The sequence below is a fragment of the Silene latifolia genome, chromosome 11 (genome assembly GCF_048544455.1).
Source record: "Silene latifolia isolate original U9 population chromosome 11, ASM4854445v1, whole genome shotgun sequence".
NCBI lineage: Eukaryota > Viridiplantae > Streptophyta > Magnoliopsida > Caryophyllales > Caryophyllaceae > Silene > Silene latifolia.
Window position 1 is genome coordinate 17011095 of NC_133536.1, and position 141255 is coordinate 17152349.

The 141255-nt window shown below is 39.3% G+C and overlaps 15 protein-coding genes across 27 annotated transcripts; 6 read left to right on the forward strand and 9 right to left on the reverse strand.

Annotated features, from left to right (window-relative positions):
• The first annotated feature begins 6620 nt into the window (after positions 1–6620).
• On the forward strand, positions 6621–18200 carry LOC141611236 (putative CoA ligase CCL6). Its single transcript, XM_074429731.1, has 19 exons — positions 6621–7061; positions 8745–8808; positions 8932–9021; positions 13876–13932; positions 14253–14301; positions 14418–14494; positions 14811–14847; positions 14963–15057; positions 15196–15360; positions 15646–15756; positions 15864–15951; positions 16046–16112; positions 16221–16296; positions 16373–16490; positions 16651–16896; positions 17109–17248; positions 17346–17528; positions 17622–17741; positions 17948–18200. The coding sequence occupies exons 1-19, from the start codon at positions 6901–6903 to the stop codon at positions 17993–17995; spliced, it is 1992 nt and encodes a 663-aa protein (XP_074285832.1). The 5' UTR covers positions 6621–6900; the 3' UTR covers positions 17996–18200.
• A 1300-nt stretch (positions 18201–19500) lies between these two features.
• LOC141611237 (uncharacterized) lies at positions 19501–20078 on the reverse strand. Its single transcript, XM_074429732.1, has 2 exons — positions 19873–20078; positions 19501–19753 (listed from the first exon to the last, which is right to left on the reverse strand). The coding sequence occupies exons 1-2, from the start codon at positions 19948–19950 to the stop codon at positions 19664–19666; spliced, it is 168 nt and encodes a 55-aa protein (XP_074285833.1). The 5' UTR covers positions 19951–20078; the 3' UTR covers positions 19501–19663.
• Positions 20079–32900: 12822 nt separating this feature from the next.
• LOC141612998 (uncharacterized) lies at positions 32901–33329 on the reverse strand. The gene has a single exon (XM_074431742.1). The coding sequence runs from the start codon at positions 33327–33329 to the stop codon at positions 32901–32903; it is 429 nt and encodes a 142-aa protein (XP_074287843.1).
• Positions 33330–37969: 4640 nt separating this feature from the next.
• On the forward strand, positions 37970–42422 carry LOC141611238 (uncharacterized). The gene is made up of 4 exons (XM_074429733.1): positions 37970–38574; positions 39564–39759; positions 41134–41265; positions 41755–42422. The coding sequence occupies exons 1-4, from the start codon at positions 38243–38245 to the stop codon at positions 41860–41862; spliced, it is 768 nt and encodes a 255-aa protein (XP_074285834.1). The 5' UTR covers positions 37970–38242; the 3' UTR covers positions 41863–42422.
• A 235-nt stretch (positions 42423–42657) lies between these two features.
• Positions 42658–44317, reverse strand: LOC141611239 (cold-regulated 413 plasma membrane protein 1-like). The gene is made up of 4 exons (XM_074429735.1): positions 44096–44317; positions 43315–43422; positions 43136–43206; positions 42658–43043 (listed from the first exon to the last, which is right to left on the reverse strand). The coding sequence occupies exons 1-4, from the start codon at positions 44266–44268 to the stop codon at positions 42790–42792; spliced, it is 606 nt and encodes a 201-aa protein (XP_074285836.1). The 5' UTR covers positions 44269–44317; the 3' UTR covers positions 42658–42789.
• Positions 44318–48489: 4172 nt separating this feature from the next.
• On the forward strand, positions 48490–52053 carry LOC141611241 (uncharacterized). Of its 2 annotated transcripts, none has more exons than XM_074429737.1 (4): positions 48490–48840; positions 50150–50439; positions 50944–51132; positions 51636–52053. In XM_074429737.1, the coding sequence occupies exons 2-4, from the start codon at positions 50194–50196 to the stop codon at positions 51717–51719; spliced, it is 519 nt and encodes a 172-aa protein (XP_074285838.1). In that variant the 5' UTR covers positions 48490–48840; positions 50150–50193; the 3' UTR covers positions 51720–52053. The 2 variants fall into 2 exon arrangements, with proteins under 2 accessions (XP_074285838.1, XP_074285839.1); XM_074429738.1 differs by lacking the exon at positions 48490–48840 and adding an exon at positions 49633–49657.
• Positions 52054–52428: 375 nt separating this feature from the next.
• LOC141611240 (uncharacterized) lies at positions 52429–56257 on the reverse strand. The gene is made up of 7 exons (XM_074429736.1): positions 56143–56257; positions 55686–55851; positions 54984–55042; positions 54754–54872; positions 54361–54601; positions 54000–54123; positions 52429–52788 (listed from the first exon to the last, which is right to left on the reverse strand). The coding sequence occupies exons 1-7, from the start codon at positions 56200–56202 to the stop codon at positions 52709–52711; spliced, it is 849 nt and encodes a 282-aa protein (XP_074285837.1). The 5' UTR covers positions 56203–56257; the 3' UTR covers positions 52429–52708.
• A 12632-nt stretch (positions 56258–68889) lies between these two features.
• LOC141611242 (protein JINGUBANG-like) lies at positions 68890–70972 on the forward strand. Its single transcript, XM_074429739.1, has one exon. It carries the CDS (start codon positions 69013–69015, stop codon positions 70495–70497), a length of 1485 nt encoding a protein of 494 aa, XP_074285840.1. The 5' UTR covers positions 68890–69012; the 3' UTR covers positions 70498–70972.
• Positions 70973–92596: 21624 nt separating this feature from the next.
• LOC141611243 (putative membrane protein At3g27390) lies at positions 92597–96422 on the reverse strand. Of its 2 annotated transcripts, XM_074429741.1 has the most exons (11): positions 96080–96260; positions 95802–95910; positions 95027–95228; positions 94760–94890; positions 94375–94663; positions 94148–94254; positions 93905–94040; positions 93602–93797; positions 93278–93521; positions 93038–93183; positions 92597–92686 (listed from the first exon to the last, which is right to left on the reverse strand). In XM_074429741.1, exons 1-10 carry the CDS (start codon positions 96171–96173, stop codon positions 93081–93083), a joined length of 1611 nt encoding a protein of 536 aa, XP_074285842.1. In that variant the 5' UTR covers positions 96174–96260; the 3' UTR covers positions 92597–92686; positions 93038–93080. The 2 variants fall into 2 exon arrangements, with proteins under 2 accessions (XP_074285842.1, XP_074285841.1); XM_074429740.1 differs by lacking the exon at positions 92597–92686 and having other exon boundaries at positions 92928–93183; positions 96080–96422.
• Positions 96423–97329: 907 nt separating this feature from the next.
• LOC141611244 (B3 domain-containing transcription factor VRN1-like) lies at positions 97330–99003 on the reverse strand. Its single transcript, XM_074429743.1, has 3 exons — positions 98764–99003; positions 97789–98175; positions 97330–97691 (listed from the first exon to the last, which is right to left on the reverse strand). The coding sequence occupies exons 1-3, from the start codon at positions 98905–98907 to the stop codon at positions 97434–97436; spliced, it is 789 nt and encodes a 262-aa protein (XP_074285844.1). The 5' UTR covers positions 98908–99003; the 3' UTR covers positions 97330–97433.
• Positions 99004–100134: 1131 nt separating this feature from the next.
• On the reverse strand, positions 100135–104623 carry LOC141612999 (uncharacterized). The gene is made up of 5 exons (XM_074431743.1): positions 104248–104623; positions 103405–104150; positions 101989–102363; positions 101442–101874; positions 100135–100559 (listed from the first exon to the last, which is right to left on the reverse strand). The coding sequence occupies exons 1-5, from the start codon at positions 104621–104623 to the stop codon at positions 100135–100137; spliced, it is 2355 nt and encodes a 784-aa protein (XP_074287844.1).
• Positions 104624–105988: 1365 nt separating this feature from the next.
• On the forward strand, positions 105989–107736 carry LOC141611246 (putative pentatricopeptide repeat-containing protein At3g49142). The gene is made up of 2 exons (XM_074429747.1): positions 105989–106663; positions 106766–107736. Exons 1-2 carry the CDS (start codon positions 106092–106094, stop codon positions 107637–107639), a joined length of 1446 nt encoding a protein of 481 aa, XP_074285848.1. The 5' UTR covers positions 105989–106091; the 3' UTR covers positions 107640–107736.
• Positions 107737–108139: 403 nt separating this feature from the next.
• LOC141611249 (B3 domain-containing protein REM21-like) lies at positions 108140–110013 on the forward strand. Its single transcript, XM_074429749.1, has 2 exons — positions 108140–108447; positions 109342–110013. The coding sequence occupies exons 1-2, from the start codon at positions 108376–108378 to the stop codon at positions 109759–109761; spliced, it is 492 nt and encodes a 163-aa protein (XP_074285850.1). The 5' UTR covers positions 108140–108375; the 3' UTR covers positions 109762–110013.
• A 486-nt stretch (positions 110014–110499) lies between these two features.
• LOC141611245 (uncharacterized) lies at positions 110500–125457 on the reverse strand. Of its 11 annotated transcripts, XR_012528573.1 has the most exons (18): positions 125048–125444; positions 123573–123969; positions 123293–123470; positions 123062–123201; positions 121749–122155; positions 121381–121655; positions 121098–121198; positions 120626–120770; positions 119138–119206; positions 119004–119049; positions 118153–118610; positions 117790–117869; positions 117046–117181; positions 115402–115569; positions 113997–114180; positions 112002–112084; positions 110723–111172; positions 110500–110598 (listed from the first exon to the last, which is right to left on the reverse strand). XR_012528573.1 is itself a non-coding variant. In XM_074429744.1 (16 exons), the coding sequence occupies exons 1-16, from the start codon at positions 125145–125147 to the stop codon at positions 111047–111049; spliced, it is 2925 nt and encodes a 974-aa protein (XP_074285845.1). In that variant the 5' UTR covers positions 125148–125457; the 3' UTR covers positions 110608–111046. The 11 variants fall into 11 exon arrangements, 3 of the variants coding, with proteins under 3 accessions (XP_074285845.1, XP_074285847.1, XP_074285846.1); XR_012528568.1 differs by lacking the exon at positions 115402–115569; XR_012528575.1 differs by lacking the exon at positions 115402–115569 and having other exon boundaries at positions 123293–123462; positions 125048–125422.
• A 1250-nt stretch (positions 125458–126707) lies between these two features.
• Positions 126708–131890, reverse strand: LOC141611248 (TATA-box-binding protein). The gene is made up of 10 exons (XM_074429748.1): positions 131655–131890; positions 130579–130715; positions 129610–129697; positions 129434–129505; positions 129137–129187; positions 129015–129059; positions 128768–128860; positions 127581–127682; positions 127399–127472; positions 126708–127042 (listed from the first exon to the last, which is right to left on the reverse strand). Coding segments are annotated over exons 2-10 (603 nt in total). The 5' UTR covers positions 130656–130715; positions 131655–131890; the 3' UTR covers positions 126708–127041.
• Between the last annotated feature and the right edge of the window lie 9365 nt (positions 131891–141255).

The window sequence follows — 141255 nt, forward strand, 5'->3', positions numbered from 1 at the left end:
CTTAGCCGTTTACCAAAACAGAATGAGAAGAGCCTACAACCGAAGGGTCCACAAAAGGGACTTAAGAGTAGGAGATCTAGTCCTAAGAAAGTCGGCCGCCACCAACAAAGGAAACATCCATGGCAAAATGACGGCCAACTGGGAAGGACCCTACAAAGTGGTTGAAGAAATGAGGCCGGGTACATACCGGCTGACAGACATGGAGGGTGTGCCTCTAATGAGCCACTGGAACACCGACAACCTTAGAAAATACTTCGTATAACGGCGGAGGTGTCCGAGACCGTTGTGGGCACCCCAATGCATCATTATATCTAATGAAAAGTGTTCCAAGTTTTCCATCAAAATGAAGAATTCCCCTCCATAGTCGTACCAAAGTAGACGCCGCGGCCAAAGCCAGGCAGTCACTCCCGAAGTACAAAAGCGTATAAGCACTGTTGAGACGCAAATCTGACTGCCCCGACCAATCCGGGGGTGGCAGAGGAAGCGATCAATATGTCTATAGATACGGAAAGCAGTCAAAACGTAAACTCGGTTGCCTCGGCCAAAGCCGGGAGTGACGAGGGAAACGCGACTTGCCAACAGCAGTTGTCACTCTCCACAACGACCAACATGCTTAGGAACGTATAAGTACGGTTGAGAAACGCAAATCGGACGCCTCGGCCAGGCCGAGAGTGAAAGAGGAAGCGATCAACACGTCTACAGATACGAACGCTGTCGCGCCGTAACCCCGATTGCCTCGGCCAGACCGAGAGTGACGGGGACACAACGACCGATACGCTAACATGTTCACAACGGCGGTTGGGAAGCGCAAATCTGACGCCTCGGCTAAGGCCGAGAGTGAAGGAGGAAGCGACCGACACGCCAACATGTTTAAAGACGTTTAAGTACAATTGAGATGTGCATCCTAACTGCCTCGACCAGGCCGAAGGTAAAAACAAAAAGCACTCAATATGTTAAAAACGCAAGGAGACAACTCAGACGAAAATGAGATAAAGACCTCGGCCAAGCCAGAGGCAAAATAAACAAACTCTTATTAAAAATGGTCACAGGGATTACAAGAAAGAAGTCGACGGCCGTCCCCATAGGGATAGCCTAAACACTACCTACCAAAGTTCAACAAAAAAGAGAAAGGTACAGCAAAAGGTTACAGACATAAGAATTGAAAGCGCCAAAAAAGATGGCAGGGAGGAAAGGCTCAATAGTTAGCCCCCGAACAGCTGAAACTGTCTCAAGGGCCGGGTGAATCCGTGCTAACGACCGCCCGTCTCCCTATACCTGTTTCGCTCGCCATCGCCAGAGAGTAGCAACATCACCATCGGTGGGCGACCCGAGCCGACTTGGCGCTTCACCGCCTTTGCCCTCTCGCTTCCTCCCCCTGGCCGCCTTCACCTTTTCAAGATGGGCCGCCTTCTCCGAAGCCTCCTCGGCGGGCTTCTTCGCCTCTGCCTCCTCCGCACCTTTGCCTCCGCAGCGGCCCGCCTTTATCATCAAGCAGTTGGTCAAATTTTTGCCACGGGAAAGAGCCTTCAGGAAAGAGCTCTCTGATTACTTCCCTGGTGGCTTCTTCGGCCTGGTCCCGGTACTGGGCACACATCTCAGGGATGATGGAAGTTTGGAGCGTCTCAATGTCCTTCTCCCTCTGAGCAAGGACGGCCCTCGTGTTCCGATGCGCCTTCGACCGAGCCGTATACAGAGACTTCCATTCTTCCCTCTTATCAACAGCAAAGTCGAAAGCGGCCTGAAGCTTGTCCCGCTCCTCCCGCAGCTTAGCGGTGTCAGCCTCCACAGCCTCAACCTTGGCCCTCTCGGCTAGGACCGCCTTCTCAGCATCCTCCCTGAGCTTTCGCTCAGCGAGGAAATCATTTTCGGCGGCCTGGAAGTCCTTCTTCGCCTTCTCGGCCTCTTGCTTAGAAGCATCAAGCTCAAGCCTAAGCCGTTCAAGCGCAGGAGCCGCCTCAGCCATGAGCTTTTCTTGCTCCGTAATGTGAGCACCGGCTATTTCATTCCACTTCGCCAGCTTCCTGCACAATCTTGTGCCCTCTGCCACAATCTGAGCGGAGGAAATCTTCAGGGATGAGGAGTCGACGGTGACATTTTGATTGCCCGTCTGCACTGGCCGTTTCTCCAATTGCCGTTCAGTGGGACCGGCAGCCGATGTCGGTTGATCTACAAAAAATTCGGACAAAGCATCCATGTCAACTAGGGATGTCAGCGGGGCGGGTACACGTGGGTACCACCCCGCACCCGCCCCAGTTGGGGCGGGGATGGGTAGAGCTTTGGCGGGTGGTGGGGCGGGTGCGGGTACGAAAAGTGTACCCGTCATGGGTCATTGGGCGGGGATGGATTTTGCATTTTACCCACCTAATACCCGCCTACCCGCCAATAATTTAAAAAATTAGTAGGATTATGATAATTTTATAAATCTTATTTAGAAATAATTATGATATAATGTGAATAATAGATATTTTATAAAGAAAAAAATAAAATTATAACGATAAAGTCAAAAAAATGGAAATTAATATGATTAAACTAACTTTACGAAAAAATTTATCGAAAAAATTTATGGTGTAGCGGGTTAATGGGTAAGCGGGGCGGGTACGGTTTTATATTTCCACCCGTTGGGGCGAGGATGGTTTTGGAAATTTGTACCCGCCACGGGTGGTGGGGCGGGGATGGGACGAGTTTTTCTTGATGGGTACGGGTACGGGGGAGCTTATATCCACCACCGCCCCGCCCCAATGACATCCCTAATGTCAACATTCATTGACATGCCAGAGAGCCTGTCATCAGGAACGCCTAATGAACCAGCTAAATCTGAGCCACAGGTTAGATCCGTACCAGGCTTGGCCTTCTTGGTTGGAGGCCCCTTTTCTTTACCGACCTCGGTAACAGCAGCGGCGACAGACTCAGTCTCTTTTCTCTTATTCAAAGAAGGAGGAGCCTCCGCAACAGTGACCTCCTCCTCAACATCGATGACCACCTGCTGCTTTTGGACCACAGGGATTGAAGGCTGAGCCGGAGTTGACGCCGTCGCCGCCATAGACGTTGCCTTTGGTTTGCAGCGCGGCACGTTACTGGCAACCTTCGCCTGAGCCGCCGTCACATCCAGTGCCTTCAACTGCTGGTCCATGAGTTCGTTAGGAGCCGGTCTGCGATCACGCGGCAAGGCCTTAGGATGCAAATCAACAATTTTTCCGTCCTCGCCAAGTCCCAACCTCTTGAGGATATCCGCACATGATCCGGGCCAAAACGGTCTGTAAAAGAAACAAAGCAAGAGTTAAACGAAAGAAGATAAACCAAGGCCAAGATACAGAAACATAAAAAGCAAAGATGGGCCTCACACCGACCCCACTCACCCTGCCTGAGGGCCGGTATGAGGCCGACGTGACAGAGCAGCTCATCCTGAAGAATGATCTGCGTCGGGGGCATCCATCCCTTCGGCGTGCCATCCTTCTCAGCCTCAAACAGCTGCATTGCCCGCTTCTCATCCTCATTAAGATAGACCCTGCTGGCGTCCATCTTGAGCTTACTCCGGGAGACATATTTGTCGTGCTCTCCCTTACTCTCGCACCGCAAATTGACGCGGCTTTGGAAGGACCGGGGCAGCGGATAGTCCTCCGGTACCTCGACGTATACCCACCGCCCCTTCCAGTCCTTACAAGATGTAATTTTGGACACGGTAACGTAACCCGGCTCTGTCTGCACGCTGTACCACCCCGTGCCACCGGGGGTTGACGGCCGAAGATGATGAAGCCGGCGGAACAAGTTAACCGTTGGGGCCTCCCCCTTAAAGAGACATAGCCACACAAAGCCAATTATAGTCCTAATGGCCAACAGGTGCAATTGAGCCACGGCGACATTCATGGCTTTAATGATGGCCACAACGTATGCATTCAGAGGAATCCGGAGCCCATACTCCAGGTGTCTGATGTACACGCCGATCTGACCCTTGGGAGGGCAACAGACGGCCTGACCCTCCTCAGGGATAACAATTTTATATCCCCTGCCGAAGGAGTAATGGTCATCGAAAAGATCAGAACCGGAACAACTAGCGAACTTATTCGTCCAGGCACGATCAGGGTTGATCGAACAGGCGTCGCCGTGATCCAAGAGACGCGGCCTCCCCTCATCAGAATGAGCCCTTTCCTCATCATCACCATCATCATCAACATCATCATCATCATCCTCGAAATCCTCCAAATATTTTGGATCAATCTCAGGAGAAAGCGGCCTGGGACCCCCAACGGTTAACGGGGTGACAACCAAAGTGCCTCCTCTTCATCGTATGCGACGACGGGGAGCCCCCGGCGCAAAAAGTACTAGGTCCAAAGATCGTTGAAGACATGACAACAAATACTTAATAAATAAAAGTCGAAAAATTTGTTTGTTTACCTTGGAAAAGTGTTACGCCGAGTAACGCTTCGAAAACTAGAGAGAAGTTTCGTCAAAGAAGGCTAGAGAGAAGAAATTTTTTTGAGAAAGTGAATTTTTGGTGGCCAAAATCAGGGGCTAACTGCTCTATTTATAGAGCAAAACCCATGAAACGGACCAATCAGGGCAAAGCCCATGAAGCGTCAACCAATCAACGCCGAGCCACGTGTCAGGCATGCAGCCATGGAATGTCAATCGACAAACAGTTACAAAACTTCTTCAACACGATCCTTGACAGAATGCCAATCGACGTATCTTCTTCAACACGAATCTTGGTATCTCCTTGCCAAACGGCCCGCTGTTCAACCAAACTTGGCAGCACCGGCTGGGGGCAATCAAAAGCACACGGCACTCACAACCTCGGTCTCGGCCAGCGCCATTTTCTTTTCCACATTTGATGCCCTTTACACATCCATGTGGAGGGGGGATACGGTACGGCCTGAGCAGAACCAAGCCGAGGAAGAAGAAGTCGGGGAAGAAATTTCAACTTGCGCAGAATACGCTAAACACTCATCGAAGGTCCATACCACGGCATAGACTACGCTGGGGGCAAATTGATGGGGCATATTCTGCACCCGCTGACCGAGTCAACATATTGAGCAAGGTCAAAGATATCCACAGCAAGTCAACGTATTAGACATCTAAGCCGACGCACTGTCGTCGGCCCGTCACTGGGTCTCGGCTAGGCAACTAGCCAGCCGGGAGACATATCCGCGTACTCATATCCAAGACCCCTCGGCATGGAGTCAACCAGGTCCGCCGGCCTGCCATGGGTCCCTCGGCCGAGGGTAGAACAGTCTTTCCACCTGCTCTGCCACTTGGCCACTACGTGACAAAAGGTAAAAGTCTATAAATACTCCTCAACCCTCATTGAGGAAAGGATCCGAAAATAATCAATTAAACACATTCATCTGGTATTAACTCCCTTATCTCTCTACAATATACTTTGCCAAGTAACACACAACTTAATCCCTTTTAAGTTTACTGACTTGAGCGTCGGAGTGAGTTCGCTCGGTACCAAGCCGAGCCCTCAGTTTGTTCATTGTTTCAGAAGAGGCCGAAAGGAAGAGTCAAGCAAAGTCATCATTCTACAAGCTTACGTGGTAACAAATCCTGCTCCGGAATTACACCCGGAACAATAAAGTTTTTTAGTTTGTTTACTTAAACTTTAATCTCAAAAAGTTACATTATAACTCAAAAAAAAGTTACATATAAGTTCAAAAAAAATTTGATTTTTGACATCATAAAACTAAAATGTAATTTATAAACTCTATAGTACTCGAAAAAAATACACAAAAACTCAAAAAGTCATTAAGTATGATGTAGTACATCTGATGTACAATCCTGTTTCTCAAATTTCACTGACATACAAAAATATAAAATAAAAATATTCAACCAAACATCATTTTTGTAATTCATATGAAATGGAATTGAACATCATGTGAAATGCATTACCTCCACAATGAGACTTTCTACCATAAAGCAAAGCACGTAAACAAGTTAGGTCTTCTTGACAATAAAACACATCTCATGAGCAAAGAAACAAAAAAGACAATACATACTACTTACTATAAGATTAAATGAGTCAAGCATAACATTATCACAAATCGAATATACGTAAACAACCTTTCCAATTAGAGTAAGATCAGACTTATCACGACTTACCCCGATCGAACTCATAACCTTAATTTGCATTACTTGAATTGAACGCAAATACAAGTCGTTACGACTACAAAGTTGTCTTTATTACTCTCAACATATAAATGACACAAATTCTTCTTTAAAACGTACTTACCCATTTTAAATAAAAAACGACTCAAATAGATAAATGAGACAAGAAGCAGATCAAAAAGGGATTGACAAACTCTCTACATGTATGTTGCACCATACCATAATTTATCATTTATATATACCATTGATTTCCCAGTTAGGCTTGTTCTTTTCGGCTTAATTTCAGTTCTCATTTAGCTTGGTTCGACTCACTTCAGTTCAGATTAACTCAGCTTAGCTCAGTTTAGCTTAGCTTAGCTTATTTCAGCTTCATTATTCATCTTAATTAGCTAACTTTAATTGAGTTCAGCTTACTTCAACTCATTTCAATTCAGCTTCATTCAACCCCAAAAAAAACGTGACCTTAAAACGGATATGACCAGTTGTATAAATAATGATGATATGGTGCAACATACACCAAATTAATGCACCACCTCCCAACTCCTAATTGATTGGTATGTAGTGTAGTGCATGGTACGTAGAAATTTGAGGTATCCCAAATTCTCAACCATAAATTTGTGCTAGTAAATTTATTGCTATTACTAACTTCAACTACCTCTCCCATTTCCTCTTGTTCTATCCCCTCACTTCAATACTCCCAATATCCACTTGCTTGCTTACTTAGTTACTTCTCTAGCTAAATTCATACTACATTGATCAATATATCAATTATATTATTGTGACATACATTTTGATAATATGGTAAATGGGAAAATAGCAATGTACACGGTTAAAGTGGGTGAATCGAGGGAAGCAACCGCGAATAAACCGTCTGCAGGGCCGGTGTATCGCTGTGTTTACGCGAAAGATGGGCTTACTGGTGTTCCTCATGGGTTAGACTCTCCTTGGGACCTCTTCAGGTATTTTGTTAAGTGACATTATTGTTTTAGACAAAATCACATGATTTACGTACTAATATTAATAAAGCATAAATTTTATTCCTCTCATTTTCGATCAATTGTTTTATTATCGGTTTTCTTTAAGAGAATTAAGATTAAAGTTAATGAATTGATTGCGATAAAAGGAATAATACTTGTCATTATCTCATATAATGACGATCACATGAGTTTTGTGTCAACAAAATAATCCACGACGTAGTTTAATTATATGTATTTTGTGAAAGGACCCTATCAACAAAAATCATTAGAATCGCCCTTATATCTCCATTTACGAAAAAAACATTAAAGGACCACTAAACAAGGAATTAGTACTCCATTTGAAATAGCCTTCTCTTCTCATTTGGTAGTTTTAAGTTAAAAAAAATAACATTTTTGACTTTTAATATGTTTTCGCAATTCAACTTATAATTATTGACAATTATAATATAATGTTAAGATGTTTGTATTTGTTAGTATTAAAATTAGTGTAACACCTGTGAAAATTTACGGATTTTTTTTTTTTTTTTTAGAAATCAAACTAGTTTTTAAAATTTGAGAATGAATATTATATCGTATATTTAATCATTATAAATATATATATATTTAATAGTTAATACGTCTATAAACTTATAATATGTTTTTGCAATTCAACTTATAGTTATTGAGAATTATAATATAATGTTAAGATTTTGTTTTAATTATTAAAACTAGTGTAACACCCGTGAATTTGTTATTTTTGGTTTTTTAGAAATTAAACTATTTTTTTAATGTATACTTCAAAATAAAATGTTTTTAATGTAATACGTAAATGATTCACATTAAAGTGAAATGTTGTCTTAAAAGTTTGTGTAAAGTCAAGAAAGAAGAAAACCAAATATATAATTTGTGATATAATTTATGCAGAACGAATTAATGGGTTAACTTATTACTTGTACGATCCTCTCATCCTCCCCGGTCCCAATATGCGTGTTCCTTTTTTCCATTACTTTAATAAACGCGAAAGTGGTAATTAAACCCCTTAACTTTGTTCAATTGTGAAATTAGGCCCCATAAGTTTTATTTGGAGCAATCAAGCCCCTTAAGTTTCACCAAAAGTGACATTCAACCCAATTTTTATAATTTTCACCAAATTCTTATATTAAAATCACTTTTGATACAATTTATCAAATATAAAATATTTCTTTTATAATTTTAGAACTTTTATACTTATATTAAATATTGAGAATTGTTTTATTTTGAATTTTATAGTATATAGACATTTTATTATATATGTATGAATATTATATAAATTATAAACAATCTAATAAATATGTATGTAAAAGTGCTCTTCAATGATTAATAAATTATGTAGAAATTCGTAAAGTTGTAATTAGTAATTTTTAATTATATAATAAATTGTTTAATACTAATATAAAATGTTTTTAATTAAAATTCTTGTGAAGATTATAAAAATGGGGTTCAATTTCACTTTTGGTGAAACCTACGGGGCTTGATTGCTCCAACTAAAACTTATGGGGCCTAATTTCACAATTGAACTGACTTAAGGGGCTTAATTACCACTTTTGCGCTTTAATAAAAGGTAAACAAATAATTGACACGGAGAGAGGACATAATACACATTTAATCACGGACGATGATATAATCTGTGGGTTAATATGATTTCAGCAAATCAGTGGAGAAATTCCCCAATAATCCTATGCTGGGTCGTCGCCAAATCATTGATAAAAAGGTTACTCAACTCTATTATTTTGCTCTCTCATTTTTTCCGAACTCAAATTATCGAATAAAACCGTCTTATAAATTCCAAAAAAGAATACTAAATCATAATGTTTGATGTTTTTAATTGTTGTAGGCTGGTCCATATGAATGGGTGACATATAAAGAAGTGTATGATTCAGCTGTGAGAATTGGGTCTGCTATCAGAAAATGTGGTGTTAATCCTGTGAGTTTAATTCCACTCTTCTTATTCATACTGCATTGTAGTATCAGTTGCTTTACGGGTCCGTGTCACGGAGCTAAGGAGGGCTAGCAGGGGCGATCACCCCCCAAGGGATGAGCAAAAATTGAAACTTTTAGTTAAAATTTCCGATTTTTCTTTTGTAGTTCGCCTACTGCAAATGCTGGTTAAATTAACTGTATGTCGCACTGAAAAACTTCGTCAATTAGCTGCAAATCCTGGTTACGCCATTGAATGTCACTGTGTATGATATTTGAACTAAGCAAGACAGAAATTCTGCATGTAAAATGCTGAACAATGCTTATGTTTTGCTACTTTATAATCCCTCCGTCCTGGTCAATTGACATGTATCGAGGTGCCCGGTTTTATGATGGAAAAAAGGGAGTGATCATAAGGACATTGGGTAAACCCATATTGTTTAAGAGCGGAAGCGAGCTTGGCGTACCAGCATCGGGGAGCTTGACGAAGACCATAGAGAGACTTGCGGAGACGACAAACCTTGCCATCGGTTTTGGTGTCGAACCCGGGTGGTGGCTTCATATATACTTCTTCTTGAAGGTCGCCATGGAGAAAAGCGTTATGGACGTCCATTTGGTGGACATCCCAGTTCTTTGATGCGGCGATGGTAAGTAGGGTACGGACCGTAACCATTTTGATGGTAGGAGCAAAGGTCTCTTGAAAATCGACCCCTTCTACCTGTCGATTTCCCATGATGACAAGACGGGCTTTGTATCGCTCAATGGATCCATCGGCATGATATTTGATTTTGAAAACCCATTTGGAGCCAATGGCCTTTTTGTGGGGTGGAAGAGGTTCAAGAGTCCACGTGTTGTTGCGTTCAAGAGCTTCAATTTCACGTGTCATAGCGTCGCGCCAGTGAGGTACCTGCATAGCTTCTTTAAAGGAACTTGGCTCGTGATTGTCAGTCACGGCCGCTAGAAAAACTTTGTGGTTAGAGGAAAACTTGTCATAAGTAAGAAAATTAGAGATAGGATATCGAGTACCTGAGGATGGTGATGATGCGTGAGCGAGATGAGTCGAGGGGCCGATGGGAGGTCGAACATAACCTTTAAGGCGAGAATTGGGAATTTTGGGACGATGTCCCTTTCCCATAGAATCGATGCTAGGTGTGTGCTGTGGTTGGGAGGAAGAAGTGGCGGTCGTGGATGGGGGTGGGTCCGTGGTGGAGTCTGTCGTAGGAGGTGGGTCAGACGTGGTGGAGGGAGTGGTGGCGTGGTCAGTGTTTGTGGCGGGTGTAGAAGGCGGGTTGGTAGAAGGTGTTGAAATGATGAGGTGTTCGATGGGTGGGAGAGTTTCATCGAGAGAAGGTGATGCATTGGGTGGTGTGTCATGAATATTTAAGGACTGATACGGGAACTCGTGTTCAATAAAAACGACATCTCTAGATGAGAAATAGGTGCCTGTATCAAGATCATATACTGTCCAACCCTTTTTGCCAAACGGATATCCGAGAAAAACACATTTTCGGCCACGGGGAGCAAATTTATCACGAGACCTATTAATGTTTTTGGCGTTGCAAAGACACCCAAACGTACGAATATGACTCATAGGTGGGGGTTTGTTAAAAAGCATTTCATATGGAGTCTTACCATTGTGAATTGTTGACGGAGTGCGATTGAGAAGATAGACTGCAGTTAAGATACATTCACCCCAAAAAAATATTGGTAGGCTAGCTTGAAAAAGGAGAGCGCGAGCTACGTTTAAAATGTGACGATGTTTACGTTCAACTCGGCCATTTTGTTGAGGAGTGTCAACATTCGAAGTTTGAAAGATAATTCCATTTTCGCGAAAAAATTTTTCAAGACAAGTAAATTCATTGCCATTGTCACTTCGTAAAATTTTGATTTTCTTTTGAAATTGTCGTTCAACCATGACAAAAAAATTAAGTAAGGTTTGGCGAGTGTCGTTTTTACGTCGCAATAAATATACCCACGTGGATCGAGAAAAATCATCAACTATAGTAAGAAAATATTGAGACCCACATGAGGCATTTTCCGAGTATGGGCCCCATAAATCACAATGTAAAAGTTCAAAAATGTCCGCAGCAATGTTCGAACTCAAAGGGAAAGGGGCGCGAGTTTGTTTAGCGCGAATACAGACATCACAATGTTTACTATGAAAAAGAGATTTAGAAGAGTTTGATTTGTTAATAAAAGGAAGAAAGCGAGAGATATTAGAAGACGGGTGGCCCAACCGACGGTGCCATAGCTCGATTGTGTCGAGGTTGCCAATGGTATAAGCATGTACCTTGTCATCTCGAACACCTTTTAGGTAGTAAAGCCCCTCGCTCTGTTCACCCGCACCAATCACCATCTTCGAGGTACGGTCCTGTATTAAACATAGTTGTTGCGAAAATTGAATAGTGAGAGATGTATCCAATAATAAGCTTGAAACAGAAATAAGGTTACATTGTAAATTTTCGGCATATAAAACGTTATGTAAGATAAGACGAGGAGAAAGATAAATATCGCCACTACGATTTGCAATGGCCAAATCACCGTTTGGTAAGCCGACAGATAAAGGTTCAATAGGATGTAAATTTGTAAAGTGAGACAGACAACCCGACATGTGGTGTGATGCGCCGGTGTCAATAATCCAAGATAGAATAGAAAATTTACCACTCAGACGGTCCTGATTTTCAGTTTTACGGTTCTTCCACATGTGGCTTAATTCCTCGAGTTCCCGAGCATTAAGCGTGTTAAAATCAATCCTGTCAAACGTATTAAGAGGAGAGCGAGAGGTAGAAGCTTCATTACCAGGCGGGAATCCAGTGGCCGAAGCCATGTGAGCACGCGGATTGCTGCTGGCCGTGGCATTGGATTTGCTACGGTCTTGCTTAGCACGACGAGGATCGGGAACAAAGACAGCCTCGCTCAAATCCGTAGCATTAGGATCAATATAAACTCGGTCACGGGGTCTATCACCCCAATATTCGGGCCAATTTCCCGTGACACTCTAACATGTACGTAAGTAATGGCCATGTTTTTGACATACGATGCAGTAGGGGCGATTGGGATTATTAGTGTTACGGGTATTGGTGGAATTGTTTGTCGAGGTGTTGGGACGGTCAGATTGGTAATCCCGATGCCCTCCCCTACCAGTTTTCGACCCATAACTTGCTTTGGCAGCAAAGGCCATAGGTTCGGGGCGAGTGTCAGATGCGATTTTAGACAGGGAATGAACCCCTTCTTCTTGAAGCAAGCGATTATAAACAAGATTAAGGTTAGGGAGAGGAGTGATACCAATGATTTGGGAACGAGCAGTGGCAAATCGATCATCAAGTCCCATCAGAAAGTCACGAACTCGATCCTTTTCGCGACGAGAATCAAATATGGTAACCCAATCACAGGGACACGACTTGCAAGAGCAGGAGGGTATGGGGTCGTGCTCCAACAATTCGTCCCAGAGACTGGTGAGACGGCCGTAGTATGTCAGGATGGACTCCGTGGGAGCCTGACGACAAGCACTTATTTCAGCCTTCAATCGGTAGATGCGGGCTTCATTATCTTGACTGAAACGTTGACGAATATTGTCCCATACTTGCTTAGCCTCGGGACGACAAGAGATTGATTTGGCTAATTCGGGTGTGATGGTAGCAAAGATCCAGGCAGTGACCAGCGCGTTAGTAGAACGCCAGATTTTGAAGTCGGTTGCGGATTCAGAGGGTTTAGTGATGGACCCGTCGATGTAACCCATCTTGTCTTTAGCAAGGAGAGCAAGACGGAAAGCGCGAGCCCACTCATCATAATTATTTCCATTGAAGGTGACATGGGTGATTTTTGTGCCTGGGTTTTCAACTTGTAAAACCGAGATTGAAGACGAAGTTTGAGAGGAATCAGTAGAATTAGTCATGGTGAAGAGGCAGAGAAGAAGATGAACGTTTGTTTTGTTTTATTTTCAGAATAAGAATAACCTAGAAACTGATACCATATTATAATTTAGAGAATAGAAGATTGCATAGAGAACAATAGAGAATAATAGAATGTATTTTATTGATGTGTTTCTTACAATATGATATGTACATATATATATACTTGTGGGATGAAAATATACAAGGAAATAGAATAATCTACAACAGCTATAAATCATGTAAATAAGGTAAATATACAAGGGGCTTATGTATGGCAAGGAGCCGTTGCAAGGGAGAAGGGAAGGGGATCATATTAGGTGTCCTTTGGTTTTGAAACAAAGACCAAGGAAAGAGGAAGGGGCCAATTACTAAATGACAAGTGGAATAAATTGAGCGTGAATGATCAAATTGTTCATCAAATTCATTCTTAAAATAGAAAGGACAACAACTCACCCAATATGGAAAATGACAACAAATGATCGGGGCAAAGGGAGTATCCTTGTAGAATGGCTGTATACTGATTGGTATTTCCCATTGCATGGCTTCCTAAATGCATTAAGATGCACATTTTTTTGTAAGATGATGATCCATTGATCCTACGTTTAAAACCTATAAGTTTAACTTGGCTTCCTTGTAGAAATCCGGACTTCGATTTTAAAACCTATAAGTTTAACTTGCCTTTTGTATTATGTTTCACTCCCCTTCTGTTTTTCACTTTTCCTTTTTTATATTTTCGCATTTTGAGGTGTGCGTTCATCCATGGACGGTTCTAAAGGATGATTCATGTCAGCCAACCCCAAATCATTTTGGGATTAAGGCTCTGATGTTGTTGTTGTTGTTGTTGTTGATGATGATGATCCTACGTTTATAAGGATGTCAGAACTCAGAAATTTGTATGCTGCCGCAGTTGAGACTAATTATATTCCGTTGAATGCTGATCTGATTAAAAGTCTGAATGCTGTTTGCAGGGTGGTCGATGTGGAATTTATGGGGCCAATTGCCCCGAGTGGATCATTTCTATGGAGGTACAGCTTTGTGATTTACGGCTAGGGTTTGTTACTTTCATTCATTCGTGTGCTTTGTAATAAATGAGTACTTAAACTCGGACTTACCCTCAACATACTTTTACTCGAGTCTCTTTCTGTTGTACAGTATCTCAAACTGTTCATATCTTTTGAGTTACATTCCCTTGGCTTCAAACATTATGGCTTACAAATCCTCTCAGCCTCTCCTACACAAATCCACTATGTCCTACATTGCACGTTGTCTTGGGCGATATGAATGGTGAACCCGAAGTTTGTTTTTAATGAAGTAGACTGACTTAGTAAGCTTACCAATTTTTCAGGCTTGTAACAGCCAAGGAGTATCTTATGTGCCTCTGTATGACACGCTTGGTATGCTATCTCTTTCCTTGTACTTATCTTATCTTTTTCGATGTTAATTACTGGTTTGACAGATTAGACGATTGATGCATCACATACATGACATCATTCTGCAATAATGTATGCAGGTGCTAATGCAGTTGAGTTCATCGTCAACCACGCTGAAGTCTCCATTGTTTTTGTTCAGGAGAAAAAGATACCATCTGTAAGATCCAATTACTGCACTTCTTTATCTTATCTTTGTTAAGCTTAAGGTGCATGTATAAAATATTAATTTAGAAAATATTACATCCAATGTCAGTGTCCATGAAACTCAGATACTTATTACAGGCTTTCAGCATTCGTAAGACGTTACATTTATTCTGAGTAATGAGTGTCTGAGACTGGTGAAAGTTGAGTACTGTAGCATGACGCGATATTCTGACCCCCATCGTCTCTATTTTGTTCTGCTCCTTCATTATTTTATGTCTTAGTACACATTCTTAATAGTAACCCGTATCCTATTTTTGGTGCTTGTACAGATGCTGGCTTGCTTACCAAAGTGTGACTGCCTCAAAAGTATGTAAACTGGAGAAAGTTTCTCCATTTAAGTATACTGTCATTTGCAACTCGAGGCGAATTATATTCTGAATCTCATGTTGAAACTGAGATAAGTCTAATATTTTTTTTTCAGCAATTGTTAGTTTTGGTGATATTTCTAGCACACAAAGGAAGGAAGCTGAGGATGCTGGCTTGTCTTGCTTCTCCTGGGAAGAATTCGCACAACTGGTAAAATAGTCGTCTTCACCTAAATCTGTTTTTCGGTACAGTAATACCTGAAAGATTATGTGATGATATCAGAAAGCTTATTTCCACATAGTAGATGAGATTAGTGAGCATTAAAAAAAATTGTATCGATAATTTCAGGGAACTACAGATGGCGAATTTCCTGTAAAACAAAAGAGCAACATCTGCACAATAATGTACACAAGTGGAACAACAGGTGAACCAAAAGGGGTGATTTTACACAATGAAGCTTTCCTTGCAGAGGTCTACTCAATGGATTACCTTCTTGCAGAGACAGACAAAGCGGTACAAGTCATTCTTTCACTGCTAATAGATCATGGCCCTTGTACTTGACTGGATTAGTTGCATAAATAAGTTTCAGAAACGTTTGATGATTCTTTTATCAATTTATCAGCTTCACTTCTCAGTTTCTCTGATGTCTAAAATAAACAAAAGCGTGAATGAATTTCATATAATATCATGTAGAGGGGGTTTCCCATATATGCAGCCTTACCCCATGTGTTAGCGACACAAAGAGACTATTTTCTGGCAATTTCAGTACGATAATGAAACTGTATATTCTTATTACAGCTTGCAGAAGACGATGTATTCTTCTCGTTTCTTCCACTAGCTCACATATTTGACCAGATAATGGAAACATTTAGCATCTCCAGGGGAGCTTCTATAGGATTTTGGCAGGGAGTAAGTCCTTCTGCATAGCTAATTCCTAAATGTAAACCAGTAGAGACTTCCGAAGTCAGAACTACGACTAATAAAAGTTCTCCCCGTCCTCTGCGTTTGACTTGCAGGATGTGAGGTATTTGTTAGAGGACCTGCAAGAATTGAAGCCAACTATTTTCTGTGGTGTTCCAAGAGTTTTTGACCGTTTATATTCTGGTTAATTTCTGACACATTAATCAAAAACAAGCTTTGCTTCCATTTCTGATACATATTAGAGTCTCGTCTGTCTCTATTTGTTTGGCCTGCGCAGGTATATTGAGTAAAGTTTCATCAAGCGGTTTACTCAGAAAGGGACTGTTTGACTTTGCCTATAACTAGTATGCTCATACAGTCATATCTCTTCTTCTATGATTCTCGACCATTTCAATATGCACCGTGTGTTCGTTTCAACATTTCATATATCTGACCGATTAACCTCAAAACAGTAAGCTGAGGAATATGGAGAAGGGACTACGCCAAGATGAAGCAGCTCCCCTTCTAGACAAAGTTGTTTTTAGTAAGGTTGAAATTCTTCTTTTCTTATCCCTTCACTGTAATGAACAATAACTTACTTATCCAACATATCTGAACTGCAAAGATTAAACAAAGCTTTGGAGGACGTCTGCGACTCATGTTTTCAGGAGGCGCACCTTTGCCACGTCATGTAGAAGAATTCTTGAGGGTCACTTGTTGCTGTCCATTAACACAAGGGTATGGTAAGTCATGATCTTTCTGCCGACTCAGTATTGATTTCAATTTCCACAGTTTTTGTACTTGGTGGCTCATTTGCTTTCCGAAGGTCTTGTGTGTATGCAACAATTTTATTAATATTTGTATATATCTGAAGCATAAGCATATTCCATTATCCGTGGATAGGTCTCACTGAAAGCTGTGGAGGAAGTTTCACATCATTCGCGAATGTGTACTCAATGATCAGCTCAGTTGGTGTGCCTTTGACTACCATAGAAGCGAGACTGGAATCAGTTCCAGAGATGGGCTACGATGCATTGTCAAACATACCGCGTGGAGAAATTTGTTTGAGAGGCAAAACAATGTTCTCTGGTTACCACAAAAGACAAGATCTAACTGATGAAGTTATTGTAGATGGATGGTTCCATACAGGTAACAGAAAAACCGAGTTACACTAATTTGCGGTGTTATTAGTTTACTACCATGCTGTCATCCTCCGCAGCATTCATCTTTTGGTCATTCTTTCTGTTTGCTGGTACTCAATGGGTTCTCATCTGTCGAATGGGTTCTGCACATTTAGCCTTCAACGGACTTTGAAAAACTCCTCTGTTAATACACGTGAAATGTCTAATGCTGCGGTTCAGGTGATGTCGGAGAATGGCAGCCTGATGGTTCCATGAAAATAATTGACAGGAAGAAAAACATATTTAAGCTGTCACAAGGAGAATATGTTGCTGTCGAGAACATTGAGAGCGTATACTCCCGGTGTCCCCTAATAACATCAGTAAGTTTAGCTTCACAGTCTCGATAGTAATTAGAGCTATGCTTATCTTTTGGAAATTAATCACTTTATTGTTGGTTAACTCAATGTTCTGTCTCAGATTTGGGTTTACGGCAATAGTTTTGAGTCATTTCTAGTGGCTGTTGTCGTTCCTGAGAAAAAGGCACTTGAAGACTGGGCAGAAAGTAATCAAGAAACCGGAGATTTCAAAACACTTTGCAAAAGTCCCAAGGCAAGGAATTATTTAATGGAAGAGCTCAATAAAACTGGCAAAGAACACAACGTATGTAATCCATAATCCGACCTGTTGGTTATTTTCCTGCAAATGTGCCATCAGTTTTATGACTCTCCACCCTGACATGTTTTATGTGTACAGATTCGAGGTTTTGAGATGTTACGGGTAGTTCATTTAGAGCCTAATCCTTTTGATTTCGAGAGGGATCTGATTACGCCTACTTTCAAATTGAAAAGACCCCAGCTGCTCAAATACTACAAGGTAGGTTTTCTATTTACTGATAGTAAAGAATTTGAAACCGACAGATGGATTAGATTTTGAATTTATCGCGCTATTCATCCAATTCATGTTTTGTTATGCAAGAGAAATCAAACATCAGAAGTATTGCATTATCCACTTGACAGAGACGAGACCGTCAACATTCTACTGTAATTTATCTGATGTGTGATTTTATATGGGATCTGCAGGACTGCATCAATGAGATGTACAATGAAGCAAAGGGATCAAGGGCATAAATTCCGAGTGCGATATAATGCTAGCATGGGAATGTATTTGGCCGTTATGTTAAGTTAAATGATACATGGTGTTGATGTTGTGTTGGCTTTTCGTCGATAATAGACATCTTTATAAATAGTTGCTATATATATGTAAGAAAGCCTGTAAACAAACAAAATTAATACATTCATCATTTCATCTATTCCAAGTGTTTTAACTTTTAAACAGCCTCGTTCTATGAGAGGCCATTAACTCTGCCCGAGTGCATGTACCAGTCCCAAGCTTCTCAGCATAAACCGGTACAAAACATCCTGCGTCATTACGAATGATGCCTATTGCCTCCCCCTCCTGCCAAACCAGGGTTTCCTCTTGAGGCTCCAACCATTCAAAACCCACCAACCAGAGGGTAGGAAATCCCATCTTACATGAATTTCTTTTCTCCTGATAATCCCTTCTCCAAAGAAGAACTCATCTTTGATCATGCTCTCTTAATTTATTCAAGTCGTCGTATAATAAACTGTTGTGATGGAATAAATTCGCGTTGAGTATTGCGAAAAATTCTCTCATTTTGCCGCTTCCAAATCCACCATACAGTGACAGTGAATAATGTAGGCCATTATGCGAAGTTAAACTGAGTTTCCAAAAACAAGTTGGCAGTGAGCCAACTAGTTAATGGCAAATTGAAAGAAGGGGAATTTGGAATAGCTCAATGAAGTAAATTCCATACTTTCTTTGCCTCTGGACATTACCTCAACACTCAACAGGTGGATAGTCATCTCCTCGTGCGCATTACATGCAGGGCACCTCAGATCAGTATACGGTCATGGAGAAGGAGCTAAAGGAAGAGTCTCATGCGTTGGGATGCGCATGTTTTCCATGGAAGTTGCCAAAAATTACCATCAAAGAGCGGAGAGTCCTTTCTGATTGACAGACTTAATCGTGAAATCTCCCCCTGGATAAGGATTCCGAAAATAGGCTATCTTTTGCCTCATCATCATTACGAACAACTGAACAAGTTCAAAGCTTGCTACGGTCTGCAAGATATGGCTAGCTAAAAAATCAGCAAAGTCCGACCATTTCCAGCCTGAAAAAGTGTCCCACATTTCCTCAACAGTAGTAGCTTGTAAATGTAATGGAAGCTCACACAGAATGTGATTCTCCACAGTTGGTTCTTTTCTGCAAATGTGCCATCACTTTTACGACTATGCACCCAGACATGTTTTATGTGTACAGGTTCGAGATTTTGAGAAGTTACGGGTAGTTCAATTAGAGCCTAATCCTTTTGATCTCGAAAAGGATCAAAGGCTCCAACTGCTCAAATACTACAAGGAATATTGTGCTATGTGCGCTACGGTTGATCTTACTCAAGACGGTCTTAAGTTAAGACAGATTGTCTTAATTTAAGACGGTTTTAAGAAAGAATTTGTGTGCAATGTAAGTTGGAAATCAAACATAGGAAGTACTGTATTATCCAATTGACAACCAATCTATAGCTAACATAAATAAATAAAGAAACAGATCAAAATTAGGGTAAGAAATAATCTATCAGATTGATCTTATTGACCTTGAAGGCTCAATTTCATAGCAGATACAACATTCCTCGGACAACCAATCTATCTAATTTCTAAAAAAAAAAAAACTTAATTTAATTTAAGACGGTTTTAAACAAGACTAACTAGAAGGAATAATCAATCTGAGGTGGTGTTATCATCATTGTCCTCCAAATTCCCAAATTTCTGCTGAAAAGATTCCTGCTTTTGTAACCACATCATATGACCCTACACCCACGAAAACAAGCAAACATCAATTCTTATTTAAGACCGTCTAGATTCAAGATGACTCTCACACTCGATTAAAATAAACCAACACAACAATAAACATGGGAGGGATTAGAAACCTGAAGGCCAGCTGCCCAGGCAATTAAGACGGAAGCGAACCAAAACTTCTTTTCTTTAAGCAATTGCCTTGCGTCCATTTTTCAATGAATTGGGGAATTAAGTTGAAATATGAATAATAACAAGAGCCTTTGATTTTTGGGGTTCAATCAAACTTCAAATTGCCGAAGAAACATACGAAGCCATGGGATTTATTGCATACTTGACTATTGAGTATTGAGTATTGATGTCCCTGGTATCGCATTGCACTCGCCCCAATTGAAACTGGCATAGATAGAGTTTTTACGGGTCGTGTGGTGGGTATGGGTTGTACAAGTAGATCTGACAAACAGGTTAGGCGGGTTGGGTTTGGGTCGGGTCATTCAGATTTGTCACATTTTCGGGTTAGTTCGGGTCGAGTCTTTTCGGGTTACAGGTCTGTTTGGTCTATTGGTGGGTCTGTTTCGGCAAAGTAATTTTAAGTTTTTTTTTTATCAATTAGAGTTATATTTTGTAGGGTCATTTTTGGGTTGGGTGGTTTGGATCGGGTCATTACGCGTCGGATCTATTACGGGTCAAGAAAGCTTGGGTTATTTTCGGGGTCGAGTCAATTCAAGTGCTGTAATTCGTGTCAATTTCGAGTCTCGGGTCAGTTTTTTCGGATAGGTTCGATTTTGTCAGGTACAAGTACAATAACTTGTCATGGCAATGGAGTTGAATTTTGATATTTTTTTTTTTCGACAATTGTAAACCGATATATTAAAGAAAATATATAGTCAGTACATAAGCAAACATAAAGCTTAGCCAGTAGCAAGGCTAACAGACCAACTACGATGTAAACGAAGTAAAAGGCGAATTCCAAGTAAGGAATTTCGCGCATCTATTGGTACTGGCTGTTGAGGAGCCAGAACTGAATATAGTTTTCGGGAGGTCACCCAAAAGGTGATGAAAGACGATGATTCCAAATGCAGTCGCTGCATAAGCTGGAGTAAAGCCTGTGAATATGCAGCAAGAGTAGAGGGGGCACGAACATAAAACCGGTCACAATTATCCGAAGCAGATGTTGAGACAGTAACCATGTAGCCATTATGGATATAGATCCTGCAAATACACAGATAGTAAGAAATAGATGGCGCGGGAAGTGAGCAATTAGTACCTTCTAGTACAGATGGCAGTCGTAGCTGATGATCCTCATGTCTTAAAGAAGGAAGGCGTGAATGAAAGCTGTGTAAAGTCTCTGCCAACTGAAGGAAGCGTGCAGGATGAACCGGGCTATTCTCAAAAACAATGGAATTACGAGTAAGCTAGACGGAACGTAGGATGCAGAAGAAGTACAGTAAAGAATTAAACTCCGTCTTCGACACCCGATGAAGGTAGGTGTTCCGGGTGTAATTCCAGAGCAAGTATTGTTACCACCCGTGGCTTGTAGAGTGACGTCTTTGCTTGAATCCTCCTTGTGGTCTCCTGAAACGATGAACAAACTGAGGGCTCGGCTTTGGCCGAGCGTACTCACTCCGACGCTCAAGTCAGTAAACTTAGAGAGGTAAGTTGTCGTTACTTAGCTAAGGATGTATTGTAGAGAGATAAGGAAGATATTACCAGATGAATAGTGATTCTTAGGTTAAATTGTGGATCCTTTCCTCAATGAAGGTTGAGGAGTATTTATAGACTTTCACCTTTTGTCACGTAGTGGCCAAGTGGCCAAGTGGCTAGCAGGTGGAAAGACCGTTCTACCCTCGGCCGATGGACCCATGGCAGGCCGGCCGAGGGTCTTGGATATGAGTACGCGGATATGTATCCCGGTGGCTAGTTGCCGCCGATACCAGTGTGACAGTAGATGGGTTGTATCGGCTAGACTGTCTAAGTCGTTGACTTCTTTGGATATCTTTGACCTTGCTCAATGTCTTGACTTGGTCGGCGGTGCGAAATATGCCCCATCAATTTGCCCCCGGCGTAGTCTATGCCGTGGTATGGGCTCCGTGTATGTTGAGCGTATATTCTGCGAAAGTAATTTCGAAACTTTTTCTCAGACGGCTTCTTCTACCTCGGCCTGGTTCTCGCTTAGGCCGTACCATATCCCCCCTCCACATGGATGTGTAAAGGGCATCCGATGTGGAAAAGAAAGTGACGCCGGCCGAGACCGGGGTTGGGAGTGCTTAGTTGTTTTTGATTGCCCCAGTAGCCTGCTTCCTAGCTTGGTTGATCATGTGGCGGCGGAGAGCGGATACCTAGGAATTTGTTGAGGAAGATGAATAGGCAGAGATATGAAGGGGCGTGTTGAAGACGCTTGATCACTGTTGCATTGATTGACGTTCGACTGTTGCGACGATTGACATTCCGTGGTTGCATGTCCGACACGTGTTTGTTCGCTGATTGGCTGACGCTTCATGGGCTGTTCCCTGATTGGTCCTTCTTCATGGGCTTTTCCCTATAAATAGGGCAGTTGTTCCGTGAATTTGGCTACCAATTTCATTTTCTCAAATTTTTCTCCGAAATTTTCATCTCTCTAAACTTTCAAGGGCTTCTTTGTCTTCTGATTTTCAGAGTTATTATTCCGGCGAGTGTTTTTCTTCAAGGTAAACAAACAAATTTTCTCACTTCTTATTTTGTTACGTAATCATTGCTATCATGTCTTCTCACGACGCCGGACTAGCACTTCAACGCCGGGGGTTCCCGTCGCGTCTTGACGAGGAGGGGGTACTAGATGCCATCCCGATAAGGTCTGGGGGCCCTAGGTCTCCTTCTCCCGTAGTCGATCCACCAATTTTGGAGGAATGGGAGGATGAGGATGATGATGCTGATGATGATGAGAGGACTCCTTCTGATGGTGAGAGGCCGCTTATCCCGGATCATGGCGAGGCTGCAGGATCGGTCTTGACCGTGTCTAGACCAATAAATTCGCCACCGTTGCAGTGCGACTCTTTTCGGAGGCCATTTCTCCTTCGGTGAGGGGTACAAAATTGTTATCCCCGAAGAGGGTCGGCGGTATGTTGCCCTCCCACGGGTCACGTCGGCGTATATATCAGGCACATGGAGTATGGGCTCCGGTTTCCTTTGAATAGACACGTCATGGCCATCATCAAAGCTATGAACGTCGATGTGGCTCAACTGCACCCGTTGGCCATGAGGACGATAGTTGGCTTTGTGTGGCTCTGTCTCTTTAGGGGGGAGGTCCCAACAGTTAACCTATTCCGCCGCCTTCATCATCTTCGGCCGTCAATCGCCGGTAAAGTTGGGTGGTACAGCGTGCAGACGGAGCCAGGCTACGTCTCCGTGTCCAAGCTTACTTCTTGTAAGGACTGGCAACGGCGATGGGTGTACGTCCAAGTGCCGGAGGACTACCCATTGCCTCGGTCCTTCCAGAGCCCTGTTTACTTGCGGTGTGAGAACCGGGAAGAATATGAGAAATGTATTTCCCGGGGTAAGGTTAAGATGGACGCTTCGATGGTCCCTCTTCTCGGGAGGAGAAACGGCGTGCGGATGTTTGATCTTTGAGAAAGGATGGCTGCCCCCGACTCAGATTATCCTTCAGGATGAGCTGCTTTGCCGCGTCGGCCTCATACCGGCCCTCAATCAGGGTGAGTGGGGTCGGTGTGAGGCCCATCTTTGCCTGTTGTATTCCTTTTTTAGAGCTTTGTTTTACTTCCTTTACGTAACTCTGGTTTGATTTCTTGCAGACCGGTTTGGCCAGGATCTGTCTGAGAGGACCTTAAAGAGGTTAGGGCTTGATAAGGACGGGAAGGTTGTTCAACGGCATCCTACGGTGACGCGCGTGATCGCAGATCGGCTCCCAACGAATCGATGGACAAGCGGTGAAGGCATTAGATCCGGAGGCGGCCCATGCACGGGTTCTCGGAGGCGTGCGAAGAGAACAAAGAAGGCGTCGTCAAATTGGCGGCGGCGTCGGTGCCCCCCTCTTCGACCCGGTGGTCCAGAAGGATCATGTGGAGGTCATCGATATCACTGAGGGGGTGGTGACCGTTGCTAAGGACCCTTCTCCTCTGAAGAAGAGAAAAGTGCCACCGTCTGCTTCCACCGTTGCCGGGGAGAAGACTGCCCCCACCGGCCCTCTGCCTAAGAGGGTCCAGACTGGTACGGATCTAACTTGCGGTTCAGACTTAGCTGGTTCATTGGACATTCCCGATGACCGACTCTCTGATGTGTCGATGCATGTTGACGTGGATGCTCTGTGTAAATTTTTTGTAGATCCGCCGTCGGCAACTGCCGTTCTCACTGAGCGGCAGTTCGAGAAGCAGCCTGAGAAGACGGGTGATAGAAATGTCACCGTTGACTCCTTAGTTCAGAAGATTCCTTCCACCGAGCTCGTGGCGGAGGGTGAGAGAATATATAAGAGGCTGGCGAAGTGGACCCGTCTAGCCGGCTCCCACATCATGGAGCAGGAAAAGGCCGTGGCCCAAGCTGCGCCGCTGATCGCAAAGCTTAAGCTTGATCTCTCCGCTGCGAAGGGGGAAGCCGGGAAGGCTAAGCGGATCTCCTTCTTTGCCAAGAAGCGTGTGGAGGAAGCTGAGAAGCTGCTGGTGGCCGAGAGGGCCAAAGTTGAGGATGCTGATGCTGCCACCGCCAAGTTGATGGAGGAGCGGGACAGGTATAAGGGCGCTTATGACGCCGTGGTTGCCAAGAGGGAAGAGTGGAAGGGTCTATACGATGCCCAGTCGGAGGCGCACAGGGCTATCCTTGTTCAAAAGGAGAAGGATATTGAGATGCTTCAAACTGAGCTTCTCCCTAAAATGTGCGCCGAATTCCGAGACCAGGCCGAGAAAGCGGCCAGGGAGGCAATCAAGAAGCTCTTCCCCGAAGGATCCTTCCCATGGGATAAATTCGACAATCTTCTGGACGAGATGGCCGAGGCTGCGGAAACAGCGGCTGCAGAGAAGGCGGAGGCAGCTCAGATAGCTGAGGCCAAGGCGGCCTACGATGCGAAGGTGAAGGAGGCTGAGAGGCCAAAGGTGCTTGAAAATGTCGAGCCTTCTCCTAAGCCGGCCACCGAAGATGTTGCCGCTACCGATGGAGAGCAGCAACAGGCATAGGGAGACGGGCGGTCGTCACCAGACTCACCCGGCATCTCGGATAGCTTTAGCTGTTCGGGGGCCAACTATTGAGCCTTTCCTCCCTGCCATCTTTTGGCGCTTCAAGTGACATGTTTGTAATCTTTTGCTTTTCTTTTGTTTTGTTAGTAAAACTCTTGGTAGGTTGTGTTTAGGCTTATCCCTATGGGGACGGCCGTCGTCTGTACTCTCCTTGTAATTGTTTTCAATAAAGTTCGTCTTATTGGCCTTTGGCTTGGCCGGGGCTTTGATCACAATCCTTCACTTGTCTTCTTGCGTTATTAATTGAGTGCCTTCATTTTTACCTTCGGTATGACCGAGGCAGTTTGAATGCATATCCCAACTGTGTTTAACGTCTTTAGCGTGTCGACCGACGTATCCCCGTCGCTCTCGGCTTTGGCCGAGGTAATCGGGGTTGCGGCTCGACAGCGTTCGTAACTGTGTAGGCATATTGATCGCTAGATTTGCGTCTCAATTGCACTGAGTGTACGTTTATTCTTGCGTCTCAACCACGGAGGGGATAAATACTGACGGAAAACTTGGATGTTTCTTCATTAGATATAAACACGCGCCGGGGTGCCGACAATGGTTTTGGACACCTCCGCCGCTTATACAAAGTACTTTCTTAGGTTGTCAGTGTTCCAGTGGCTCATCAAGGGCACGCCTCCCATGTCTGTCAGCCGGTATGTACCCGGCCTCATCTCTTCAACTACTTTGTAGGGTCCCTCCCAGTTGGCCGTTAATTTACCATGAATATTTCCTTTGTTGGTGGCGGCCGACTTTCTTAGGACTAGATCTCCTATTTTTAAGTCCCTTTTGTGGACTCTTCGGTTGTAGGCTCTTCTCATCCGGTTTTGGTATACTGCCAAGTTGAGGCGCGCCGTATCTCGGCTTTCTTCGACCAGGTCTAGGGAGGCTTTCAGGACTTCCTCATTTTCAACTGGGTTAAAAGTAGCCGTTCTGAATGTTGGCACCGTCGCTTCAATTGGTAGGACTGCTTCGGACCCGTAGACTAAGTGGAATGGGGTGTATCCCGTTGCTTCTTTCTCCGTGGTCCGAAGGGACCATAGGACGCCGGGCAGTTCATCGGCCCATCTTCCCTTAAGGTCGTCAACTGTCTTTTTCAAACCGTTGAGGATTGTTTTATTTGCTGCCTCCGCCTGCCCGTTGCTCTGTGGGTGGCAGACGGAGGAGTATGCAAACTTGATGCCAAGCTCTTCTAACCAGTTCATTATTAGGTCACTCCAAAACTCTCGGCCGTGGTCGAATACCATGACTTGGGGTAACCCAAAACGAGTTATAACATTTTCCCAGATTACCTTTCTGACGGCCGCTGTGGTTTTCGCCGGTACTGCTACAGCTTCAACCCATTTGGTGAAGTAATCAACGGCGACGATCAAGAACTTCCTTCCTCCGGAGGCCGTTGGAAATGGCCCTAGCATATCCATCCCCCACTGTGCGAAAGGGAGGGGATTAAGCACCGGTTGGGTCCCGGGAAGGAGCGTGTATCACCGGAGCATGCATTTGACAGTTCGTGCACTTCTTGGTTTTAGCCTTGGAATCCGCAAGCATGGTGGGCCAGAAGTAGCCGGCTCGTAGAGCTTTGTGGGCCAGCGTTCTTGCCCCCATGTGATGACCACAGATGCCTTCGTGAATTTCTGTCAAAATTAGCTCTGCGTCGGTTGGGCCGACGCATTTCAAGAGTGGTCTTATTACGAACCTTCTGTATAATTCTCCTTCAAACAACAAGTACCTGGCGGCGATCCTCTTTATCTTGGCCAAGAGATTGCGGTCCTCCGGTAACTCATTTGCAAGTTTGTATTTCATTATGGGAGTCATCCACGTTGTCACGGCCTCGATGTTGCCCACCGTGCAGAGTGCGTCAGTGATGCTTTTAGCGGTCCTGATATCCACTAGCACGGTTCGGCTGATATTCTTGATGGTTGAACTGGCAAGTTTTGAGAGAGCGTCGGCTCGGTTGTTCTCGGACCTGGGGATGCACTGAATTTTGAAGAACTTTAATTTTGCTGTGTCTGTTTTCACCCTTTCCAGGTATCTTACCATTCCGTCGTCTCGAGCCTCATACTCTCCTCTGATTTGGTTAGTTACCAAGAGAGAGTCTGTCTTCAACACGATATGCTCTGCCCCGGCAGCTCTTGCTAGCTCGACTCCTGTTATCACCGCCTCGTATTCGGATTCGTTGTTTGAGGCCGGGAAGGTAAATTTCAAGGCGTACTCAAACTCGTCCCCGTTTGGGCTGATGATAAGGATGCCGGCGCCCGAGCTGTTCGTCGTGTAGGACCCGTCGGTGAATACTTCCCATACACCGGGATGTACTTCTTCTTGATATGTGCATTCGGCCAGGAAGTCTGCAAGTGCATGTCCCTTTATCGAGGGCCTCGGCTTGTATTGAATGCCGAAGCCGGATAGTTCTACCGCCCATTTGATAAGCCTACCAGATTGTTCGAATTTTTCTAATGCCTTCTCCAATGGCTGGTCGGTTAAGACCGTCACGGGATGTGCATCGAAGTAAGGTTTCAGTTTCCTTGCGGCTATGACGACAGCAAAGGCCGCTTTCTCAATCAGCGTGTAATTTCTTTCGGCGGGTAGTAATGTATGGCTGATAAAGTAAATTGGTCTTCTTTTTGTCTTCTTCTCTGACGATCACGGCACTGACCGTGGCCGAGGTAACTGCTATGTATAGATATAGCGTCTCCCCCAGCATTGGCCTAGACAGGGTTGGCACTGTTAGAAGGTGAGCTTTCAGTTGCCTGAAAGCTGTGCTCTGTTCCTCCCCCCAGCCGAAATCTTTATTCCCCTTCAATACTTTGAAGAAAGGGGTGATTTTGTCGGCGGACCGAGAGATGAAGCGGGCTAGGGCCGCCATCCTCCCGGTCAGTATCATGACCTCCTTTCGATTCCTCGGTTCCGGCAGGTCTAAGATTGCTCGGACTTTGTCCGGATTGGCATCAATTCCTCGGCGCCGACAAGTACGCCGAGGAATTTACCCGCCGACACCGGTTGCATTTCATTGGGTTGAGCTTCATCTTGTATTTTCTTAGTGAACAAAATGTCTCGTGTAAATCGGCCAAGTGCTCATTGTCGGACTTGCTTTTTACAATAGCATCGTCGACGTAAGCCTCAATGTTTCGTCCTTTTTTATTTTGGAACACTTTGTCCACCACCTTGTGTACGTTGCACCGGCGTTCTTCAAAACAAACAAGATCATTTTGTACATGTATGTGCCGTTAGCGGTGATAAATGCGCATTTAGGCATGTCTTCCTCGGCCATGAATACCGGTGATACCCCGAGAAGGCGTCCGGCAGGCTCGGATGGTGTAGCTGCCGTGGCGTCAATTAAACTATCTATTCGAGACAAGGGATAACAATCTTTGGGGCATGCTTTATTAAGGTTGGTAAAGTCTACACACATTCTCCATGCCCCCGATGACTTCTTCACCATTACAACATTGGCTAACCACTCAGGATAAGTACAAGGCATGATGAAGCCCGCCGCTAGTAATTTATCTACTTCGGCTTTGATGGCCTCATCCTTCTCGGTGAGGAGTTCCTCATTCTCTTGCTTGACCGGGCGAGCGGTGGAGAGTACGTTCACTTGTGAACAATCACCTCCCGGCTCACGCCGGCATCTCGGCTGCCGAGTAGGCGAAAACATCTTTATTCTTCCTCGGCGGTCCAGGAGGTCGGCTCTGAATTTTGGTTCCAGTTGACACCGATTTCTGGTGCGGCCGGATCAATCTCTACCTCCTCGGTCTCTGCTCCTTCGACCATGCCGATGGTCCTAAATTCGTTTCCGGATCGGGGTGTCTTGTATCTGGAAGGATTTTAGTTTTGAAGCGCCAGCTCTCACCCTCTCTAGATACTTTATCGTCCCGTAGTCCCGAGCCTCGTACTCTCCTCTGATCTGGTTGGTCACTAAGAGTGAATCTGTTTTCACCATGACGCGCTCTGCCCCGACGGCTTTAGCTAGCTCAACTCCGGTTATCACCGCCTCGTACTTGGATTCATTGTTTGGGGCCAATGAGGTAAGCTTCAAGGCGTGCTCAAACACATCTCCGTTTGGGCTGATAATAACGATGCCGGCCTTCGAGCTATTCGTCGTGGAGAGGCCGTTAGTGTAAACCTCTCATACGCCGGGATCCTCCTCGTTCTTCGAGACGAGCTTATGCGCTTCCCCCCGGTCCGAGACATACATTAATGTCAGGGCCCGGATGGACATCACAGCGTCGGCTTCGCTCAAAGTGACCCGGCCTATGAGGACGTTGTAGGCAGACGAGCCGTCAATAACCACGAACTCGGACATAACATTCTTGGCCGCACTTCCCTCGCCGAACATTACTGGCAGCTTGATTGATCCCAGGGGTACCAGTGCCGCCCCCCGAAAAAAGCTGTACAACGGTTTGGTGTAGGGGCTCAAGTCTTCAACCTTCAGACCGAGGCCGAGGAAACATTCTCTGTACATAATGTTTGTGTAGGCGCCCGTGTCAATCAGGCATCTCTTCACCAAGTGGTTGGCTACGTTCAGGTGGACCACAAGTGGGTCGCTGTGAGGGGCGATGACTCCCTCGTAGTCTTTCTTCCCAATGGTCATATCGGGGATGTTGGAAGCGGGGTTCTTTGTGTTGGGCACAAAGTTGATGGCCTGATATAGTTCATTCAGGTGCCGTTTGTGCCCATGAGCGGACCCACCGTTCTCGTTGTCCCTGACGACGACATTGACTACTCCTACCCGCTCAAAAACGGATTTCTTATTTGACCCGTCGGCATCTGTTTTTTGGCCTCCGGCTATGTATTTGCCGAGACTCCCCGTTCGGATCAGATCTTCAATGGCATTTTTCAAATGCCGGCAGTCGTTTGTTAAGTGGCCGGTGTGGCCGTGATACTCACAGTACTGGCTTGTGTCACCGTCACTCCTCGCCCTAGGGGGCCTTTCCCACTTTTGACCTTCGTTTTTGCTCAGGGCGAAGACCTCGGCGGCAGATACGACCAGGGGGGTGTGATTATTGTACTGCTTTCGGTAGTACGGTGCCGAACCCCCCCCACACCGCCGAGTTCATTTCCCGGCGATCGCGGATCGTGACCTATTATTGTCACGGCGTTCTTCATCCGGGTTGTCCACCCGGTGGTTCTTCTTCTCTGAGTGCTTGGCCTCACTGGGGCCTACCCAGGTTTTGTGGTAGTCTTCCACCTTGATGGCTTGGTCGCCCAGTTTTCTGGCGGCGTCTAGGCCCAGGCCTCCGCACTTGATGAGCTCGTCTTTTAAGTCTCCCCTTGGGAGGCCTTTCATCAGTGCGAAAGCCGTCAGCTCGGGATTAATCTCCCGAATCTGCTGAACCTTGCCGTCGAACCTCTTCACATAGCTTCGTAGAGACTCGCCCCCCTCCTGTTTAATAGTTAGGAGATCCGACGTCTCCACGGCCCTCCTCTTATTGCAAGAGTACTGGGCTAAAAAGGCGTCCCTTAGGTCGGCGTAATAGTATACCGAGCCGTCGGGCAGCCCTTTGTACCAATTTTGAGCCATCCCATGCAAAGTTGTTGGGAAAACTCGGCACCAGACCTCATCGGGCTGCTCCCATACCGACATGTAAGACTCGAAAGCCTCGGCGTGGTCGGTTGGGTCACTATCTCCTTTATATGATATGGGCGGCAACTTGAGCTTAGTTGGCACCTGGACTTCTAGGACGTGGCGCCGAGGGGTCGACGACCACATGTCGAACGACACGCGGCGATCGGCTCCTCGCATTCCTAGTCTGGCTTCTCTCCTCGTAGCGAGAAGGACTTCTCCTCCGACTCGGTGAGTCGGGCTTCTTCTCCAACTCGGCGAGTTGGGCTTCTTTCGCTCCTCCGGGTGTGCCTCGTTTGTCTTGCGGCGACGCTGTCTTCTCACGAGTGCGAGAAGGACTTAGGTCTACCACGACCACTTTGGGCTCCTCCGGTGTCTTGACAGGTCGCTTCTCCTAATGCTCCGTTCAAGTTTCTTGGAGTCACATTTTGGGCCCCGGTCTCCTGGACGGTTTCCGCCGCTCTTGTCGGCGTGACGGTGTGAGCCGGCGTACTCCCACCAGGTCCAGGAGCATCTTCGCTTTTCTTTGCGTCAACCACATGTCCCATGATGGTGACCTGGTCGGCGGGCAGCGGTGTATCCGACATATTTGGCATCCCGAATTCTGGTTGGATTACTCCGCCGGTGGAGGGCTGCGCAACCCCAGAATTTTGGAAGGTATCATCTTGGTGTAGTTCGGTTTCGTCAGTAACGAATACCTCTTGTTGTTTCGACATCTTCTTAGCTTTTGGGGTGGGTTTTTTTTATTATTTTTTTTTGTTTGGGAATGAATGTGACTAGCTTCTAGTGTCTATCCCCACAGACGGCGCCAATTGTTCCGGGTGTAATTCCAGAGCAAGTATTGTTACCACCCGTGGCTTGTAGAGTGACGTCTTTGCTTGAATCCTCCTTGTGGTCTCCTGAAACGATGAACAAACTGAGGGCTCGGCTTTGGCCGAGCGTACTCACTCCGACGCTCAAGTCAGTAAACTTAGAGAGGTAAGTTGTCGTTACTTGGCTACGGATGTATTGTAGAGAGATAAGGAAGATATTACCAGATGAATAGTGATTCTTAGGTTAAATTGTGGATCCTTTCCTCAATGAAGGTTGAGGAGTATTTATAGACTTTCACCTTTTGTCACGTAGTGGCCAAGTGGCTAGCAGGTGGAAAGACCGTTCTACCCTCGGCCGATGGACCCATGGCAGGCCGGCCGAGGGTCTTGGATATGAGTACGCGGATATGTATCCCGGCTGGCTAGTTGCCAGGCCGATACCCAGGTGACAGGCCGATGGGTTGTATCGGCTAGACTGTCTAAGTCGTTGACTTGCTGTGGATATCTTTGACCTTGCTCAATGTGCTGACTTGGTCAGCGGTGCAGAATATGCCCCATCAGTAGGATATATGATCAGCAAGCCACTGGATAAAAGAGACGGTCGGGTTTGCAAGTGAACATATCCCAAGAGTAGAGGATCGCCAGATGTGTTGAGTAATATCACAAGAGCGGAACAAATGCTCTGGTGTCTCAGGAACACATTGACATAGAGGACACAATCGATCAAGGTTGAAGCCACGATGGGCAAGAACGGTCCTAGTCGGGAGTATGCCATGTGCAAGTCGCCACACTAGAAGAGGAAATTTACTCGAGAAAGGAAAACGCCAAACCAATTTCCATGGAAAAGAACTAAGTAGTGGAGGCGGTGAAGGTCGTTGAGATAAAAGATACTTATATCCCGATCGTATAGTAAAGCTTCCATCCTCCATATATTTCCAGTAAAGGAAGTCATCAGAGTCAAGAACTGGGGGCTCCATAGCTAAAATATTCTTCGCGGTGGAAAAGTTGAACAGGCGAAAAATAATGTGTGGGTTCCCGGAGCCATTATCTTGAACCAATGAAGAAATATTTGGGGCGATATGTGGTTGTTCTTGGCGTTGTTCTTGACGTAAAACCGGCGTCTCACCCTGTACCCATGGGCTGGAAAAAAGATTAAAAGACTTTCCGTTGCCTACTTTCCATGCTATAGCATCTGTACAAGATGCCACAGTCCGGCATATGCCATGCCAAACAAAAGAAGGTTGTGAAACTTTAGATTTTAGTCCTGGTACAGGTAAATCCTTCCGATATTTAGGCCCAAGATATCTGGCAAGAAGACCCATTGGTTTATGATGGATGCGCCAAAAATTCTTCATAAGAGAGGATTGGCCAAGAGTGGTAACCGATTTAATTCCAAGGCCTCCAGTTTCTTTCGGAGAATGTAAATGCTGCTGGGAAAGCCAATGGATAGAGCGATGTCTTTGTATTGCCCACCCACGAAAGCGGCAATTAAAGAATCCGATTTACGGGAAGTGGACGAGAGGGAGAGGAACAAAGAAATTAATATGCATCGAGAACCAAGCAAAATAGAATTAATGATGACAAACTTGCTAGCCCGAGACAGGATGGAGAGAGGACCATGATGAAATACGGGTATTAACTTTGTCAATGATCTCGTGGAAAGCAGTAGTCTTTCTTTTAGGGAGATCAACTGGGACACCCAAATAAGTACCAAAGGAGGAGGATTCCTTCATGCGAAGAATAGCTGTCATATGAGTCTTGAAATCATCAGGTGAATTAGGGCTGAACTTGATGAAAGATTTATCAAGATTAATCATTTGACCCGAAACAACTTCAAAGAGGTGGAAAATATCACGAAGAGCCTCAAAGGAACCAGGGGTTGCCTTGCAGCAAATAAAAGCATCATCAGCATAAAAGAGATGTGAGAGGGGAGGAGCATACCGAGATATTTTGAGTCCAAGTAGTTGTTTTTGGGACTCAGCTTTCCGTAATTGACAAGAGAGAATTTCCATGCACATTATGAACAGATAAGGAGACAGAGGATCTCCCTGGCGTAGCCCGCAAGACGAGTAAAAAGGAGGCGATGGTTCTCCATTAACCAGAATACTATAAGTAACCGTAGAAATACATTCCCATATGAGATTGCGCCATGTAATGGGAAACCCAAAACGTTCCAAAATTGACATGAGAAATTGACATGAGAAATTGCCATGAGACACGGTCAAAGGCTTTATGCATATCCAGTTTGAGAACCGAATAACAATTTGTACCATGCTTAGTTTTGTTGAGATAGTGCATAATCTCATGCGCCATAACACAACCATCAGACATGAGATTCCCTGGGACAAAAGCTTGTTGGGAGTCCGAAATAAGTGAAGGAATCACAAGTTTAAGACGATTCGCCATACATTTGGAAGCCAAGCGGTAAATGACATTGCAAAGGCTGATAGGGCGAAACTGCGAAACCAGCTCCGGTTTCTCAATCTTAGGTATAAGAACTATAGAGGTGTTATTCCATTCCTTCAGCATGACACCAGAATTAAGGAAACGCAAAATAGCCGAGGTAACAAGATCGCCAATCTGGGGCCAAAATGTTTGAAAAAATTTAGGAGTAATACCGTCCGGCCCAGGCGACTTCGATGCATCCATGCCCTGAATTGCACGCAAAACATCTTGCTCCAAGAATGGAGCCTGTAACAATGAACACTCAACAGGGCCGAGACTAGGAAGATCAAGATCAGAGAGGAAAAGATGAACCAAATCAGATTGAATATCAGAGGTAGATGTATGCTTGTGCATAGCAAGATTTTTAAAGTAACTCGTAATCTCAGATGTAATATCAGCAGGTGTATCAAGCCAGACCCCGTCAACAGTCCGCAGGGCAAGGATTCGATGTTTAGTTGCTCCTTGTTTCACTCTGCTAAAGAGAAAACGAGTAGGAAAACCGTCTAAAACCTCAGATTTAATTTTGGATCGTTGAACCCAGTACTGCCTTTGATCATGTAGCAGCTGTAGCCGAGTAGAGCGGAGTTGAAGAAAAGAATTGGCCGAATGTTCGTCAACTATCTGGGCAGCGGTTGAGTCCAGGTCAGCTTCAATAGAAGACCAATTAATCCCATTGGAAATCCGATGGTGAATAACCCATTGCATAATAGCTCTTCTAACAGCCGCAAGTTTCCGAGATAGAACATACATTGATGAACCAAAGTAAGGTGTATCCCACACGGAGGAGACCATCTGTCTGACTTCAGGTAAAGATAAACACCAATTATCAATACGGTATGGTCTTTTGCGAGGTTTCGAGACTGGGAACAGTGTAAGAATAATAGGAGAATGATTAGACACTAAAATAGGAAGATGAGTTACAGAGGCCGAAGGAAAGAGATCCATCCAGTCCTGATTTGCGTATGCGCGATCAAGCCGTTCCATAATAACATTCGCATTGCGCTGACTATTCATCCAGGTAAACCGTGGACCAAAGAAAGGGACATCCATAAGACCGTTGTTAATCTTCCACACAGTAAAATCACGTTGTCCACGAATGAACGATGCACCGAGTTTTGATAATTTGATACTCCCTATTTATAGATTTTGGACTAACCATGTCCCTGCCTATTTATTTTACGGAATATACCTTATAAGATACTCACTTCGATTCTTTAAAAATGCCTAATTTACTTTATGCATGAGGATTAAGGTTGTGAGTGGAGTGGTAGATATCACCAATAAAGTAGGAGATTTTTTTTTACCGAAAACATGCTCTAATGGAAATGGGACGATTTTAATGAATAGGCCGAAGATGACATATGAGGCATTTTTAAAGAATCAGACAGAGTACCGTACAAATTAGATTATATACATCTGTTATCAATGCTTAAATGAAATACAGATCATTTTCCGAAAATGTTGTTGCTACCGAATACTAATAAAGAGGTATTCATGTATTATAGATACACAAATTCTATTTCAAGATAAGTATATCCGTTTTAAACTAAAAAAATGAGTCAAATAGATTTCGCTATGACAAACCGACTAGAGACTAATAGTAAAAATTTGGTCTTACAATAATTTGTGTTAAAGTTACAATATGATCCGTTTTAATAACAAAAATAGTTTAGATCCCGCGCAATGAATGCGCGGTATTTATAGAGTTTTTTTTTTTTAGAAAAAAAAATAACTATAAAACTAATCCAAAAAATTGAGTAATGTCATGAAATGTGTATATTTTTAAACAAAATTAATGAAATTGTTTATAAATTTTTTATTAGCATATATTTTAGGTACGATTTAGCATAGAAAGAACGAATTTTTTATCACAAAAATCTTAGACATAAATTCTAAATAAAGGATTATATCAAAATAGGAAAGTAAATAAGATATTTTATCAAAATAAGAAATGTGCTTTAGGCGGGAAAACTTGAAGCTTTTCCTATTCTTTTAGGGCCTGTTTGGTAATCAGCAGATTGATATTAGCAGAAGCAGATTGATCAAGCAGATTATAAATGACAGATTGGATTAACAGGTTTGACTAGTATATTTCAATTAGCAGATTTAGTAGAAGTGTTTGATAATTAGCAGATTTTGGTTAATAAAATGTTGTATCTATGTGTAGATTGTTGACGGATTTATATTTCACAATCTACTAATGTGAATATGCTGGGTAGAGCAGCATATTGAAAAACAGTGGATTGAGCTCCAATCTACTCTTTCAATATGTCATTTACCAAACACTCAAAATAGTAGATTGGTGACTCAAGCATGCTAAAAGCCTTGAATATGCTGAAAATTTTTCAATCCGCCGTTTACCAAACACCCCCTTAGTATATAGGGGATGGTCTTATGAGTAATGGTAATTTGAAGATATTTTTTGAAGATATATTATATGACGTGCAATATTTGGCATGATTGACGGTATATTCTTTTTGGCAATGATTTTATATATTTCGATTAGTGAAAGATATATTTTGAGATTTGTAATATATGAACCCAAATTTTTGGCAGTGATCGAGAATTTTTTACTTGTAGCAATATAGCAATGATTGAGGGTATATTCTTTTTTTTTTTGCCATGATTGAGGATTTTATACTTATTTTTTAGCAATCAAATTTTACGCTATTTTTGGACAAGATCATTGATATGATCTCCATTTTATGATATATTTCAGCGACTATAATTTGCAAAATAATATATGCAATCAAATAATCTTCCTAGAGCAAGATAATAAGTTATATTTTGCTGAAATCATTATCCTGACAATCAAATAATATAATGGGTTTTTTGTCAAACACAACTTTAAAAAAAAATTCTTCCAAACAGCACATTTAAAAAAAAAGTTTGTAAAACACAACCTTTAATAAATTTTTTGTTGTCAAACACGACTTTTTGGCTGAAGGACTTAACATTTTGCAATGAGATAACTTTCAATCGATGTTTGGGATAACAAACGATGTCAGTTTGAGGTATTCTTGGACTCTTTGGAAAGGTGGAAATACAAGCTTTCTATCGGTTATCAACACGATGGTCAAAGGTGGTCTTATGTGGGGTCTATTATTGTGTAAAGTAAGGCTGGTCGGAGAGATTATCGAGTGGTCGGGGATTTTTAGTGGGTCTTTTAAAGAGTTTATGATACTTTGTTTGGTCTGAAATTTGGTATATAGGTAGCGGGGAGTGCAAGGTAGGTCTTAGTTGTGTTGTTTATGGTGGTTGTTGGCTACAAGTGGTGGTTCGAGGGGAGCTAATTTGAAGGTAAAAAACATTCAAAAGAATGTCAAAATAGGATTTTTTTTGTGGGTCAATTCACTCACCTCAAACCACCGCTTACAGCAAACAACCACAAAAAACAACACAACTACGGCCTACCTTACACTCCCCGCTACCTACATACCAAATTTCAGACCAAACAAAGTATCATATACTCTTTAAAAGACCCACTAAAAATCTCCGACCACCCGCTAATCTTTCCGACCAGGCTTACTTTACACATCAATAGACCCCACATAAGGCCACCTTTGACCATCGTATTTATAACCCCTGGAAAGCTTGTATTTCCACCTTTCCAACGAGTCCAAAAACGCCTCAAACCGACATTGTTTGCTATCTCAAACATCGACTGAAAATTATCCCATTGCAAAATGTTAAGTCCTTCGGGCAAAAAGTCGTGTTTGACAACAACAAAATTATTAAAGGTTGTGTTTTACAAACTTTTTTTTTAAAGGTGGTGTTTGGAAGTTTTTTTTTTTTAAAGGTTGTGTTTGACGTCATTTTCTGGCAATCAAATAATATATGTAGCAATCAATTTTTACGTTATTTTTGGGTAAGATCATTGATATGATCTACATTTAGCACATAGTAGAATAGAAAGTTATATATAATATTTTTTGGGAATCATATTTACATTAGACTTGGCTCAAAGGTAGAATGCAAAAGTTAAAAGTCTAATTAAAAGATAATTTTTTTGGCGGGAAAAAAATAAATTGACCTATTCATTTAATAAATAGAGGATGAATACCTCCGCTTTAGAAAAAACTAGCTGCCATATAATAGGTAGCACTCGTAAGTCGTACGTAAGTCGTAAACTATTGACCATTGACAATTTGACATATAGCGTTCCAAAGGGCAAAGGGTAATTAATTAAAAAATTAAAAAAAAAGAAAAAACAATAGCTCCCTTCAAACCTCAAAAAAGGGCGTCAAATATTACTCCCAATTTCCTAATTTTTTCCCCAATTTTATGCACCACCTATTCCTCGATACTAATTAGGGTTCCTACCAACAATAATCTGCAATTCAATCCCCTTCTTCCTATCAATCATCACCACATTGATCATCCTCATTTCAATCATAACCTTCCGATCCATACTTTTCGAAATAATCGATTGCAAATTCCATAAAAAATCAAATAATTAATTTTTTTTGGTACGAATTAATTAAATATGATGCCGAAATTTCTGACGACATTGAAGGCGATTGAAAGATGCAGATTAATTGGAAAACTTGAAACGATACCGTTCATTCGACACCGGAATTTTGCTGATTTACATGTAGGCGGAATTGGGAATTATTCTACGATTCGTTGTTTGAGCAGCATTGCTGGAATTCAATCGTATTCTTCGTTATCGCAATTTAATAAAAAATGTAATCGTAATTATTTGAATGATGAGAAATGGTGTGGTGAGAAATTTCAGAAAAGGTTGTTTTTAGGTTGCGGAGATGGTGACGAAGGAAGTGCTCTTTCTAAAGTTCATGAAGAAAGAATTGTAATTGGGTGAGGTTTTCGCAATCTTTTTGTTATTTTTTTATGAATTTCATCTACTAGTGTTAATCTTCATGTTAATCGGATTATGAATCGATTGTCATTGCTTAATTTATGATATTTTTGTTATTTATTTATGAATTTCATCTACTATTGTTAATCTTCATGTTAATTGGCTTATGAATCGATTCTCATTGCTGAATTTTGATTGATGGAAGGTGTGTTAGTGTGATTCGGTTAATTTAACGCATTTGGGATTAGTTGTGGATGAAGAAGCTGAAACCGAGATTATGAGTTGTTACAATTTTATTGATATTCTTAATACGTCTTTGTATATCTCGCATGAAAAAACACGGCATGGCAGTGTTTAGAGAATAGGAGTGGGTAATCGCGATTGAACTAATAAGAGGAGTTTTGATTACAAACATGTTGATATGTAGTCGTTCATGAAATCACAATTGAACTACAGTGCTTGGATAGGGGGATTTGGAAGGAGCGGGGGAGGGTAAGTTCCCTTTTTTGGATGAAGGTTTGTAGGAAATAGGAGGAATCATCCCTCCTTGATAAACCAAATCTCTCCATTGTTTGAGAGATTTTGAGAAAAAGAACTCCCTTTCTGTTATCAAAAGAACTTTTTAAGTGTCAATTGTCGAAACTCAAAGTTTATGGTTAGAGCTTTAGATTTGTCCATATATTGAACATATGGAAAGTTAACCGCGGGTGACATATTTATACTTTTGTATCCCTCCATCTTGTGCAATATTTTGCAGCAGCTTCTTGTTTCACGTCCTTTGCTCAATATGATGGATATTATTTCCCGTAACTATGAAGAAAGAATTTGTTTTTGAGAGTGCTTAAGTGTTACATAGAATCTCGTATATCACTCATTTGTTGAAGAGGGACTAGAAGCCAATAATACGTCTCTTGGATAACATTCTTGCATCATGGATGCAATTTCCATAGGGTTGATATTTCCTAAGATTAAGAGTTTATTTATGCAGATACTCTCCGGAGCAGATTTTTGCTGTTGTTGCGGCTGTAGATTTGTATGAAGATTTCTTACCTTGGTGTCAAAGATCAGATATACTTCGTCGTTACCCTGATGGAACATTTGATGCTGAATTAGAGATTGGTTTTAAGTTTCTAATTGAGAGTTATGTTTCGCGTGTTGTGCTAGACAAGCCAAAAATGATTAAGGTGTGTTCTCGATTGCCTTAACTAATCTTTGGATAAGGGAATATGAAGGGAAAGTGAGGGAACGGACTTGGAGGGGGAAATGTCCATTGTTTGAGTAACAAAATGGAGGTGGAGGGATTTGGATGGGAGGGAAAATGGGTCCCTTCATTTACCTTTTAGAAGGCTACTTTTTTCCACTTCAACAAAAGATCGATTTGGAGGGATAAGTCCCTCGCTCCATTTTCCCTCCCATTCCCTTCCCTCTTTTCCCTTTTCCTTCATTTCTTTTGAATCGAAACTAAGCCTTGGGCCTTTTTTGGTTAGGGTAAATTGGAGGGGAAGGGAGAGTATTTCCATGGTTCGGATAGCAAAATGGAGGTGCGAGATTTGGAGGGGGAAATGGAGGGATCCATTTCCCCCTCCAAAGACAAATTATTTTCCCTCCAACAAATGAAATATTTGGAGGGAAAACTCACTCCCTCTATTCCCCCTCCCCTCCCCTCCCCTCCCATCTTTCCCCTTCCCTGCCCTTTTCCACCATTTTTGGTATCCAAACTAGGCCTTAGTCTTTGATTCATCGTTAATCTTGAGTTTGTACATCTTATGTAATATTGAATAACCTGCATCAACCTAGGCTGCTTACACAAGTATGCATAATCTTGATAAATGCAGTGCCTCTTTACGTTTGTGTTCTACTAGAAAACTGTCAATCTATGTATAAGTTGAAACTCAAATATCAATCAACATTAGAGCCTCTGACTGTATCTTCATTGTTGGTGTTTAAACGGTGATGTTGAAAAGATGAACCTAAGTTACTGATTCTGATTGTTTTTTTCTCAAGAATTCTTGTTTAAGTGGTTTATAGGTTGTTTCTCTGAACTAGGAGGGCACATTTGTGAGTGAGAAAACCTGGTCATTTTAAAGAGGAAAGACGAGGGTTAGTGACTTTGTATCCTCCGTTGGTACGGGGTCAAGTGCGCAACAAATACTTATTACCTGATTTAGTCTGTGAAAATGTATAGATGAATGAGCTTTTCCATATATAAAGTCTTTTAATATAATACCCATACTGAAAATTGGGTCATTTACCCGAAGAAAGCTAATTAGATCAAATTGGAGTTATTGCTTATATTAGTTTTGAGAAATGTTTCTATTAAATTCAGAGAATTCATAGAAGTGTGACTCCTCCCAGTAGAAGCATACACTTGAGTTAAACTGCCTTTTGAGGCACATACATGCCATCTTACTTCTGCTTGAATTCAGATTGATTTTTGGGGGGTTTTGGGTGTGGTCAGTGTAGTATGATGGTGCTCACCCATGGTTATAGCTACATACTGGGAAACTTCTGTTTAACCGTTGCCAATTTTTACCGCTTTTATTTATTTCTCATATCAGACTACCTCTTCGGAGAGCAACCTTTTTGAGCACTTGATCAACGTGTGGGAGTTCAGTCCAGGGCCAACTCCAGAGACTTGCAGTGTTTACTTCTTGGTTGATTTCAAGTTCCGGTCTCCCCTTTACCGGCAGGTAATGCACCTGACCTCCTTTTGCTTTTCTCTGCAGGAAGTATGTTCTAAGTTTCTTTAATATAATACCATAAAAGGCAGATAGACAGCTATTCTAAGTCACTTCTTATGGATTTAAGTGAGGGAATTTGTGTGTTGCATGGTTACCAGATTCGTACCAGATTCGAATTCGTAATACAAATACGCAATTTGCTCAAAATGGAGCATAATTTTATAACCAAACACCATAATTCGATATAATTCGAATTCGTAATTGGCGCGAATTAATTCACGATTCGTTTGGCAACTAAGCGAATCCAGTAACCCTGGTGTGTTGGTAAACACCCTTCAGCGGCAAATAAATGACTTTCTAAAAGTCACTTCTTATGGATTGATGTGAGGGAATTTGTGTATTGGTAAACATGCGTCAGCTGCATTCTTAAAGCCTTGAAACATTTTAATCACAAATTATTTATCCTTTACTCACATTCATGTGTCTTGTATAACACAGGTGGCGTCAATGTTCTTCAAGGAGGTGGTTTCTCGACTGGTTAGCTCATTCATTGATCGATGTCGTTTGATATATGGACCTGGAGCAAGCATTGAGCAAAGGGCTTAGGTAATCGGAATAACTAGTTGCACTGGTGCAAGTACAGCTTATCAAATTGCAATAGTAAAAAGATCAAAATAGAAGGCTCATGATGTCCTGCTAGTAGTTGTTTTTTGTATCCCCTAGAATTTTGGAAAGTTTGAGTTTGAAGAGACGTGAAGTATTTGCTACAACTATACTTTCAACTAGACTAAGATGGCAGAATGGATGAGTCGATGAAGTAGGGCGAAATGTACAATGAGCTCATTATCAGGTCAGCTGGTCACTGTGATAAGCTGTCGAAAGGCATATACAGCAAAACGAGGAGAGTATTGAGTTAGTCGCTGAATTCTGATTTCCAGAGGGTGTTGGAATTTTCAAGGACGAGACAATTTTGATCAGGATATTTCAAGATTGATCAGTTCTAGCAGATGCAAACCGGCAATGTATATGTGGTGGTGAAAATAAATCCTGATACACGATTATGTTCCTTACATTAAGTTGAGTCGCTAAATTAGTTGACATGTTAATCATCGCTGCATTTGATTATCAGATACCATAAAATTTTATTTGTGCCTTCGATTTGATTACTTCCTCAGTTTTTTATTTGAAAAATAGGATTACCAATCTACTAATTACTTCAGTTAAAAAAAAGAACTCGTTTTTCTCTATTTTAACGCGGTCCTTGGCTACCTATCTAGTTTTGGCCGAGGCACCGGATGGATTTTGCATTGTCTACATCAAGTCTGCTGTAGATCTGTAATGTTGGGCGATACTGCATTTTGAATCGAGTGCATATGATGATGATGAGCTACAAGCCTACAATGGATGTGAATATGCCATCGACTCGAGAGTTTATTTCACTTCAAATGAGAAGATAGTTGAATCATAAACAAACAATGGTACAAGGAATACAGACAGCATGAAAAATGTAAGAGACTGTGTGGATGGCGGCATCTAAATTATGCTGTTGATGATATCCCAAACCGGATATACAAACAGAAGTAGTATGCCAATCGAGTTCATTACCCCATTTGCTTTGGTGAACGCATTCTTGAAACCACCCGATGCTCGAATGTGTTCTTGCAGCAAATAACCTCCTATCACCAAACACACACATGCTCCTAACCAGTTACCACGGACCGAGCCAGCTATCAAACTAGGCGCCACCACTATTATCAGTATCACTGCTCCTGGCAATTCTAGCCAATCTGCATCCACACGATTTCAACATTAACAACCTTGCTTAATCTAGCTCAAGGAACATTAACATATATACGAAATTATGAAGTGAAATGCATACCAGGGAATTTTTTAGGGAAGAAAACGCGTAATATTACAGTTACGAAAGCAATCCACATTCCAATCTCCCCCCTGTTATTACAAAGCAAAGTTATATGGTATTATAGAGATTACTACAGATGTAAAAAGTATTTGGCTATGGATAAGTAGGACGGATGCAGGTTAGTCGATAAACGTCACCTCAAGAACGAAAAGAGCAGATCGGGAAGACTGAAAAATATGTAAGGCACCAACAATCCTGTCAGAATATTGGTCTTCCAGTTTGTTTTATCCAGTACCAGCAACCAACTGCAACCACAATCAGTAGCGAATTATGAGCATAAGATACTTAATTAGCTAGTGAGTATGATGAAATATTGAAATCTAGGAATTCATGAAAAACTGACTTAAATTTCTCTTTTGAAGCCTGATCAAGCTCAAACCTAAGTAACTATGTAAGGAAGCTAAAAGAAAATTTATATTGTTGACGGGATTCAAATCTAAGTCATGACTAATTGACTACCACCCATCATGACTTTACCAGCTAAACTAACCCGGACATCTGCAACTGAAACCCATGTAACTATGTAAGGGAGCCACAAGGAAATTTCTATTGTTGACGGGATTCAGACCCAAGTCATGATTACCACCCATCATGACTTTACCAGCTAAGCTACCAGACATCTGCAACTCGATCAAACCCATGTAACTATGTAAGGGAGCCACAAGGTAATTTATATTGTTGAAGGGATTCAAACTCCAGTCATGACTACCACCCATCATGACTTTACCAGCTAAATTACCGGGCATCTGCAACTCGATCAAACCCATGTAACTATGTAAGGGAGCCACAAGGAAATTTATATTGTTGACTTTACCAGCTAAACTAGCTGACATCTGCAGCTCAAACCCGTATATTAGACAATCCAACAACAGAGCAATATAAATGAAAAAAAAAATGAAAGAAAGAGGGAGTACATACATGGCAGAAATACAGGCAAGCCATTGAAAGATAATAGTGAAGAGACCCAAACCAGCAAACTTGAGAGTATGAGAAGCAAGCTTGTGAACAGCAGATGTCACCTCATTCCAGTCATTCTTCACCACCTCAACATTTGCAGCTGTGTCTTGTGTCTTCATCCTTAGGTATTCCATCTTCACTATTTTTGTTGTTTATCTTGAGAATATTATAGATGAAGAGATCACATATATATACACACACAATACTTCCTCCATTCAACTCCACTCTACCATATTTCTATTTTCATCCATTCAACTCCACTCTACCACTTTCCAAAAAAAGAATGCCAAATGACCCTTTTGTCCTAATGACAACATCTTATTTACACAAATTGCCACTAAATGGCCCACTAAGTTTAGCCAACAAGATTTAATAAAGCAATTTGCACAAATCCATTTGTACTTTAATTACTTGTTTATTGTTACCTTAATACTTGTGCATTTTACAAATTGGTAGAGTGGAGTTGAATGGAGGAAGTATATAGTAGTAGTAGCTTATTGGAGAGCTTTTGTTGTAATTAAAATTAGATATGTGGTCCACTTGATATTAATTTCACTAATTGAGTATTATGTTAAGTAAGACCTTAAATAAGTAACTCTGACTTATCCACTAATATGGTACTTTTATGTTTTGCTGTGTAAATAGTCCCGGTCATTTGTTGTCCTTTTCTATTTTGAGGTGTCTCGTTCAATTGTTATCCTTTTCTATTTTAAGAATGAACTTAAAAAGCAATTTGATCATTCACACTCAATACACTCAATTTGGTCCACTTTTTTTTTTCCCCCGGGCTCATGCATTCCCGCACCACCACATGGATCATGTAAGCCACCCCCTTCGGGAGCTGCAGTGGCCAAGTGATCATCGCCCCAGCTGTGAGTCGAACCCGGAAACCTCTCAACTCCTGCATTTCTGCAAGCTTTAAGGTTTAACCCGGCTACCACTGGACTACACAACTTGGTTAATTTGGTCCACTTGTCATTTAGTAATTGACCCCCTCCTCTTACCTTGATTTTTGTGCCAAAACCAAAGGACAACAATTGACCAGGACGGAGGGAGTAACAAGTATAGTTCACAGAGTCGTACTACTGGTATGTAATAACACTTTTTTCATATCTGGCAAGAAAAGGTAATTCTAGTTTCTTCGAGAGGAGTATAAGTTAATTCAGAATGCTCTTGGACGTTAAAACTTATGTCTCATTAATGATTGATATAGACAATTTCGACCACACAAGTATAACCATCACCTCATAACAATTAAGAGCTTACGAAAATGTTCATCGGCAAACACCTTACTTAAAATTTCTGTCCATTAATATCCGTAAAAAGTTCTAGGAAAACAAAAATCGTTTCACGGCTTATCAAAACCTAAATATTAATACAAGGATGTACGAATAATAATAATAAGTAGAGTATAACGGTATTATATTATGAGACGATGAGACAAATATAAAGAGTAGTATGAGTTACGTGGAGATTAGAAAGTAGTAGTTAAGTATAGGTGGCAATAAAACTAAGTTGCAAATAGTTGGTAGTTGTTATCACACCAGTTTGGCAAATCCACGATATTATTTGATACCTTATGTATATGTGTATGTCAATTAAATGACACATACTTAATAATTCAATTCAATTTAATGGGCCATCCCCCCAACGTCGGCACCAATCACACACAATCTAGATTACGACTCTTTTTTTTTTGTGGGTCTATATACTCTATACTCTATTCAAACATGAATTATGAGTCATGTGCAAGATTCCGATCAATCACATCTACTCCCATTTGATTAAGCTTACTTGCTTAGGACTTAAATTAGCTCTTTAAAACAAAAAGAGTCCATTTTTGAAATAATGGTCAAAAATAAAATATTTGTCGTTTTGGGTCGGTTTTGAAAATATTTGTCAAAATGGTGTCCACGTAGGCTCGGATTTCTAGACCTGAAACACGCCACTACTAATGGCGTGTTTTGTGAAGGAAACACGCCATTAGTAGTGGCGTGTCTTTACAACAATTTTTTTACTCAACTGACTAAACTTAAAAAAAAAAAAAAAAAAAAAAAAAAAAAATTACACAAGACACGCCATAGGGGATGGCGTGTTTCCCCTCTGAAACCCGCCATTCCCAATGGCGTGTTTGTTTTAGTCCATTTTTTAATGAAGTTTCTTTCCCTACTCATTATAAACACGCCATTTGTAGTGGCGTGTTTTAGGTCCAGAAATCCCGAGCCTACGTGGACACCATTTTGACAAATATTTTCAAAACCGACCCAAAACGACAAATATTTTATTTTTGACCATTATTTCAAAAATGGATTAAAAAAAAGGTACTTAACTTAGGCCTGTTTTTTTCGGATTGACATTCTCTAAAGTGAATTGAATTGATTTTGATAGACATGAACTGAATTGAATTGAATTAACTAATTCATTTGATTGACACCTATTTACTAAATCTCACACACTTTGCCTCATTATTCCAATTCTACCCTTCATCTAACAAAAATTGAAAAGGTTCTCCCCTTCCCCAATCTCTCTCAAAACCTAAATAATTTGACAATTAAAGATCTAAATTTCACACATATCACAAATAATTTAGGCCATTCATCAACAATTTTATCAATACACATTGTTTTTAGATCAATTGATTGATTTAATTTTTTTTTTATTTTTTTTAAAAAGGTTTTTCAATTAGGGTTTTGATTTTTCGTTGTTGAGATTGGTTGTTGATGATCGTCAGTTTCAGCAGGGTGGTCGACAAGGAAGTGGGTGAGGGAGAGGACAGGTGGTGGACTGGTGGTTGGCGTCGGGAGTCACGCACAGTGGCTACCAGATCTGACCGTTGGTGTAGGGCGGCCGTCGACTGGGTGAGGGAGAGGATAGGCAGTGTTTGGCGTCTGAAGGGGCACGGGAAGGTGTTGTCAGCGCTGGGAGGCGGCGGGGGAGTGGTAGTCGGAGGGAAGGGTAACAGTAGTCAGGGGAGAAGATGATGGGGTACTGTTACAATTTTGTTTCTTTTTGTTTTTTCTTTCTCTGAGGATGAGAAATGAGAGGGGTAAACTTGGAATAAGTAGGAAAAATGTGCGGGATTAAGTAAAATTGTGTGAGGGATTTAGCACGTCCCTTATTTTAATATGTATATTGATTTTTTTTTTTTGCCGTGTCCGTGTCCTAAAAATTTTCAACTACCGTTTCGCGTGTCCGTGTCGTGTTCGTGTCTGTGTCTGTGTCCGTTTTCGTGCAACCTAGGTGTTTTTTTTATAGGTGACATTTTATGAACAGTACTTGAGTGATTACATTTTATCAAAAAGTGGTCACATTTGCCCATCGCAAAATTGTAACCGTCACAAGGAAGAATTGCTGATATAAGATTGAGTAATTCGTAGGTATGAGATTTAAGTTCAACTTTTAGCCTAGTATTATGTTGGTGGGTTAGGGTTTGTTAGGAAATACTCCGTAGGTTTATTATTTGCTAAATTTATAGCTGAACCTTATAACTTTGTAATGAAATTGTCTTTTACAGAGTAATTAACTAACTCAGTAACTCAGGGATGACAATAGATCAGGTTGGATCGGTTTTTGCAAGATCCAAACCCAATCCACTAAATTTAATGGATTATCGATTCATATCCAAAATTTCAAAATCCATACCCAATCCATTATACTTTTTCCGAATTCATACCTGCTCCAAATCCATACCAATCCACCAAAACCCGATCCAAAACTTGATTTGACTATATAAAAAATTCATTTTATATGGCAAAATTGAAATTTCAAGTACAATAAAGCCTAAATTCTCAAATATATTTGAATGGATCGGGTTCGGGTACTAATGGACCGGGTTTGGATTTGGTTCGGGTATTCCAATAGTGGATTTGGATATGAGTTTTTAAATAATGGATCGAGTATGGGTTATTAAGAGTTGGGTTTAGATCAGATTTTTTCCTTCGGTCGGTTCGGTTTAACTAATAATTGCCATCCCTAAGTAACTGAGCTCATTAACTTAATAAACAAACTCAACAAAATTATTCTGGTTATACATATAACCGATTGTATAATCCATTAACTGATTAAAAGATTGTAAGACTTAACATACATGATTTATAAACAATGAAGTATAATATATGATTGAAAATTTAACTAACAATGAAGTACCTAAACCTTACAAACAAGTTCGCTGAGTTTTGATTGAGGCAACACATTTTGGATTTCGAGATGTCATTTTAGGTCACTCGAGTCAAGGCATTTCAAGTTAGTGATTAAGATGAATTTTATTAGTTTATTTGATTTGAAAAAGAATGACTTATTCATATAGTATTAGGTTTGGTAATTTATTACTTATTTTAACATAGATGATACAGTTTATGACTTCCAAATAATTATTTCAAATCATTTTGGTCAATTCACATTACTTATCATCGACTCATTTTCAGGTGAGGTGGTTTGGGGTTGGGTCAATTACTAGTTAGTAAAGCTCGGGTCAAATTCTTATAGGGTCAACTCGGATTCCAAGCCAATTTGATACCTCGAATCAGTCTTTTCAAATCTTGTCGATCGGGTCGGATTGGTTTTAGCCGCGAAAGTGGTTCGGTCTTTTTTCGGAATGAAAACAACTCCGAGTACCCACCCCTATTGATTTCGCCCAATTCCAACATCTGGGTGTCAGTTTGCTGCGATTTTACAATTTTACATCAATCTTTTCCTCCAAAATCAAGGTAAAAAATTCAATCTTTTCCCTAATTCTTGTCTTCTACTTGTATTGATGCTGTTTGTTAACCTTCTTTTCTACTGTGTTAATTGTATAAATCTTGCATTTTCCATTTTATCTTCTTTGTACTTGTTAATTGATGCTATATTTTGCGCAAAATTGAATTCTAATAACACAAATTCTCATTATAGATGGACACTATCCGTCTATACGTATAGACGGATACCATTTCCCCTCACAAAATACCCATTTGTCATAAAGTGGAAAGCACATGGGGTGCCCCACCTTGTCCCCCTACCCATTTTATTAGAGGTCTTTACCCGTCTGTTCGCCCCACCCGTCTATACCAAGACCTATTGTTCTAATAAACCCCTAAACCTTCATTCAACAGTTAATAGAAATCAGCGATTGTGTCGGTAGCCGTATTTGTCGAATCAATGGCGGAATTATGGGGGGCTAGTTCGGGCAGTCGCTTTTGAGAAATGGAAAAACTGATTCTTTTCGTTAAAATTTCCGAGTTTTTTTGTTTCCGAGTTTACCTTATACTCCCTTTGTCCCGGTCATTTATTGTCCTTTTCCATATTGGGGTGTCTCGGTGAGTTGTTGTCCTTTCTATTTTGAGAATGAACATAATAAGCAATTTGATCGTTGACACTCAATTTGTTCCACTTGTCATTTAGTAATTGACCCATTTCTTTTTCCTTGGTCTTTGTGCCAAAACCAAAGGACAACAAATGACCGGGACGGAGGGAGTATTACATTGTCAGTTTGCCCGTCTTGATGTTTCCGCGCCCTTGACTTCAAGTTCCGCCACTGTGTGGAGTGTATGTAATATTGCTCTTTCTACTGTCTCTACCAATTTTTTTTTTTGGTGTTGACCAGGAGTATCTCCTACCGACAGTTGGGGCAACTGTCTCTACCAATTGCTGAGTGCTGTTTTGATTCTTATTATGTTCTTTTAATTTAAAATTAGGATGCATTTGATTGTGAATGCTCAATGTAGTGATCGTAACATAGTGTAGAATCATGTACTCGTGATTAGAGTTCGCTGTTTGTGCTGTTATTATGTTCAGACATGTTAGATTATCATTGCGCGGGATCTATACTAGTAATTGTAACAATTGTAGCCCAAAAGTATGGATTAAAGAGGAAAATGGTGAGATACATTTTCGCTCCTACAAACCTAATTAATATTCCTCTTTAATAAAGATCTGGAGGGAGAGTTTTAGTTTTGTCAATTCGTAGTTTTGTTAATTTATATAGGCTATAGCTTGATTTTGTTATGACTAATCTTAATTATTATGTTATTTATATAGTTTTTCTTCTGAAGAGCAAGATCTGTTTATGGTGTAAGTGGGTCATGTATAAATCCCGCCAAACAGTTCTTCTGTTACAGAGAAGCTTGCATACGATATCCCATGAAAGACCAAGCGAAAGTTTGAAGAGAAAGGTTGCTGATCTGCAGAAAAGGAGGAGGTTACGTAACCCAAAGAAAAATGAGCTATTCGTTGAAGTTCCGGAATCCAGGTCATTCCTGGACACTGCTACGATGCCAATGATGCTAACTGCTGTTGGGGTTGCCTTATTTGCGAAACTCCTCATGATGGTATCGCTTCTGCTTTTCCCCCAAATCCCAATTCCTTTATAATACCTTTTAACTCATTATCGATGCTGACGGTGATGCAATATCTGTTATATTACAGTATGTGGCTTGACACTGAAAATCTGAAATATAAGTATTAAGTGTCGAACTCTGCTATTTCATGGTTTATAATAAAGCGTACAAGCATTATTCTTATGTATGAGTGCTAAGTGTTCAACACAAGTACACAAGGACAAGGTTGCATGAAGAATATGAGTAACTCAGGAGAATAGGACATACATTGGTCGCACTTGTTTTTACTGCTTTTCATAATAGTTGGCTGGTGTGAGTGGTAAGAGCTCTCATCTCTTAAACAAGTGGTCAGGGGTTCAATTTCTGATTCTTGCGAATGAAAAAGCCAAACTTGCCTTCAGTACCCCGAAGGAGATTGCCCAAGCTGTCGGGAGGGGATACTCCTGGTCAACACCAAAAAAAAAAAATAATAATAATTACATTGTCACTGTGCAGTCTGATGAGTCAAGATCTCAAGAATTGATCGAACGAAGAATACAGAATGCACCAGAGGGTCAAGGATCAGTTAGAATGCTAAGTCGTGAGGAGTGGGATGAAATTCGTGAAGTAAGGCCTAGGACACCTTTTGAGTCGAAGCTTGCCCGCCCTAATGCTCGAATAAGGACAGAAGAAGCACCAAAAAAGGTGACTGTTGCTATCCTTTTCCTGCTAGTTATTATACTTCGAGTTCTTTTAGGTCTTAAGTTACGTCCTAAGACCATGATGGTACTATGCTGGCATTTGAGCTAGATGACCGGGGTTATCTGTTTTCGTACTTTTGTTATTCTATGCTCGTTCCTCAGCAGTACATTAAGTTACAGTTCTCTTGAGAAAGGTTTTGGTACCCGAGTGATTTGATTGCCACCTCCATAAATGAAGGGAGGATTTTACTGTATTTTTCATCTTTTCTGATTCTTTCTACTCAACGCTTTTTTCCAGTTCCAAACTTTTTCCTTTGATTTCCTTTCTGCCTACTTTTTTATGTTTTCCTGTTTCATGTTGACAGTTCCACACGAACCATCAGTAAAAAGATAACTAGGGTCTTATTGGCAAAATAAGAAAATTTTTATGCAAAGTCGCATCTTTATTTACTGTACAACATTGATTTAGTTGGCAGAACCCTCATCTTCTTTAATTTGGTTGTGCAGGAGGATGTGAAAAACTGGGCAATTGATGTTCTTATGGATGCAGTTACCCGAGCGGAGGAAAGTGCTAGGCATGATTCTAAGTGATGCCCAGCGGTTACATTTCCGCTACATTTATAAGCAAGAGTTGAAGAACTATAGAGTTGTATGCCATAGTTCTTTATTTTGGGCTGCGGATGAAGTCAGAGAATTTTGTCCCGAAATGAACCTGAAGTAGGGAGTTATCCAGACCTTAGAAATTAAAAATATGGATATTAGTGTGCGATTTTGTAGCTCCTTTAATGTATATCACAGAATTTCTAACTCAGTGTCACTATGGCTCTCGCAATTTGCGAGGTGAAGGGAAGTCGGATGTATGCACTATGCAGACTTTGATCACCTCTAATTCTCCAACAGAAATAAATGCGGTATTTTTCATCAAGTTTGACACATTTTTTTTTTTACTAGTTTTATGGTATCAGGTCTTTTTACCAGGTGTGCATTACTTGCTCGTAATAGAAGTTAAGAAACTGATCAATTTTTGAAGTCTTGTCGAAATTTCTTTTAATTCATGACAGCACTGGAGAATTTATTCATATGGACTCCACAACAGAATAACAGATAATACATAATCCGTAAACAGCAACATTTTTGAAGCTAACCAAATCCTGACTCGTTCAGTTTCCATTGAGAACACACACGCACACCAGCACTCACACAATAGCAACGAGCCCAATAATTGGCAGCAACAGAGCGTACGTATGCAGCTAGCATAGTAGCGGTCTAGCAGACCAATACACAAGTGATTCATAACTCATAAGCCAAAAGTCGTGTAATTTCATATCACAAGATTTTAGTTCTCGAGTTACAAAAGAACATTCCTATCCCGTAAGGTCTTAAGATTAATTTAGTTACGGGAGAAAAAGGAGATAGATCTCTTAAATTAAGCCAATGTTGCCTCACGGTTTCCCATACCAACAGCAGTCTACATCAATTTGAAACTTCACGAGTTCGGTCATGCGTTTCACTCTGAATAGTAACACACATCAATGACACTCCACAGATTGCAGTGGCCAAAGATTCAAGGTTCAATTAGTCTAGAACATTGACATGTCTGGGGGCGGTCCATAGACGCTCTTCCATGAAAGTGGGATGATCCACCCTCCATCTCCACTGACTGAAAACAAGAACAAATGTGTAAGCATTTGAATGCAGAGGGCATTTTATTAATTCATGAAGATGTTTACACAACAGTGATTCCAAGACTCTGTGTACATGGCTACATGCAATCTAAATACTCTACTAAAAATAACTATCACAATATGAACACCTAGGGCACTCCAAAAGAAACTCGTTGATTTTTTAAAAGGTGAATACAATAGAGTAAGATTGAACCCGAGAAAATCCGGAATTTCACATCATGATCATTCTAGTGAAGATGATAACGTTGTAACCAGATCAAGAGAAATTGTTTGTAGAATGTTGAAAAAGAAAAGTTCCGTCACTAGCAAGGCAACGTAAAAGCAATAATTACAAAGTTACCAAGGAGCATATGGTATCCATATTCAGCCTTACATAGCTCGTCACTATCTCAGTGCAATATAAGTCAGAATTCCTAAACTTATAGGTCAAAAGACAAGGTCGAATGGATAAAGTTGCATTGACCAAACGTAAGTAAGACTGACCACTTGACCAGAGATCTAGAGCTACTGCATCTTAGTTTATCGTAAAGTCCCTATATCATGATGCTTGGTTCCTCTAATAAAATAATCAGAGATTCAACAAACATCAGATGTCAGTGTTAAAGAGTCATAAGACCTATTATGTTAGACAGTAGCTTCAGGCCAACTAAAACGAACATAGTTTAACCCTAGCAACCCCAGAGATCGCAATATAGCATTTCAACAAAATTACCAACACCTGAAACTAAAGTTCCGTTAATGAACTGATTACCTAAAACTACTATACACATTTGACACTACGACCTAAAAAGGCATGTTCAATTATATACAACAACAACAACATTACCCCAGTGCCTCAATGGCTCCCGCAAATTGCGGGGTAAGGGGGGGTCGGATGTACGCAGCCTTACCCTTGTGTTAGCAACACAAAGAGGTTGTTTCCGAATGACCCAAGATGAAAATTGCGTCGAGAACTGCATCGAAGGACCACTACTTCACAAGAGAAAGAAGCGTAAAAAGGCATGTTAAATTATATACGAGTATAAAAAAATTAGGTTTTGGTTGAGATTTTATATGCAAGGAAACATGTCTCAAGTACCATTACGGCATACAACAGCATCAACAAGAATTATAAACTGACCACATGTATGAAAAAACCTGAAGCAAGAATCTAGGAATCAATCAACATGAGTTTGAACCAGCTTACTTGGTACACTGTTTGGTTTCTGTTCCAAAACTTTGCATGCTGCGCTAGCAAGATTGATGGAGTCGGCTATGTTATCTCCTTCAGAGCAATAACATAGCAAGCAGGTCACCGTTAGCCCTCTCGCCTGACCAATCATCAAAAAAGCATGTAGTTAGACACAATTGAGTGGCAGGAGACATCAAAGTGAGACTTGACGAAGTAAAAATATCTAGTATCCGAGATCAATCTTTCTTCATCATTTCTACATCAAAAGCAATGTGTGCATGCCAGATACATCCATATCCAAACACAAAAAAAGGAAAAAAAAAAAAGAAGGTGCTAGAAAAATGCTTGAAACGTAACCTTTCAACACACAGTGTACCTTGAAACAAGAAAATAGTGCAGCAAAAGGCAAACTTGCATGATAATCTTCTTCTTCATCCATATCATCATCAGACGGAAGAGCGTCTTCCTCCACATTTGTCCCTTCTGCAACTGTTTGAAGATACTGCCATCGTTTTTGAGAAGGGTTGTATTCTTGCAGTTTCTTCCACCCAAGTTTTTCACAATCTTCATCACTTCCATCTGCATTGGAGCTTGAGAGATAATGTATTTGCATGCCACTGTGACAATGGTAAACTCAAAAAGTTATTGAAGCAAAATGAGTCAAAGCTCACAAGCCGTAGGGAACAAGAACTCAACTCACGATAAAGATAATCAGCCTTTAAACCCTTTCAATTTAAGAAAACTAGTCTGTATATTTTACGTGAGATACCTTGACATATCGACCCTTTGCCATTGTCCGAAGTCCAAGCTAGAGAGCAAAATAACATGCTTCTTCCCAGCAGCAACAGCAAAATCAGCCAAATTTTTTGCAAATTGCAACATCATGCCCTACAAGTTCAACAATATCCAAACTTATACACTCCCATAGGTCGAAAAAGACTAATATAATGGTCTCAATCTTTTCCTAGATCATAGCAAGCACAAGCTTTGAAATCATACCTTAACTACCGGCGATCTTTGCTGAACAAAAGTCAACTCATTGGCCTCTAATTCATACACTGCAAAGAAGGGTATAAACATCAATCTCCGTATCATCTAGTCACAAATTCTCATGTGAGACACTGACACAGCCTGATAAAAAGATTTTCATGAGACCGACCCACATAACAAGGTGGTTATAACTTCTATCTCAATTTTTGCAGGCTAATGGGAAACGGGTGGTTTTTTTTTAACTTAAATGAGTTGGTCTTACACTCAAATAGACAAATAGCATGAGAGTGTCTACCAAGAAAGTTACTACCGTCTAGTAAGAGTGTAAGACAAGCTAATCATCGTTTACAACGAACCAGACATACAAACAGCATTCAAAGATCAAAATCAACACTAAGCTCGATGAGCACAGTCTCCGACAATCCAACAATCTCTTAACCTAACCCTCTAAACAAATTAAATATCATCATAAACACAAACTAAACCAAGCTAAAAGCATTGTATAACTGAACAATGCACAAGGAAGACAAGATAAGATTATTACAGCAACATATCGTTCGGCTTTATTTATTTTTTTGACATAGTTAGCATTCTTATATGGTATCAGAGCCCAAAAACCCTAAACTGCCTTAAACCCTTATATCAAAATCAACTTAAGTTTTTGATTGAGATGTCGGAAATAATAAAAACAAATAAGGGAGAGAATACAACCTTCAAGTGGCAAATTGAGAAGTCCAACAGGAAGAGGACCATAAGCATCATTACCAACACAAGGAAGAACATTCGGATCGTCTAAAAACCCGATTCTCTCAGCTTTTGTTGTTGATATCATCAAATCTACTGCTAATTGCCCTACATTTCCTATCGATAACGCCGGCTGTTTCCAATTCAAACCAATTAAATCATTAATTACATATCCTAATTATGTAATCTAATCTAATCTAGGGGCAAAGCCAGCTGGTAGCAAGAGGCGTAATTACTAAATAGATTAATCTAATCTAACTATTTATAGGGGCTGAGCTAGCGAGTAGCAAGGGGGTAAATAGTTAACATTAGATGTTAGCGGAAATATAAAACAACATGAGGAAAATTCGCTACGAGTTTAAAAGTTTTATTTCTAACTCCGCCTCGATATCGTGTTGTGTAAAAAGAGTGAAATAGAGGTTACCAGTAAAAGAGTAGAGCATTGGGAATGAGATTTCTTGCCTTGTTCTTCAACGAATTCCATTTTTTATGTTTGTTCACACTTTGAAATCAAAACGACGACACTTTTCGTAGTATTAATTGCAAGAAGCTTGGGGAACAAGAAGATGGGAAAAGACTATAATTTGGGCTTAAGCCCATCGTTTTGGACTAATTAATGTTTGGGTTGTGTTGGCAGCCCAATTGTAGTTATTGCTTGTGTAATTGGCCCAATATGTAATTCATGTTAGAGGGTGATCGATGTAAATAGAGCTGAGCAAGTTTCCGTCCGGACCGAAGCTTGACCGAATGTATTTAGGCCTGATCTTTGATCCTCGGTCTGGTACGGTTCAAGACCGGATTACCTAGGTTTAGACAAAATGGACTGAAATTTGTGTTTTTTTCAGTAGAGAAATTGAAAGGCTATTATAGGCACATTATGATTGATTCTTAAATTAAACGATATTTTGAATAACTCTTTTATTTGATTTAGGCTTTTGGACTTAATTTAAGCTCATTTCAGCTCTCTTTAGTTAAGTTCAGCTCTATTAGTTCAGTTCAGTTTAGTTCAAACAGTTTCAATCCAAAAGAATATGGCCTTAGTGAAATTCAATTTAATTTGCATATATAGTGAGAAAGCTTAGCATCAATCCAGGATTGGATCGGGCCAAAAAATTCGGGTTTAATCAGTAAAACGTTAATAGTTGCTCCAAATTCAAAGTTTCCAAAAAATCCAGTATCAATTGGATAATTTGATTAGGATTAAATTGAGGTCGATATGATAAGTGTGTATAAGGATACAGAAAGGTGGCGGCTCCGACGACAAAGATGAAGAGAAGTGTTGACAATGGAGATGGAACTTGGAAGTGTGTATTATTAGTAGACTTTGGGAGATTGTAGGATGTAGTAATACAACTACTAAGTTGACAAGGTAGATACATTAACTTATGCTTAAAGTCAAAATTTGGATATAATTTTGACTTTGTATAAATCTCATTCTCGAATTTAATTCAGAATGTGACTATTCATGCAACTTACGAGCTAATACAGTGTAACAATTAGTCGTAGTTGCATTGCATGGTGGCTTAACCACGCAAAGCAGCTAGATGTTTGACAATGCATAATCAGGTTGTATAAGTAACAACGATATATGTTCTATCAGTATGATGGAACTTGTCTGCTTTTAGCTAGAGGTTTACTTAGCTTGTTCCATCCCCATTACGTACATTTTTGTCATATCTTCATGTTATCTACACAAAAATACAAATTACTTCCTCCATTTCAATCATTTGTTTACCCATTTTTATTTTTTATGAGATGTACTTTAATCAAAGGTAAACAAATGACTGAGATAAACTTGATAAATTGAGTAAGTATTTCGAATATTCTCTTAAATTTAGTTTTCATCTTACATGCTCATTTCTCGGACCAGAGGTTTTTAGGTTTAAAATTGTTATGAAATGCTATTATTAGAACCCTTCAATCCGTTCACAGCAATGTGAAACAGTGATACTGTGAATTTGCGAATGGTTAAATGTGAGGAAAATGGATTTACATTGTTCAGACATCAAACATGATATATAACAATGATCTCAATATGCCACAATACTCAACATGTGAACGCAACATTCATAGGGAACGGACCGGGATTGCATGACCACGTATGGGTGTGATGATGTAAACTAACCAAAGTTTTCGTTATTGTGCCTGAGTCATACTATCACACCTACGCACAGAGGAGAGATTATCCAGTTCATAAATCTAAAGAAGTTTCAGCCTAAAACCAATAGACTCAATCTCGATTTCGATTAATAATACAGTTGGGCAACAATTTTCCAATAATACAAAGTTGAACCTCGATCTAACATTCTAACAATCATATAGTCAAACCTGGCCAAATGGTTTTGAAGCTTCTATATTAGAACATGAATGATTGGTCATATAGAAACAAACTATATCGTGCATGATTCTTGATTTGGCCATACAAGATAACCCACTTGGTACGTACCACTTACAAGTTACAAGAGGGATCAAAGGTTGGAGCCCATTTTCTCTCCATTTCTTAAAAAGAAATGAAGAGGCAAGTTTCTATTAATGGTTCGGATCGCATTTGGACAACATCTAACGGTTCTAAATTTACGAATAAAGATAAAGAAAAATTAGGGTAAAAAGAGAAATTATTATTTAAAGAGATTGTGAGAGAAAATGGAGGGGATCCATTTCCAGTTGTGCGTGATTGCATTAAGCTCATCCACAAATAAGATCAATCATTTAAACTTGCACTTTCAAACTTTGATATTAGCTAATACTTCCTTAGTTCCTTTATCTCGGTCATCTATCTGCCTTTAGTTTTAACACAAAGACCAAAGAAAAAGGAGAGAACCAATAATTGAAAAACAAATGGATTAAATTGAGTATGGGGGATCTAACTGCTCATCAAAGGCTTTCCTAAAATAGAAAGACAAATAATTGACCGAGATACCTAAAAATGGAGTAGGCAAACAAATGACCGAAATGGAGGGAGAATAATATATGTAGAGAGAAGTCTAACTACTACATTACAAATCCCTTAATCCAAAATTTACATTCCCTGTATAGTTTTAATGGTTAGTTATCATCTGTCTCATTTCCGTGAGTTCCCATCTTTTGTCTCACTACCTCTTTATTTGACGCATCAGTAAAAAAAATTATGTAATCTCATATGAGGACGATCAAGATTGGTGTGCCAGAAAATAAAAAAGAATGAGACACAAGCTGAGACACAGAAATGAATCAAAAAAATCTATTCTCCTTCTAACAACCTGTATGTATAAATTTTGTTATCGAAATAAAGGAAAAGAATCTACATTTTTAATTTTTTATCAATTGTATGATTTATTGTAAATTGAATTAAAGTTAGGATTATTTTGAGAAGGACATCGATAATTCGGAGTATTTATGTTAAATGATGAAAAGGTGCATTTGGTATCATTTCTATGACATAGGAAGAATTAAGTTGATGAAACTTTAGTGTCCACTCAATATATGATCTCATGAGTCATGACCCTTCTAGAAAATTGTCCAAGTCATCTTAATAAAGTTATGTAAAAAAGAGTGCAGGTAAACCAACAAATTAAAGTAACGAGGTTCCATGCATGAGTAGGTATTTTGTAATTGGATGATGTTAATCAATGAAACATTAGGATACTGTGCCTACTTAGTTACCTATGAAATCTTAAGGATTTACTTTCAATCTTTAAGATTTGTTAAACATGCTAACTTTGGGTCCGGATTGGACTCGATCATTTGGTCTGGACGAAATGAGACCAAATTCTTTTAGGTCCATCGTTCCATAAGTGTTTTTGGTTTTCGATCTTCGATTTTGTCTGGTCCAAAGCCATATATTTAAGGTCCGAACCGGCCAAATTGAATGAAATGATATTTTTTAAGACTAATCTTTATAATTTATGATATAGTTGAGTTATTTTGTAACGAGGTTGCATGAGTAGGCATTTTGTAATTGGATGATATTAATCAATGAAGCATTAGAATATTGTGGCTGCTTATCATGGACTTATCCTAAGAAACCTATGAGATCTTAGGGATTTACTTTTAATCTTTAGGATTTGTACGTGATTAAGGATGGTACTTCATGGTCCACTTAGGTACTTTAAGAAGATTAAAGCCCAATAATCAGTCGTTAAACAAAACTTGGCAACTACACCTATCCATGGAACATTGCAAATTCTTTCATCATCTTAAATACATAGTGTTTTTTGACAACATGAACTTTAATAAGAAAAAAGGAAAACAACGATAATACAAACCGTAAGCTAGCCTCTGGCTAGGCTAATCCTCCATTCTGGTTTATTACGAAGTTATTTAATTAAGTTTGTTAAAAAAAAAAAGATGAACAATTATATTACATGAGGAAAATAGGTTAATTTAAAACATTTAATATAAGGAGTAGAAAATTAAATGTTGGTAAAATTCTATTGGTTAAAGAAAGATATTTATTTATTAGTTTATATATAAAGTACGAGCTGTAAGTTGTCTTCTCTTTTATCGTATTGCTTAGTCCAGATTATCTAATTATTGTAAACAAACATTACAAGTTTACAACATTGTCCTCTTTCTAAAGGTCCTCCTCCCTCACGTAGTCACAATTAGTGAATTATACGCCGTATTACTATTGTAAAAAATTTTGTGACCAGAAAACCCGCATTTGCTATCTTTGATTCTTTATTTAGTACGCATTTGGCAAACTCTCAAATATACATGATATTCTACAAACCACGAATATTAAGTTAACCACCTAGCTAGAGGTGACTTGCTAGAAATCTAGCTATATAATCAAGCATTTCTATGTATACATTTATAGAAGAACTTTAAATTAATCTTTCATATATGTACATTATTAATCTAGCAAGCTAGCTAATTAGGGCGGCATGGATCCCTATTCTTATTTTAAACGGAGTGATTTCCATGGTAAATATGACAACACAAAGCCACAAAATGATAAGCAAAGCCACGTTTCGTTGATTAATTCGGGTTTGATGGAATATCACTATCAACTATTACTCTAATTACATTTCGTCACATCAAATTTGTATTATTAATACCAATTAAATCACAAACAAATCGCCGTAATCTTATCACACTTATATATGTGGACTTAACCTAGTATTAATCTTGTCTTTTTAACCCTATTAATTAACTAATCAATTGGTCTCCCTTTTCTTAGACGGTCATGTTCGTCTTAAGTATAAAACGGGTCAAAAACTATTCTATATAGGTAGATGAGGCCGCAGTGTATCATTTCCTAAACATTTTGCTTTTTTGACCTGTTCTATTATTTAAGACAGATATGTTTGTCTTAAATAAAAATTTGTCTTAATTAAAAAACATGGTTTATTATTCGCGTCTTCCAAAGATCTGATTTAAAATATTAAAGAAGATCGTGTTTGTTTGTGGCAAGGGGACTGTTTGATAATAAGCCAACAAGACATCATCTAAAATCTATCATCAAATTTAATTAATTCTTAATTTCATACTTAATCAAATTAAGTAATTAGTTTAAAGGCCAGCTGTATGTACTTTAACGTCATTTGATTCTAACATTGATCTTGGACACCTGCCTTGAGTGCCTGCTTCTATTCATCTCGATCTATTGCACTTTTATGTAACCTAGTCAACGATTTACATGATAATCTTTGGCAAACAATCTTCTTAATTACATAGTATAATGAGAATATATACGGAGTATTAATTAGTCCTTAAACGATTGAGATCGCTTCTCGTATGTGTAATGAAACGCCTTTTTATATCGTAACATTAACCATGACAGACCCGTTTGTAAAATAACGAGTTGGTATTTCTTTTGTTACGAGGCCAATCACGTCTCATATCTTTTCCAAAATGTTTCGACTTTTTTTTTCAACCGTTCTTGTAGGCTAAGAGCATGATGGATCACAAGACTCACAACACGACAATTCAGTTTATATTTTGAGAACAGTTAAAAACGGTTCTATTTCACATGTTTTTTAGTAGAGAAAACCTAATTTGATACGATTTTATAGACATGCTACGTATAACCAACTCTACGTAAATTACGTAGACCTGACAAACAAATCAGGTCGTGTCACATTCATATTCGGTTCACTTATAAAAGGGTCACAAACCCATCAACCCAAACTCGGCCCAATTAAATTTCGTATTGATCACCCACTACTTAAGCTCATTAATTTCGTTTTGGGTCTGCGTTGTGATTTCATGTCGTGTCATTATTTACGAGCTCTAAAACTACGACGTCTTGATTATTTGTACATATATTTGGTACTAGTGGAGTGGATAACATATTGTAATGACAGAATAAGTTAAGATAGTTGGACTAAACTTGCCCAAGGAGGAAATAAAAAGATACGAAATCGCCAAATTTCGTAATAGTTGGTGAACAATACGTAACCATTGTCGAAATGTAACATGATTAAATGAATACATAGAACAAACTATACGATAGTGTCCCTTTCATGCACATGATGGTGCATGTTAGCTTATGACTTACTCGTATGTATATAATTCAGAGTTTAACGTCGACTAATATTCATACATTGTGCATGGCTTGTTATTAGTACAACACGTGTGGTCGAGAGTTTCATGTTAAACAGTGTTTATTAGTTGGAACAGGGTTTATGTGTCATTCTAATAACATACAAGTACAGTTTATTAGGCCTAATTCATTTGGAAAATGAACTTATTATACAACTAACTAATCATGCAACTATGCATGGTGACTTGGTGACTTGGTGAGCTAAGAATTGTGTAGGTGTTTATTATAATGATTGTAACGAAAATAGAAACTAGTCTTCATCTTGTATGATTGAATTATCTTATGTTTACACAAATTTGGCAATAAGAGAAAGTAGTTTCGTATAGAATGAGTTAACACATGAATTTGTATTGAGTTAATACTTGAGTGTTGTACGTGTTCAGAATAAAGTCGTTTATTTAAGTGTTTATTAAGTTTAAGTATCGACTGTTTTAAATAATGGCTTTATCATAAAGTCATTTTAAACCTGCATGCACATGCACTAATGCACCCTTAGTTGTATTAAAATTTGCGATCATTTTAAAAAAAAAAATACAAATTAAGTCCCTTTTTGAATTGAAGCAGAAAGTTAAAAACGTAGTAAAATCGTGATATGTTTTTCTCGATTTTATTACTTTTTAAAATTTTATTTCCTAAGAAAAATACTCTGTAATACTTAATGGGCGCATTTCGCATTGGCAACAATTCAGTCTGAAAAAAAAAAAAAAAAAAAAAAAACATTTTTTATCATTGGATTTTTTTTTCATCTATTCACTATGCCAAAAATTCAAGTCTATGATTTATGCCCTGTTCTTTCTGGCTTTTTAGAGCGGAATGAAGCTGAGGTGAACTGAACTGAGCTGAACTGAATGAAGCTGAACTGAACTGAACTAAACTGAACTGAATGAAGCTGAACTGAACTAAAGCTGGTTTGAGCTGAACCGAACCAAAATAATAATAATAATAATAATAATAATAATAATAATAATAATAATGCCGTAAACTAAAACAATTTGAACCCCACTCACTCATTAGTCATTACTCCTTAACAACAATTTACGTTCACATTCTTTAACTATCAATCAACGATACCTATTATTACTTGTCATTATATTATTTCATGTTACCTCGGACTCGTTTTACTTTTTCTAAAATGCCTAATGAAAAAAGTAAGAAAAGACAAATATCGCAACATCACAAGACTAATCAACATTTACAAAACACATAGCAAAAGAACATGAAATCAAGACATTATTACGATTATTTCACAATGCTCCTCTTCCAAGCAAATCAAAATAGTACACTAAAAACCAATAATTACTATTGTGTATAATATGGTTTTACAATGTTAGAAAATTGTATATATTCTTTAAATGATATTTGAAATAGGTCACACAAATTAAATAATAAGAAAAATAAATAAATAACTGCAAGAGATAAAATATAACGGTATAAAACATTTATTCATATGTAGTTGTAATAAATGAACATTAATTAAATAAAAAAAAGCCGTATATTATTTAATTTGTGGCTAAAAATGGATCTCTCCTATGAACACGTACTTTACATCTAACTGAAAATAGAAAAAGCAACAAAAAATATGCTGCATAAATTTATTAGGATGACACGTGTCGGGACAGTCTTTATTTATGGGCTTAAAAGTTCTAAGAACTTGTTATAGAAGGAAAGATAACGTGGCGGCTGGTGTATCACGCAGCCAATAGCATTTTCCGTTGACTATTCTTACTGACTTGACTTAGACCCGTTTTTAATGTGAAATTCTTACCCGGTTTGTCAAACAATAAACGAGTATATTGTGTCACACATGACATATTTCAGTTTATTCCGGTTCGACCCATTCAATTAGCACAAATTCTCATTGAAGACGAACATTATCCGTCACAAGCTGAAAACGGATAGTGTCTCTTTCACAAAATGCAAATGGATGATAATGCAAGTGGGGGAAATGGATACCCCTACTTGCCCTCCCACCTGCATTTTGTGAGAGGGTCACTATCCGTTTTCAGCTTGTGACGGATAATAGCCGTCTTCAATGAGACGGACTGCTCAATTAGTCCTATACTAAGTATTACTAACTGTTATTCTATTTAATTAAGTCCAGTTCTTCATTTCCATTCATCTTTTTTCTGTCGAAAAAAAAGTATGTAAGACGGTTTTGTAATAAGTTATTCCGAGACCGTTTTACAGTTATAATTAAAATATTTAATAAAAAATTGTCATATACTGAAGATTAATATTACATAATTTATTAATCAGTCTATGTCTAGATCTGGCAAATAGGTCAGGTCGGGTCGTGTTCATGTCAATATTAAACGGGTCACCACTACCCCAACCCTAACCCGACCCAATTACATAAACGGGTCATTTATCTCAACCCTAACCCGACCCATTTAATTTTTCTATAACCCAACCCGATCTGTTTAACCCATTTATCTTTAAGCAGGTCATTTTTAACCCACTTAACCTGTTTAACCCAATAAACTAATACAATAAACTACGTTTTATAACCCTATTATCCCAAAAATGATAAACGAAAATGCTAATTTTAAGTTGTTTTGTTGAATCACTGCCTCAAACCAAATATATTATGACAATTTTAAATAAATGGGTTATTCGTGTCGGGTTCGTGTCAAAAAACATCAACCCTAACCCGACCCATTTAAGTTTCGTGTTATGTCGTGTAAACCCAATTACTTAAATGGGTCACAACGTCTTGATCCTAACCCGCTAACTTCGTGTCGGGTTCGTGTCACTAATTGCCGCCTCTAGACTCTCTATCCTAGTGGATTGTAATCTATTTTTATTTTGAAGTGTATTAATTAAATTATTTATTTGTTATATGTCTTTTTTTGTAAGTATTGGATAAACTAATGTGTAGGAGGATATACTTATTTTATTTTATTTTATTAGTTTATTACACATGTTTTTATTTTCTTATTATTTGAGTAAATTAGATTAGATAATAATTCATCAAGACATAGGGTAAAAAAATTCATCACGTAAAAAGTTGAAATGGATACTAAAACAATAATAAAAGGGATCATAGAATAAGTCTATTAATTAACAAGTTATTACTCGTATAAAACTGTCTCTTATAAAAGTTAGAATTCATCATCTAAATCACAGACTTTTTGTATAAGACCGTATTGGGCAAAACGTAATGTATGTAATTGCTTTTTAGAAGTTGGTTGTTTTTCATTTAAAAGCGTTTTATATATTATTAGTGTAAAAGCGTTTCACAGAAAACAAGTTATATCTAAATGGCTAAGTTTTCAACAATTTAAGTTGCTAACCAGTTTCCCACAGATGCTGACCAACATGAATGTTAAAATTCTCGAAAAGAAACGAAATTTGTAGCCAATTCATCACTTTATTTGGTATTTGTACTAATCTAAAGACTATCTGTCAAAGTCTACTCATTTGAAATTTATTGCATTGCATGGATTTCAATTTAATTTGTGTTTCAGCAACTTGCTGTATTATTTCTATTTACAAATATGAACTTTTCATTTTAGTCAAAGATATGTCGTTGTCTTATTATTTTTGTCAAATCGTTAGCTAATTAAATGTAAACTCCTTTCGTCATTAATAGTTGTCTAATAATGACATCATAAGTTAGACCCAAAACCATTCTACTATCAAATTTCCTAAATATATTTTGTGAAATATCGATATATACTTCGCTTGATCAGAAACAAAATAATCGTGTATCGACATTGCATGTAACTTAGAAACTTATATCGTAGGAAATTGATTAGATGCGTGCATGGAACTAGACTTTAAAGATAACTTTCTCGCATTGCGAGGCATTTTAAAATTAAATTAAAAAAACATAAAGTACAACTTACATGCAATATATAATTAAAAGTCTAATTTGGTGTTAGTTTAAGTGTGTAACCTTTAATTTTGATAATAAGATGGTCAATAATTTTTAATTGGCGGATGTTTCACATGCTAATAATGTTTAAAAGGTCAAGGGTAACGTACGATTAATTCAATAAGCAAGTTGAATTAAATTAGATGTGTATATATTGTGAGAATGGCATCTTTGAAAATAATTGAGAGAAAAAATCTGACTTAATCCGCGCTATGCTTCTAAATTGGCACACATTAATTATAAGTTATAACCAAATTGCACTAAATTAAACATATAGTCAAATATAAAGTACAAGAAACAAAACAGGATGGTTCCATTTATACACTATTATACTAAATAGGATTTGTAAAGTCTAATGATTATTTTTCATGCCAATTAAATTAATTAACCTGTATAACTACTGATATAAACATAGTAGGTGATGGTGGAAGTCTAATAACAATTTCATATTTTAATCAATTGGTCTCCCTTGTGACGGGTTACCATTTGTGGCGGATATGTTGTGAGTTAAAATGGTAACAAAATGGGTTAGTGGAGAAAGGGGACCACATGAATAGTGTTGCAGAGAGAGAAAAAGTGGGTACTTTGTGAGGTAAAATGGTATCCGTCACTCAAGAGTGACGGATATGTGCCGTCACAAACAAGAATTTGTGTATTTTAATACCCCCTAACCATAATAGGTCGGTTTGATTTTAAAAAGTAAAAATATGTACTTTCAAATTTTATTTGTAAAATAACCATCACAATAAACCTAATTAAGAAGAGAAGTAAAAATATTCTACTTTCAAAAATACAATTAATATGTACACCTAGTTAACATATTAAAACAATAATTACAACTTGGCCCGACTTGTTTGGCAAACGAAAGATGCAGATTTATAATAACGTCGTTACCATAATAATACGGTTAACGGATTTTAGTAGCAAGTTTGATTATCAAAATAAATTAGCAGAATCAAGAAAGAGCGTTAAGTAATTAACACATTATAGAATAATTAAGTTATTTTCATGTATACGTCGATTATGTTGTTATAACAAATTAAAATAGTATATTACGATGAATGTTATTAAAATATGTCATTTACGAAATAAATGAAATTAGTAGAATAATAGGTCAACTTATTATTTAGGCTGAAATCTACTAATTTACCGGTCCTTATATGATTAGACTAAGGACCTGTTCGTTTGGATTAATTTAAACTCATTTCAGTTCTTCTTTTCACAAATTAACTTTTACTTCAGTTTAGTTCAGCTCCATTAAATTAAGTTCAATTCCATTTGTTGTGCGGAAGCGTGAATACCTCGTGTTGGGCCTTTGCTGCACATGTGTCCACAACCCATAATAGTACGATATTGTCCGCTTTGGGCCAAGCCCTCACGGATTTACTCTTGGGCTCCTTCCCAAAAGGCCTCGTACTATTATATTTTCTAGACACTTATAAAGATGAGCTTCCATCTTTATTCTACCGATGTGGGACAAGGGTTTGCACCCTAACAATCCTCCCCTCAAACCAAGGACCATCATCTTTGACTCGGACCTTGACCTCTATGGAGGACTCCCACACTCTACAGCCCCAACTCTAGACACTCGCATCTCCAAGTCTTGATAACCTCCCCTTAAACGGACTCGGACCTTGACCTCTATGGAGGACTCCCACACTCTACAGCCCCAACTCTAGACACTCGCATCTCCAAGTCTTGATAACCTCCCCTTAAACGACACATCATGTGTCTCATGGGGCTTGTGCTACACTTGCGTACCAAACTCCTCTGCATCCAATATACCCTGGACTAGGTCCGTATCCAGTGCCTCAGTGCGTCGCCCCGGAACCGCCATTGGACTTACCATGGACCGCTTTTGTTGCCTCCATTAAGCCTCAGCCCACCTCGCCGGGTCGCTGACGATCTTCTCTTGGACGGCCTGCCGTCTCAACGCCGTGAGACCATGTCGCTTCTCGCGAACATATTAGCTCCCCCTCGAGCTATAGGAATTCCACGCCTTATAGTGTAAGTCCACCTTCAAGTCTTGGTCCTGATGAATCTCCGTGTCTAGCCCAAGTAGAACCTTGGGCTCTGATACCACTTGTTGTGCGGAAGCGTGAATACCTCGTGTTGGGCCTTTGCTGCACCTGTGTCCACAACCCATAATAGTACGATATTGTCCGCTTTGGGCCAAGCCCTCACGGATTTACTCTTGGGCTCCTTCCCAAAAGGCCTCGTACTATTATATTTTCTGGACACTTATAAAGATGATCTTCCATTTTTATTCTACCGATGTGGGACATGGGTTTGCACTCTAACACCATTAAATTTAATTCAGACAGTTTTACTTCAAAAGAACTAACACCTAAATATATCCTGAGTATAAATATAACCCAAAACCACGTAACATTCTCCGTACCAATATATATCCATGATTCATTTTTCTATTCAACCTGACTATTTATCACATTTCTTTCTAAAAATCATGTGCAATATTGAAGGTAACAGTTAACAAGTACGAGAAGCCACTTGTTACAAAATTTAAATATTACAGCCGGCTAAATTCTTCCCTTTCGTATTGCCACCTATACACTGTACAACTACATAGATTCATTTGAAGTCACACAAAATTTTCACTAAAGTCAATATTCATGGTTTCAAACCGGGACTCCCGGTATTCTGGAACATTTACCATTTCCCAATTTATAATTCTCACGTCTCATAACTTCCACGTGTCCACCACCCTCACCCACCTTTTAACAACTCTTCCTATTTATACACTCCATCCCCCCTTCCTATCACACCATTTATCATCCTACCAAATACATACATTTCCTAAATATTGTCTACACAAGAAATTAAAATCCGAACTCTCAAAATATACGAGTAAATATTGGTTACAAATCGATATGGCACCAGCCATGAATAATAGTAATAGCAACGGTAACAACAATTGTATCCGAAAAGTGAAATTCGGACAATTGTTGCAAGAAGAATTGGTGGAAGAAATCAAAGATAGTAACCGATTCAGCAACGCCTCGGAAATTTCTACTACAACGAGTAGTAGCGTTAGTCCGAGATTAAGTAGTTTTTGTAACGTGGATGATACTTATGATTCCGCTAGTATTACAGCCTCGCCATATTATTTCAATAATAATAATATGGCGACGATGTCGCCATGGAGTCAAGCGTCAAGTTCACCTTACACAAAATCACCTTGGATTAAACTATCGTCTTACCCGCCACCTACACTTAATATTAATAACAATAATAATATTACGAGTCCGACTAACGTGTACCTATCCCGAGGCAAGGACGCGTTGATAGGTTCCTTGCTTCGGGAGGAGGGACACGTGTATTCTCTTGCTGCTAAAGAGGGAATGCTTTATACCGGGTCCGAAAGTAAGAATATCCGGGTTTGGAACAATTTTAACGACGCGGGCGGGTTTAAGTCCGGAAGCGGGTTGGTTAAGGCGATTATTATTTCGAAAGATGACCGGGTTTTTACCGGTCATCAGGATGGGAAGATACGGATATGGAATGCTAAGGGGAAACGAATTGGTACGCTTCCGAAACTTGGAGATTATTTACGAAGCTCCATCAACCCGAATAAGTACGTGCAAGTAAGGAGGCATCATAAGGTGCCGAAAGTCAAGCATTTCGACGCGGTTTCGTGTATGAGCTTGAACGAGGAGGCCGGTTTGCTATATTCGGGTTCATGGGATAAAAGTATTAAAGTTTGGAGGATTAGTGACGGTAAATGTATGGAGAGCATTGAAGCACATGACGATGCGATAAACTCAATTGTGGTCGGGTTTAACGGGTTGGTTTTTTCGGGTTCAGCGGACGGGACGGTGAAAGTATGGAGAAGAGAATTGGATGGGAGAAACATGAGACATGTTCATGTAACGACGTTACTAACACAAGAAAACGCGGTCACAGCATTAGCTGTGGCTGAGACAGGAGAAGATTACGAAAGCGGTTATGGCTTTGCATTGTACGCTGGATCGTCTGACGGATTGGTGAATTTTTGGGAGAGGGAGAAGGAGGAGTTGTGTTACGGTGGTGTGTTACGTGGTCATAAGATGGCGGTTTTGTGTCTTGCTACTGCTGGAAATCTTGTTATGAGTGGTTCAGCGGATAAAACTATATGTGTTTGGAAGAGGGAGGAAGACGGCGCTGGCGTTCATTCGTGTTTATCCGTCTTGACCGGCCATAGTGGACCGGTCAAGTGTTTAGCTGTTGAGCTGGATTTTGATGCTGACGAGGATGGGACTGGGACTGAGGCTGAGGCTGAGGCTGAGCAGTGGGTGGTTTATAGTGGTAGCTTGGATAAGTCTGTTAAGATATGGCGCGTGTCTAACCACGCGCCTGACGATGCATTGAGCTATTAATTATGTCGAGTATCCAGTGTAAATATGGTTTAACTCTATTTAGTTCAGTGAATTTGAATGAGTCGAGTAAAAATTCAAATGAGGCTAATTCACTGAAAGTCTGAAACGATAGTGTGAATAGAGTTGAGGATAAAACCTCGGGACGTGTGTCACCGTCCATAGGTGAAAAAGTGAGGGGGGCTCATACACGGAGGTTTGGTGGACTTTGCAAATTATGGTCCCAGCCTTGAAAGTTAGCCGTTACGCTCAAGATTGTGCAAGATGCAAAATTGCAAACAAACAACAAAGAAACATTTTTACAGTTTTTATGTTTATATTGTTTCATTATTTAAAGGCCAGTTTTCAATTACTTGAGCCCAACTCAATCAAAAAGAGTCCTTCAATTGTAATTTGTATAGCTAGCTGTTTTATTATATTATTACTACACCGTTTGTTTGTTTAGTTCTATATGAATGTTTTGAGTATTTGATTTTTATATATATGTGTGTGAATTTAATGATTTTGTGACGGTAAGACGATAAACTGGGACAAACTGATATTAACATATTTACGATGTAATATAAGCGATGTGTTCTATTTTTGCGATAGAATTATATTGTAAAATAATGTTTTATGACGATTTATCAGTATTTTGCGACAGAAACGGATTTTGTAGTGGTTTGCTGTAAAGTTTTGGTAGCTAGGTCAATAAAGTATCACCTAAATTTTGCATTAATGCATAATACAAGGACTAATCTATTGGAATGTTGTAATAATACAATGTAAAATAATGTTATCTTGATGCCTAACTCTTTCTTTAAGAATAAGCTAAGCTAGATAGCCAAATAAGTCGGTCGTTTCTGCATGCTATAACTCTGACCAACCATGCCCAATGTGTGAAATACACACCACGAAACAACATTCTTCGTTTTTTCTGGACGATGAAAGAACCCGCAGCCGCTATCTTTGGTGCGATTATGAATAACATTCGTTATGCTATGCTTCTTCAACGGTTAGCTATGCATCGTGCATACTTCTTTAGTCCATTATTATTCTTAACGGTTAGCAATGCATTATGCGTGCATGGTCCAACATTCAATTATTTTGGCTTCATAATGCATGACACTAGATGTAAAGAAAAGAATGAGCTAGTTGCTTGTACCTTTATTCAAACCCAAAAGCATAACATATCACTTTTCTAAAAATGGTTGCAATTGTGATAATTAGAGCCTCAAAAGATTGAAATAATGTATTACGGAGTATATCTTAAAACACAAGTAATAATTTCGGGTGGTTGTCACCTGTAGCCGATCCTCGATAAAATTATTCACTGTTAACCGTTTTACGTGTTGCTCTCATGCCAATTTAAGATGATCGAAAATTTAAAATTTACAGTTTTTGTATTACTAGACCTAACCAACAGTACGAGCCAGAGCCAGGTAACCCACCCTACATGTTACTCTCATACCAATTTAAGATGGCCGGAAATTTTAAAATGTATAGGATAGTTTGTATTACTAGACCTAACTAACAGCACGAGCCAGTCCAGCCAGACCAACTTTGAATGTTTGTTATGACGATTTTTCTTGTTTAGGTTGTCGTTTATATCGTACCATTTGTATGGTTTGCTCGCGTTGCTAGACTATTCATAGATTAACGTTCTCCATTCAAAAATAGGTAACGCAACGAGTAAATACTTAATTTGTGTTAGCAAAATGTAGAACACAAAAACTGATAATTAGTTTCCCTTATTTAGAGGGGATAACAGTGATCATACAAAATTAGAAGTGCAATGCATGCATGACTACTTCTTGTCGTTTCATTAGATATTATGTTACTAATACTAGTGCATTTATGAATTGGGTGGTCCACTTTGGGACTTTGGCAACCATTGAATTTCCTTGTTTGATTGGATGGATATATATAAGACGGGTTTACGCAAGAAATTTGTAAAATGACTTAACAAATACGGAGTGTGAGTTATAAATTTATATTTCAGATCAGTTAAATTACGCTATGTTTTTGTATAACAGCATTACATAAGAATAATTGTTGTAATATACATAAAACGATTATACGAACTAAGTCCACGAATATTCGGTACTTGTCTATAATAATAGAAGTAGTTGATAACGAGACTTGGTGGCCATACTAGCCACAAATGTAACGCCCTCTATACATCAAATAGCTTGATTGAAACTCGTTTGAATGCGACCATGCATATAATATCGTTATGACCTGGTCGACCAAATTTGTTGATTTTAACGGATGAAATTAATCTCCGTCTAATGTTGACAAACGTAACATGAGATGTATATGTATGAATTGTAATTGTCGATACTTGGGAGTTACGAGTAGTAATACGAGGCACAGAAGAAGCGCTCGATAGACAGGAAGTATGTTGACAGGGAAACGACGTTGGAAGGCGAATCAAGGTAGCATAGCTTTGGTCGAAAAAGAAAGGGGGAGGGGAGGTGGTACCACATTGGAGATTCTTAACCTTTACATTAAGGCTTTCAGCAACATCTCAAGGTGTTTAAATAAGATATAAATAAACGAGGTTTTGTATATGGACGGTTGCCAATAATAATGATATCCAAACTGTCTTTTTATAGCTTATTACTTTCTATGTATGTTTCCCTTTACCTAAAGTTGGGGGGAATCATGCTTCCATGTTACTTCTTTGGCTAATTCCTTGTATGATAAGGACTTAAACACGATAATCGCCTTTTCGTTAGCACTTTAAGAGCCGCTGATTAGCGCTTAATTATGCAAGTAGTAAGCTATAGGGTATAGACCGGGGTTGAGCTATATAAGCTAGCTCCATATTACTGGCTATGGCTTGCTTCATTGATCGAATGGCTGAAGCTTGCGCCGCATTCAGCTTGTCTGGTAGCTATGGTGGGATACATTCATACAACTGCAATGTTAATTGGCTAGGACTTAGGAGTATTATTGCTTTATACGACACAATGCAACCATGAACCATTGTTGGTGGATTCCTGCTAGTGTACTGTGTATGTGGGTTTAATGTCCAATGTTAACGGAGAATGTAGCCTTGAACTGCGCTTCTTTTTATTGTGAAGTATCAGTTAACAGTTGCAAATATGATGGATCGGAAATGAAATCAAACTGTCCTAAATGGGTGAAATTGGGTCCCTAGCTCGCTTCTTTTATTGTGAAGTATCCGTCACTAGCTCGCTCATGCGCTTCTGTTTATTGTCAAGTATCGGAAAAAGTCACATTGGTCGTAAATGAGTCACATTTCCCCATCTTAAACCTTAAGACGGAAATGACTAGTCTTAAGGGAGACTGACTACTACTCCGTATTTAATTATAGTCTACTACTTCCTATATTTCGTGTTTCGTGTCCCGTGTCCCGTTATCTAAAGCTGTGGGGATTATACTTCCATGTTACTGCTCAGCTAATGGCATTGGATTTAACCAATACAACAGAATTTATTAATCATGATAAGGACTGAAACGCGATAATCGTCTTTTCAGTAGCGCTTTAGCAGCCGTTACTTAGTAGTTAGCACTAATTAAATTATGCAAGTAATAGGTTATAGGCCGGGCCGAGGTTGAGCTATAAGCGAGCTAGCTCCACATAAGTGGCTGTGGTTTGGTTCATTTACAACCCTTGATATAATGTCAACGCAATAATGGCTCAAGCCGGAACTGCATTCGGCTTGGCAGCTAGCTGTGATGAGAAAGTGGAATGAAACTGCAATGCTAATTGGGTATTACTATTGTTTAATTTGCTCGTATATAATTTACTTATTACTCAATTAATTACGTTTTGTTTTATAAGGCACAACGCAATCATAGGTGGTAGGCATGATCGATCACGAATCATGTGTAAGAATCCCTCGAAACTGCTAATTTCTTATTTTATTCAGATTCTAATTTAATATTGACGAGAGTGTTCCAATTTTTATTTTCTTATCAGGTAGGGTTGTACGATATGGTCTACTGAGTAAATCTAAGCGTTGTACAAGATTACATTGTTTAGGAGTAGACCTGACAAAGCCGTCTCGACCCGAATAGTCTATTCCGATAAGACAAACCCGAAATGAGCCGAAAAATGTGACTCGATATATTCGAAGTGAACAGATAGGCCCAAAATGGACTAGTTAAGGCAAAATACGGACCTGAAATTAGACCTGGCAAACAGATCGGGTCGTGTCGGATTCGTGTTCGTGTCACATGTAAACGGGTCACAATTCCTCCAACCCAAACCCGACCAAATTAAATCTCGTGCCGTGTTCGTGTCGTGTTTTCGTGTCGTGTCATTGTTTGCCACCTCTACCTGAATGACACGACTCGAAAATGACTCGATAAACGAAAATAATCCGGCCCGACCCCGACTCAAATGACCCATTTGCCATGTCTTGGGGTGGCATTTGCAAAATAATTTGGTCGGACTGCAAGTTGCAAGGCCCAGAATGAAAACAAGAAGTCCTTCGTGATGGTTACATATAGCAAACACAAATGATGGAACTGTTATGGAGTTGGGCTGGGCTAGTCAGATTGTTTTGCTGTGTATAGACTGTCTAACTTACCTTGCTGTTCTGGTTTGCTTGCAGTTGCCGAGATTGACTTGCAGCCTGCCTATGTTAAAAGCTGATCATGTGCGGGTTAGCCCATTTGGCCCGCCTTGCTTGGCCTGCTATTCAAGCTGACTTGGTCAGCTAGTCGTAACAATATATCCATGTGAAATTAATGGGTAATAGACAAAAAATAGGCTTGCTAAAATTAATGAGGTAAGCCCGGGGGTAGGCTCACGAGTCGCGGCTCGCCTATTTTGATGGGTGGATTAGTGGATATGGATAACCAACTTAGCTTGCTATAATGGACACGACGGCTAATAATATTTAGGCCCATCGGACTATTTTTTCTGAATGTAAGCCTGTCCATATCCGACCCGAGCCCACCAGGTATCTCGTATGTGTGCCTAATCACTCGAACCCAGAGAGTAGAAAAATAAGGACCAACTTTTATGAGCGGACTCAAATCAAAGTTACCGTCGTTGGTCCGTTAGATACAAAATTCATTTGTGATTATTATTTGCATCTCTCTAAAACAAGAGATTCAATTTTTTTTTTTTTTTTTTTGGTACAAAAGAGATTCAATTTATGTTTGATACTCTTTCTGATCCATATCAATGATAACATGAACTCACCTTTTCTCCTTACAAAAAGTGGGTCTATGTTATGCTTAATTTTATGTCTCCGAAGTCCGAAAGAAGGTGAACCATTGAACCATGCTGGTCCAAACCCATAAGTATTTTTGTTTGGGTGTAAACTGTAAAGGGAGCCACATGAGCGACTTTGATGCTGACGAATTTGAACACAGGTCATGAATACCACATTTCATGACTTTACCAACTAAACTAGTTGACATATAAATGTTACAGCCAGTAGCCACAATAGCCTGTTCATACTTCCATGTTACTGCTCTCCTCCTAATCGACTATGAAAGCAGTAATTCGACTTATCGATTGTATTGTTATCATATCAATACATGCATGGGTGTATATATATTAAAAACCCTAAGAATCGAACCCTAGACAATAGCCGCCACCAACCCTAGTTTCCTCTAACAACACCGCCTTCCTAGTTACTAAATCCAATTGTCAGTAGTAGTAGTACTGTATTGAGCCCTAGCCGGCTAGCCGTTACATGGTGAGACCGAATAATATACATTGTTGTCATGAACTTTGTTATAGTAGAACAGAGGATATGATTAACTGCTTTTACCGGATTCATAAACTGTTATGTTATGTATCGCGCCTTCAACTATGCCAAGATCGATATTTTAATGTGGTACCGAAATTAAACTAAGTTGTAAATTGTAATGTTTTTTTTTTGACAGTTAATTAGTCTATATCATATATAGACTTCAAGACATACAATTACAGCAAACAAGATTACAGAAGTTGTATATACATATAGCGATATACTTAACCGTCTTAAGAAAGACCAACTAAATTGTACTTGGAAGTCGGAAATGCTGCTACTACTAATACTGCTACCATATATAATAAGTACAATTCCATACACAAACTATTTCAGATTTCCGGTCATCATCAACACGGAACAAAGCGGTCGAGGAGCAAACACATAGTCGACTCCGAAAGCGTACATATCTCCTTATCACAACCCTCCACTTCTTTCTTCATCCCTTCTTTGTTCGATATAATAATATCACTACCCTCAGACTCTTTTTTAGCATTTGGCTCCACTTTAGCCTTTGCAAACAAGGGCATTTTGGTCATTTTTGTAAGCTCTTCTACCCATCTTCCTCCCATTTTTTATTCAATAAATATTTTTTGCTCCTACAATTTCCCAAATATTTTTCCTTTTTTTTTTGTTTGTTTGCTAATGCTTGTTTATGAGTTTTATTTAATTTGATTGGGGGATGAATGAAAAATGAAAAGGAAAATGAGGAGTATATATAGTGAAATTAGAAAAAAATCAAAAAGGTGTAAAAAGGGGATAGGTATTGGGATATTCCACGTTATGGTGTTATGGACTTGTAATAATTGAGATACTATTCATACAAATGTCCCTACACGCCACATTATTTGCAACCTTTTCTTTGTCCTTACTCCTTCCCTTTGTTTTGTGTATGAACTTGCCTAGTTACAACTTACAACTCTTACAAGGATTGATCACCAACCTAGCTTATAGTATGACTGTATGACCTTTACCTTTGATCTTTTTTAGTGCATGTCTATTTTTATTGTCCGTTATTCTTTATTTTAATCAATTTTCTAATTTTCATGTCCAAGTTTACTTAAACGGGTCAAGTAGGACGGATTAAATGGACTGACCCGCACTTAATCAGCTCTAGTGTTTTCCTATATATTTTCTACCATCCAAAATAAAGGTAACACTTCTTTAATATATGTGAGAAATATGACATTGAAGTGTTACTTTTAATTTGGATGAGAACGAGTATGTGCTAGGGTAAGGGTATTGTCTCAAGCTGAGAGTAGGTATATTAGATGATAAAAGAAAAAAAAAAGAAAAAAAATTAGTGTATCTAAAATGCAAATGGTTTTTGGTTACATGTTAGTCGTATCAATAACTGTGTAGCTCACGCTTTAGCACATTGTAGCCCGCGTACTATTGGTAGGGTAGATTGGGCGGATGGCTTACCACCTTCTGCGAAAACTGCTGCTTCATTTGATCGTTTATTAATAGAGTAATACCTCCGGGTTTTCCTTTCAAAAAAAAAAAAATGCAAATGGTTTTTAGATGCACTCATCTTTTCTTTTAAGCATTAGTATGAGCTTTATGTTTATTAATAGCCATTATGAATCTGTTATGACTTTCGTAAGTCATTTAAATTTAATATTACGCGAGATAAGGTAAGAGTGCACATCACGACCTCGCCAAGGGCATGGGATCAATAGTATACGGTATGGAACGGGGAAAGTCTCCGGTTTGAAGCAAACACCGCGTCAAGAGTGGAGACAATTTAGTGTTCCTATTCATATTTTTGAGTAAAAATAGAATGATTGGAGGAGGAATTCCAGGAAATTGCGCAACTTGTTATACAAAAACCATGTACAACATGTGATGAATGAGCCCACTTACGTCTCTTTTTTCTTTCTTGCTTTGTCTATTTCTTCTTTTACATAATGTTTTGTTTTATTGGCTTTTAATAATTTGTATTGAGTTGTAGCTCTTTGATTCGAAAACAACTTAGATATTTTTAGATAAGAATCGATATCTTGCGCCGTGGACTTTGAAAAGGAAAAGTGTACATGGGTTACTGTCCTTTGCCATACTCCATCTTCTTTTTGGGTGTAAATGGAGTCACGGTGAAATTTTGATGTTAATCGGGTTCGAATCCAGATTATCAGTACATTCATGACCTTACAAACTAAACTAATTAATATATCTCCACATAGTACGTGTTAGATTTAATAATCCGATTAAAGAACGATAAGTTCATACTAACTTATTCAGTAAGCTGTAGAGCGGAAGTGTACCTCATTACATGACGAAAGGTTGGGATGAACTGCCTGAAAGGACAGTCTTCGAGATTAGGTCTTCTAGTAGACATATACATACCAATAAGGTCTCTCTACTGATGAGAGGCGGGGAGATTAGGTTATTGTGTGTTACCGGGCTAGGACCATAACCCATGTGACTAATATATAGTCTTCTTCTAATGCGTCCATCAAGCATTAACAAGATATCTACACTTAGATAATAAACTGACCCGTACTTTACTTTTTAATACGTTTATAAATAATGTGTATTGAGTTGGCACTCTTTGATTCGAGACCAAGTTAGATATTTTTAGATAAGAATGAATATCTTGTGCCACCGTGGACTTCGAAAAGGAAAAGTGTACAAGAGCTTACTGTCATTTGCCATACTCAATTTTCTTTTCGCAAAATCTCATTGAAGACGGCACGTATCCGTCATTTTGGAGTGACGGATATCATTTCCTCTCACAAATGACCCAAATAGAGGAGAGAGGGAAGCACATGGGGATGCCCCCACCTTGTCCCCCCTATCCATTTTGTGAGTGACATTACCCGTCACTTGCTCCGACCCGTCTTCAGCAAGACTAACTGTTTTCTTTTTGGGTGTAAATGGGATTTTGATGTTGTCGGGGTTCGAATTCAGATCATAAGTACGCTCATGATCTTACAGAAACCATGTTCGGGATATTTATACTTGGTAAATCAATGGAGCAAGTATAAATAGAGTTTTAGCGAATGGTGAAGCGGATATGTGTATTAAAAATTGTATTTTTGCTGCGACTGATAGGGTGGAAATGAATCAACATTGAAGCTTAGAGCTAAGATTTATTTCGAGAATGCAACAACTCGATTTTTGCTAAAAAGAAGACTAATGACACGCCTAAAATGTCGCTCTTAAAGACGGCCAAATTAACAATTTATATACCACTAAACACACTAATTAGCACTAATTATAAACTAGTATAATAGCAAGCTAGGGATCGAACCCAAGAGAAGATGGGTTTCGCAATAGTGAAATTAAAAGAGTACTTAGAACAATTGTGACAACAATAACAACAAGTAAATAAAAGGGGGGGGGGGGTTGAGTTGAGTTTCAATTGTAACCAAAGCAAGGGGATTCAAACAAGAGTGTAGAACAAGCAAACAACCAAGAATTTAAGATGGAAATTAATCAATATTAGGGAAGACTTAACCCGACTCAAAGCTAGGCACTTTAGTTGACAAAATCCTTCAATTAGTCCTTCAATTATATATTATCACCCTATTGTGAAGATAAATCTTCCAAATCTCCTTAATAATGGCCAAATGACAAGGAAATCACACTTAATCAAATAACCCAACTTATCAATTCTACCAAGTAGAAATCACATACATTGGACAAATTAATAAGAAGATATGAGCACAAGAGATTCAATAGGGGTAATTAGACACAATGAAATCACAATTAATGCCCAATTACAAGTTAATCCTTTACTTGCTAATTAAGCCAAGAAGAAATCACATTCATTAACTTAATAACAAGGTGTTGCAAATATGAGATTACAAGGAAATCACACTTAATAATCTCAACAACAATAAATTAAGGAACTTGATTAATTAAGCAACAAGGAAATCACACTTAATTACTCAACATAAACAAGGATTCCAAAATTCAATCAATAAACACAAAAGGATTAACAATGATAATTAAAATTAAAGAAGGATTAAAGGATCTTACAACCAAAGTTTAAGCCTTGAGCCGGATTAAGATTGGAGATTAGTTCTCCATAATTAAATCTAATACCCAAATTAAAGATGAAATTCCCAAATTACAAACTTGATTAATAAAAGTGACAAGATGCTCCCAACCTAATTGCAAAACATTGTATTTATAACATCCCGTAACCTAAAACTTATGGGCTTAACAAAAGACAGGCCCGTAATACAAACGCTAATCAAAATCACAAACCCGGAAACTCGCACCGTGCGAGTTCTGAGTCTGGAAAACTCGCACGGTGCGAGTTTGCTCCTGTAGTCCGCCTTTCTTTCTTGATTCCTTTGCTCCTTTGGAAGGCCTCTTTGGTGCGTTTCTTCAAGCCTATCCTTGGCTCTTCCTTGGACATTCCTCTTCTATCTATTGGCTTCTTGATCTCCACTTGAACCATGCTAAATGGCAAAGCACTCGGAATTGGTCAAACAATGTAAAAATCGTCACAAACCACCCCTAAATGTTACCAAATGAGCTCAAAATAGTGCCAATAAGTAGTAGAAATGGGAGCTCATCAAACACCCCACACTTAGCCCTTTGCTCGTCCCGAGTAAACTAGAATAAAACTACTCACCACCTAGGCCAAGAAGTATGGGCACTCCTAATCCCCTCTCTTCACCTCACTTCTTCCTTCTTATATCATCCCTCAACTAAGCTCATGGTCACTTTCCTTCATAGCTCCAATAAATGACTAAGTGACCCAAAAACCACCAATATGAACCTCTCTTCTCTCACGCCCCTTCCTTATGTCATCCCTCAACTAAGATGGTCCTAAGTCCACCAATTTCACCAATACATCATTCCCAAAACTCAACACTTCCTCCTTATTACTCCCCCTTATCACTCCACTTAGTAATACAAGGCTACCATGGTCACTATAGCTTCTCCTTCCAATCAATTTGGCAACCTCAAACACCTCCATTCTTCAACAATTCACAACAACTCATCAATCAAAACACAACTTTCCAACAAAGATAATACAAGTCACCACAATCCCATGCTTCAAGTATGCCAAGCACTAGTAACAAAGTAGTCTTCCAAATCCCCCTCCTAGTCTTGGCATATCACTATCCTACCCTTCCGGCCTTCTAGAGCTCCACCACTTATGTCACCAACTCCAAATGGAAATAGTCAAGTATGTGACATGATTTCAAGGCTTCAAAGAGGTCACATGATTTTTTAATTTTTCCTAATTCTCTCATTTTGCCTAAACCGCCCTTTCGGGTTTTCGGTTTAGCTCTTTTCCTCACCTCTACTCTCGTGGCTCGCACTCTTTTCTTCATTTTGCCCGGAGCGCCCTTTCGGGTTTTCACTCCGACCTCGACCACTTTCCCATTTTTTTGCCTAGGATGCCCTTTCGGGTTTTCATCCTAGCCGGGTTTTCTTTTCTTTCTTTTTCTTTTCGTTTTTTTTTTTTTTTTTTTTTTTTTTTTTTTTTTTTTTTTTTTTTTTTGGATTGAGAACAATGCATGGAATTGAAATATATTACAAAATTTACATGATATCAACTCATGTCCACCCCACACTTAAATCTTCACTTTGTCCCCAAAGTGTGAGGTAAACACTACACCTAAACTCACTCAAGAGTGTGAGCTTGAGGCACCTCCAAAGTCGGGAGGTCCTCCTCTTCTCCTTGCTTCTCTTCTACTTCTCATCCTCGCCCTTTCGGCGTTTGTCTCCTCAACCTTAGCCGCATTGTACCCTTCATATTGGGTGGGGAATTGTTGCATAAATTGGGCATTCATCGCGGCCACCATATCAAAAGTTGCGTTTGAAGTATAACGCATCTCTTCTAAGTCTTCTTGATAGTGGTGGTAGCGGTTTTCGGTGATTCCCCACCGAGCATTCTCCGTGAGTTGTATTTGGGAGAGGGTAGATTCAATGTTTGAGACTCGGTTGGTAATGTTGGTTTGCCATGATTGAAAACCCGGGTAGTCGAATTGATGGCCCGGAAAAGGATATTGTGGTTGTTGTTGTTGTTGTTGTTGCATATGGGGAGGAGTGAAATGTGGCTCATCATAGGGGGCATTAGGCATGGGTTCATCAAATGGTGCATCATGAGGCATGTCACCAAAAGTTAGAGCCCCCCCCACTTGTGGTTGCTCTCCTCTCTCGTCCTCTTCCGGTTCAACTACTTGGGCTCTATCAACCCAAAGGTACACAAAATCATCATCGGGGGGCATGAAGAAATCTTTCGCACTCCCCCAACCCAAAGGTGGTGAGTCGGAGGGACGGGGTAAATACATGTAGTGCTTGGAATTTAGTCCACCCATGCACCAAATGACTAAGGGAGCGGTCTTGTCAACCACCTCAATCACTTTTGAGTGCTTCAAGTAATGATAGTCTATGAGACCACTACCATCAAGAGGGTAAGCATTGGGTGGAAATGACACACCCGTCTTTTGCACGATTAAGCCGATCATACCACCAATATAAATGGTACCCTTGGGGTTCTTTTGAAGTTCAGGGCACCCACTTATAAACAATTCCACCCAATCCGGCACTCCCCTCCCTTCCGGGGTCATTGACCAAAGAATTTGTATTTGATTGTATTGCATTTTGGTGGGTTCGGTCATGACCAAGAAATTTGTGTTGATGTGACGGCTAAGGAGGCGTAGGACCGGGTTGGGTATGGTGGTGTTCTTTGAGTTCCCGTGGCGTAAGTCACCCGTCATTTCGTTCCAAAAAGTACTCATTAATGCTTTATCAAGTTTCTCCTTCACGGGGGCCTTGGTGATACGTAAGGCCTCACGAACCTCATCATATGACAATGTATGGGTGAGGCGGCATGCCCGGAATTTGATTCCCGGGACCTTGTCCTTCCCCAATTTTACTTTTTCCAACGATGACAAAAACTCAAAGGTGACACCCCTTCGGGTGGGTGCGGCAACATGAATGTAGGCTTCAAGCCCAACTTTTTCTAGTAGCATACGAGTTATGGGAAGCATTCCCAACTCGATAAGAAGGTTCTCATCAAGAAATTTGGTTTGTGCCACGGTAGACACCGCGGCAAACTTTCTCCAATTTGAGAGGGCCTTGTCTCGGAGGCCCTCCTTTCCCGAATACTCACTCTCATCAAAATCCGCGGCTCCCTTGGATCCTTTCGAGGAGGAAGCCGCAGTTTCTTTTCCTTTTCCCATTATAGAACAAGTAGAATCTCAGAAAAACACAATTTTTGAACAAAATTTTGGGTGAGGCAATTGATCAAACACCTAATATGCACTACAAAATTTGTTGTGCTAATTAGCTATTTGCTAGAAAAGAACACCTCACTAGTTAAAATGGTTGTTTTAAGGACGATAACAACACAAAAACACAACTAAATTTCGAATTGATAGAGCACAAATTCGAATTTTAGTAGCTAGAATTGACAAGGAGAAGAATAAGGTGTTATACCTCCCTTTGATCCTTGCTTGGGTTGTTTGGTGAAAAATGCTAACCCAAATTGCTCAAAATCGTCCCTTAAAACCAATTTGCAAACCCAAATCTTTCACTTCTTCAACTTTTCCAAACCCTAGCTCGAAAATGATGGTGATTCCTCGGATTTTTGCAATTTACCTTGCCCAAATCGATGTTGGGAGATGAAAGTTGATGAAACTTGAAGGTAAATTGATTGATTTGGGTGATTTGAGAAGGATTTTGATGGTGGATTTTGGGTGTTTAGGGTTAGTGAGGAAGAGAGAGGTTGAATGTTGAATGAATTGGGGAAGAATAAGTGAAGAAATCGTGTGAATTGTAGCTGAAATCCGCGTAATCTCAGAAATTCGCACGGTGCGAATTATGGCCTCAGAAAAGTCGCACCGTGCGACTTTGCTGCTGGATGTTGCTTTTTTGTTGCTTAATTCTTCACTTTAGCTAATTCTTTTACCCATCATTCTTCCTTCCTTTCTTCACATATGCCCTTGAGTTGATATCCTAACACTAAGACACACATTAAACCATTCTAATATGCCACAAACATTAGTGAAAATGCAAATGATTTAATTTATTATGCAAAAAGTAAAGGATGCAATAAATTTAAACATGAGAAATGCAATATAAACAATGCAATGCGGAAATTAAATATGCAAGGGAAAGAAATATTTACAAACTTTTGCCGTTTATTTAACGTCGATGGCTCGACAAAGTTGCACTTTCATCAATTTGAGTAAATTGGATCAACAAGATGGAGTGTTTCCACTTCACCCACTTCAATTCCTTCATAATAATGCTTTAACCTTTGCCCATTCACTTTCAAAACTTTCCCGGTCTTCAAACATTTGATTTCAATTGCTCCATGTGGGAAGACACAAACCACTTCATATGGTCCCATCCACCTATACCTCAATTTACCGGAGAAAAGTCTAAGTCGATTTTGGAAAAGTAAGACTTTCTCTCCCACTTGAAACACTCTTCTTGAAATCATATTGTCATGCCATGCTCTTGTTCTTGCCTTGTAAATGGAAGCATTCTCATAAGCATCATTCCGGATTTCTTCCAACTCTTGTAATTGAAGTTTCCTATGAAGACCCGCTTCATCCAATTGCAAATTGAACGACTTGACCGCCCAATAAGCTCGATGCTCAACTTCCACGGGTAGATGACATGATTTCCCAAAAAGTAAGCGGTAAGGTGACATCCCGATTGGCGTTTTGTAAGCCGTGCGATAGGCCCACAAGGCATCATCTAACCTCAAGCTCCAATCCTTGCGGTCGGGATTCACCGTCTTCTCAAGAATAGCCTTAATCTCCCTATTAGAAACCTCGGCTTGACCGTTGGTTTGAGGGTGATAGGCGGTTGAGACCTTATGAAGTACCCCATACTTTTTGAGAAGAGCACCAATGGCTTTGTTGCAAAAGTGAGTGCCCCGGTCGCTTATCAAAGCTTTTGGAAAACCAAACCGAGAAAAGATGTTGGTTTTGATGAATTCTCCAACCACCTTTGCATCATCGGTCTTGGTGGCCTTAGCCTCCACCCACTTGGAGACATAATCCACCGCCAAAAGTATATAAATATTACCACAAGAGGCGGGAAATGGTCCCATGAAGTCAATACCCCACACATCAAATATTTCACAATAGATCATGGGTGTTTGGGGCATTTCTCCTCTTTTTGAAATATTACCAACTCTTTGGCATCTATCACAAGTCTTCACTATGGCATGAGCATCTCGGAATAGTGTGGGCCAAAAGAAACCGCTATCCAACACCTTTCTAGCCGTTTTCTTGGCTCCAAAATGCCCGCCACAAGCATATTCGTGACTAAACCGGAGAATTGACATGATTTCGGTGTCCGGCACACACCTCCTTATCACTTGATCGGCACAAAATTTCCACAAATAAGGATCATCCCACACATAGTACTTGGAATCACTCTTGATTTTGTCTTTTTGATGTCGAGTCAAACCCGGTGGAAATTTGCCCAAGACCAAGTAATTCACGATATGTGCGTACCAAGGTTCGGTAGACATCAAGGCAAGAAGGGCTTCATCCGGGAAGGTCTCCTTTATTGAGCTTTGTGGTACCAAGGAGTCTTCTTGGATGATTCTACTAAGATGATCCGCCACCGTGTTGGTGGAGCCTTTCTTGTCCTTGAGTTCAACGTCAAACTCACTCAAGAGTAGTACCCATCTCATCAAACGGGGCTTGGATTCTTTCTTTGAGACAAGATGCCTCAAAGCGGCATGATCCGTGAAGATGATGACCTTGGCTCCAAGAATATAAGATCGGAATTTCTCTAAGGCAAACACCACCGCAAGAAATTCTTTCTCGGTAGTTGTATAGTTCCTTTGAGCTTCATTCATCATTGTCGATGCATATTAAATAACATGAGGTGCTCTTCCCACCCTTTGGCCAAGTACCGCGCCAAGGGCATAATTGCTTGCATCCGATATGATCTCAAACGGTTCATTCCAATTGGGGGGTTGAATTATAGGCGCCGAAATAAGCTTCTCCTTGAGCATATCAAAAGCTCCCTTGCATTCTTCACTCATGACAAATTCACAATCCTTTTGAAGTAGCTTGCATAGAGGAGCGGCGATCTTGGAGAAATCCTTAATGAAACGCCGGTAGAACCCGGCATGACCTAGGAAAGACCTCACTTCACGCACATTAGTAGGATAAGGCAAGGTGCGAATGGTATCGACCTTTGCCTTATCAACCTCAATTCCCCTAGAGGAAACAACATGTCCCAACACTATTCCTTCATCAACCATGAAATGACATTTCTCATGGTTGAGAACGAGGTTGGTATCAATACACCTCTTTAAGACCCAAGTAAGATGACTCAAACAATCCTCAAAAGATTGACCATGGACGGTGAAATCATCCATGAATACCTCAATAAAGTCCTCAACATGGTCCGAAAAGATACTCATCATACACCTTTGGAACGTCCCCGGGGCATTGCAAAGGCCAAAGGGCATCTTTCTATAGGCAAACGTTCCAAAGGGGCATGTGAAGGTTGTTTTTGTTTGGTCCTCGGGTGCGATTGGGATTTGAAAATACCCCGAGTAGCCATCCAAAAAGCAATAAAAGGCCTTTCCCGCTAACCTCTCCAACATTTGATCCATGAAGGGAAGCAGGAAATGATCTTTTCGGGTCACGACATTGAGCCTACGGTAGTCGATACATACCCTCCACCCATTTTGAACTCGAGTGGGGGTCAAAACACCTTCATCATTCTCGACTACCGTTAGCCCGGATTTCTTTGGGACAACTTGGGTTGGACTAACCCATTGACTATCGGATATAGGATAGATCATACCTACATGAAGGAGCTTGAGTACCTCCTTCTTCACAACATCCATCATTGGAGGATTCAAACGTCTTTGTGGTTGTCTAACGGGCTTTGCTTCATCTTCAAGAAGAATTCGGTGCATGCATAAGGTGGGACTAATGCCTTTGATGTCGGCCATTGTCCACCCAATTGCTTCCTTGTGTTGCTTAAGAACTCGGATGAGAGCCTCTTCTTGCTCCTTAGTAAGCTTGCTTGAAATAATTACCAGTAAAGTTTCTTCATTTCCTAGAAATGCATACTTCAAGTGGCTTGGTAAGGGCTTCAATTCAACAGTAGGAGGCTTGACAATAGAGGGAACAGGTTTCTCCTTTGGTAGCTCTTCTAACAATTTGGAAGAAAGGAAGAAAATTTCCTGGACAGGCATAACTCGCACGGTGCGAGTTTCCCATCCCAGAACTCGCACGGTGCGAGTTCTCTCGCTCGTAGTCCGGGTTTCTTCCTTTTCTTCCCATTCTTCCATTGGGGGATTTTCCTCTAAGTCCTTGATTGTTTCCTGCACATCACAAGAAAAAGCATACCCCGTATCTTCTCCAACCAATCCATTAGTCAAAACAACATTTAATGGATCAACTTTGCACAATTCATACACGGTTTGCACAATTGGCTCAAAAATTTCAAGAAAACACAAAGATGAAGTCTCGGATGGGTATTTCATGGCCTCATGTATGCTATACTCAATCTTTTCCCCCTCAAATTCCATTGTGAGGCGGCCACTAGATACATCAATCTTGGTGTTAGAAGTTCTCATGAAAGGCCTTCCCAATAGAATGGGAGTGGAGCCTTTCTCGGGTTCCATTTCAATCACATAGAAGTCGGCGGGGAAAAGCATTCCCCCCACCTTCACCAAGACATCCTCCACAACCCCTTTAGGATAGATATTGGACCTATCGGCCAAAGAAATGACCGTACGAGTCGGTTTCAAAGGTCCTAACTTAAGTGACTCATAAAGGTAGTTGGGCAAGACATTAATGGATGCACCTAAATCAAGCATAGCATGTTGACAATCCAAATCACCAATTTTACAAGGGATGGTGAACATGCCCGGGTCACTACATTTTTGTGGCAACCGTTTTTGAAACATTGCCGACACATGTTCACTAGCCCTTACCTTTTTCATGCTCTTAGCCTTGTTGGTCCTCTTAGTAGTGCACAACTCTTTCAAAAATTTTGCATGCTTGGGCACACTACTAAGAAGATCAAGAAGAGGAATGTTTACCTCCACTTTACGAAAGATATCATAAAGGCTTGAAGTCTTCTTGTCAACTATCCTTGTATCATTCAAAGCACTTGGAAATGGAGCTTGTGGCTCATATTCCTAAGAGGTTCATGTACCCTTACTTGTTGGGGTGAAGATGCTTCCCCTTGTTCCACTACCACTTCAATTTCATCTTCAACCACATCTTCCACTTCATGAACAATAGGAAGTGGTCTTGTCTTCTTAGGAGCTTTGGGTGCCTCTTCTAACTCTCTACCATTCCTCAAAGAGACCGCTTTTGCTTGTTCCTTGTTCGGTGGAGGAATGGTGTGAGAAGGGAGACTCCCTCCTTGGTTGGGTTGGGAATTGAGTGTAGTGAGGATTTGACCAACTTGGGTCTCAAGGTTAACAAACCTAGAGTCGGTGAGTCGGTTTTGTTGAAGTACGGCGGTTTGAAATTCCTTGGTATTTTGTTGCATTGCCATTTGATTCATGGTAAGTGTTTTCATCATTTCTTCCAAGGAATTTTGAGATTGGTTTTGGTTTTGATTTGGTTTTTGAAATGAAGAGTTTGAAGCCCCTTTTTTATTTTGATTTTGGTTTTGATTTTGGTTTCCACCCCACCCCATATTTGGATGAGATTTCCAACCTTCATTGTAAGTGTTAGAATAGGGGTTAAACTTCCTAAAACCAATAGCCTTCACCGCTTCAATTGCTTCCTCCGTTTGCAAAGATGGACACCCATCGGTGGGATGAGTTGGGTCATTACAAAGACCACAAAATTTCACATGAGAAGTACTCCCACCACCTTTTGTAAGTTCCTTCACCAAATTAGTGAGAAAGTCAACTTTCTCCTCCATATGGTTTGAACCTTGCCTTGAAGAGAATGTTCCACTTGTCTTCTTAATTCTCCTCCCAAAATTCCTAGAGCTTCCTACCAACCTTTCAATCAACTCATTTGCTTCTTGGACCGACATGTATTCAATTCCACCTTGGGTGGCGGCTTTAATCATTCTAGCATCATCCTCAAGTAAACCACCACAAAAGTTCAAGAGAAGGTCGTGGTCGGTATACCCATGGTATGGGCAACTAGCAAGAAGTTGTTTAAACCTCTCCCAATACTCATACAAGTTCTCTCCATCCAATTGCTCAACATTACTTATTTCTTTCTTCAATTGAGATGAGAGACTAGCGGGAAAATACTTTCTATAAGAAAGCCCTCTTCATTTGATTCCAAGTGGTGATGCTCCCGGTAGGGAGATAATAAAGCCAATCATTTGCCGCGTCCTTGAGTGAGAAAGGGAAGGCCCTTAGTTGAAGTTGCTCATCGGTAACCCCATTAGGCTTCATGCTTGAGCAAACAACATGAAATTTGTTGAGATGCTTGTTGGGATCTTCCGTGCTAAGCCCATGGAATTGGAGCAATTGGTGAATTAGCCCGGACTTCAACTCAAAGGTGGCATTTTCCGCCAAGGCCGGAAAGGAGATACACAATGGCACTTGTGTGAGATCCGGGGCGGTAAGTTCCTTAATGGTTCTAGGCCTCGGTGGCCTCTCTCCATCACCATGTGGTTGATCTTCCATGATGATTTGAATGGGTATGGGTTGTTCAAAAGGGATGTTGTTATCTTCTCCTTGGTCTTGTTGAAAACCGGAATCAATTTCTTCAATAACCGGGTTGTCTCTTCTAATACCTCCTCCTATCCAAGCAAGTGATCTTTGAATCTCCGGGTCGAAAGGAAAAAGTGGTTCACTTGAATTCCTAGTATTGACCATAAACAATTCTACACAAGAGCACACAATCAAAAAGGTTCACAAAAGTAACGAACAAGACACTATCAACAAGAAACAAAGACTAACTAACACAACTATCCTAAAAACACAATTAACAAACACTAGCAAAACCGTTACCTTCCCCGGCAACGGCGCCAAAATTTGACACGCCTAAAATGTCGCTCTTAAAGACGGCCAAATTAACAATTTATATACCACTAAACACACTAATTAGCACTAATTATAAACTAGTATAATAGCAAGCTAGGGATCGAACCCAAGAGAAGATGGGTTTTGCAATAGTGAAATTAAAAGAGTACTTAGAACAATTGTGACAACAATAACAACAAGTAAATAAAAAGGGGGGGGGGGGTTTGAGTTGAGTTTCAATTGTAACCAAAGCAAGGGGATTCAAACAAGAGTGTAGAACAAGCAAACAACCAAGAATTTAAGATGGAAATTAATCAATATTAGGGAAGACTTAACCCGACTCAAAGCTAGGCACTTTAGTTGACAAAATCCTTCAATTAGTCCTTCAATTATATATTATCACCCTATTGTGAAGATAAATCTTCCAAATCTCCTTAATAATGGCCAAATGACAAGGAAATCACACTTAATCAAATAACCCAACTTATCAATTCTACCAAGTAGAAATCACATACATTGGACAAATTAATAAGAAGATATGAGCACAAGAGATTCAATAGGGGTAATTAGACACAATGAAATCACAATTAATGCCCAATTACAAGTTAATCCTTTACTTGCTAATTAAGCCAAGAAGAAATCACATTCATTAACTTAATAACAAGGTGTTGCAAATATGAGATTACAAGGAAATCACACTTAATAATCTCAACAACAATAAATTAAGGAACTTGATTAATTAAGCAACAAGGAAATCACACTTAATTACTCAACATAAACAAGGATTCCAAAATTCAATCAATAAACACAAAAGGATTAACAATGATAATTAAAATTAAAGAAGGATTAAAGGATCTTACAACCAAAGTTTAAGCCTTGAGCCGGATTAAGATTGGAGATTAGTTCTCCATAATTAAATCTAATACCCAAATTAAAGATGAAATTCCCAAATTACAAACTTGATTAATAAAAGTGACAAGATGCTCCCAACCTAATTGCAAAACATTGTATTTATAACATCCCGTAACCTAAAACTTATGGGCTTAACAAAAGACAGGCCCGTAATACAAACGCTAATCAAAACTGTCAAACCCAGAAAACTCGCACCGTGCGAGTTCTCGAAGTCTGAAAACTCGCACGGTGCGAGTTTGCTCTCGTAGTCCGCCTTTCTTTCTTGATTCCTTTGCTCCTTTGGAAGGCCTCTTTGGTGCGTTTCTTCAAGCCTATCCTTGGCTCTTCCTTGGACATTCCTCTTCTATCTATTGGCTTCTTGATCTCCACTTGAACCATGCTAAATGGCAAAGCACTCGGAATTGGTCAAACAATGTAAAAATCGTCACAAACCACCCCTAAATGTTACCAAATGAGCTCAAAATAGTGCCAATAAGTAGTAGAAATGGGAGCTCATCAACTAACAAAACTCGAAACTATTGAGTAAAAATTAACCAAAAAAATAATGGACAAAAACACATTTCAAACCCAATTCATATAGGTTTTACTATCATACTTTGATGGTTACACGAAAAACGATTAGATTCTGCTATAGCACACTTTAAATACAGAAATAGTAGCGGAAACAGCATAAACGGAGTATCATAAATTCAAGCGCTAATACAGTCGAGAAGCATAGTTAAAGTGGAATCAGAGTACAAAGTAGCAGGCATCTTGACCCTTGCCCAGATAGGCTGACTCGATTCAACTTGAGCCGTGCTTGAAGTGGGGAAGTTGGAGTTGGAGTTGAATAGTGAGGAGATGGGTTCGAGCTTACCCTGTTGCCGCATTTTGGCAAGTTCAGCGGTCCAGATATCGACGAGTGCTGACATAGAATCTTGAAGAGAGCAGAAGGGATATGTTGAAATATGAAAGATCTGTGATTTGGTAATGGTGTTTGGTATAATGTGATTGAAAGCAGAAGCTGCTTATTTATAATAAAGGATGTTACTCAATCAAGTCAGCTGTTTGGTGGTTCAGTGGGCGGTATCAGTGGCCGCTGGTTTACGTCTTTTTCTATCACTTGTACTGTGGAAAAGGGATAAAGATGGAAGAATAAAGAATAAATAATTGTTAGAGATACAACTATCCTCATCCCATGAGCCGCTGATTTTCGCCCGTTGTTAAATGTCATAATACCGGCAATAGTTATCTTGTTCTTTATAGTCCGTTTTAAGCCAAACCTACACGTGATTTTTTCTTGGGCTCCTTCTCAAATAGCCTCATACTAATGGAGTGGTGGGTCCTTATAAACTACAAACGGCAACGCTTGTTTTACCCTCGTCACTCTCTGGTATACTAACATCATCAGATATAATTACCTGAAAGGGGTGCACCGTGTGCCTGGTTTACTGGTTTGTACCCGATCATTCTTCGTGTATATTAACAAAATCTGCAATTCAGTTGGATACTTGCTCACTGGATCATCATGCATGTTTGCTTCTTCAATATAAAACCAGTGTTAATGAATGGCCTAATGAGGACTTCTTTCACCAAGTTTACATACCCAGTTTCCGGCTCCCATGTATTTATATACCGGATCAAAGAGCACTCGACTAGTCAGAATAGTTACCTGCAATTACAGTAACAAATAGAATTTCCCTTAACATGTTCATCATCCAGGATTTACTATTACAGTAGGTTTAGTTCTGCAATCTGAAATAATAGCCCTGTTTTAATAGATGATCGGGATCCAACTAGTTCACATGCTGAAAATCGTCAAGATTTTCCAGTTCTTGCTAATTCTGTAAACTCTCCAGGCTGTCAAAATCCTAAAATGGCTTATCGAGTAAAATAACTTCAAAAAGAACGAGTCACGTATAAGCAGCCAGATGCTAGATACAGCCCACTCAGGGAAAATATATATGTAATACATGTAAGATGTTTAAATGAGTAAGGGACTTAAAAAAGGCAAAGCCCTTACAAGAATCTGTATTAGAGAGATCTCATACTACTGCTCCAGTATACTATGGTATTTGATTTGATTCCCTAACAATCTCTTTTACAATATGAATGAATCTTCGCCGAGATGTGGGCAGTCTTGAGAGAGTTAAACAAAAGCCCTGCAATCTGACAATTTTTTGCACACGACATAGATAAGTTAAACCAACCGAGCATATTTAGAGTAAGTGTGTATAGTTTAAGAGCGCAGATTGGTAGTTACCTTCTACTAATACCCTCCAACTGAGCCTTCCTGATCTCTTCTTCTGGAGGGACGCCGCCATTGTCCCAAGAGTCCATTCTTGCTGTATCGCCGCTATAGAGACACAATTTCTGGAGGTATAATTCTTCAGACTCCTCCAATTTCAAGCTTTTCAGCTGTTCTTTCATGATACGCATGGGCTCAAATAACCAATCAAAAACCCTGCCTTCTGGCCTGTTCAGGCTCGTTAACTCCACATTATTACCTGAAAAGGCAGTGCGGAATACAGGTCAAGACTTTCAAGAGGGCAAGAGTTTCAAAAACATATAAGCTTCAGTCTCTTACTCAAAAGAAATCCTGATGAGTCGCTCTTAATGGAGGTGAGGAAGCACTCCAGGAATACACAAGCGGGGATTCCTACGTTAACTATCTTATTGTTCTTATTCTGTTGCCAAGCATCTAGGTCCAAAATCGTAATGGCACCCTTTCTGAGAAGCTCTTTTCCAACATTTTCGCATCCTTTGAAAAAATTGTCCCATATCTGATCAATGCGTACTGTCAGATTTTATTCCAGTTTTATAAAACTTTCTTAACATTCAATTTTCCTTCTCATTCAGTAGGGGTCTGAAATTCACATCCACTACATACCAGCCTAGCATTGAGCGCTTTCATCTTTTCTGAATATGTCCTTTGACGAGGCTCCATATAAGCGGTGTTGAGTCGTTCATGCAATCCTCTCACTGGGAGCAAAGAACTGACATTCACTTCCTCTCGATACTTAGGTCTGCCAGCCCAAATGGAAAATGGTCACGATATTGCACGCTAGTGTGTGCAGGCATGCAGCCACTTAATGTATACGGAGTATGAGACATCTGAATGGGCAAAGAATACCTGGGAAAGCAAGAACCTTCTCTCAGATATATAAGATCGTTGGTGTACTCATCAAAAATCGATACTGAAGCTATGGCGTACAGCAATCCTTTCTTAGCAGACTCTTCCTGCGCATAGGACCAGAAACATTAATAAATCAGTCAAAAGTATATTCATGAATATAAAGCACTTCCTTTCATTCCTTCATTTCATCAATTTCTTGAATCACTCTCACTAAACAAGAATACCTGATATGCAACAACAGCAGCATAGCACCCGAATCCAACGCTGGAAAGAATTCCACCAACGACTGCTAGAACAACACCAACTGGCCACAGCAATACTAAAAGACCAGCAAAGGGGACACAAACAGTTTCTAGAAATGGTCCCTCTCTCCCTATAAGATCTTGCATCAGTCTATGCCATCCTTTAATAAGCAATATCGGGGCTTTGTAAATTGTTATCAGCGGAATAAATATCACATCGATCAGAACTCCAACAATTGCGCACAAGATGCACCCCGGAATTTGCAAAACCCTGCACACGACAAGAAATTTTTAGTCTTCTAGCAGAAAGAAATCAGAGGACTATCATGCATTAGGAGAAGTGTTGAATTAGGAGAAAGAGACATACTTCAATTCAATGGGATCCTCTCCGTCCGACTCGAGCAGACCATTCATGACAGAGAAATATGAATGAAAGGAGAAATCTGCAAAATCTCGTACAATGGTACATGCTCCCCAAAGGTTGCTCAAGGTACCATCCTAAAATCAAGCAGTGTAACAAGCATAAGTCTCCAGATTTTCGGCAATTTGGATTCATTGATCAGTATCAGAAAAGAGGATATTATGACTACAGATAACCAACTTCATATTCTGAGCTTATAAGTCAAACAAGTACCGTGAAACATCTGAGCAACCTGATAGGAGGTGACGAGCCTTCCCTGCTAATCGCCTTGAAGGTTTCCATAACCGGCCAAACGACAGCATAATAAACTGCCATTGTCACAGTTCCCAACACCCCAACAACCGTCCACGCCAAAATAGGTATGGGAGATAGTATCACTAACAGGCATTTCATAAATGGACCAAACTTCTTGGTTCTGAAACAACAATAGCAAATCTTAGTCCCAAAATCATTTGGGTCAGCTACTACCCTGAACTGCCTTAGAAAAAAGACCAATTTTCATTCATGTGGGTGAAATCAACAACAACAACAACAACTACTACAGAGCCTTAATCCCAAAATGATTTGGGGTCGGCTGACATGAATCATCATTTAGAACCGTCCAAACATTCATATCTTATAAAAAAAATATCTCTTACAGATGAAAACCCACCATGAATTTTCTTTTCTCAGACAAGGGTAAATACCATTTCCCCATAAATCAAACTACCCAATTCCTTCAAATAAGCTTGTGACCTCTCACAACCGGTTTAAATAATGATAAAAAGGGAAAGCGGTTGTGAGGTGTCACGAGTATCGTCACAAGCAAGAATAGCCGTGAATGTAAACCCGCCATGAATTTTCTTCTCTCAGACAAGGGTAAGTTCCATTTCCCCATAAATCAAACAACCCAATTCAAATCAATCAACTACAACTAAAAAGTTGAGATCTTTCAGTCTAAAACAACTAGATTCTTAAACTGATCAACATGGGTAATAAAAATTATTACCTGATAATGCAGTAAATGCTGTAAAAAAGATGGCAAGGCCATAATCCAATAAGAATAGCAATATCACCAAAAGCAATCAGTAAACAAACATAAGGACCAATGAATGCAACTGTAAAACAGCAAAAGTTGGTAACTTGATTAGTAAATACAGTAAAGTAGCAGACTGATTAGTAGCAGCAGAAAAGCAGAAAAGCATACAGCATTAGTTCTTAACCCGTTTTAACTATAAAACCGATACTTCCGTTTTAAACAAGAATTTGCGAAGTAAAAAAGCATACTTTTGAATGCTCCAAGAAGAAGAAGAAAGGCAAACACAGGAAGGAATAATAAGGCATATGCAATGTACTTGATGATTTCCTTTGCTGTTGCCATTTTTTGTGTTCCTCAACTTTTTTGAATGTAAGCCTGGTTTTCCCACGAGGTTCTCGCAATCTTATGCAGCAGACAAGTGAGACAACTGTTTTGCCAAATTTCAAGCAGAATTATAATATAATATAATATTGTTATTATTATAATCCATGTAATTAGATGACAAATTATCAAATCTTATGATTGTGTATGGGTTGATGTCATAATGAGACAATCTTAAGGTTATCGCTTTTTTTAAACGGATTTTCTAATATGAGTCTTTAGGATAGACGGTATGATAATATGATTAGTTGAAAATTGGAGTATAAACTTTTTTTTTTCCCTAATAAAATGGGTTGAATAGTTGACAAGATGTAGAATGTCGAGGAATAACAGACTCTTTGTTTCATTTACCTACATGAAATAATATTAACCCGTTTGATGAATAAGACGGATATAGTCGTCTTAAGGAAAACCAACTGGTGTGATTTTGTTTGTCAATTTTTCATGGGCGAATAATTGATGGAGGGTATAACAGGTTTTCGGGTTGCTAAATTTAACTAGGATCTTCTTCATTTACTTCTCTTTTCACTTCCTTTTAGCAACTTGCATTATATCTTTAAACGATTTAACAGTCATAATTTCAAGCAAACGAAGATGAAGCAGGGGTAACATATAACACAAAATACATTAGGTGAAACTATTAGATGAAATTGAAAGGAAATTGAGAGAAGGAAATTACGAAGTGGCCCTAGTTTTTGGTTAGCATGACTTAGCAACCAAGCATTGCATGCTTGCCTGTTGACCTGTTGTCCTACAATACGGAATACTTTTGGCGTCAAGTCAAACTAGACTAAAAAGAGGAAAGGGTCACTTGACAAATGACCTGTATTGTATAGTATTTGTATTGTACCCTGACTCGTATAGTAGTCTAAGACTGCGAGTTTTACTACTATACGAGTCAGGGTCATTCTAGTTCGAGTTGGATCATATGGGGTCGTATTTGACGAGATCTTTGTCATTTGTCAAGTGAAGTACGTAGTCATCATTGTGAGTTTCATGTCATTCGATAGTGTCTTTATCTGAATATGTTGTTTTAGGTCGAGTTATTTTAAATCGGATTAGCAGGGTCACATTCTGAGTTGTATTGTCTATGTTAAACATACCAACAATTTTATAACATGATCCCAATCTACTTAATTTTTCATTAAAATTAGACAAACTTAAAAAGAAAAAAACTACTCCTTCCGTCTCAATTATTTGTATTTTAATCCGACGTAGAGATCAAAATAAACCTAAGGGAATGACTTTAAAAACAAGACAACAATGAGGATCCTGACTCAAAAGAAGGAAGTCGTACAAATCTGCTTCCACACCCCAATCGGTGTCCTGGGTGAACTTGGTCCATTCATTTCCCCTGAGTCGGAACCCGCATTTGGTGTAGTAGCATTCGACATTCCACTCTCGTCCGTCTTCCACTTGTAGTTTCACTAGTTGCATCGGCATTCGTCTCATGTGCTTGTCAAAGCTTCTCGGAATATGCTTCACAATTAAACAATAATTGTCATTCGTTGTCACAGCTATATTAATCAAAGGTAAACAAATGAATAAGTCAGATGACGACGTAGCAATTAAATACCAGATAATTGCTGCGTAGGAAAGCCTGAGAAGGTCGCGCTAGAATGCTAAATGAGACCTCCTTGTCCGGTATATGCTGATTATCGACTTGTTTTGGACTGTGACGGGTCTGATCATTACTGCCTAGACGTGGGTAGGTAATCTCGCAACAGGACAAGTCGAAAATGTGAACATTGAAAGTCGCATTCTCGTGAAAATACTCGAATTCAAGGAAGTAGCCGAGTTTTACAACATTGTCTTTCATGAATGTTTCCCACCCTTCCTCAAAGTAAAGCTGCTTGTCTTTTTCGATAAGACGGACCGTCCAAGTAGTCCCAGTAGGTATAATCAGGGTAGCAACTTCTGAAATCTGGTTCCGAAATTTGGTGGTAAATGCGTCAGGGAGTCTCTGCCACATGCATAATCACAATCAAATGTACAATGGTACATAGTCAGTGACGGAATCAGGATTTATAATTACCCGGTGAAATTTGTGGGGTAACAAACTATTTACAAGCAGACAGTGGCGGAATTAAGATCTAAAAAAGGTGAGAATGCGTGGAGGAAAATGCCAGCTGAGAAATATCTAGGGTCAAAGATCACACTAACCCGTGGTGGGTTTTGGAGTAAACAATAAGGGGGGCCGAGATTAAAATATTGAATTCGTGTCAATATTTAAGACTCAATCACTAAGGCAAGGGAGTCAAATGGTAATTTTACACTAAAGTATGAAGGTTTAGCAAGGGCTGGTTCCCTTCTAACATAACTAAGGTCCTCCGCTAATATTATCCACACATAACAAAAAAATAAAATCAAGCAAAGAAATAATCTAATTGAGAGACGGCCTGAAAAAGAAACGGTAAACCTTAATAAGAGACAAATGACATAGTATAACGTAAACTAGAAAAAATTCTCAAATTTTTCAATTGCAGGGTAACTAGTAACTGCCCGCCGTGCTAGCCCCTTAGTTCCGCCACTAAACAAAACGAAAACGTACCAGGAGATTGTGGTCGAGGACGGAGGGAAACGGAAGGATGATTCTGAAGAATCGGAAAGGCGGCATTATTATCATCTGTGTTTGAGTAGGAGCCATGCAACTGCTTCTTCTCTTCCTCCTAATATTCCTCCTCATCTTTCTCATTTTTGAACAATCAATCAATCAATCATGAATTTTGAATTGTGACACGTTTTCTGAGTGTAAGCATAACTAACTACATACCGCAATGCATGTTGTTTTACCAACACTTGTAAACTTGGTATACCCTATATTACTGCTCACTTTTTACGTTTCTTCACAAAATTAACGGAGTATACTACGCCATCAACGTAACCTACTCTTCCTTCCTCTCTTATCTACTGTAATTAATTTACGGTTTTTTTAACGTATGTCTTTATGACACACATTAATAACCTAAATGTGATAAATTTAAAAGATATTCTAATCATATATTCAAATATAAACTCATTTTTACCATAATTAATGAGAATCTTATCTTTATTAATTCAGATAACAATACTCAATACAGCGTCATTAATTCAGTTTTTTTTTTTTGGAAATACATGTTATGGTGGGACACTGGGACCCGTTAGTGTGCAATGTATTTATTTCTTCAAAATTTCGGCTATACAAACATGCGACAAATTCCGTCTTAGAAGAAATACTATGAAATAATACTATGAAATAATTTTATACATTCCGAATAAATGAAATTAATGACATAAGCGGAATGAATTACAAATCGGAATAAATGAAACTAATTACAAATAAATGAATTACATAATTTAAAAAATAATAATAAAATTACATAATTACGAGAAGGAATTACATTTAATTACGGGATTAAATGTAATATAATGCGAATAAATTACATGCATAATTTTTAAAAACTAGATAATACGATACAAAGTATATTTTTTAAAGAAAAAATATCTTTTGTTATTTCCTCTTAAATCATTGCACGTGAAGAAGTATTTGTAACAAGTTTAAACATTAGTTATCTAGATCGCTGATTTAGACCAGCTAGATAAGTACAATAGAATGAAAAAAAAAAAATCAAAAAATATTAATACCGGCCCAAATACATACTCGTGCAATTTTGCAGAGGTTCAAAACTAGTATCATTTGAATCTTACAACATTTAGGTTATTAATGTGTACCCTTAGAACATAGGCTAGAAAAACCGATTAATCAACCAATCTCTCTTTATCATACAGGCAAGGGATGTCCATTATAACTACAATTATTGTATAAGACGTTTCATGAAACGGTACACAAATATAAAAATCACTCTATTGATAGCAATAAAGGTTCGTGTAAGAATGTTTTATTCTATAATTTGTAAAAATTTAATCATCTTAAAGGACTGACCTAAAAATAAGAGGTATTCCGGTCTCCGTCTTTAATGAAATTCACACGGGATTTTTGGTACCAGAGAATCTCCTCGCGCTCAAGGATTTCATCGAGTTCTTTTCTCAGTTTCGCCTCCAATTTGATTAGGTGCCCTTGTCGTCCTTGGGAGAGTTCACGTTGACACCCTCCTATACGAGCCATTAGCACTCTTTTTTTCCTAAAAATATTACCAAAGACCGTTCCATTCCAATGTTGTAGTTTTTCTGATAATTCAGATAATTGAGACACCAAGTTATTGTTGGAATCCCAGTTCGACGCAATAAATTCCGAAAAATTTTCATGTGTCATCCAAGCAGCTTGAAACCGGAAGGGTCGTTGAACAGAATTTAAAGGCGCAAATCCGTTTGGCGATATGAGCAGAGGACAATGGTCTGATTGGATTGCTGGAAGATGGCGGACACTAGCGTCACTAAACATCAAACTCCATTCACTATTGCATAAGGCTTTGTCAAGTCGGGCACTTTGGCGGGTCGCTTCCGACATTCCTCTAGCCTAGAGGTGATCATGGGCCGGGCCAGTGCGGGTTTGGGCCGGGCCATTCTATCCAAAACGGCCCATTTGTGTGGGCCGGTCTGGGTCGGGCCAGATGCGTGGGCTTCTTTGACAAGCCCAAACCCGGCCCTTATGGGCTATTTTGGGCTTTTGGGCCTAAATGAGCTTTTCGGGCCCTAAAATTTACGACTTACATTAGAAAATAATTAGCATAATACCTTCAATTACTACTTTAAAAACATACGTAGTTTATAAAATTGCACAAAATATGATGAAATGCTTATGAATTGCTTTCCAAAATAAAATAAAGACAAACACCCCACTTTAGAATGCTTAATCATGCATTCGTGATATGATTTATGTTATATACACATTGTTTTATAAATCTAAAAAAATATATTTGAGTTTTTAAGAAGGTGTTTATAACTTAAACACTATTTTACTAGGTTTTATAAAAAAAATATTCATTTATTAATAAATATGGGCCGGGCCGGGCCAAAATTTGGGCCGAATGCTTGGCCCAAACCCGGCCCAAAAAGGCACCGGCCCAAAAATATGTTGGGCCTTTTTGGGCCAGCCCATGGGCTTTTTGGGGCCAAAACAAAAGGCCCAAGCCCTTCTAAAAAGCGGGCCGGGCCGGGTAGGGCCAATGGGCTTGGGCCATTTGATCAGCTCTACTCTAGCCCATGTGTGAGCGGGTCCAGAAAACTCTACTTCAATTAATTGACAGCTCTCAATCCAATTATTAAAAAGGTCGCATCTACGAGCCATACCCTGATCTCCCCCGTGACGTTCTGCTAATGATCGTGTCTCGTTAAAGTCACCCGCTAAAAGCCACGGATGATTGTTAATTCGTGCATACTGCTCTAATTCAGTCCATAATTCTACACGATTGCTCGGGTTAGGACTGGCATATACAGCAGAAAAAAACCACGGCATCTCTCCATTGCGTGAGACTTCGATTGTGATATATTGGGAATGTTCTTTTACTGGTTTAACAGTCACAAACTCCGATTTCCAGTAAAGCCAAATACCTCCGCTAAAACCATTAGCATCCACTCGAGAGTGCCCTGTGTAGCCTAGAATTTTTTGTATCTTAATCGCATGGACGCCGTCCATATGTGTCTCCACCAGAGCAATAATTGAAGGTTTATACGTTCTAACTACCTCTTCGAGGGCGTTTATTTTGTTCTTATTACCGGTCCCCTGTACATTCCAGACCATATAGGTAATTGGGGACAGATTTCTTGATAAGGCAGGGATTCTATCTGACATATTAAAAGGGGCAAAAGATAAATGTGTTAGATACGATCGACTTACTAGCGATAGAACTTGATTAATGTTCCATGGTATCGCCATCTCCATCTGGAGAATCGATGAGTCTTCCTGGACTGAGCTGAACGTTACCTCCATCACCGGGCTCTCCGGTACCATCACCCCCATATAGGGTGCGAGGGTCTCCTTAGCTTCCATACCAACCTCGATATTGTCTGTGTGGGAGGTATCATTTCGAACTGCGGTAGTTGGGGTAGGTATCGTGGTTGTGGTTGCTTGTGCTGTAAATACGATATGTGAGGGTCCATGGTGATTGACTAGCAGAGAAACAGGGGCAGTAGATTCGTTATTTGATGAAACAGGGGATTTATTATTGATAGAGATAGGGTTGGATTTAGGGATGGCAGTCTCACCCTTACCCTGTGGATATCCATCCACCCGAAATTAAATGGGTGGGATATGGATGATGATTTTTTTTCGAATTTAGGGTAGGATATGGATATGGGTGAATTTAGGATGGGATATGGATTATCGTCTTTCACCCGCTTAACCACCCTGTGGATATCCAAAATTAATATTTATAATTAATTTTTTATTAAGTTAATAATTATTTAGGTCATTAATGATTTTCCTTCAAAAGTATATTTTTTTTATCAAAAAATTTACTTAATTTTAATATCATACTGTTATTTAGGAAAAGTAAACTTGGGTTTATGTGGATATTGTTATTTTCACTAATCAAAGTAACTTACTTTTGTTAGTTTAATCAATAACATAATGCGTTGGTGGTTTTTTTTGTAGTTGGCGTGACTATTTGTATGGTCACTTGCTTTGCAAAGACACTTTGTTGTTGGATATATACGGGTTGCTATTTGCTAACACATATTGTTACTTGAATTATGTATGCCTTTTAATTTTATCGCCAAAATTGTTTTACGATATATTATCTTTAAATTTTATGAGCTGTGAAAATATCCAACGGGTACCCGCTCCACCCGCTTCACCCGGTGGATATGGATATGGATGGATGAAAAAATATTAAATGGATGAGGGTGGGATATGGATGACCATAAATTAAATGGATATGGATATGGATATGGCTCCACCCCATCCATATCCCACCCATTGCCATCCCTAGTTGGATTGTGTGATAGAATTAGGTGCGTTTGTGATATCTTGTAGAATTATACGATCATTATTCCTGGAAGTAATATTCTTATTATTGGAAAGATTATTGGATGGCTTAGAGGAGGATTTGGTGACGCGTATCATGGGTCGTGATTGAGAGATTAGCTTATTGGTTTGCTTATTAAAGGAAAGGATTTTTTGATTAATTATGGAATTATTTCCCGAATCTTTTTTGGAGGAAAATTGCATATTGTTTGCGTTATAATTAGGAAATATTGTCTCAGAATTATTTTCTGAATTATTCAGAATTTCGAATCTGGAGCCTTTATTCACTGGACCGTTTGCAAAGTTGAAAATCGGTCTGGTGGTCGTGCTTTGGCCGGATGTCTGCCCCTGTTTGCCTTGTGCCTGAACAGATTTCTTCCGTTGTGGTTTGGACACCATCATCCAATTTCCAAAGTCGTCTTTTTCTTCTGGCCTGAGACCTGCTTCCAGGGAATTTGGATTTGCAATATTCTCCGTACTGTTTAGTTGCTCTGTTCCGAGTATACGAGCCTCCTCTGATAACTCATGACCTTTATGACATGCTTCTGAATTATGCCCTAGTTTCCCACATTTGAAACATATCATTTTTAAACCTTCATATTGAATAGGGTAAATTTTTCCATTTAAACGGAATTTTGAAAGTAGAGGTTTAGATATGTCGACCTCTACGCTCATTCGTGTAAATTGCCCTCTTTCAGCAGAAGCGGTGTTTCTGTCTACCCGGATGACTTTGCCTACCTTCGACCCAACTTTTCTTAAGAAAGCTTCATTAAAATACTCAACCGGAAGGTTGGGAATACGAACCCACGCAGTTAGGAATTTGATGCTATCTTCAGACGGGATGAAATTTGGTACCCATTTCCTAATCGTTAGATAATGATCGTCTATCATCCAAGGGCCTTGTGTGACGACATGTTCATAATCTTCCCTTGATGTAAACCGAGCAATATAGTACGGACATGTCAAATCCGTAAGGGTTAACTTGCCCTTAATCGACCATTTAGCTTGTAATTTGCGCATTAGAGACAGATAGCCTATACTTTTATCGAACATTTTAATAATTAAAGACCTACGCCATGGCCGTCGAAGTTTTGCCTTCTCTTCTTTAGTCAGGGTAATTCGTGGCCGGACAGATAGCATCATCTTCATCTAGAATATCTTCATCATCTTCATCTGAATCGAGGTCAATTTCATCCAGGGATATGTCGCTCATAAAATTCATTTCAGAGCCAAATCCTTGAACGGTTTCCTTATACGAGAAATTCTGTTTCCGGGAGGGTTCTTGTTTATGGGTCATGGTAGTAATATTATTTTCATTGGGGGCAATAGGGTTTGAAATGGGTGGAAAAGCTTGGTTGAATTCACTCAAATGCATAGTCTTCCTCTTGGAATTTTTTGAGTTTGACGTAGGTACTCCATCAATCTCACTGGATAATTGATTAGCAGTCTGTGGATGTAAAGGATTTGACGTGGTCTCCGGTAGGAGACCAGTTGCAAGGTCGTTCATTCGCTGGGAGTTTTCTCTCTCTAAGAATTTTTTTCTCTCTCTTAAGGTTAATCATCTTAAACATGTAATTAGTCTAGGGTAAGATTGTTGTATTAGTGAAACCGTGAAAGTATATACATTAATTTTCTTTCTTGAGATTCTAATTGCATACAATTAAGTGAGGATTCAAAATAGGGGTATATAAGCTACATAATAGGCAGGAGCGCATTTTTTTTTTTCGTGTGTGTAAGGTAAGTATATAATATTAAGCTCAAACTATTTCAAAGTATATCATTGTTTTGATCCTATTTGAGGACTCAAATACAACTAGTTTAAAACCAAATATAACTTAAAAACCCGTGAAATTTACAGGTTATTATATATCCAGATAATTGTTAGATAGTATTTTTCATTTTAAATAGTCTAGAAGTGTCTAACTTCTAAAACAAATTAATATTAATAATCATATACAAATAAGATACAACAAATTCAAATTAGTTAGCTATATAACACTTAGGCCATGTTTTTTTAGATTAAAAGTCACTTTCTTTTAAGTTTAATTCAATTCCTATAAATTAAGTTAAGTTTAGTTTTGCTTTTATAAATTCAGTTTAACTCCTATAAATTTAATTAACCTCCTAAATTAAGCTTAAATAAGTTTAATTGAGTTCAATTAATCAAATTAAGTAAAAAAAACATGTATTCCGAATATTTTAACTAAATGATAAATTGAGTCTTAAGAAAGACTTAAATAGGTTATCTATGCAACATAATATTATCAAATCGAGTTTAGATCACGCAAAACCCGATCAAACCCACACCATTATCATTTAATCATTTATCAAGGCACAATTACTAGTTACTTATGCACTAGTGTAGCTACCCGTGCATTGCACTAGTGTAGCTACCCGTGCAAATGCACGGTATTTTAGATACAGATATTAGAGACTTTGATAATTAATCAAACTAATGCAGTTTAACTCTATTTTGAAAAGGGTAGAAAATTTGCTTATATAATTCAAATGAAATATTTTATTAGCCTTATTTATATAAAAGTTAAATAATAATTGATCTTATACAGTTAATTAGGAGATAAATATTGTTTAATAGTAGTAAATATAGATAGTCAACACTAATTAATTAGGAAATAAATATTGTCTATTAGAATATCACTTAGGCGGGAAATTTAAGCGGGAAAATTTGGAGATTTGTTAATCTTTTAGTATATAGGGGATGCCCCTGCTAGCCTCTAGAGTCATGGTCCAAAATGCTTAATTGGGGAAATTATTCAACTTGGTTTTCCCGCCACATAAAAACCCTAATTAATTTCCAACTTGTTCGTTACAAATCAACTCCAAATTCACTATTTCAAAACTCATCATTCTATTCCTTCCTCAAATCTGTCAAGAACCCTAGAATTCTTCGTCAATTACATGCCCAAATCATTGTTTCTGGTACAACCAACACTGTTTATGTTTCCAATTGTTTGATGAAAGATTACACTTCTTTCGGTTTAATCTCCGATACCCGTAAAGTATTTGATCAAATTCAAGATAAAAATATAGTTTCTTGGACAATTTTGATTTCTGGGTTCACAAAAAGAGGACATTTTTATGAAGCTGTTAATTGTTTTTCGGAAATGCTGTTAAGTGGAGTAAAACCCAATGAGGTTACAATTTCGAGTATTTTACCAGCGTTTGCGAATACGGGTTTGACGGTGATGGGGAAAGCGGTTCATGGTTTGTGGGTTCGGAGAATGTATGAGAGTAATGTGATTGTTGAGACTTGTTTGGTTGATATGTATTCGCGGTTTGGGTGTATGAATGTTGCAAGGTTAATGTTTGCTGAAATGCCTGTGAGAAATGTTGTTTCTTGGAATGTTATAATTTCTGGTTATGCTAATAATGAGATGGGTGTAGAAGCGTTGCGGCTTTTTAACTTGATGCGAGGAGATGTGGGATGTGTGGACTGTTTTACGTTTATGAGTGTGATTTCAGCTGTTTCTAGTGGTTGTTGCGGTGGCGTCAGCTCTGCAATTCACGGTCTTATCGTCAAATCAGGGTATAATAAAGAGCAGCAGCTTCAAACAGGTCTTATTAACATGTATATTAGTTGTAATTTGATTGATGAAGCTAATTGTGTGTTTTGTGAAATGGATGTCAGTGACGTGGTTGCTTGGACGCAGTTGTTGGAAGGTTTCTCGTCTTGTCAACAGTGGAGCAAGGTAATTGAACATTCTAGGAAGATGATGAGTGTACTTGGTATGGCACTTGATTCAACCGCTCTTGTTAGCATTATTTCTAGTTGTAGTAGATCAGGAGCTTTATTGCATGGCAGACGGGTTCATGCATTGATAGTGAAACGAGGATTTAGCAATGATGTTTTTGTAGGATCTGCACTCATAGACTTGTACACGAACTGTGGTGATCTAGACTGTGGGAAAAAGTGCTTTAATGCAATGGATAAAAAAGACGTGGTGTGTTGGAATGCTATGATTAAGGCTATGGGAGCAAACGGGAATGGGAAAGACGCGGTTGACCTACTATGGAAAATGGAGGATTTGGGATTTAAGCCGAATGATTCTACTTTGATTTCTGTATTGTCTGCCTGCAGTCATGCTGGCATGATTGAAGAAGGGGTTCAGATTTTCTGTCATATGATTAACAGATGGGGCGTAGTTCCTAATTCGCAACATTATGCTTGTTTGGTGGACCTGCTTGGTCGTTCAGGACGACTTGATGAGGCTCATTCAGTGATGGATAAGATGCCTATGCAACCGCATATAGGGGCTTATGGTGCATTGTTGAATGCATGCAAAATGTATGGCAACACTGAGATGGGAGCTGATATATTCCGGCAGCTACTGAAACTAGACCTCAAAGATGCTGGCCATTTCTGCTCTGTTCTCAACATGTATGCATCTGCGGGTGATTGGGAAGGAGTTGAGTCGTCTAACGTAGCTCTGAGACTTAATAAAATAAAGAAAGACCCTGGATACAGTTCATCTGAGTTAAACATGCAAGTACCCGTTTCATGATATGAGAAGAGACCATGATGGTATCCAAGAACTGCCTCAGCATAAAGTATTTTGGAATGAGTTCTACTTCTCCGTTTTGGCACTAGTCCATTATTAACCGCTTCTGATTGTCATATATTTCACGATCTTGAACCAGATGGCTTACAAGTATTAGATTCAAGCACAAATCTATAGTAAAAAAAACATTACCAAGATGATTCAGAATGAGTGGACCATTTTACGTTTTCTCAAGGATAAATGTGACGATCGTGGTCCATACGATATGTATCACGACGACATCCGTGTAAAAATATGGCAGGTTTGTATTCTGCAACTCAGAAAGCATGTGAAAGGTTGGCTTTTGGGAATCATAATGATAATTACAGTCACTAATTACTATTTATGTTGATTAAGGAAAGGAAATGAGTCCATGTAGAATTTCTTCTGTAACTATGTGCTTACTAAAAGTGGAAAGTAGAAAATGTGGTGCCAATAAAATGAGCTGTCATTTTAAATGCTGTTGACATTAATGTTTTTCAGTTTCCTTAAACTGAGCATAAAGGAGCAAAGTTCTCTTTAATACAGGAAAAGGGAACTTATCTACTTGGAATACTATTTCTGGTCTCTTTAACATTTTTGAACTTAAGAATCTTTCAGAGCCAGCTTATACCTAGGAAAAGTGAAGAGTTCGGGGATACACGGGAGAGACCGTCAGACCGGCGAGTACCATAAAGAAAATCTTTCAGAGCTTTCGGAAATGGGTTCCTCGGATGTGAAGTATCCTGAATTCTTCAATGTTTTTCTTCCTCATCTCTGCTCTACAAATGTGGTACCTATCTTTATCTTTTCTTTGCTATTCATCATTTAATATTCCATGTTGCAGACAATATTTGTTGTATAGCATGTGTCATGTCGAAGCTGAATCTATCTCTTATAAGAACCTGTAGTAGAACAAGAAACAAGCTTTTTGTTTCGCTAAAATGGATCGTCTTCAACAAGTTTGTTAAGGTGCTGGTATAAGCCTGGTGAAATCGATAAATCGTTTGGCTAAGTTTACTTGTGCTCCATGATAGGATTGGATGAATGATTATTTGAATTGTCTGGAGTATAAGCCAAAGTTTCACTGGATATTTCTCTGCTTGATTTGTATTCCCCAAAAACTTGTAGGAGGCAATTTAATGGACAGACCCCACATGAACTCAATAAGGTTTCATAACAAGAATGGGGGTAGTAATAAGTCTCTCTTGAGATCTTGTTAAGTGTGAAACGGATTCAAAAACATATCTCTGGCACTAATAAATGCTCATTACTAACCGGACATATGAGTTGTTTTAGTTCCGTTACACGCTTACAATAGTCGTAAATAAGAATTTGTATAATGAGATAGATATGGGGGATGAGAATGGAAGTGTGTTGATATTGTCATTCTAGGCAGAGTTATTGTAGTTTGTGGTGTCGTCGTCGGCGGCAGAATGCTCTCTGGATAGCTAATGCTAATACTGTACTTCATGAACTGACTCTTCTACTGTTATTAGTATTTGATTTGACTATTTGGTGACTAAAATTTATTAACTAAAAAAAAGGTGAGTTGGTTCAACATTTAATGTTTTCCGGGTATTTACCAGTTTAGACAACTTGGTTCAACATTTTAGATGATCTTACAAAAGATTTTGTTATTTTTGTTTAAAAGAGAGCATATTCACAATTATTTAATTTTTGACAGAAAATCCCGAATGCTTTTGTTGAAAATATAAGCAAAAAGATACCTAAGAAAGTGGTGTTGAAAAGCCGATCTGGTAAGCTTTGGGCAGTGGCATTGGGCGAAATGGAAGATGGTTTGTACATGCAAGAAGGATGGTCCAGGTTTGTGATGGACAATAAACTAGAAGCAGGGGACTTTGTGGTGTTCAAATACAATGGACACCATGTATTCGACGTCATCATTTTTGGGCTAAGCGGATGTGAAAAGGAACAAGAGGGTAGTAGTGTAAAGGAAAAGATGGCGGACGAGAAGGTAAAGGCGAATAAGAGGGGAAAGGATAACAGAAATGCAAGCGATGGGGAACGAGCCGTAGTTAAAAGGAAAGTCAACAAAAGCAGGAATTACGAGAAGCAGCAGCAGGGCGGAATGGGCTTGGTCTGAGACAAACTGTATCCTTTGCTGAAGCAAACTGCTATAGTATTAATTTATTATCGTCTGTATTAAGTTTTTAATATGGTAATCGTCTTTCCTGGTGGTGTCCGAGCCTTCTGAGATCTAGTAATAGTGATGCTTCTGATTGATGCATTTAGGGAAGTCCTGTAGTAAAATTTAGATATTGATAATGTTTAATGATCCGGGAAATCAAGAATCAAACTGTATCCTTTTGCTGGAAGCAAACCTGTGTTACTCTAAGTCTCCGACACGGGTGTCGTGTCTGACACGTGTCGAGTGTTGGATACGACAATTTTTTCAATTTTTTGGTGTAAAATGAAATGTCAAAGTGTCGTGTCGGTGTCAACACGATAAGTGTCGGACACGCGACACGGCAGCTAAGTGAAGTGTCGCAGTAATATAGAAGCAAACTAATGTTAAATGTTCCGAGCCTTCTGAAATATAGTAATAGTGAAGCTCCTGTTTAATGTTTAAAATATCGAGAAGGTTCCGACATTACTCAGGATGAAAACTGCATCAAGAATCCCAGAATAAGGATTTAAAACGACATTTTTCTGCAAAATTCAAATTGTCAGCTTTCAGACTCGGCAGCAGAAACAGTAGTTTCGCTGAATTTAACTCCCCAGCTACTTACGGCTTTGAAATTAAATTTAAGCTGAACCACCATTTAGACACCACAATTCCGCAAACTCGTGGTACAATATACATAAACAGTACAAAACAATATCAAATGGCAAATAACAATGATAGCTTCCGGTGCCAGTATGTTGGTACTCCTCAAGGTCTCTCGCGGTCCTTCATTTCCTACAATTCTACCTTAAACTCCTTAGATTGTTACTGATGAATGCATTCAAGTCTACTAAAATGCAAAGTTTGTACAATGTCACATTGTATGATGAATGAACTCATGACTCGACCTAGGCATTTGCACGTGTTACAAAAAATAAACCTAAGGGTAATACCAAAAAAAATAAAAAAATAAAAAAATAGAGAACATTCTGAAAAGGAACCTCACAAAACCTGTACACTGATCCACCTTCCAACCCTTTCTACCAAAAAATAATCTGAAATCCAATATTGCTCCTGTACACCTATCTCAAATTGTCTCTTCTCTCCTTTCACAGGTCATCACGGTCTGATTACGTCCCACATCGAATGGAAAAGCAAATATCATGATTCCAACTTGAAAGGAGCGAAAGGCATTGCTTTGAGCTAAAACATGCTCCCAAACAACTAAAACTTCTTAAATGCTAGACGAGACGAGTGTTCTCAATTATTCCACAGGCTCAACCTGTGTCTTCTGATGAATATCACTAATAAGATCCTTCAACTCAGGAAAGACCGACACAAGCAAGCTCTCCAAAATAGCATAAGCAACTTGTTTCAGGCACACTGACGACTGCATACGTGAAATAAACCTCTTAGAAGCTACTCTTAAATTCAATTGACCAAGTGAAACTACTGTGAAATAACAGACTGGTTACGAGGAAGCAAACGGTTTTTTTTTTATTATGCTTAAAAATAAAGATATTAAGTTATTAACATATTGGTGTTATGTCGAACAATAATCAATAATGAGACCACATAGGATCGGGTTTTTTTAAACTGGTTCGGGCACAAGCCGCTCCGTGGCTGAGCAACTTCCCACAAATGCACGTGCTGCTGTTAAATACGACGTAGAAACTATACAAACATTTGGGGCGCAATTTTCTGTCAGCTTTATGTCCAATTGTCCATAGTATATACACTATTGAGTGTAGTTATTATTAGATCAAGACCTGAGCCCCACTTACAAGGAGGAGAGAATTCATATGCTTAAAGAAGATTTCATCCTAGAATGTACGAGTAGCTCCTAGGCCTTACAAAGTGCTCAACTCTTTCTTCTTTCTTCGGTGTGGGATACTCACATGTGGCTCTTAACACGGGTTTGAGCTCTTATTTGAAGAGAGCTTGTTTTGGTTCAGTGCTTAAGTAGTACTGTAATTTGCGAGTTTAAAGGTCCATGCAGCGGCACAGTAGGTTTTCTTTTCTGCCAATGGTGTTTAACTAGACACAAAGTAGCTCTGCCAGAAAGCGGCTTTGAGAGAAGCCGCTCTACCATTGAGCAGCTTATACCTGGACCAACTTTAAAAGCACTCGTACGTGGAACTACTTTTATTTCAACATAATCCAATTCATTAATTTCTTTTTTATTAAGCATTATAAAAGCTTTTAAAGAAAGCTGTTACCTGAAGAAAAAAGTATAGATCTCGTGCACAGCGCTTGTACTGCTTCTTCCCAACTAAACTGACCAGCGGCGCTGGAGCTCCGTCTGTTTACAAGTAGACAATGAAATTAATATGCTTCCTTCATTGCAATATCCAACACCCACCCACAACTGTTTGAGCAAGTTTATCTACGATAATCGATACCTGTACCTTAACACTAAGTTAACAATATCGTCCAGTGTTACTCCGACAAGCCGACACGTGTTGGTGTCGGACACGAAATTTCTGAATTACCCCGACACGGTTAACGGTGTGTCTTGACCAACTGACACGACACGTTATTTTTATAAATAAAAATAAAATTTTAAAAATAAACACACAGTTTCCATAAAATTAAAAATTCTAGTTCGTATATAAAGTCGATTGCTAAAAAAAAACATAAATAATGAACTGAACCTTTTTTAAACTTGGCAAATGGAAACAAAGAGTTGCCTTGGGACTTGTTAACAAAAATAATTAAAAATAAAGAAATTTGACTAGTCAACTTTTATTAGGTCATAACTTTTTTCAACTATTCAGTTTTCACAACTATGCAACGCCGTCGCCACCATTCCAAACAAAATGAAAAATATTGCACTTTCACCCTTCTTCACTCTAACCCAACCCAAATCTTCTTCTTCTTCACGAAAAATCCACCGTTGTACTCTCTCCGGCGCCAACACGGCCGGCCTTCATCTTTCGTTGAAGAATTAACATTGAACTTTATACCTGCGTTACTCCGACACGGCTGCTGTCGGACACGACACGGTGGCCGACACGACACGTGACACGTCACTGACACGGCTGTGACAAAAATGTCAGCCAAAAATGAAAAGTGGAATACATGGCACTGTGGTAGACACGGGGATTACTGTATAAAGTTCAATGTTAATTCTTCAACGAAAGATTAAGGTTGGCCGTGTCGGCACCGGAGAGAGTACAGCGGTGGATTTTTCGTAAAGAAGAAGAAAATCTGGGTTGGGTTATAGTGAAGAAGAAGAAGAAGGATGAAAGTACAATATTTTTCATTTTGTTTGGAATGGTGACGACGGCGTTGCATAGTTGTGAAAGCTGAATAGTTGAAAAAAGTTATGACCTAATAAAAGTTGACTAGTCAAATTTCTTTATTTTTAATTATTTTTGTTAACAAGAGGCAACTCTTTGTTTTCCATTTGGCAAGTTTAAAAAAGGTTCAGTTCATTATTTATGTTTTTTTTTTTGGCAATCGACTTTATATACGAACTAGAATTTTTAATTTTATGGAAACTGTATGTTTATTTTTAAAATTATTTTTATTTATAAAAATAATGTGTCGTGTCAGTTGGTCAAGACACACCGTTGACACACTGTTGACCGCCGACACGCGTCCGACACCGACACGTGTCCGCGTGTCAGAGTAACACTGCTTTATACAGCAATCCCCGTGTCTACCACAGTGCCATGTAAGTTCCACTTTTTGGCTGACATTTCGTCACAGCCGTGTCAGTGTCGTTTCCGGCAAAGCCGTGTCAGACACGTATCAGGTGTCGTGTCGGCCACCGTGTCGTGTCCGACAAGCGACACGCCACCTGGAAACCGTGTCGGAGTAACGCAGGTATCGTCAATATGCACTGAAAAACTTCAGCCAAAATGGATCATTCATGATAACAATGATCCTGATATAGAAAACCAAAGATAGTGTTTAAGGTCTCTCATACACAGATCCAAGAGTGATCTAGTCGTCAAATAATTAGGGTTCGGGGGTTAGCACGAACGGCCATAAGGATATAGAAAAACATGAGAAAAGACCAAAAAAAAAAAAACAAATAGAGCAAAGCAACAAAAATAGAAACGAAAACCAAAGATAATAGCAGATGCAAAGGGAAATAATAGACCTCGACACCTCGAGTCTTGAGTACCTTGACAGCCTTCAAGGCCCGGTTACCAGAATTTAGTAAATGAAACTCATAGCATTTACAAGGAGTCAGATGAACTTACTGAAAATCATCTTCTTGACGTAGTTAGCTCTTCGAATAGCCTCAAACTCCATTTCAAATGAACCGGATTGCGAGGACTTACTCCTTGCTCCACGAGGTGTAGCTTGAAAACACTTTTCCATTTCATCCAATCCGCCACTAGTGATCTCAAGCTTTAAAAAGAATTTACCATCTGGCCACAGAATCTGAATAAATATACATGTACGTGAAAAACCACACTCGCCAAGGAAAAGTACATGATCAAGCACACAAGTTAAATCATACAACATGATTACATAAATAAACAAAGAGGATAAAAGGTCCGCAACGGATTAAACACAAAGAAGCACACATAAGGGGGTGGGGGTGGGTAGGGGGTCTCCTTGTAAGTGTGGCTCAGCTGTTACCAAAAGGCATTTATTGCCCAAAGCTTAAAAAAACACTCTGCTCTAAATCAATGATCACTGTTAGAGCCTGAGATTGACTTCCTGACTGACCACAGAGCTCCACCCTTACCAAAGAATTACAGAAGTGGTAGTCTGCAGGATCCAGGATCTAGCTTGTCTGAGTAAAGTACGAGTGCTTTTTATCAACTATTGCTTCCGAATGTAATGAGCAGAAAGCCTGTCAGCGCCTTTCAATGAGAAAGGCGCACAATCAGATCTTGTTTACCATGTTAGAATTACTCGTAAGCCTAGAGGAAGGCTAAACAACAAGAATGCAGATGTTTGCAGAAAGAATGACAGGAAACATTGCACAGAAGATCAGTGCAGTAAAGTGTGATTGGGGAGTCTGGTCAGTGGAAATAGAATATATAAGTGGATTGGTCGCAATTTAATATTTAAAGAAAGCAGTCCAGCAAGGGTCTGCTCAGAAACTTCAGGTGTAGACTTTACCTTTAAGAGGGGATGCCTCCTATATCAAACATGACGATTTTGGACGTTTGTGATTCCATATGAAAAAAGGAAGTTAATTAAAAAAAAGTCAAGCTTAAGAAGACAATTCTTCTCACAGCTACAAAATTAAGTGTTTCCAATTCACTTGGAGAAAATTGCTGAGATCCTCTAAGAACACCCCCACTACCTTAACGCCCTAGCCCTAACGGGAAGCTAAAAACCACTCCCATACATTATCCCAAGAGGAAATAAAACAATGTCCGAGTACCTTAAAGGCCCCATCAATGGCAGGGTAGCAGGGTTTGAATATGCATTGAGAATTGCATCAACCGACGAATTCATGAAACGCATACATTTTAATTAGTCGTTGCCAAGAGTAACTACCCCCATAATACCTTGCACTTATCCAAAGTGTATTCACTACTATTTCCATTTTCGAAGGAGTTAAGAGACTCGCAATTCTTTGGTACTGGATTATGATAAAATAAAGCTAAATGATTCAATATAATAAATGCTCTTATTATGGTATACCAGTCATTCAACTTCCCTGTTTTGTTAGGGTACTGTTGCGTACATTTGACCTTCTTATCCCGTCATTTGTGGGAGTTTGTGGGAGCCCTTGTGGCACAGGGGTAATGTAGTTGAATTCACTTCTTTCTTCCCACTTACATTTACCAACAAATGTCATTTGCGAGAAACCTGCCAAAGAGAGAAACATTCCCATTGCTCATCCCAAGTTTCAATTGATCTCCCACAGATAGAAGCAAACTCAAGATGAAGAAAAAGATGGGACTCAAGCTCCTTCTCCCAAAAATTACGTAAACAAAAGGATCAAGTGCAGCAATAGGCCTACGCCTAATCTCACCAAGGATACCTTAGTCCAACAAAACAGATGGACTTTAGGAAGGGTTTTTTATTACCTCATTCTCTAATACCTTCATTATTGAACTCAAAAGTAGAAAGCTCCTCCATTTCTCACTCAATAGCTCTTTTCAAATGACTTTTCCAGGAATAGCAAAAATATGGTCTGAGTCACGTTGAAATGTAGCATTATGAAGATTGGAACTATTTGTGAGGAAACTCTCTCTCCAATTTCAACTTTGTAGACAACAGAGGAAGCATGTTTTATGAGGAACTAGCCAAGAGTCCTACCCACTGGCTAGTTTATCGTACATGTTCTGAAGTATATGTTTCCAAAGAGAAAAGACTCTAGAAAATGTCATGACCACTTCCCAGCAGCCTTTTTTTATGAAGCATTCAACTAAACCAAAAACTCCTTTCACATTTGCACTACACAGCTTCCCAACTAACTAGATGATCTCTCCTTTTCTCACCACCTAGCCATTTAAGATTTAACTATTCCTACAGGTAATTCAGAGTTAAAACAATGACAGACTGACAGGCACTAAGATGAGCCTTGAGAGACAAGACTTGTTTAATGTTATCCGACTTTTGATGAAGAAATAAGTTCATTTCCACCCATGTCCATTTCACCACTCTCACTTCCGCCGGCTCCTAGAATGCTCGTATATCAGGTTTCATCCCAATGGACTGGTTTGCTATCTAGTCTCAAATGAATGCTTTGGCTAGAGAATTTGGAGGGAAAGGAGCTCAATCAGAAAAAACCTTCAAAGCTAAGCAAAGTAGCAACGACATTACAAACTTCGTTCCTCGTATATGGTTTTTACTTTTTGCTGGTATTTTGGTCTCATCCTTTTCTTTACGTCCTTTCTGCATTTTCACTTGTACTCTGCCATGTTCGGGAACTCTAAACACTGAAGTTCAATGACCAAGTAACTTTTAGCTTATTAAAGTCGATGTACTAGACACAGAGACAGAGTTTGTGAATGAAACAAAAAAAAATAAAAACCTCAAGCAAATTTCTCTAAACTTCAATGATTAATATACCTAATAATTAAAGGGCTCTGTATAGCTTCTTTGATTGGTGTTGCACTTAGATGAAAGCAGACTCCGTCAGGGCGGTGCCTGTACCTAAGCTTACAGTTAGTTACCTCAACGGTAGTTCTAAGGAAATGGTATGCTTGTCATCTTATACTTCAAATATAAACAAGAAGTCTATAAGATACGCACACGCAAAACAGTAGGAGACTACATAACACAGAACCAGCAAGGGACATACTAATTTGAAAGAAATAAAGGGCTTGAAATGCTTACGTCTTTGACCAAGTGAATCCCTTCAGCAACAACATCCTCTCTGCGCAACCAATTAATCTGTCCAATCAGCCAATCATCAACTGCATCTTCCATTACTATGTGCAATATTTGCTTTGAGATCCAAAAAACTTGCCTCCTGTGGTATTACCAATACGGAATGAGATAATGTGGTTCCTACTTCTCACTTCCCAGTGGTAGAAGATCAGTGGGAATTCTCAGTAAATAAGTAACTAGAAATAGAGTAACAATTTTCAAGATATTAGTCAGTGTAGCACAAGCCCAATGCATTCATAGGGCGTTGGAGAACAAATATTTTCAGACTTCTAATCATACATTTACCTCATCACTTCTCCCACATGAAGTGAGTTGTGGGAATCAAATAAGAATTTCATTTCTCCAGTCGATAACTACAGTAAAAAAACTTACAGGACCAGACCAGTACTCATCACTTCTAACAATGGTATTATCTTCACCAAAGCCTTCAACATCAGACCCTTGATTGAAGAGCCAATTGACCACAGTTCACAGTAAATGAAAACTCAAAAACATCTAGGACAGTTTGTTCAATCTAATTGCAATCAAAGCTAATTTCACCCACAAAATGACATCCACAAAGGCAAAAACTAAGTACATAGAAGCACAGGTGGCAGCAATTTCAGAGAAGAAATTTGGGAGGGTAATCAAGTACACAAAATGGAGAGAATTTTGAAGAAATGAATTTCTGCAAGATGAGCAATTATATACCTTATCCAGCCTCGCCTGCTAAGCTGAAATACTTTGTCGACCAAGTTCAACACAGGTACACTCACGTTGGGTGGCGTCCACTGCAATAAAATGAAGATAATAAGATTCTGAACAAGTTAAAGAGCAGTGCTCGGTAAAGTTCACATTGATTATCTTTAGAAGAATTTCCAGAGCTTTGTTCTCTCTTTAGAATCGTTACATATTCAATGCAGGAAAATACGTCAAAACATCAATAAGGAAGAGTGATATTCTGACGAAGAATAGCATAAAAGTGGAGAAAGTCAAATAGCTTAAGGCCTAAACCCTAACTTTCTTTCAGAAATATATAGATTGATTACATTTTCATTTTGGAAGGAATGATACCTCTGGAGGTACCCCAACAGGGTCATTAATAGGGTAAGATGTAACTGGCAAGCCAGCTGTTCCAGTCAAATCAGCTTTCATCTCAAAGCGCTGGCTCTTTTCAGCTGATTTAGAATATGACCATGCACCATCTTCAGTTTGTCTGACCACCCTTGCTGGAACTTTGGATTTCAATCCGTTATCTGAGTGCCACCCATTCTCTTTGACAGCAGAATCCTCAACAAGGTCGCGAGTTTTAATATCAACGTCATCATCAGAAACACTCATACTTGATTCCATTGAAGCATCCAATGAAGTATGCATCTTTAGATCAGATTCATTCAAGGATAGGTGTCTGGCTGGTACAGATCTGAGGGCTCCAGAATTCAAAGAAGATGAACCAACAACCTTGTGCACTAAGCCCTCTGGAACTCCCTTAAACTGCCGTACAATATCATCAACAGCATCATCTACATTGACTGCATCATATGCCACAACAAAGTCGTCGATGTTTTGAAATAGAGTTCAAAAAGCTTGTAGGATTTTTCTAAACACTAGCGAATCTAGACAGAACAACGAATATCCCCTCTTCTACACACAGTCCAGCAGCCATCAATCTCAAGCCTGAAACAAGTAAGCACCCCGACCCCCACCCCTACCCCCTCCCAAAAAAAACACACACACACAATTTAAATCACTTTATGGCCAACAAATACAGATTGGCTTATCCAACTGCAAGATGATGAATATATACACTTGCAAGCAGCTTCACTCACAAGCTAAAACACGAGAGAGAGAAAATTATTCACATAAATCACCACTGTGAATACAGTAGCTGGTTAAACAGAAGACAAAAGCATCTAAGCACATACCTGCAAGTGTTTTCATTACTGATGCCGACTTCCCAAATGAGTAGCTCTGAACAGACAATAGACATTAAGTCTTACAGTTCAACTTGATTATCAGTTAGAACAAATAAAATTATATGCAGCTGACCCACACTTACCTTTGAGGAAGCACTGAGAAAATCCCACACTTCGTGCTGCTCAGCAACATTAGCTATAGCTAAAAGATCCTAGCACAAAATGATTCAAATTTCAGATGATAAACAAAATAGGTCCGAAAGAGAGCCCCGCCCACTCGCCCAGACAAACTACTGAAAATAGATAGGGTTATTTAATGGGAATACTCTCAACTATGCGGGTACTGCTTAAAATACTCTGAACTCTAGTTTAACTACGAATAAAACCAACTTTTACACCCCTCCGCTTTAAACAAAATAGCTGTTTTATTGACTACTTGTAGCAGGTTATTTGTAGTTCGGGCCCACTTTTATCTCTTTAAACGTCCTCATCTTCCTGCTTAAGATTTTCTGTAATATTTTTTTTCTCTCTTCAATTTTAATGGTTCATTATCTCTCACACTTTTTAATTTTTCTTTCTCCTTCCTCAAATGAAAAACTCATCTTCATCTTTATCAAACTCATGTAATTCCAAAATTACAAGTGGTACTACTCAATAATCTTTCCCTATCAGAGCAAATTCAGATTGTACGGAGTATATAACAAGGGAAAATCGATCATATTATATACAATTTACATTTATACATGACATTTTTCTTTCTTTGCCATGGCTAGTATGTATGTTCAGATGGGTTTGCATGATCATCAACATCCTACTTTTGATAATATGGCTTAAGATGAAGTGTATAAATTGGGTTAATATATTGACATACTTTTGATTCTCAACTGATTACCCAAATTATTGAAATTGATCTCTAATTCAAAAAGTTATCAGCTTTCCTTTTGATTATTGGGTTAATTTTCCCTTAAGATTCAAAGGGATTAATAAACTCTTTACAATCTTATGCATTTGCTTAAAATTTGAAGGGAATTTGTAATTTAAGAAAGTTGGCATATTTACCATCTTATATGCTATTTTCTTTCTTCCTTCTAGTTCTGGGCATCTATACACCAAATTAGAAACCAATTTTTTTGTTGGAAGAGAGCACATATCTCTGGACATTTTGTTTTCATCTTTTGCATAATTGGATTCTAGACACAAAATCTGGATATTTCCATTTTAGCGGGGCTTCAATGCTGTTGTTTGATCATCAATGCCAAAGAGAGAAACTCTTCAGAAAATGGGTGTATTGAACCAGAAGATTGTATATTTTGTATGTGATATGGAGAAGATGGGATTAGGGAAGATCAACGGGACATGTTCGTAAGGATCGTCAATAGTGTTTTGGTGTGTTGGAGAAAAGAGAGAGAGAGCATTAATGGTGTTAATGGAATGTAAATGACAATTAGAAAAGAAAAAGAGGGGTCAAACACATTTTTACTGGTTTAGCAGGTAGCCGGTCCATCTATACTAATATAAGGGAGAAGGTGTAAAAGTTGGTTTTATTGATAGTTAAAATAGAGTTTGGAGTATTTTGAGCAGTATCCCCATAGTTTAGAGTATTGTCATTAAATAACCCAAATAAGACACACCTGCAGATATTTGTCAAGCTGAATACAACGCTGATGCACAAATGTATCTTCAGTGCTGGAAGAAAATATTCTTTTAGGGGGCAGATGTAAATTATAATTGGGTATAGCCTTAAGTTGTCGATGCAGTCTCTCAAAGTTCCTATATCTGCAAACAATCATCACCAGATGACAACAATGAAGTGCAGCTGTGAAGGTTACTAACTCGAACATTCTCTCTAAAAGAACATGTTAGAAAGTAAGGTTGAAAGTGTAATCCGCATGGGAAAGAATATAATCAACTTTAGCAGACGAAATGTTTTACTCCGGCTAAGTTAGATGACACAGCAGTGGCATTTAATATACCAAAATGACGTGAAACCAGAATTTTAATGACTTGCGTGTACTAGGCAGAAAGACAAGCTAGTTGTTAATTTGTTATCTACACCAAAATCATTCGTAGCACTCTGGCGCCTAAACTGGAAACATTACATACCTCCTTTTCACAAACCATGTGCTACTTTGCGCATCAGTGACTGCAACGCAATACACAGCAAATGACGTGGACCCAATTTTTTCAAAGTAAGCCCCAATGACCTGCCAATTAAGCCAATTATTGCATCAATAATTCAGCCTACCTCTATTTCACAATATAAGAAGCAGAGTAGTTTAGTGAGCCATTTTGCTATACTACTCATGATCCAAAGCTAAAGAATAGTAAATATTGTGATCCACTGGAATGGGAAAAGATACGCTACAAAGAGAGAGAGAGAACCAACCCGACACCTAAGCTTGGGGAAATGTGACCCTTGAGCCTTGATCACTGACCTTGAAACATCATTCAAGTTATGTATATGCCTACCAAAATCAGGGCTGTCGAAGTCCTCTGAAAGGAGAAGTCCTTCGCTTTCACCACTACAAGTTTTTTTCTCCTCAAGTTCAATTTTCAAATCAGAAGTACTGCTGGATCTCCTAACCCTGCCTTTATTCCCATCAGTGATAGTTGCGTCCCCAATTTCATTAATAGTAGACAAGTCTAAAGCAGAATACTTTCCTGCATTATGAGACACTTTTAACTTTTTGTTATCATCTTTAATTTGATCTATGGAACTTGATTCAGGAAAGGGTTGAACTATAGTTTCCATACCAGGTTTTGTAGATTTGTGGATTTTATCTTTATAATGTCTTCCAATAGCCCACATTTTCTCAAGATTATCTGGGGAAAGAACTTCAGTTCTTCTCTGAGTTGCAGCATCCAGCACTCGTGCCCACTCAGCAACTTTAGGATGCATGGACTCACCATCATTTACATTAGAAGAGGCTGGTGAAGTCTCCAAGGCCACAGCCTTCTGGTCATCCATTGCAACTGGTAACACATCAGTTTCTTGATCACCGATGTTCTCATGTCCCACATTTGCAGTTGTACCACTTTCTACACCCTCCTCGGCAACAGAACGATCATTATCTGCTTTTGGTGAATGATCATCACCATCTGATCCAATCAAAAATTCTCTAATGTGAAGAAGAACAAATTCAACCAACTGATTGACATACCTAAAACACAAAAAAAAGGTGGAAAAAAGTTACAAGCAATTCATTTTATTCAGGACATGTAACATGTAAACAAACTGATCAGTAATACTACCGTCAAATGCGTCATTCACTCCATGTCAGCAAAATAACAAAATATTTATTTAGTGTTATAAAAACCTCACATGTTACAAGTTGAAGAGAACCATCTATTCATTAAATTTCAAAACTCAACAGGACGGAAGGTTTAACATATAGCAGAACTACCAAGATGGATGAATAGCAGTAATAAAGCACTTTTTTCCATCGTAAGAAAACAAAGCAGCAAAATTATTTGGGATTGAAATTGGAAAGAAATAACTACTGGCTCCATGCAAACGGTCTTATGGGAAGTCCATTAGGGAGGAAAGTCAAAAGTGTAACAATTATACACTTCCGAAAGCTCCTGTTTGGACGTCAAAGATGACCTAAACCTTAGATATATAAGCTGGACAAAAGGCCTAGTTCAAGCACCAATGAAAAAAACCAATGCTGCTAAATATCAATCAAGTAACCCTTTGATGACCAACAGATTAAAGACCACCATCCAAATAAATACACTTTCAACTACCACTATTTTACCATAGAATAATACTCCAGAGTATATCCAATCCTATGCCATTTCTAGGGTAGTGGATTGGTTTGGGAGCTGAATGCCAAGGCAGACACATCATGCAAATACTTCACAAGAACTCCTCAAAGATAGGAACGTCAAGTAAATCAGGTAGATTCTTATGACTAAATGATTTTCGTCTATGCTTTCTTCTGAATTATCATTGCAGCATATACCCATAAGATACCAAAGAGAAGATGAATAGGTTCATGTCAGTAAGAAATTTAATGCAACCTCAAAATAGATATAATAGGAAACAGTTGCAGAAACTGACTCACACTGGAGACACCAGAGTCATAATAGGTTGGACTACTAAGCAAGTAACAAATTCTCGAGCAATACATCGAACAAGGGGGCACTGCGCTTCTCTAGGCTTAAGAACTACACCAAGTAATCCAGCCACAAGCCTCTGAAAATACTGTGAGGTATAGGCAACAAATTACATATAAACAAAGTAACAAACAATGAGAAGAAGAATAAAAATGAATGAGAAGAGAGACTATTCAGACCTTGTACTCACTATCTGAAGATATCAATGCCGGATGAAGAGATTTAGAAGCCATAAGATGCTGTTTTAATTTTTCATCCCTCTCTTCAGAAGACAGAGTGACCATAACATCCACACCAATAGAGGCTTGAGTTTTTCTATACAATTCCAGATGATCGCTTATTAAGTCGACTATATCCCTGACACATTACACAGTTTTATTACTTATGACATACCAACTCATTCACCTGCAACCAAAACAGTACAACTTTACAAGGGAGGCTAATCAGTACAAAAATTACCGTGTTAACAAATCAACAATATTTACTTCCTTTATCCTTCCTGCAACTTCTCCAAGGGCTTCCAATATAACCGTGCGCATGAGGTCAGGAGCTTCTTTGTCCGGTGTTATATTAGAATACCACAAGTCTGTAACAAAATCTTGAATAATTCTATTCACAAAGTCCTCCACTGCAGCCTCTACAACAGGTGAATCAAATTTCCTCCTCCATTTTGAAGGAACGGTAGAGAGACGAGAACCATTCACCGAGATTCGGGTCTTCGACAGATTAGTGACACGTGTGGGTTTGCTGCTAGGTGTAACCTTCCATCGAAACTCTACCTCATTAGCTAGATAACGCAAAAACAATGCGATCAAGCCTGCAATTGGTACGTTCATCCACATTGACTTGCTGGTGTCTGCATGAAATTTGGAAGGACCACGACTAGTTATATGATAATTTAGAAAAGTATGACAGAATATCCAGTATCAGTCTTCGAAACAACGAGTAAGCAGCACAGCCTTCTACATGAAACCTTAGTCTACTGTATTTAAAATACATAATGCATTCATTCAAGCTTGTGCCTCCAATATGAACTAACAGATTTAGTGTACTACTCCCCCGACCCACCATAACTGTCAGAGAATTATGAAATTTCGGCCAGGCGTTCTGTAAACCACTGTACGACTAATCAAACTACATCTGCATGTAAGCATTTGTGTACCATTGTGGAAATGCGCATAACCAAAAACAATCAAACCCATTCCTTCATTGATGTTCTCACAATGTAACTAGATCACACTCTATGTTGGCTCTTGGTCTAACATTTACTCCCTAAATCTTATGACCCCACAACGGCATTACCCTTCACAAGGCACTCCAAAGTCCAAACCAATAAAGTTTAACTAGAGTACTTCCACTGTTCCATTTGATTGTACGTATATGTTTTTCAAAATATGTGACGGTAATTTTGAGAAACGTATACAATCAAAGGAAACAGCGGAACTATATGCCACTCCCCTAAACAACATTTTTCTTCAAACAATAGTGTATGGTTGACACTTTGTACTTTCACACTCCCAACAAGGCAACAACAATCCTTCATAAAGCCGCTTTACGATATTTATGTTAGTCGACCCCAAATCCTTATATAACTAACTCAACTAAAGGTCTAAAGCACTACCGTTGCTACAATTGAGAACCTCTAATCTATGTAACCTTGGGACGGCAATTGCGATACTACCAGGACTAGCAGGGACAGTCGCCCCGTACAATTAAAAAAAATTGACACTTTTAAATAAAATTTACGACTTTTTTCTAATTTACCTTATTACATAAACACTTGGCGCAATGGCGCTATGTAACAACAAATCCTGGTTCCGCCATTTCGTCAATGTGGAAAGACGTGATAATTCAAGGTTACAAGCAAAATGAAACAACGAGGAATTTAAAAACGAAGAAATAAACGTTAAAAATAAAAATAAAGGAAAACATACGTGATAAAAAGTAAGTAAGAGAAAAGATACAAATCGTCCACCATAGAAACCGAACTTTAGCTTCTTCAATAAGATCTTGTATCGTTTCAATCTTCGCCATTGTTACGACACTTCAAAATTCTACCGTTTGTATCTCAAGGTATAGAAGAAATTCAATTGCGAATATGAAATTGAGCAATATAAGATAAACAATTGAATTTTAATTAATGATGATCATTCGAAATTCCGCGAAAATTTAGGTATTGTTAGAAAGATTTGAAAGGAATTGCGTTTGAAAAAATTGAGAAGTCGGAAGACGGAGAAAGAGGAGAGGTTGTTAAAGGAGTCTCGTTGCGTTCGTGTTTCAGGTGTTTTGCCGGGTTATTGCTTTTTCCTATTCTTTATGTCTATCCACTTTGGATTTTGTATTTAGTGTTGGATTTTGTATTTAGTGTTGGTCAAATCCGTTCTATAAGCGGATACAATTAGTCTTGCTGAAGACGGGTCGGAGTAAGTGACGGATAATGTCACTCACAAAATGGATAGGGGGACAAGGTGGGGGCACCCTCATGTGCTTCCCTCTCTCCTCTATTTGGGTCATTTGTGAGGAAAAATGGTATCCGTCACTCCAAAGTGACGGATACGTGCCGTCACAAATGAGATTTTGTGAAGCGGATATTATTTGATCAGTTTTAATTTTAATATTAATAATAATAATAATCGATTTATTGTTTTTAAATACCAAGGCTCTGTAACTAATAGAGTAGATGTAGCTGAAAATTAGGAGCGGATAAGCTAACTGATTATATAAAAAAAATGATTGTCAAACTAACGGGAAAGGTAACTGATTTTGATGAAATGACGTAAAAGAATGTGATAATAATTATCTAATAGTATAGATTTAAGGGGTAAAAAAGGAAAAGAAAAGCAAATAACTACCTGAAATCTCAAATGTTACTCTAGCTAGCATTTCATTTCAGGTAGCTTATTTAAGCAAATAAGCTACTTGTTAAACGCTTATGAAAAAATAAGGTACCTAAAATTTCCGTCAAATAAACTGGTTCAACCAAATAAAGTACTTGAAGTGCATTATCAAACGCCCAAAATCGCAGATTGATAAGGACCTTTTATGTGTTCTATATAAATAACAAAGCGTCTTGCTTGTGACGGACAATATCCGTCACAAGTTGAAGACCTCTCACAATAAAGCAAGTGGGTTGGCAAGTGGGAGGAAAAATGGAGCACCCATACATATTGCCACTTGCATCTTGTGAGAGGGGCATTATCCGTCTTCAGCTTGTGACGAATAGTGCCCATCTTCAATGAGATTTTGTGTATAAACAATATCTTACATATTTGAATGTCAATATTTATCATTAACTATTGGATTATCAAAACAAAATTATATACTAGGTATATACTGTAAATGTTAATTTTTGACTATCCGCCTTTTGGCCAGTCATGCTATTGGGCGATTATATAAGAGTTACCATTGACAACATCTCGACGTCGTTCAAACATAAGCAGTCGCACCAGGGATTACTACTTGGTACACTAAGTCGAAAACTTCAAGTCTTCAACAATGCTTGTATTATTATGAATATAACGACGACTTTCTTATATATTCTCGTAGATAAAATTGGAATCACAGAGAGGAAACACAGAAGGCCGGAAGAGGAAATAGAGGGAGAGGAGCAAAGAAAGTATGCTTAGCCAGTTCGACCCATTACACTCACTAATGATTTTCGACATTATATTATACGTAATAAAAGCGCTAGCATACACGAAAAGTGTCCACGTTGATGAATATTTCATCACAAAATTATGGAGAGTCTAATTCAACAACCATGTTATCGTTCCAAACACAGTGTGTTCTACATCAAGCCAAACAGGGGAGGGGTACAGTTTTGACACCACCAGAAAGCCGGTGAAGTGCTCTTTCTCCTTTCATCTATATACACTTCCTCCGATGAAAGGCTCTGCTGCGCGATGCTTGAGCAACTTCTTGCTTCAAATCTGCAACCAGCCATAACCGTGAAGATATTATTAAAGAGGCTACATGATAAAACTCGTTCACTTGTAGCATCCTAAACTGCATCGCCAAACACTGACTCTCTATCCCTTCCCCCATTCCGTAACCCCACTCTGGTACAATGGAATACACGAGACAAGGTGACAACTTTCAGATCCACGGGTTAATAATCACTCCCAACTTCGAAATCCTAAATAATGACACAAAGTCCATCCTTCTCCCACTGGAATACAAACCCGTCTTTGCATTGTATTTCGAGGCCATCTCACAAATAGAATCATTAAAGACAATTGAAACAGTAGAAAATAAATGTAAAAGGGCAGGACGCAGTTCTCTGTACCATTGCTGGTTTTTCCTGAACTCGTTCAAGACGGGATATATATTCTCAAAAGCAGTGTAGGTTTCCTCTCTCACCTGCACAAGCCATGCAGTATAGGTAAAGTACAAAATTATTCACCGAGAGAGAATCGCCAGAAGTCAACAACCCTTTCAGGCTTTCAGTGTTCACTGAGACATGCTCACCTTTGCTCCAGTGAGAACAATCTTTCCTGAAACGAATATAAGCAACACAATCTTTGGTTGCTTCATTCGATAGATCAAGCCGGGAAATAGTTCTGGTTCATACTGTGACCAACAGAAAATATTACACAATTATTTCCACCGTATAAAGTAGCTGACCAAATGATGCTCAATTCTTCAAAAGTACCATAAAGTTTGCCCAACATTATACACCTAAGTTTTCCAGCCTTCCAACACACCACGCCAGCAAACCAGTGATATCGCCAAAAAGTGGCAATAAAGTACTCCCTCCAATTCGCTATAATGTTCCCTATTTCCCAAAACGGATTATTCAGGTAATGTTCCCCTTTCCTTTTTTGGTAACTTTTTTCTCTTATTTTATTCATTTCTCTCTCCTATAATCAAACCCCACACAACTTTTTTATTCCTATTTTATTACTTTTCTTAATGTTTTGGCCCCACAACTCATTATTTAACTCCTATTAATTCATCTCTCTCTCCTAACATCAACCCCACCAATGTCCTTTATTCATTTTTAATAGTATTTCTTAAGTATCGTGCCAAAAGCAAATGAGAACAATATAACGAATTGGAGGGAGTACATCATAAAAACAACACACTTTTATCTTGCTTTTTTTTTCTTTCTAGAAAGCAAACAAAAAAACGCATTTTATCCCATCTGAATCCTCTATTTACATTAACGTAGATGTATATACAATTATACATGACCCAAATACGATCTGGGGAGAAAACAAGCAAGTGAATCCTGATCATCCCTATTTAGATGAAGATACTAAATCTCACATTAGCAACACAACTTCTTATCTTAATACTTTGTGGTCATTGTCACATAGCTATGACTTTTAAGTTTTTATCAAAATACCACAGTATATGGTTGTACCAACCACCAGAAGATATCCACCATTGGTTGGCCGTCCTCGTCAACCCAAACAAAAAGTTCGATAGTATGGATTTATCAACCAACCTCCCAACACGAGAACTGCACTAGAAACAGGGTATTCCAGATGACCGTCACAATTTCCTTGCCATCCACATAAGATAAATGAATAATAGACTAGCCTATAGCAACTAGCAAGTACAGTGAACAGATGCACAGATAGACATAACGACTCAGGCAAAGATATACGGGGACCAAAGGTCAACAACAGATGGAAGTAGTTGGCACTTACACTAGAAAAGGCACCGTGAGAGTAAGCAAGCCCCTCCAGTCTGATGGGAAACTTAACATCACAAGATCCGACAATATTCTGAATTTTAAAATCCTACAACAAAACGATGGTCAAACTGTGAGATTTTACTCATCATACTGTCTTACAGAACAAAAGTAATGAAATCAGACATACAACATGGCGAAGTAAGTTAAAACTTACAGAAAAGCATAAAGTAAGGCAGAGGTAGAACACTGTAAATCAATACCTTAAATTTGGCAGGAAATCCCAGCTTCTGAATAATTCGAGCATACTGAAAGAGAACAAGGTGTGAGGTAGTGACTAGCATTGGAGAACCAGATTAAAAAAAAAAAAAAAAAAAAAACTAACCTTACGTGCCGCCAGTTTGGACTGACTCTCACTTTTAGCTCCGGTACACACCTGAATACAGCAGATAATACTCAAAGATGAGAATGCATCCTCGAAGATTTGAAGAAGCCAACAAAAATCACATTCTTGATGACATTTGGAAAGGGTTTATGCCCATAAACAGGAGGAAAGAAGCAAGCAAATAACAGGCATGCAGCCATTAACATACTACACGCCTTAATCACGAGTCTTAAAACCTTACAGCTTAAAAGGTGCAAGTGCCTTGAGCCAGAAATTGAGAATAAGATACACACTTACCATTTTGCCAGAAGCAAATATTAAAGCCGTTGTCTTGGGCTCCCTAATCCTCATAATTACGGCAGCAAAACGCTACAAGTCACAGACATGACAACAGAGTAAGTACAGCATGCAGATAGCAATTAACCTTAAATCACAAATTACAACAACTATAAGAGATGCTTCATCAAAATCACCTTTGGATTGTACTCAGCATTACGAGCTTGTAATGCAATGGCTTTGAGTTCCAATTTGCAGTCCAAGTTCACAGTTGAGACAATGTTCCTAAGATGAGATAAATAGAACATAATAAGAACTTTGTAACAGCATTACCCTAGCGCCTTATTGAATCCAAATGAATACACACTAACAGAAATGTTAAGCAAATCATTCAATAACACCTATGAAAATACATAAAGTAGAAGTTAAACGGTTGAAATAGCACCTAGAGTCCTATGAAAATACATTTTGAACCGCGTAATTATATGTTACAATTTGAGGTCAACACCATAGTAAGTAGACACGAAAAAACAAATTGGTTGTAGAGCCTATTGTTATCCATCTTAAAGTCGAGCCTGTCTCATCAGCTTTAAACATTTCTTCCAAAATGATGGTATGTTAGTGTTACACACGATGAGCCAAGCAGCAGCGCAGCTCTCCTTAATTGATACAAAAGGAAGTTAAAATTTACATTAGAGGAATGAAAACCAATTCATTACAAGAGCTCGTTCAACACAACATTTTCAGAAATTAGCCATCATAAATTTACGATGCTTTTGTAGGATAGGCACAAATAGGATTATACAAAGGATAGGCACAAATAGGATTATACAACCATATGTATATAAGCATTGTACAACCAAGGTATAAGTATCTAAGCTTATATATATTTTTTCTGAGCTAATTCAAAGTTCAGATTTTTAATGTGTAATGAATGAGCTCAGATACTTTCTAATAATATAGCTCATATTCTTTAAAATAAAACTCGGATACTTGATTACAAAGCTCATATTCTACACCGTACAACTGGTGGTATAGTCCATGAATTGGATAGATTTCTAGGACCAACTTGGAATTAGGGTCTCTTATCTAAAGAGGCATAGCCATAGAGAACTGCGTGAAAATAACCAGCAACAGCATGACATAAAAACCGACAGCAGACGTACTGGAGAGTAGGGATGATGCCGGATGGGTGCTTAGACAAGTCAACTGGCTGACTAGTTTCCAATCCTTGTTCTGCCATTTAAGATATATCTCCCCTCCCCTTTCCTCCTATGATCAATCCGCGGGAAGTAGGCTCAACCTGTTACACTATCAAAATCAATAACCAACAACATCGCAAACTAAACAAGCTCATGTCAGATAAGAATGGCAAACATGCATTGCCAATCATCTCAACAACGTTGCTAAAAACGCAAGGGATTCACAATGCATAATCCAACCAATCTACAACAAGTGATGAAAAATGATGTTACTCAGACTCATTAGAAGTATCCAGCAACGGTAAACGTCCAGGTGTCAAATTCCGCTAATTTAATGATAAATATGCATATTTCGGCTTAAAATTTGTCCCAAGTGCCTACCATGTCCTAGAGTCTAGTGTCAAACACCGGTATAAGAAGATTCCGCTATTTTGACGATAAATATGCATATTTCGGCTTATAATGTGTCCAAGTGTCTACCATGTCCTAGAGTCTAGTGTCAAACACGGGTTCGCGAGAGAATAAGAAGAGTCGGAGTAACATAGACGAAGACAACTAGCAAAACATCCATACAATAAGCAAAACTCAGCATCCATCATCAAATGTCTTAACTCACGCGCACATAAATTACACATGTACAATTTGGGTATAAATTTTGCAATTACAAGTTACAGCAAAACACAAAACACCGTATTTTGCACAATCTAGGGTTTACATTTACATCAAAAATCTCAACTTTTTCCCATTTTACTTTACAAAATCACGATACAAAGACAACCCAGTTCATTTTAAATAAAAATCGAAAAAGGGTTCATTTTTTTTGTTAATCAATCAATTTTCCTATGATTCTCAACGATCCTTGGAGAAATCAACCTAAAAACTCTAAATCCCCAAATTAATCAAATGAATCGAAGACGGTCAAATCAATCGAGATCGCAACAATACAAGATAGATCCAGATGCGACGAAAGCGGGATTAGGTTAAATTAATCAAAACAAAGTAAGATCTATAACGATTATAATCGAAAACAATTGTACTACCTGGGAGAAAATAGGGAAAAATCAAAATTAGGGTTAGGGAAAAAGGGGGAGATAATTGAAATTAAAGCGCGAAAAATTTGAATTTAAAGGTGTTATATAAGAAATGAGGAAGGATTAAGAAGAAATTTGGGGGTTTTATATATATGAAGGAGGGAGAAAATGGGATTTGAGGAGGTGAAGAGGATGTTGTTGTTCCTGCGGTTGACAGGAGAGAAGGGTCTGGAATCTGGATAGGTAGGTTTATAGAGCTCTCTACCTTTTATATTGCCTCTCTCTCTTTGTTTGATTTTACTTTTTTGCCCCTTGAGTTTTTAGGTTTGACTTTCTTTTTTGGTGTTTTTTTCGTGTAATAGTAGAGGATAGAATTGGTAAACGGGTCAGACGGATCGGGTTTGGGTCAAGGCGGTTTGGGACGAGTTCTTTTTCGGGTTTGAAAGGACTCGAGATAAATCGGGTTGGGTTGAGTCAATTCGAGTTCGGCTGGACTATTATTATCAAGTTTTTATGTAGACTAAACAATTTGCAACCATAAACATTTGAAACAGATCATGTTGGTTTGGGTCATGTCATGATATGGGTCATGGTTGGGTTCTCACTTTGGGTGTGAGGTCGGGTATTGGTCGGGCTATGGGAGTCGGGTATTTGCCAGGTTTAATAGAGGATATGGCCCATATGGGTATTCAAAAAGTGGCTCGGGTCGCTTAGGATGGGATACATTTTGGTCCAATATTCAGTAAAAAAAAAAAACATGATGACTTGTCTCAGTCTAATCCAGTTCAGACAACCTTAAAAAAAAAAGCAAAATAATTTTTGTTTGGCTAAATCAGTCTTGTTCAAACTTGGAAAATAATACTCCCTCCCAGTCATTATAATGTTCCCCTTTGATATGGGCACGATACTTAAGGAAAATTACTAAAATATTAGTAAAAAAGTTGTGTGGGGTTGGTGATAGGAGAGAGGGATGAATTATTAGTAGTTAAATAAAGAATTGTGGGGCCAAAACATAAAGGAAAGTAATAAAATAGGAGTAAAAAAGTTGTGTGGGGTTTGGTGATAGGAGAGATAAATGAATAAAATCAGAGTAAAAGTTTCTAAAAATAGAAAGGGGAACATTAGTTGAATAATCCGTTTTGGGAAAGAGGAAACATTATAGTGACTGGGAGGGAGTAAGTTTTATTTATTTAACGTTACAGCATGTTTTAGTATAACTTTGTTTGTTTGTCGTTTACTATAGCTTTTCTGAGTTAATATTATCGTTGGTTTAAGTATAATTTTGCTTGTTGATTAATGTCATAGCTAGTGTTACTTAATATTACCATAACTTCATTAGTCTTACCTATTGTTGATGATATAGTGGTTTTGATGACAATAACATAATGGTATAGTTTAAGTGTAATGGTATAGTTTAAGGTTGTACTCCATTATGAATATGATTTACTCAATTATGGACATAAATGACCATTATATTCTTAATTTTCTTATGACCTCAAATTACTTATTTCAAAACCACCAACCAACCACCACATACAACTAGGGGTGTTAATGATACGAAACAGCTCGCGAGCTACTCGAGATCGGCTCGGTCAAAACTCGGCTCGTGCGAGCTCGACCAAGGCTCAGGTTGGGCTCGAGAGCTTAACGAGTCAAGTCAAGCAAAGGCTGGCTCGACTCGAAAAGCTCGCAAGCGGCTAGAACTTGTGTGATTACATAAGATATTGGTCATATTTTATAAAAATATTTTCCCAAGATTATATTTTTTTATCACACAAATCAAATGTCTCGCTGATTTGCCAAAATTTTTTACATATAACATTCGAGCCTTATTATTGAAAATATCGAAAGAAAAAAATAAAAAATAAATAAACAGTTTTATAAAGACTCGATTTGGGCTCGAGTTTGGCTCGAGCTCGCGTTAAAGCTCGAAACTTTATAAATTATAACGAGCACATTTTTTTCAAACTCGGGTAAACTCGAGATCGGCTCGAGTTCGAGTTTTGGTTCTTGAGCACAAGCTGAGCAAGGCCAAGCTCGGGCTCGGCTCGACTCGTTAACACCTCTACATACAACCACCACTACCCACCAACAACGTCCACCACAACCATACCAGCCCCCATCAGTACTGTCGCACCACCCCCGACCCCACAAACCCGCCGCATATACCTGCACGCCACAACCATCGTCTCCCTACCGTCACTGAGTCCCTTCCCGTCGCCTCCCTAAAAGTGGCGGAGTCAAGGCATCCGCACCACACCACATCGTTACTACAGCCTCCTAAACGACATCAACCACGTCGCCCTCCGACATTTGATATCCGACCCGCCTTCCACCGCAGCCGCACTTCCAGTGTTCCTAATTTTGTTAACATAAAATTTTACCTACACTATTTTCATTAACTATAATTAATTAAATCCCCTAATTTAATATTGTTCATGCATAGTTAATTAAATTAGGATCATTGTTATTTGATTAACGTGAAATATAGTATCTAGTATTGAATCATTTAAATCGAATTTGATGAGTTTTGGGAGGAAGAGAAGTAGAGAGAATTTGATGTTTTTTTAAGAAAAAAGAGTAATGTAAGGAAAAATAATGGTAAAAAGTTCATAAAAGAGTAAAAGTCGTTCATAAAAGAGCAATAACATAGTTTAAACTACTATATCGCTCAAACTTAATACCCGTTTGACATGTAATTTTTATAATCAGTTGTACTTTAACATGTCGTTATAACTTAATTTTATTTTTTTTAAAAAGAAAGATTTTTGGTATCTTATATATATATATATATATATATATATATATATATATATATATATATATATATATATATATATATATATATATATATATATATATATATATATATATATATATATATATATAAAAAATCTGGTTGAAACGTTGTGGATGCGCCATGTGTCCCATACAGCCTTAATGACAAGCATTTATTACAGTTAATCATTTAATATGAACATAATAAATGCAGCATAAATCTCAGTAAATATTAATTATAATTTAATAAATTTTATTATAAAATTACATTAAATAATTACGTTGATTTGATTCTAAATTTATTAAAAAATTATTTTGATAAAAATTCTAAATTGTAAGTAAAAACGTTCATTGCGAAAAATGCTTTCAATCGAGTATAATTTTCATTATATTTATTAACATATTTGAATATGTAGAGATGATTAAAGTGAGTATCTTACAATGTTTTACATTTACGTAAAAAAACATTTTGAGAAAGTTATAAAACTTAGACCATTAATTTTATTAAGAAAAATATATTTTGAAGAATCATTGTATTAATTAAAAACAAAACTTAAAAAAAAACTACTAAGATATAAGTTTTTATAGTGTGGGAACGAAAAAATTATATTGCAACAAAATGAAAAGATATAAAATTTTGAGAGGTTTAAATACTGTGATAACGAGTATGTATGTACACAGGGATCACGAGTGAGTTTGAATAATTAAAAGAAAAGTAATGATTATTAAGTAATATAATATTATATAGGGTTTTCTACGTGGTACCCCGTGTTTCTTCGCATTCTACGTGGTACCCCTATATTTTTAAAAATATAAGTGGTATCCCTAAGTTCTAAAAATACCCAATCTACTAAAAATCACATTTTTAATATGTTAGATTTTGTAAAGAAAATATGTTTACAATTGAGTAGACGATGTTTATGTTAATGACATGACAAAATATTACCAAAAAATCAATAAAAAAATGTATAAATTAAACATTTTAAAGAGGCGGATTAGAGCATTTTAGGTATTTTATGATGTTTTTATCATGTTTAGGGGTATCACAGGTATTTTTGAAAAGCGAGGGGTATCACGTAGAATTCGAATAAATACAAGGGTATCATGTAGAAAAACCCTATTATATAAACAACATGAAAAAGTAGAATACACATTACATTTTCCTTTAATATCTTTAGTTAAATATGTATACGTCAAGAATAAAACATTAGTTATGACTAACTAGATATTACTTTTAATTAAATATTTTATATGTTACATTATAAAAATGATATTTGAGAAAGTTCAACCTATTTTATTTACGGTAAACTCTTAAACATCGTTATATATAGTTGTTAAAAAAAAACAGAAGGTGCAAATTTCTTATAGATATGTTTGACACATTGCACATGTAAGACACAACCAAACCATTTGAATAAGTTTAGTTTGGGCCATATATGTTTGATACATAAGTATCAAACGTTACACATACAAAATTAAAAATTGCATAAAATTATATTCACATCGTTTTGAACAAATATTTTAACTGATTTGGAATATAACGTATCGTGAAATGATATAATTTGATACCTTAATGTTGATTGTTGCATTATTCGAATAAATTTTATTTTAATTAATGTGGTATTTGATCAGTTACAATTTTTTTTGTAAAACGTTGATGATGCGTAATTAACTATAACTTTGTATTAGTTTTAATTAAAATTATATGTATTTTATTTTAAAATACTGAACTTAAACCTAAAAAAATAAAATTTGAGAAAAAAAAAATTAATTTATTTTTATATATAGGTAAAAATATTAAAGGTTATATATGAATTATATTATTTTTCTTCAATTATAATAATAAAATTTTAAAACAGGCCGCGCGAAGCGCGGGATACTACCTAGTGATTACTATTATTCACATGATTAATAGAAGAGTCATTTACGTTTTTTTCATGTAGTTGTGCTTTTGTTTTTTGTTGGGTATATTGTAGCTGTGAATTTGTGATGTTATTGACGTGTTGTTTGTACAGTCGGTTATACTGTACATTTATTTGATTGCCAATTAAAATAGATGATGATAATATTGTTCCGGGTGTAATTCCAGAGCAAGTATCGTTACCACCCGTGGCTCGTAGAATGATGTCTTGAGTTGAGTCCCTCTTGTCTTTATCGCTCCTCTCGGCCTCTCCTGCAACACTGAACGAACTGAGGGCTTGGCTTTGTGCCAAGCGTACTCACTCCGACGCTCAAGTCAGTAAACTTAGAGGGATAAGTTGTTACTTGGCTAAATGCGTATTGTAGAGAGATGAGGGAGATATTACCAGATGAATAGTAATTCTTAGATTAGAGTGTGGATCCTTTCCTCAATGAAGGTTGAGGAGTATTTATAGGCTTTCACCTTTTGTCACGTAGTGGCCAAGTGGCCAAGTGGCTAGCAGGTGGAAAGACCGTTCTACCCTCGGCCGATGGGCCTATGGCAGGCCGGCCGAGGGTCTTGGATATGAGTACGCGGATATGTGTCCCGGCTGGCTGGTTGCCAGGCCGAGACCCAGGTGGCAGGCCGATGGACCGCATCGGCTAGGCTGTCTAAGTCGTTGACTTTGCTGTGGATATCCTTGACCTTGCTCAATATGTTGACTTGGTCAGCGGTGCAGAATATGCCCCATCAATTTGCCCCCAGCGTAGTCTATGCCGTGGTATGGGCTCCGATGTATGCTGAGCGTAATTTCTGCGTAATTTCTGAAACTTTTCTGTATCGGCTTATTCTATCTCGGCCTGGTTCTTATTAGGCCGTACCATATATATCCCCCATCCGCATGGATGTATAAGGGCATCCGATGTGGAAGAGAAAGTGACGCTGACCGAGACCAGGGTTGAGAGTGCCGGTTGTTTTTTATTGCCCCCGGCCGGTGCTACGTAGCTTGGTCGATCGTGTGGCCGGCGGAGAGTAGATACCTTGGAATTTGTTGAGGAAGATGAATATGCAGAGAGATATGAAGGGGCGTGTTGAAGACGCTTGGTCACTGTTGCATTGATTGACGTTTGACTGTTGCGACGATTGACTTTCCATGGTTGCATGTCCGACACGTGTCTGTTTTTGATTATTTGGCGCTTCATGGGTCATTGTCGATTGGTCCTTCTACATGGGCTTTCCCCTATAAATAGGGCGATTATTAAAGTGAAAATGGCCATCAATTTCATTCTCTCCAAAATTTTCTTCTCTCTAAGCTTTCAAGGGCTTCTTTGTCTTCTAATTTTTAGAGTTGCTGCTCCGGCGAGTGTTTTCAGGTAAACAAACAAACTTCCTCACTTCTTATTTTGTTAAATAATCATTGCTATCATGTCTTCTCGCCGACGGGACTAGCACTTCTCAAGGGGGTTCCCCGTCGCGTCTCGGCGAGGAGGGGGATACTAGAAGCCATCCCGATAAGGTTCGGGGGCCCTAGGTCTCCTTCTCCCGTAGTTGATCCTCCAATTTTGGAGGAAGGGGAGGATGAGGGTGATGATGCTGATGATGACAAGAGGACTCCTTCTGATGGTGTCAGGCCGTTTATCCCGGATCATGGCGAGGCCTGTACAACTGGTCTTGACCGTGTCTGGACTAATAAATTCGCAAGCTGTTCCGGTGCTACTTTTTTCGGAGGCCATTTCTCCTTCGGTGAGGGGTACAAGATCGTTATCCCCGAGGAGGGTCAGGCGGTCTGTTGCCCTCCACCGGGTCACATCGGCGTGTATATCAGGCACCTGGAGTATGGGCTCCGGTTTCCTGTGAATGAATACGTCATGGCCATTATCAAAGCTATGAACGTCGCAGTGGCCCAGTTGCATCCGTTGGCCATGAGGACGATAGTCGGCTTTGTGTGGCTCTGTCTCTTTAGAGGGAGGTCCCGACAGTTAACCTGTTCCGCCACCTTCATCATCTACGACCGTCAATCGCCGGTAAAGTGGGGTGGTACAGCGTGCAGACGGAGCCAGGCTTCGTCTCCGTGTCCAAACTTACTTCTTGCAAGGACTGGCAACGGCGGTGGGTGTATGTTCAGGTGTCGGAGGACTACCCATTGCCTCGGTCTTTCTAGAGCCCTGTTTACTTGCGGTGTGAGAACCGGGAAGAGTATGAGGAATGTATCTCCCGGGGTAAAGCTAAGATGGACGCTTCGCTGGTCCCTCTTACTGCGGATGAGAAGCGGGCGTCACTTGTTTGATCTTTGAGAAGGGTTGGCTGCCCCAGACTCGGATTATTCTTCGGATGAGCCGCTTTCTTTGCGTCGGCCTCATCCGCCCTCGGCCCGGGGTGAGTGGGGTCGGTGTGAGGCCCATCTTTGCCTGTTATGCTCCTGTTTCAGAGCTTTGTTTTACTTCTTTTATATGACCTTTGTTTGATTTCTTGCAGACCGGTTTGGCCAGGAACTGTCTGAGAGGACCTTGGAGAGGTTAGGGCTTGATAAGGACAGGAGGGTCGTTCACCGGCATCCTACGGCTGACTTGCGTGATCGTAGACCGGCTCCTAACGAGCTCATGGAGAAGCAGCTGAAGTCACTGGACCAGGCGGCGGCCCAAGCACGTGTTCTCGGAGGCGTGCCGAAGAGAACAAAGAAGGCAGGAACCAGGTTGGCGACGGCGTCTGGGCCAACTCCCTCTTCGACCCCAGTGGTTCAGAAGGAGCCCGTGCATGTGGAGGTCGTCAATATCACTGAGGGGGTGGTTACCGTTGCTAAGGACCCTTCTCCTCTGAAGAAGAGAAAAGATCCGCCGTCTGCTTCCACCGTTGCCGAGGAGAAGACGGGCTCGGCCCGCCCCTCCACTTAAGGGTCCCGGGTCCAGACTGTACGGATCTAACTTGTGGTTCGGATTTAGCCGGTTCGTTGGACATCCCGATGACGAGACTTTCGATGTGTCGATGCATGGTGACATGGATGCTCTGTGTAAATTTTTGTAGATCCGCCGTCGGTCGGCATGTCTTCTTGCGAGCGGCAGCTCGAGAAGCAGCCTGAGAAGACGGGTGATAGAAATGTCACCGTTGACTCGTCGGTTCAGAAGATTCCCTCCACCGAGCTCGTGGCGGAGGGTGAGAGAATATATAAGAGGCTGGCGAAGTGGACCCGTCTAGCCGGCTCCCACCTCATGGAGCAGGAGAAGGCCATGGCCCAATCTGGGCCACTGATTGCAAAGCTTAAGCTTGATCTCTCTGCTGCAAAGGGGGAAGCCAGGATGGCTAAACTGGATCTCCTTGCTGCCAAGAAGCGTGTGGAGGGGGCTGAGAAGCAGCTAGGGGCCGAGAGGGCCAAAGTTGAGGACGCTGATGCCGCCACTGCCAAGATGATGGAGGAGCGGGACAGGTATAAGGGCGCTTACGACGCCGTGGTTGTCAAGAGGGAAGAGTGGAAAAATCTGTTCCATAACCAGGCGGAGGCGCTCAGGGATACGCGGGCCACCCTTGCTCAAAAGGAGAAGGATATTGAAATGCTCCAAGATGATCTCCTCCCTAAAATGTGCGCCCAATTCCGGGACCAGGCCGAGGAGGCGACCAGGGAGGCAATCAAAAAGCTCATCCCCGACGGCTCCTTCCCGTGGGATAAATTTGACCAGCTTCTGGATGAGATGGCTGATGCCGCGGAAGCAGCGGCTGCGGAGAAGGCGGAGGCGGCGAAGGCAGCTCAGATAACTGAGGCCAAGGCGGCCTATGATGCAAAGGTGAAGGAGGGCGAGAGGCTAAAGTTGCTTGAAAACGTCGAGCCCTCTTCTGAGCCGGCCACTGAGAATGCTGCTGCTACTGACGGAGGGCAGCAACAGGCATAGGGGGACGGGCGGTCGTCACCAGACTCACCCGACATCTCGGATAGCTTCAGCTGTTCGGGGGCCAACTATTGAGCCTTTCCTCCCTGCCATTTTTGGCACTTCAAATGATATGTTTGTAATCTTTTGCTTTTCTTTCCCTTGTTTTTATTGTAAAACTCTTGGTAGGTTGTGTTTAGGCTTATCCCTATGGGGACGGCCGTCGTCTGTACTCTCTTTGTAATTGTTTCCAATAAAGTTCGTCTTATTGGCCTTTGGCTTGGCCGGGGCTTTGATCACAATCCCCCGCTTTCCTTCTTGCGTTATTGGTTGAGTGCCCTCGTTTTTACCTTTGGTATGACCGAGACAGTTCGAGTGCATATCCCAACTGCGTTTAACGTCTTTAGGGTGTCGACCGACGTGTTCCCGTCGCTCTCGGCTTTGGCCGAGGTAATCGCCAGATTTGCGTATCAATTGCACTGAGTATACGTTTCTTCTAGCGTACCGGTCGATGTGTCCCCGTCGCTCTCGGTTTTGGCCGAGGTAATCGGGGTTACGGCTCGATAGCGTTAATCGTAGGCATGTTGATCGCTAGATTTGCGTCTCAATTGCACCGAGTATACGTTTCTTCTAGCGTCACGGTCGATGTGTCCCCGTTGCTCTCGGTTTTGGCCGAGGTAATCGGGGTTACGGCTCGATAGCGTTAAATCGTGTAGGCATATTAATCGCTAGATTTGCGTCTCAATTGCACCGAGTATCGTTTCTTCTAGCGTCTTGGTCGATGTGTCCCCGTCGCTCTCGGTTTTGGCCGAGGTAATTGGGGTTACGGCTCGATAGCGTTAAGAATCGTGTAGGCATATTGATCGCTAGATTTGCGTCTCAATTGCACTGAGTATACGTTTCTTCTAGCGTACCGGTCGATGTGTCCCCGTCGCTCTCGGTTTTGGCCGAGGTGATCGGGGTTACGGCTCGATAGCATTCGTAACTGTGTAGGCATATTGATCGCTAGATTTGCGTCTCAATTGCACTGAGTATACGTTTCTTCTAGCGTACCGGTCGATGTGTCCCCGTCGCT

Coding starts and splice junctions, on each gene's coding strand:
- LOC141611236 (XM_074429731.1), top strand. CDS start 6,901: ATGGTAAATGGGAAAATAGCAATGTACACGGTTAAAGTGGGTGAATCG. Junction 8,809..8,931: donor GCCAAATCATTGATAAAAAG/GTTACTCAACTC, acceptor TAATTGTTGTAG/GCTGGTCCATATGAATGGGT. Junction 16,491..16,650: donor TCCATTAACACAAGGGTATG/GTAAGTCATGAT, acceptor ATCCGTGGATAG/GTCTCACTGAAAGCTGTGGA.
- LOC141611237 (XM_074429732.1), bottom strand. CDS start 19,950: ATGGACGCAAGGCAATTGCTTAAAGAAAAGAAGTTTTGGTTCGCTTCC. Junction 19,754..19,872: donor CCTGGGCAGCTGGCCTTCAG/GTTTCTAATCCC, acceptor TCGTGGGTGTAG/GGTCATATGATGTGGTTACA.
- LOC141612998 (XM_074431742.1), bottom strand. CDS start 33,329: ATGTGCATGGAAATTCTCTCTTGTCAATTACGGAAAGCTGAGTCCCAA.
- LOC141611238 (XM_074429733.1), top strand. CDS start 38,243: ATGATGCCGAAATTTCTGACGACATTGAAGGCGATTGAAAGATGCAGA. Junction 38,575..39,563: donor GAAGAAAGAATTGTAATTGG/GTGAGGTTTTCG, acceptor TTATTTATGCAG/ATACTCTCCGGAGCAGATTT. Junction 39,760..41,133: donor ACAAGCCAAAAATGATTAAG/GTGTGTTCTCGA, acceptor TTCTCATATCAG/ACTACCTCTTCGGAGAGCAA.
- LOC141611239 (XM_074429735.1), bottom strand. CDS start 44,268: ATGGAATACCTAAGGATGAAGACACAAGACACAGCTGCAAATGTTGAG. Junction 43,207..43,314: donor CTGCTCTTTTCGTTCTTGAG/GTGACGTTTATC, acceptor TTGTAATAACAG/GGGGGAGATTGGAATGTGGA. Junction 43,044..43,135: donor CTTCCCTAAAAAATTCCCTG/GTATGCATTTCA, acceptor GTGTGGATGCAG/ATTGGCTAGAATTGCCAGGA.
- LOC141611241 (XM_074429737.1), top strand. CDS start 50,194: ATGTATAAATCCCGCCAAACAGTTCTTCTGTTACAGAGAAGCTTGCAT. Junction 50,440..50,943: donor TTGCGAAACTCCTCATGATG/GTATCGCTTCTG, acceptor GTCACTGTGCAG/TCTGATGAGTCAAGATCTCA. Junction 51,133..51,635: donor CAGAAGAAGCACCAAAAAAG/GTGACTGTTGCT, acceptor TTGGTTGTGCAG/GAGGATGTGAAAAACTGGGC.
- LOC141611240 (XM_074429736.1), bottom strand. CDS start 56,202: ATGGAATTCGTTGAAGAACAAGGCAAGAAATCTCATTCCCAATGCTCT. Junction 55,852..56,142: donor AATGCTCTACTCTTTTACTG/GTAACCTCTATT, acceptor AATTGGAAACAG/CCGGCGTTATCGATAGGAAA. Junction 55,043..55,685: donor TCTCAATTTGCCACTTGAAG/GTTGTATTCTCT, acceptor CCTTCTTTGCAG/TGTATGAATTAGAGGCCAAT.
- LOC141611242 (XM_074429739.1), top strand. CDS start 69,013: ATGGCACCAGCCATGAATAATAGTAATAGCAACGGTAACAACAATTGT.
- LOC141611243 (XM_074429741.1), bottom strand. CDS start 96,173: ATGGCAACAGCAAAGGAAATCATCAAGTACATTGCATATGCCTTATTA. Junction 95,229..95,801: donor AGCATTTACTGCATTATCAG/GTAATAATTTTT, acceptor TTGTTGTTTCAG/AACCAAGAAGTTTGGTCCAT. Junction 94,041..94,147: donor GAAGGTTCTTGCTTTCCCAG/GTATTCTTTGCC, acceptor TTGGGCTGGCAG/ACCTAAGTATCGAGAGGAAG.
- LOC141611244 (XM_074429743.1), bottom strand. CDS start 98,907: ATGAGAAAGATGAGGAGGAATATTAGGAGGAAGAGAAGAAGCAGTTGC. Junction 98,176..98,763: donor TCCTCGACCACAATCTCCTG/GTACGTTTTCGT, acceptor TGCATGTGGCAG/AGACTCCCTGACGCATTTAC. Junction 97,692..97,788: donor TCCTACGCAGCAATTATCTG/GTATTTAATTGC, acceptor TTAATTGTGAAG/CATATTCCGAGAAGCTTTGA.
- LOC141612999 (XM_074431743.1), bottom strand. CDS start 104,623: ATGAACGACCTTGCAACTGGTCTCCTACCGGAGACCACGTCAAATCCT. Junction 104,151..104,247: donor AGATGAAGATGATGCTATCT/GTCCGGCCACGA, acceptor ATAAAAGTATAG/GCTATCTGTCTCTAATGCGC. Junction 101,875..101,988: donor TTAATCAAGTTCTATCGCTA/GTAAGTCGATCG, acceptor TGGAATGTACAG/GGGACCGGTAATAAGAACAA.
- LOC141611246 (XM_074429747.1), top strand. CDS start 106,092: ATGAAAGATTACACTTCTTTCGGTTTAATCTCCGATACCCGTAAAGTA. Junction 106,664..106,765: donor GGTCTTATCGTCAAATCAGG/GTATAATAAAGA, acceptor AATGGATGTCAG/TGACGTGGTTGCTTGGACGC.
- LOC141611249 (XM_074429749.1), top strand. CDS start 108,376: ATGGGTTCCTCGGATGTGAAGTATCCTGAATTCTTCAATGTTTTTCTT. Junction 108,448..109,341: donor ATCTCTGCTCTACAAATGTG/GTACCTATCTTT, acceptor AATTTTTGACAG/AAAATCCCGAATGCTTTTGT.
- LOC141611245 (XM_074429744.1), bottom strand. CDS start 125,147: ATGGCGAAGATTGAAACGATACAAGATCTTATTGAAGAAGCTAAAGTT. Junction 118,611..119,003: donor AGTAATGAAAACACTTGCAG/GTATGTGCTTAG, acceptor CATATGATGCAG/TCAATGTAGATGATGCTGTT. Junction 117,870..118,152: donor CTGTTGGGGTACCTCCAGAG/GTATCATTCCTT, acceptor ATTTTATTGCAG/TGGACGCCACCCAACGTGAG.
- LOC141611248 (XM_074429748.1), bottom strand. CDS start 130,655: ATGGCAGAACAAGGATTGGAAACTAGTCAGCCAGTTGACTTGTCTAAG. Junction 129,506..129,609: donor ATGCTGAGTACAATCCAAAG/GTGATTTTGATG, acceptor TGTGACTTGTAG/CGTTTTGCTGCCGTAATTAT. Junction 129,060..129,136: donor CCAAACTGGCGGCACGTAAG/GTTAGTTTTTTT, acceptor GTTCTCTTTCAG/TATGCTCGAATTATTCAGAA.